The sequence below is a fragment of the Falco biarmicus genome, chromosome 1 (assembly GCF_023638135.1).
Source record: "Falco biarmicus isolate bFalBia1 chromosome 1, bFalBia1.pri, whole genome shotgun sequence".
Taxonomy (NCBI): Eukaryota; Metazoa; Chordata; class Aves; order Falconiformes; family Falconidae; genus Falco; species Falco biarmicus.
The window spans coordinates 116,964,922-117,109,100 of NC_079288.1; positions in this window are offsets into that span (position 1 = coordinate 116,964,922).

Sequence of the window (144,179 nt, forward strand, 5' to 3'; positions counted from 1 at the left end):
GTGGGCATATAAAATGAGTACCGTAGCCTGAGCAGTTTATACCCACAAGTAAATTTGGGTCCCAAAATTGCATTTGTGAGCTTATAAGCTATTTTCCTTTAAAAATAAGGTTGATTTTTCATGAAATACTTTTGCATGCTTGGGGGCACAATTACATAACTTGTTGTTTTGATATGGAAACTCCAAGAAAAACAAACCAAATCCTTTCTATTGACAAAGTATGTGAAGTTATGCTCGAATTAAGCCCTACTGAGACCTAATCTATCCAGGCTGCTTTTGGTATAGTGCAAAGAATCACAGCATACTCACAGATAAGTAGGATCCCACTGTGATTTTCTAGAAAAATAGATGAGTCCTTACCTTTGAAATTTATATTACTGGAATGTACAGAAGCAGGGGTTGATTCTGGCTGAGAATATGGCAGATGCTATTCATAATTGCAGTCTGTCCCTTTTATCAAGGCAGCTTCATTGTCTACAAAACAAGAAAGCTTAAGTAATGCTCTTAATTTCTTTGAGATCTTATCCTCTAATGAAATGTACTTATCCACAAACATTTTCTAATTACTAATATTTTTTTTCTTATCTAATTCTTTTGTAACTGCTGTAATGATTTGTTGTTAATACTGTGTCAGATCCCAAGAAAATTAGTTTTCTGGAATTCTGTATTTGATAAATCCACAACTTGGTATCCCCAAGGAAAGTAGGAGAAGACAGAAATAACTAAATCCTTGACAAGTTAAGGGTCACATTTGTATTAGATAGGAAAAAAATAAGCATCAGTGGATGAATCTGTTTTTCCAGTCCTATTTTTCAGTAGCAGGAAAAATTAGTCTTTAGAAAAAATCAGCTTTAGAAAAATATCTGAGAGTTTTGCTGAAATGCCTTACTACTTTCTTTTTTCTTTTTTTTTCTTTTTTCTTTTTTTCTTTTTTTTTCTAAATTGCATAGATATATAAAAGCAAATAGGAGGAAACTGACCTTTTCAGAGTTCTTGTCACACTGTGAAACAATTTGGTATCCGCCAGTTTTATTGCTAATTTTCTTATAAGACTTACCTAATTTTCTCAAAGCAATTTTTGTATGTGAGGAAAAGAGGGGGAAAGGGCTTTGCCTTTGCAATACATACCACTCATTTCATTTGTAACGCAGATTTCTCAGTTGACAGCTTTTTTGGCATGCTTACTAATATTTACCATGCATTACAGATAAGAAATCATAGCACCATCTATTAATATTTTTTCTGCATATTTGTCTTCTATTTTTCCTGGTTTCAGATTTGTTCTTTGGTCTGAAATATCCTATGTTAGAGATAATCCAAATATGCTACATTTCAGAACTCCATCAGAAATGCAAATTTAACAATAAGGAGAAAAAAACAACTTTGAGAATCTTTTAGTAAAAAATATTTCTTGTTCTGTGATGTAATCCATCCTTTACACTGATTAAAACAGAATTCACAATAAATTTGGAATTGCACTTATGTGAGTGATGCAAAGCTGATTTGTAACAGAAAAAAAGCATACACTGACACAATAAAATCAACTTAGAATTTTCTGTCTTTTAAGTGCTTCAAACCTTAATGTTCTCTAGTATAGATTATGTATTTCTTTTACACGTAATGCATCTTGAATTCTGGCTCTTTTTTCTCTTTTGTAATTCCTTGGGTTTATGTAATTCATCTAGATGCAACTCTCTGATCTGGTTTTACCTTGACTTACACATGTACAATCTCATTAAAGTTGCACGGGTTTAAGTTAGGGTAGATCCAACCTGTTGCCCTACAGTATTTTCTGAGGGGGTTTTTGATTGAATGGAGCTGTAATTGCTGCATTTCCTTGGACTAGTTAGCCAGGAGTGATCTTCTAAGTCTTCTTTCAATAGTGATGCATTTAATCTGGGGTAGCTGGCTGAACCCCTCTGCTTACCCATTTGTAAAATGGTGATGAGTCTTCACTGACTTCTCTCATGGAAGCTTAAATAGTTACGGTTTATATGGTTTAAACTATGGTTTAGTGCTTTGAAAGTTGAAGAGAGTTTGTGAGTATTAGTGGAAGGGCTGTACTTCAGCCTGTACGTGGACCGTATGGAGAACTATTATGTCACTACATACATATATAGACATCTGCCTGTATGTGCATGTGTGTCATCTATACATTAAGAAAAATATCTTTTTCTGTGATGGCATGTAGTATGTTCTGTCAATTAATATTCCAAGTTTAGAATTAAAAAATATCAAAAATATACTCTTTTTTTTTTTTTTTTTTATCCACTTAAGTGGCTCTGCTGGCTTTGCGGAAAACTGGCAAAAGTTGGGAAGCTGGTTCCATAGAATCTCACTGAATTTCTGAATTAAGCTCCTGGTAATTTCCAGGTGAAGTCTCCACCCACCCCAGATATGAGACTATTACCTAACATAGAAAAATCAAAGAGTGAGCACACATTTCTGAGAGAGTATTCAAAACAGCTACTATTGAAAAAGACGACAACAACAAAGTAGAAATTCACTAGTAGTGGGTAACAACTATTAAAAAGCTAATGCAGCAATAGGAATAGATCAGGGTTAAGGTAAAATCTGGTTCCTAAGGAACAGGCATTACCCTGGTCATGAAGTGCATGACTTGGCATTAAGCATCTTTCAAAGTTACTTAACTATAGCTCTCACCTGAATGAGGAGTCACAGCAATGATGATTGATGCTAAAATGCAAGCTCCTACATTGTTTAAATGTGTTAAGCTGTTGTTACTAGAAAGACAAATATGAGTACTTGTCCTTTGAATATGGTAGGTACTTAAATGTATGTGGCTACTCGCATAAACAGTGAATGGAAATTGCTAGTGGGGAAGGGCACATCTGAAGAATAAGAAGCTTACCATACCTGTGTACATCTCAGGAACTGACATCTGAAATACCACACCCAAAGCAGAGAGAAATATTTAAGTGAAGACCTGCCTTAAAATCGGTTGCTGTGCTGAATGCAAAGGCTTCTCTTTAACCTGTCAAGAGCAGGAGACCCACCATGCAGTGAAGCTATTGTTGCAACGATAGCAGAAATAAATTATAAAGAATGCATTGAAAAATTTCACAAGCAGTATTGAATTGGTAGCTCTTGATTGTCTGTGTTGGCAATGTAATACGAGCAAAGTTTCCTTTTTAAGTAAGCACTGTTAGGCTAGAAGCCAGCAACAGTATTTCTTAAAACATTAATTCCTTTCAGTCCCTAACCTAAAAAAGAGAATGAAACAATTTAAATGCAATTTTGTAGGAGCAAAATACAGCCAGAATAAGAAATTGTAAGTTGAGTTTCATCCTAGTATGATTTAAAATAGCTGAATTATAAAACACTCAAAAAAACCAGACTGGTGATGGGAATGGGCACAGAATTTTAAGCGTAATGATGCTGCCGGATTGAGACTGAATTGCTACAACTGTGATAGAGAATATATTCAAGCTTTCATTCAACAGAATAATATTTGCCTGAAATCTGCACGGGGGTTTGTGATACCCACAAGTGTGTCAGCCACAAAAGCCTGGAACAGTGTTATAATTGTATCTGTTGACCTTTGCGAGTGAGGGGGTCTGAGTCTGGCAATGTGTTGCCTGCCCACAGCCCCACCTGCGGGACCTCAGTTCAGTAATACTCAGCTTTTGTAAAGAGTTTGCTTAAGCAGAGGCATGATCAAAGTCCTCCCAAAATGCGTGTGTTTTTCATAGATCAAATTTCAGCTCCTGTTTTGGATCTGCAAAGTTCTAAGTGTGATTTAAGCCTATAAATAACCACAGGAGGTTTTTACCATTGATTTCAGTGGTCTTTGGATAAGACTCTGTGCATCAACACATTCCGTGCAGCATGTAAAATTCATTTTAGCTTAAAGTTTATGCATAATTTAAACTGAAAAACACCCTGGTAACTGGCTTGTTGTTTATTTTTATCTTCTGTTCCCCTCACCCTCATCTGTGGTCTATGCTTCTGTTTTTCACTTTTCAAGGGATTTTCTTTCTTCTCTAATGTATAATACTGTTGGAGTTTTGTTGTTGCCACTGCTGGTTTTAACATCCTTTTTAACCCATTTTCCCTCCCCCCTCTTTTCTCTTAAATGACTGTTTCTTCATTTTACTGTCAAATTATTCTTTTTCTATATCTTCTAATAAACAGTTCCTCCCTTCCTCTCTCTTATAGCTATCTAACCCAGCATGACTGTCTCTCCCTTATCATTCCATCTCCTATGTCACGTTCCACCTGTTTTCCATGCATCTGCAGCTCTAGATCCCTATCATCTTCCATAAAAGACCTAGTCATCATTCCTAAGTATCTACTTTCAAGTTTCCCTCACTTTTCCATATTTATCGCAATTATTGCTTCAATTACTTGAAGAAAAAAAAAATTGCAGAAAGCTCAGTTTGTAAATATCTCACATCAAAATATTAGTTTAGTTCTTTCTAAATTCTACCCCTCGAATTCCTCCTGCTTTTGAACACACTTGCCTCATTTTCCTTTGCTTCAATATACTGTTCAACACTTTGTTTAAAGACCCAATTTTCATTGAGATGTTAATCCATGATGTAGAATTTAAAATTATAAAAAGGTGATTTTTATCAGGATATCCATAATCTAATATTTAATTCCTTAGTTCTGTTCATGCAAATGTTACACAGAGCTTAATTGCTCATGATTCTGCTCTGAAAGAACCCAATAGTTCAAGATCTTTCACTGAAACACAAAGGATTTATATAGAATATAAACTCTGAAGAAACATTCAGAAGAAAAAATGTAGTTATTTAAAATAATTGTTTTTTTTTTAAAATCTTGGTTTAACTCTAAGTGTAATCACCCTGGAAAGATGTGGCTTCTCAAACATGATGAGCCCATGGTTGTGAGCATCCAGTGGGCTTTTGAGAATGAAGTTTTACGATACACAGTTCTGATGTTAGAAAAGCATAATCAACAATGGAAAAAAAAAAAAAAAACAACTAGCTTAACTCACCTTATCATAGTAGAAAGGACCTATTAGGCCAGTCTGAGACAAATAATACAGATGTCTATATATAGGTTTGTCTAGAAGGATCTTAATAAAATGACGTAGTACTATTTATCGCTTGCACACTAGATAAGCATGAACAGCTACATAAAACTGACAAGATGAAAATCTGCAGTAATGACAGAAAATGCTTTACCTATTTCAAAATTGTTTTCTTAAACAAGTTTATGTATGTGTAATTACATATAATACCCAGAAACACCTAGTGATACTGCAGAGCTCCAGAACGTCAGCACTTTCAAAACAATTTGGTTAGCATATTTAAGCAGACTTGATTAGGGACTGAGGCCCAGTTTCTCAAAGGTGATTAAGTACATAACTCCCACTGAAATCAATTTACCTATACATGAATTTAAAATGGCTACAGAGATGTGTTTTGATATAAAATTCATTTTATATGTTTGCTCACCACTGTGGCAAGTATAACAAGGTTAAACTCTGTTACTGTAAACTAAAGGGTTTTTTTTAATATGTGAGGTCAGCATAGAAAACCAAAACAAAACCCCAACAAAACCCAAACCTACTTAAGGGCATCTGTCATTTTTATAGTGAATTTATGATATTTTATTAAATTATGTTGGGATTTTAACTTTTATGAGATACAGATATTAACATAGCAATAAATATAGTTACTTGGCACTTTGCAAAATCTGACATTATTTTCTCAAACAGCAGTCCCAGTCTGAACGGTGGGGTAATTTAGCTAAGGAATAATCAAATCAGTACCAAAATGTTAAAACACAATTCTTTTTAGAATTATTCCTGACTTCCTAAATTATTCAGTTAATTTGTACTTTTCTAAGTCTACTTTCTAAAAAGGACTTTTAAAACCTACTAGTGAATTTCAACAGAAATAGCCTAATATTCCTGTGTTATAAGTTTCCTTTACTCTCTGCCATGGCAATCAACTCCTTGTCTATTGAACAGCTCGTATGACAAGGCAAGTGAGAAGTGAGGAGACTGCATGTGAACCCCAGCAAACAGACATAATGAAGTTTGCTTGTTTTCTCTCTTTGCACCTCAGCCATAGAACCAGCAACCAGAGCCACTGCTCAGTGCTCCATCCTGCTTTTAACTCTTTGCAGAAAGGAAGAAAAAGGAAAACCTCCCTCCAGTGCAAGAGTCAAATATTTATGTTTATTTAGGGCTTTACCTTTTAAGCCAGTATTTATTCATGCAAGGACCTTTTCTATGTGACCAATGATGTTTACTTTCCTTGAAAGACTTTGGTGAAGGATTCCCTGAAGACTTGTGGAATGGTGTGTCAGTGAGGTGACTCCATGTGCTCCAAGGTTTTTGAAGCAGAAATTCCCTTTGCAAAAAAACATGTTGACTTATGTGTACTATATGTATCCAAGTGAAGTGCCCGACAGGAATCTGTACTGGGATGTGTGCTGTTCAGGGAATAAATAAACAACACAAAAATTGATTAGGGAGTAGGATGACAGTGTGGCTGATGATACGAGGTTCTTTGAGGCACTAATTGGAGGTACCAGCTATAAATTGTTGCAGGACTTTGTGAGGGAATCCAACATGGGGAAAAAAAAAAGAAAAAAAAGCAGATGAAATTATCTCTATAAGCATTAAGTAATGCACATGGGGAAAATAATGGTAACTTCACATGGAAAACAATGAGCTTTAAGGCAAGTGTAATCAATTAGGAGTAATGTCAAGACAAGGAATGTGATGCATGTGACATCATACCTTTACGTGTTTGCATCTGTCAACCCTCAAAGCGTAGTTTTTATGAGGTGACCAATGTTAACTTGCTCCTTTTTCAGTGGAGCACCTAAAAAAGCATACACTTGTCTTGTAGGTGTAGAAACAGTTTAATCATTTTTGTATTGTCTGTTTGTATTGCCTGAGAAGTCAGGTTTCAGACTGCCACATTTCTATGAGTACTTGAGGCTGGTGATTTCTTTATGGAAAACATCAATGATCATTCAAAAAGGTAAAAAAGAACCAAAACAAACTAATAAGTAGAATCAGAAAAGATTTCTGAAAGCAAACCTATAGTTCTTTTATAACAGATAATATGTTTAATAAACTGAAAAAGAAAGGAAAAAAAAAACCAAACATGAAAAGGATACTTGAACCATGACCACAAAGTTAATGTTCTGAATGATTAATGTTTTGTAACTTCTTGATAGCTGTTATAAAATATTTATAAACATTGACTACATATAAAGGAGTTGAAGAGCTGCATAGTCTTTTTTGAAGTTTAATAGTCTGTAGTAAAAGATATTCCTTTTGGTGGTTGCTTGGGAACTGACACCAATGTAGAAACTTCGCAGAAAAATGAAGTATGATTTAGGAGGATTCTGGATACATTTATACTGTTTTTTCTTAACAATGAAGAAACCACAAGGAAAATAAAATTCAGATCATCCATTTAACTGTGAATTTAAATACATTAAGAGATTTTATTGAGAAGCTTAATAGCAGAAAACGTATGAAGTGCTTTATGATCTATTCTCTTAATCTTTTTTATCATTATTCCTATAAATGCTTTGTGGATCATGAAGAGAAAAGGTTTGGCTACTCATTTTCGACTCTCTTCTATTTTGACACAAAAGCTAGCACGTTGGATATCACTCTCTCAAAAACCTGCTTGGGGGCTGTGCTGATGGTGTTACGATGCTTTAGGGGTTACCTCTCGCTTCTGACTTATCCCTGCCTACTTGCAGGAGGAAGAAGGATGTGCTGCTGGCGAGAGCTTTCCCTCCAAAGCATGGCAGCGGGCACCTGCATGCACATGTAGCAGCAAGGAGCTTTCTTACAGGGATGCAGGTCCCATGCACACTCTCTGCAGTGCAAACTGACTTTCTTAGCTTTTCCCCTATCAGCTGCGTCCCCAAACACTGGATGGGTGGCAGGGGGAAGGAGGGTTGAGAAATAAATATCAAATTCATGGAGCTTGCTATTAAGCAAGGCTTAATTGGGGCTTGGAGTTACACTACTGAAAACAGTTTCAAAGAGAGTGATTCAGGTCCCCAAATATGGCCATTGAAAAGCTTAATCATCCAGCTTAAGCTAATCACCTTATGTTTTCAGTTACCTGGCTCATTGAATAATTTGGGTGGATATGCCCCAAATTTCATAATGAATTCAAAAGCTAGCAAACTAGGTAGCTAGGGAGCTGCCGATAAGTGTGATAGATAAGGCTACGTTTTAAGCTTTATTTCTCTTTGAAGCTGTTTTCCAGTAGTCCGTAAGGTAAAGTCTCGCATTTTGCTATTGTCCTGGGGATCTTTGTACTTGATTTCACACTCACAAACTGCATTATCTCCATAGTTGTGCTAATCTATATCAAGCCTCTCAGATTTGATCCTTTCCTCTTTCTGGTGATATAGGAGGGAAGACTGAATCAACACAGAGGAAAATTAAAACCAAATTGTATTATTTTTAAATATATGCTACTGCTTCCCCCCTGAAGTAAAACCCAGAGATAAAAGCAGGTAAAGTGACATTGCATTGCTATCCATTTCTAAATTCTGTCAAGCAAAGGTAAAGTTTTTCATATTGAGGGACAAAATTGTCTTGTTGGTTTTTGGTGGAGTTTATTTCCTCCCCCCTTTTTTATTTCCCCTGGTTTACTAAAATCTGTCAGGGTTTGTTATGACCTCCAAGACGTAAGTATGGACACTCAGTCATAGCATTCGTAATTTAAGATGAGCTATACTAGACGAAAAACTGTTTATGAGAGTTAGTAATCTATTCAATAGAAGGATGACTGTAGTAGAATAACCTGGTTACTTTGATATTAAGTAGTGGGTGGAATGTCTATGTTACTGGTTAGTTAAAAGATACGGTTTCTTTGCAGAGAGAATTGGGCGTTGCAAAGAATGTGTGTCAGGAAGGAGAGAAAAGGAGAGTACAACTTGTTTCCTAGTCTAGGGAGCTGTATAGTATGAAGAATTAAAAAGGAAAAAAACACGGATGTAAATATATATATAAAAAAAAATCACTCCTATTCCACTTTGTGATGTCTTCTAGATAACTGTTCTTCCCAAACTCAAATCAAAATGCAGTTTAAGTACATTCTTATGAATTTCTCAGAGTGGATAAACTTAAAATAACACAGGTTTCCATCACTATGGTTACTCTGAATGTTTTCGGATTATTTTGGTGAACCAAATACACTTAGGTACTTGTCTGAGAAGCGCAGGTAAAAGTACAACATAATTCTGAGGATTGTAACTAAAAATTTCCTTGAACAAAACGTGTTTTACTCTCTAGAGAAATCTTTGCGTCCTTTAGGTATGCATTAGAATGAAAGGATTATGATGCTTACTTGCTGTTTTTACTGAAATCTAGATTGCTAATTAAAACATGACATAGAATAATTGTCTTTCATACTCCTAAATCTTGTGTCTTTGGCTGCTTGAATTTCAAAGAGTACAACAGAGATAAGTACTTAATTTAATTTTTCCAACTAATTGCTATGCTTGTTACTTGAATAAGCTGCAAAATAACATCAGTTTGGGTTTTCTGGGGAATGAGCTCAAAGGTTATGAAATACTGCATAGTTATGCAAATTTATGCAGGTGGATTTCCTTCACACATACTTTTAAATCAGTTTTGAAACAAGATATATGGATATAATACATGATGAAATCCTCTATGTAAATCTGAAAAGGTAATTCTGTAGCCTTGCCATTTTCTTTTTTTATTATTATTATTATTAATTTCCTACTTTTCTCATTGCCTTTGCCATTCCTTAGACATTGTTACTGTCACATCTGGATATAAGAGGATTATAAAGGCATCTTAATCTCAGGGTAAAAGGGTAATGGACTATTTTAAAATTTTATGAAAAGAAAGAGAGGACATTTCTAGTTTCTGTTTCTCAATGAAATGTTGCAATTGCGTATCTTAATCATTCATAAAAGTTGAGGTAGTACCATTAACTATGAGGAAGTTTAGTTACGTTCCATGGAGGGAATAAAAATACAAAACATTAATAAAAAACTCTGAATCCAAGAGGATATAATAAGTTGGGGAAATCTTTCCTATAACTCTTCATTGTGTTAGTTTCTCCTTACACCTTCATGCCTATTCTCACTCAAGAAGCATGAAGATGCATGCTTAATTCTGCCCGTTTTACAAAATTTAAGCATGTTTCATTGAGCATAACTAGCTAAATTCAACAGATTTCCATGACACTTCAGAATGTTATTTTGCATTAAGCATATATTTATGAGCTTTGCTAAATATAGATTTTCCTTTTTTGTGCAAGACTATGCTCTTTATATTTGATATGGAAGATAGAGGGAATAGGTCATATTGCTGACATGTAATTACAGAAATGCACAGTAAAATAGGCAAATTCTTTGATCAGTAAGGCTCCTTATCATTATACAGCCTCTTATAGCCACATGCTCATTAGGAAAGTCATGAATTCAAGTCTTTTATGAGAGCTTCATTGTTACAAAGTATTTATTTCAAGCACTAGTATCTCCAATTATCATTCTGATGCAGTTCAGCAGTGTTGAAAATTAATGCCAATCACAAGATTTCCTTTGAACTTTCAGAAAAGCAGAGCTGGAGCAGAGTATACTGCTGCCTTCTGAACTTCAGAACAGTTTAGGCACCCTCTTTGCATACTATACAGCACAAGCCTTTGACTTTAGCATGGATAATGGCAGAAAGCTTGAAAATCAATTACCTTTAAATACTGCACAAGGAAATCCTTTTGATTTCTCATCAAAAGCACCTGGGATATGCGGTGTTTAATTTTAATTTAAATGATATGCAAATCTTGTTAAAGGTACCAAAATGAAAATATATTGACTGTTTCCCCTTTTGTAGAGTTGTCTATAGCCAGTGCACTCCAGGTTTTGTATTTTGCATTGGGGTGGGCTCTTGGGCTGTATGCAACCTGAACAGGTCAAGTTGACTAGCTTGTGAAACACGCTGACACCCATGGTGCTCAATGATGTAAAAATGTCAAAAATTCCTTTTAAATACAAGCCTGGACTTTACATACCAGCAGAAACCAGGGGGAAATTTCAGCCCCATGGGTGCAGCAGTTCCTTCACCTGCAGCGCCACTAAAGTCATGTTGCTTGGGAGCCACTACCCCATGGCAGGAAACATGTTTTTACAGTACCCACCCAGTCCACTGCATTGCATTTGAAGCTATATCCTTTTGTTAGCCTGTTCCCATTTTTTTTTGGTGGGGAGGTAGGGCAAAACATACTGTGAGCACCGAATATTTCTGTTTGTAAATCTGGGCTGTGGAAGAAGTGTCTTACTTTGCTTGAAATAAGCAGCAAATCAATGATTTGAGCAGAAATATGTTGGTCAGTGACAACCAAGTTCCTCCTTTACTCATTTTCTCCCAAAGGAAGGAACAGCACCTCGAGTCCATATCTGATCCCTGTGTTCCTCCAAGGCTTGTTCAACAGCTTAGTCAAGGCTGGGAGTATTTGCTTTTTTATACCTCTCTTGAGCAGTATGCATCTGTAAGACAAATCAAATGTTCCTGGAACTAAACACCTTCTGAAGCAGCAAAGGAAACTGGAGACGTTGGAGTTAGAAACTAACCTGGAGGTTTCCCCTGCCCAGCCACAACTGCCACTTTCTAGCTGGGGCGAGTTGATGCCTGGCTCTCATCTTCAAGTGAAAAACCATGTGAAATGTTCTATCAGGGCAGGAAAATGCTGATGGCTGGACATCTTAAAAAGGTGCTTTTAGATGAATTGTGTAAAATCAGGAATTAATTTACGGTATAAACTTCCACTGGTCAAGTATAACCTTAGGGAAATTTATCTTACCATCATCAAAATAATTATCCTGATGCTTGCTCTGGAAAGAGCAGTAGGATTTCCTTTAAAAACTCTTGGTTTGTGCTTTGTTAAGTTTTTCAATTATGTAAAGAGACTTCAAATTGTTTGCTTTTCTAGTTGAATAATCTACGCTCCGTTTCTTTGCGAATCAAAGTTTAACCTTTTTTATATTCTATAAATATTCACATCCTATTGCTGACGGTATATCTGGGCTACTAGAGAACATTTTAGTGCTGATAGTAAAGACTGAAACAGAAAGATTAATATTTTTATGTGCTTAATTTAAACATGTCATTTGTCCAATAATTTAGAGAAAGTGTTTATGTAGGGAGAAATAAATAATATTCATTCTTCTGTAAGAATTTTTTACAGCCAACACCCTTATAGAAGGTGGCTGAGTCTCCAGAAATCAATATTTATTTCCAGCATATTTAAGTTTCTTATATAACTAGAACATTCAGTTTATAGAGCTATGTAAAATATCTGATTTTAAGACTGTGAAGAGTGTTTAATGTTATATAAATATACTCATGGTGTTCATGTTATCCCCTGAGGAATACATTGCATGAGAACCATTGTGAGGGGTGAATCTAACACATTTTTCTAGAAAAATGCACCCTGTTCTCTAGTAGCCTGCCACAGAAAATATCAGAGAATTAAGTTCGTCACCAAAATTTCAACAACTTCTGCAGAGGTTCATTGAAATCTCAGATTTATTATCTAACTTTTGAGCTACAATGCTGATAACTTTTCACTGTCTGAAGTTACAGAACTAGAAGGGGGTAGAAATAATGGAGGAGAATATGATGATTATGGGTTCGATTACTTGGAACAGCCATTTTTAAATTGTACTCGGCCTTAAATTATGTTCACACTTATCTTTAAAGGACAAGTAAGTTCACTGAGATTTTTTTCTTTAAAGGTGGCTGAAAATGGAGACTCCCACTCAACAGATTTTAGAGCTCTGGAGTACAATACTCTTTAAGAGCTGAAGCTGGTGATGTAGTTCTATGCATTGAAGTTGGGTTTTCTGAATAACACCTAGCTTCCGGGTAAGTGTAATTCGACTAAAATTAGTACCTGATAGTCAAGGTCTCATTATAATTTTTCCTGTTATTAATATTCTTTTATGCAGTTTTGTTCAGAATTGACCTTTCTTTTTTAGATCTCAGTAGATTAGCATGAAATGTGTGTTTTACAGCTATGACTTGGACATATAAGACAAGCATGTCATTAGAACTTGACTTTAGCTTCTTCAGTACAGTCTTTTTGTTCTTACATTTCCTGACTATATCAAAGCTACATCACATTTCATAAATGTGTTGAAGTGTTGTTCTGGTTCTTTATCCTCATTTCTTTTCCCCTAAAGCTCACAGTTTCTTCCAATCGTTCCTGCCTAACCTCTGGGTTTTATCTTTTTTTTCCCCCTCTATTAAAAAAGAATCAAGAAAAACAGAAATAAAATATGTATTACATATTCTTCATTTAAAAATATGTATGTTTATTGATATGGCTAAATCCAATTCAATCTAAATTCTAATCAAGTAAGCTCCTTAGATTTATTTTTTTATTCCCTACCCTTGTGATACTTTTAGATGTCTCCTGTGGCTGGCATTCTTCTATATGGTCCTGATTCTATACTTTTTAAGTGTACATCTAGCCCTCATAGCATCTGTCTTCCAAAATTTATTTTGTAATGAAATATTTTTGTGAATACCCTTTCTCCCACTTAAAGTTTTTTGTCTTGTGTGTCTGGTGAGCTTTAAAGCTAGAGTTTTGATTTGAACAAATTTGAAAATTGAAGGTCTTCTATTAATAGCTTAAGTTTGTATGTATTAGGAAATACATACATTTCCATGCAGTTCACAATTTATAAACAACTGTAAAGAAGGATCATCCAAAAGATACAATAATTCAAATGCAGTTGAAGTGCTGGCTATTTTCTATTTACCGTCCTCCCAAATTTTAGATTAAATGAAGTTCTTCCACTTAGACGTAATTACTCACTTGGTCTTATCAGGTGTTCCCTGAGGGATTTAACAGGAAAAGGGGGGAGAAACTTAAGAGGAGAGGAAAAAAAATAATAAATTTCTGAGTATGCAAGAGGACTGATGGGTTCTTTTGTTGTTTTTCACTGATAATCTGAAAAATCCAGTTGCTATACTAAGTTAATAACAATGATTTTTTATATTTCTAAACATAGACCTCTTTAAATTTAGACAGGATTTTGTAAACAGACAAATTTATTTTACTTAGATCCTATTTCAGTTTAAGGCTGAGGCCCTTCTAATATCAGTTACAGAAAAGAATTGGAAAGATAATAAAAGGCAGGACCCTCTTTCAGTAAAGTTGTATTTTAGATATACATAAATACATAAATGAATTAAATAGCAGGCCAGATCTCTCACAATGGAACATTATTGCATAGTGTTTTAGGATAGGGAAATTTGGGTAAAAATTAAAAAGTCCTCTTGCTCTTCCTAAATCTGATTTTCATAGGATGCTCATGTTAGTCTGAGCCATGTTGTAAAAGAATTTCTCTACTTATTTCTTAATCTCTTCAAAATGAAACATTCTAGTAGAAGGGATACTGTCCCATTTTAAAATAAAATTCTGTATAATGACAGCTCTGAGCTGCACCAGACGTTGATGTGGAGGTGATTTTTGAATTACAAAGTAGGTGCATAGTCATTTCATATTTGGAAGTAAGTCCTCAATTTCTTCTTGAGACAGCATGAGGTTTCTCTGTCCCTCTAAAACCTCTGGGGTTTGCAGAGAGATGTTCCCCGTGGGCTAGCAATTTGTTTGTGGATTTTCTGTCAATCCCTATGAAATTGTTTGGTTCATAATGATTTCTCACAGTATCTTCCTCCAGTGGCAATCTTCCGTAGCTTTTCTTTCAAGGAATAGACAAAATCAGGGAAGCAATGATCTTCACAATGAGAAATGAGAATAATAATAATAACAATAACAATAATCTTAATAATAACACCTGTTATAATAGTCAAATCTCATTTTCATTGTGTGCAAGAGATACATCAAAAGTATATAATAAAGAGCTTTCAGGCTTTATATTCTCATTTGCGTTTATATTAATTTAATTAACACCACAATTAGGGATGACATTACTCTTATGGGAGTAAAGGATGTTATGGTACAGGGATAACTAGAAATTTAAGGAAAGCAGGAAGACAAAACTAAGGGAAATGACAAGAAAACTAAACACACACTTACAAACTGACAAAATTATTTTGATCATGCTCTATTAAGAAATCAGTAACCCTACAGATCAGGCTAGGCAGCTTAAATAGCTCGGAATAATTAATTGGTAATTAGAATTCCATGGTACGAAGCAGGACTGGATGGGACTCAATGCAAACATATACAATGAAAGAGATGCCCGCCAATGTACTTTCGGCTTGATACAAGTTCTGAAAAAGGCAAAGCGTTAGGTATTGCGAGCTTTTGGGACTAAAGGTATGTTATTTTACGTGAATTCTTAATTCTTAATAGGAATAAAAAGAAACAACCAACTACTTACCTAAAAACTATTTGGACCAAATCTCTCTGAAATGCTACGTGGAGGGTGCTGCCAGAAGCCCGTGAAAGGCCACTTAAAGGTGATGCAATTGTGACAATGTCAGGGCACAGGGGTGGGTATCGGGCAGCAGGGGCTCCCCCAGAAGCCCTGCCTCCAGAATGCAGCCCCCTAGAAGAGCACTACTGAGTGAAAAATCGGAGTTTTCATGTCAGCTGCTAGGTGTGGAGAAGAGGCTTTGATAGCAGAAATGGCAGCAATTCAGCTAGCAGTCAAGGGCTTCCAGGGCCTTTAACAAAAGGGACATAACATTTTCACCAGTATTCTAACCTCAGGTTGTATTCAGCATACATTAAGTAATATTTATGTCTTTTCACTACCTGTGCTTTAATCTTGTTGAAGCTTTTTCCCTTGCCTTTCCCCTTCTTCGGTGCAGAAAAAGGGACAGGCAGGTCGAAGAGCCCGCCACCTTGCTCAGCCCCCCAGACACCTCTTGCTAGTTCTCCTATCAACAAAAACCAGTACCCCAGAGTAGCTTTTTGGTTTGACTCACATATTTGAAGGACCATGTTGGAGGAATAATAAGACAGAATCTAATTAAATCTGACACTTCTAACAGTGCGCAATGGCACTAATGATCGTTTGATTTTGCGGTCAGATTTTGTTTTTTAAAACTCACTAGCAGATCATGATGGGAGTGGGTTTTTTCAGAAACCTAGTTGTTATAACTGTGATTTCGTTACATTTGTGGATTTCAGTGGGAACCAATACAAGCTCTGGTTTTGTCTTTGGAAATTCAGAACATTGTATCGGTGAAGGACAGTCTGCATGAAAATAATTTCTGCCATTTTTATAGTTATTTTCTAAGTAGAAAAGCATTTTAAGATTTTATTATCATATTGTTATAGTATAGAATGATGTTGTTTCCTGGTTATAATGACAGTGTGCTTACACTCCTGTGCATCATATTGTGTTGTACTAGCTGATGCTTTTAAAATGCAAGTATTTCAAAGAAATGACTGCTTTTTAGACAAATATCGCTCTTCTAGATCATTACATAAACTTGCATTGCTCTGGAAAAGATTATTCGTATGTATGTTCACTTGTTATCATGGCAAGATTCTGAAGTAGCTCAACATTACTACTTTATTTAGAATCATAGAATCATTTAGGTTGGAAAAGTCTTTTAAGATCATCAAGTCCAATTGTTAACTCGGGACTTCCAAGTCGACCATAAACCATGTCCCTAAGCACCACATCTATCTGTTTTTTAAACACTTCCAGGAATGGTGATACTACCACCTACCTCCCTGGGCAAGCCTGGTCCAATGCTTGACCATCCTTTAGGTGAAGAAATTTTTCCTAATATCCAGTCTAAACCTCCCCTGGTGTAATTTGAAGCTGTTTCCTTTTGTCCTGTCACTTGTTATCTGGGAGAAGAGACTGACCTCCACCTGCCTACAGCCTCCTGTCAGGCAGTCGCAGAGAGCAGTAGGGTCCCCCCCAGGCTCCTTTTCTCCAGGCTAAACACCCCGGCTCCCTCAGCCGCCCCTCACAACACTTGTGCCCCAGCCCCTTCCCCAGCCCCGCTGCCCGTCTCTGGACACGCTCCAGCCCCTCAGTGTCCCTCCTGCAGCGAGGGGCCCAAACCTGAACACAGGATTCCAGGGGCGGCCTCACCCGTGCCCAGTGCAGGGGAACGGTCACTGCCCTGGTCCTGCTGGCCACGCTGTTTCTGATACAGACCATGATGCTGTTGGCCTCTTTGGCCACCCGGGCACACTGCTGGCTCATGTTCAGTGGCCGTCAGCCAGCACCCCATGTCCTTTCCCACCAGGCAGCTTTCCAGCTGCTCTGCCCCAAGCCTGCAGCATTGCTACACACTTACTCGTCATATTATCTCTTTGATTTCAAAGACAGGTATATCAGTTCATTAGAGCCACAAATAATTTGGTAAACAGGAGAAGTTAACTTCTTAACACATTCAAATAGTGAATAGGAAGGACAGCAGAGCAACCTGTGACCATCTTTGAAGAAAGCAACTGTCAGGTTTAGATAGACTTTAAAAAATTAGTAGTACTAAGTTACATGTAGTTTTCTGAGTCAGATATATAGTGTAATGACACAGAAAGAATGTAGAGTGACTGTACTGAATGGATGGTAATCTGCATCAGCCAATTACTTATTTTATATATAATTAATCCCAATTTATCTCTTACAATTAAGAATTAATAGCTAGTGTTCCAAAATATAAATTATATATTCTTAAATGCTTGTATTTCTTTTTACATACAAATCTTAAGTTGCATAGAAATATTATATAGCATTGGTTTTACTTTTTTACTTGTGATTATTTTATCTGTTCAAGCAGAAAAATTCAGTCAATGTCCTTATTTGAGGGTGAAAACAAAAATGACGATGAAAGAAAACTCGCTGCAAGCAGGAATTGTGATAGAAATACTGAATTTTAATGAATTGATAATTACTATTCAAAATACTAGATAATGTCACTCAGACTATAAGAATGCATTCCTTTGTATAAAGAAATTATGCAGTCTCTTCGTTCCATTTTTGTCATACAAATTTCAAATTTCTTTTCATGTTACTGTTAATTCCACATGAAAAAGAATTTAGAAATTCTCTTTCCTCCTTTCTTTCTTGTACACATACTATGTTTTAACATATTCATTGAATTAATTTCTTCCAGTTTAAGTTTGTAACTGTTTTGCATTTTGCCTTCCCCCTTTAATCCATAAGCTTCAACTTAAAAGGAATATATTTTTAAGGTTTTTCAAAAACTTTAAAAATATTTGTTCTCAGATATGCTTATATAACTGATTAAATAGCATTCAGGCTATTTAAGGGACTGAGCAAGGTCAAGCAACTGAGTGACTGGAAACATGAGATTTCTAGTCCACTGGAAGTGACTGGAAAACCTTAGAACATGGCCTATCATTATTTATTTAATTGATCCAATGCTGCTTTTTCTTTTTTTTTTTTTTCCCCTTCCCCTTCAACGTTTCGTGTAGCTTTCTCTCTATACTTAAGCACCTATTATTTGATAACATATACTTTTATTTAGGGTTTTTTGTTTATTAATTTTGGAAAAAATGTCATTGCAATTAGAAAAGATCTCTTAGGACAAAAAGCAAAGCCCAGCCAATACAGAACTGTAACACAGAATGTGGTCCCTTGTGTTTTACCCACTTGATTTTAATTGTTTTGAGGAAGATCTAGCACATTGTGGAATAATCTCAAGGGAAAAAAGTGGAAATACTTTTTCTCACTTACAGTAAGTCATTCTTCACATTCAGACTACATTGTCCTTTTCTCAATTTGATCTCATTATTTCTAGATATATCCCATTTGTATTCTTAAATAATTACTCTTGCCCCTTGGTGTTTACCTTCTCATTGCTTTTGACAGATATATCTCCTCCCTCTCCCCCCACTTAATTGTTGGTTAGTCAAGCTGTACATATTTAATCTTTCTAAGCTTTTCTTATGTGTCATCCTTTCCAGCCTATTAAGCCTTTCCCCCCCACTTTGCTTTCAGTATGTCAGAGCACAAAAGATGGAGCTGAAGTGTTTTCCAGTTCAAATTTGAAAGGATAGTCTGATCTTTGTTTTCTTGCAAAGCAACGACAGCTCTGTCCCTTGTTTATGCTAAGGTCCAGTTTCTACACTCTGACAGTGTAGAAATATCTTAATAGGGATGCTGACTTCATTGCTTCTCCTGTAAAATAGTCTATGAACACTGAGACTCTAATTTAAGTCCAAACTTTAAAATTCACATTTTTGTGAGTCTTTAGTTGTGGTCCAGATATCTCTTGATACGGAGGTGTTTTTATCATGAAAGGACCAGCAGGAATAAAAATATTTTCATGTTGAGCTTGAGAACTTGCCAAATTTGAAAGGGCATCGTGAGACTCAACGCATGGAAGGTTATGAGAATGAAGTGTAATGACTTGTCCCAGAAGGCGATGTTAATCTCTGCTCATGAGCTGCAAAAGGGATTCTGCCGCCCATATTACAACACAAAACATGCTGTGCTAGTAAAAAAGACTATGCTAGCACAGCCTTCTATGGAAAAGTTTTCTGAAAATAGCAGAGCTATCAGACTGACTGTATTTGCCAACACCACAACCACTGCTGATTTTGTCTGATTTTTTTTTTTTTTTTTTAACAATTAAATGGTCTTCATTTAAAAAGTATGAATTAAGTTGATAAGGTACTGGTTTCAGATAAACCCTATTTGCAGGTGATATTTCAGCTGAGAAACAGGTGAGCCGCTCTTGCTGCTTCTCTGACGCCACTGGTTTCTCATGCAATCTAAACAAATTGCTAAGAACAGCTCTCTAAATCAGGGATTTGTATTGACCAGCCTTGAAGAACTAACATGAAAAAGAGCCAAACCGGGAGGAAGATAGGAGGTGAATTTTCTCACTAAATCAAACAAATAAAACAACAATAAGAAAGGAAACACATTTGCAATTCTTGCTACATAAATTAATCATGAGGATTATGTATTATATCCACTCTCCTATGTTTATTGGCCTGTTCCAATTTTAAGATCTCCCATGTTTACTGGAGTGGTTTGATTTCTAAGAGGAAAAAGATAAACCTAAAACTGTACTGATGGGTAGAAATTTAACCCACTAAAATCTGTATCTATATCAATATTGGTTTAAATTAATATAAATTAAAATATTTCAAAAAAATTTATATCAACACCTTTTGCTCTGTTGCTACATGAAATTCTTGATGAAAGCTTTAGCCAAACATCTGCTTGTAGACTCTGATACCTTACCATCATTAATGTTTAATGTTTTTAAAAAAATCATTAAAAGTACTGTATTCACATTTAAGCTATGTTTAAACATTTAATTTAAGTCCAAAACAGTTAGGTAGCCCCTAAATACATAAATAAAAATGAGAAGTATTTCTTTCTGGAAAAAAGAATAAAACCAGGAATACTCTATTCAAAAGGTTAATGAAATCTTTATTAAAGTGCTCCTTTGAAAAAGAGAACATAAATGATATGTCCTGCATGTACCTTCTCAAATATACTTGCTTGCCTGTGGATTTTAGCTTCTGAGATGGCTTAATTCTGAATCTTTTCTTTATTTCTCTTTAAAATATTGCTAGAACTCCAGTTTAATTTCCATTTGACTCTCTTTGCGCACTAACGCCTTAAGCTTTCTACTTCTGACAGATTACAAGGGTATCATTAAGTAATGCAAGTTCATGTCTTATTAGTAGACAATCCTGTTGACCTTCATTTCCCCGTGTCCCATCTTGCATCGCATTTTAATGCTGGCAGTCTCATTTTTACTTTATCTAGGCTTTTAGCTCCTCACTTATAACACAAACACAGAAAACTGAGAGCTTTGGTGCCCTGATATCACCTTGGAACTGTGGCTTTCCAAGGCAGGCTAAAGGGTAATGATAATCATTGTTTTTATTCCTCCGTTATTTATATTTGCATGCTATTGTTTTAATGGAGGGTAACCCTTTCTTTCTGAACAGACTGTAAAGTGTAAAGGCGTAGGCAATTTGTGCTCTTCTTGTCATTAACTCTGGTAAGTCAAGACATGAGAATTATTTTTAAGTCTCGCCATTCTTCAGCCTTATCACCTGGTCAATTCCGTGACTTTGATATTAAAGTCCCTCTATGAAACTAATACGGTCATACATATATTAACCTGTGACGTTAATACTTCATGATAATGGTTAGCTCAAGTTTCTCATGTGGTTTTTCTCCTTCTGTGCATGGGTCCTTTTGACCTGGCTTTAATATGCGTGATTTGAATGACACCTGACCAGTAATGTGTAAAGCCCTGAAACAAATAAGGGTCTGGTAACAGTACTAATCACCCTCTAAATCTCTGTAAAACAAGCTGGTATGAAAAGGTCATAGCAAATTTAATGCCATAACTTTGTTTTCTAGGCTAAAGAGTATTAAGCAAGCTTTCGCAAAGTACATGTCGTACTGCCCTTTCATTTCAAGCCAATGAAGGAAGCAAAGGCATCATCCGTCACAGGAGTGAAAAGCTGCCAGGTATCTCAAAACCTCATCTTTCATCTTCAGTGAGGAAAACTAAATTAACACTGCTGATATGAAGGAAGGTATGAAATCATATGAGTTCAAGATGTGGATCTTGATACAGACATTCACCTAAAAATATGAAAGAGGAGGAAAATGGAACCTCCAGCTGGGTAAATATTTGTAGTTATACACATATATATATATATATATATATGAGAAGCTGAATCATAATTGTAAAGTATAAGGGAAAAGTAATTATACATACTAAACTGAAATCTCTCTTTTCAATAGAAGAACCACTTGCATTAGAATAGTTTTAGTGGAGGTAGCTATTCCACTCTTTTGGAACCTTCTTTCAGCCAGCCAGTATAAACTAGAAAAAGCATTTGCATTTCTGGATTAAAGAAAATTGCCTGCAGTATTTCTTAAAAGCAGTAAATAGCCATGAGCCATTACCAATTGTTTAGTCAATACCCACAAACAAATTTTCCGCTTTTATTGTATGTGGCATCTCTATATACATACAGCTTGTTTCTGTAAATATATTTTAAAACCTCATAGGAAAGCACAGTATTTCACAATAATCTTGTATCGTTTTTTAAATACTAGATAGAAAATAACTTTTGATTAAATGTAAGCTTTATATACCTGAACACTTGTGCAAATTTGCTTTCTATCTAACCTAATCTTATTCCTTTAAAGAAAAGTTTTCTGTCAAGTGTTACCCATTCATTTTAGTTATCTGGAAACAGACATCCTGAAATACGGAGCTCCTGGCCGGGCACAGGCTTTTACACACTGTATGTATCATCCCCCGGGTTGTTGACAACCACTTGAGGACTGAGGCCCAGAAAATAGCACAAACCTGCCCCCAGCCAAGGACACGCTCTTTTCTGTGCAGCAGCAGAGAGACAGTCGTTTTGCTTTCCTGCGGTACGTATTTGAATAGCCACATCTGTACGACACGGAATCAGATTTTTCTCAATAATATTGGAACTGATCAACTGTGTAACAGAAGTATCTTGTTGAGAATTGTGTTGTAAGCTTGGACAAGATTTATAAGAAGCAAAGAAAAGAGTGTTATGGTGAGGAATGATTTGAGGTGGTTTTAATACATCCAGCTTCTCCTTCAGACAGGAGCTTTTTTTGTGGTGTATCAAGTAATTACTGAATTAATGAATTCCATTATAAGGCAGACAAATTCATCATAAGTAAATTTCTCTGAGGTCTGACCTTTTTGTAAAAATTGGCTATTGATAGCATTGGGACACCTGGTGTGACAGAGTAGGCTTAGAATGATGTGACACAGGCTTTAATTTCCTATTTTACTAGAGATAGCAATGAATAAATATGATTTTTATTCAAATTCTAAATAAGTCTTGCTTTAAAAAAAAATTATACGGGTAATTGAGGTAATATGAAGTAATCCAAACAAAGTTGTCCTGGATCCTTAGAGAAATCTGTAGTTTTAAAGAATTCAAAGATTTCTCATCAGCTTGTAAACCACCTAAACAATTTATCCTTACTATGCTTTTTATTGAATATTGACAATATTAAATGAATTGTTGATTTTTTTCCTGAAATGTGGAATAGCATTGAGTTTAACTCATAATAAGTAAACAAGAAATAGTATTTTTTTTTTCTTCCATGAGGTGATTTATTTTTACCAGCACTTCAATGGAAGGTGCAAATTATTTTCTCTCTACACATAGCAATTGTGTTAGACTATATCCACAAAAAAACCCAGGATGATATCAGGTATAAAAACTTAATTTGTGCTGTGCCAATGAATATCTTCAGTTTTAGGTATTGAAGGTATGTCTCCAGCCTCTCTAGGTGGGAGCATTTGCAGACAGAGGCTCTGAGACAAAGACTGCAGAAAGCCAAGTAGGATCTTCCAGCTTTTTCAGATGATGTGCAGCAGGCTGGCTCTAAGAATGTGTCTCTGGACATATAGGAAAAAAGACATGAGATGTAGTTTAATTAGCAACAGAAATGATCAAGTCCTCTGAAAATTTTTGGTGATTAACTTGTATGGATAAAGTTATAATTCTTTTCTTGCCTATGGGACACTGGTCTACAGCTGCGTCCCTGTGCAGCTTTGCAGAAAGTAAAAAGGCAACAAAGAGAGAACACTTCTCCTAGCCAACACAACAGTAATAGAAATAGAAATCCCAGTCAAAGGCAGGCAAGTAAGGCTATGCAGAAAGTTTATATATATATATATACATACATATATATATATATATATATAAATAAAAATAAAAGAAGGAAGGATCAAAGTCAAACTAGAAATCTACAAATCACTTGAGGGGCTACAAATATAATTCTGAATGATTGGATAAGATGATGTCAAAATTAACAAAATCAACAGCTTGTGAATGCAGCACTTCTGCTTCATTTTGGGTAGCCTGAGTGTTAGACGTTGCTCTTTTATTTTTTTTCTTTTATTGTGGCAAGGCAATACCCCCAAATCATTAAAATTTGATCCAGCCCTTATCTGTTCTTCCATAACTGGGCATAGCTGCCTTTCACAATTAAATAATCCTTCCTACCATTGTAGCTGTTGTGAGTTGTTTTAGATTAATTGTTTTATGTGAAATGACTGCTTGATTGACAAACTAACACACTTATATCTTCTTTATTTAGGACACAAGTGTGTCCTTCACTTACAAAACATAATTACATGATCATGTTGGAAACTCCAGGAAAAATGTCAGCCAAGAGTTAAGATTGACTGTTAAACAAAACCCAGACTTTCAATATTATAACTTCTGAGCAAAAATTAGCCTGCCAGTTCCCTAGGCAATCAAAGCACGCACAAAGCACAAAGGATCAGGATTTCATCCTGACAGATGTGTTATTGAGAAAATGGCCACTTCTGGCTTTGTGATTATTTGCTCAGATGTTTAATCTTCACATGATAGCAGAGCTTGCAGAAACCAGTCGCAAGGCCATTCCTATGTGCCTGAAGCTGAGAGCTTCATGAGGCTTGTGCTCATTGAGCTAAGAAGTGAAACGGGGGCCAGTTGAGTACGTTGCCCTGACAATGAGGCAGCACCCTGAGATGTATGGGGGTCAGGCTCAACACATTGAACTCCTCATGCCAAATGGACCAGACCTAATCACAGAGACTGAGGGCATGTTTACAATGCAGCACAACGCAGAAGCTTTGCAGTAACTAGTTCCAGCCCTGAGCCACACTCATCCAGCTGTATTGCTTCTGCTCCAGGCGGTAGATTAACCACAGCTAGATCAATGAGGTGCTGCGGGATGGAAATGTTCCCTGGAAAACCTGGGCTTCAGAATAAGGAGCTGAGCAGAGCTGCTTCTCTTGTGGTGTGACACTTCTGGAGCCAAACCTGCTCTCTGCCCCCCTTTTCAAACCAGGCGTTGGAAGGAATTTTTTTAAAAAGCTTCTTGCATTTCCAAGGTAAGTACCCTGGCTATTCATGTTGTGATAGCATTTATTAAGTGCCCCACTCTGAGAATCTGAAAATGATGAAAGGGCAGGTTTTGGCATTGGTGTGCACCTGCTGGGTCGACTGGCTCAAGCCAATGCCAGTACAAGGAGTGGGACTTGTATCAAATGTGTCTCTACACTCCTTTCCCCAAGAGCTGGCAAATTTGGGTTTTTGATAAACCATTTAGACCCACCAGCTTAGATCAGTTCAAGGCTGGGAACTGACTTCCATCCTTCCTTGATAAAACCATGCCTTTAGAGACAGGTCCTCCCTTTTCAGCTGTCTCCCACTTTGATACAGTCTCATGTTAGGATGGCTAGAATGGCTCCTTTATTTAACATTTCTTCTATGTATTCACACATTGTGACACTTGTGACAACCAGGATGGACCTGTCAGCAGAACAAGTTTGCAGCAGCCCCATCTCTCACTGCAGAGTCCACAGACGCAGTGGACTCTGCAGTGGTCCCAGTCTTACACAGCCTCAGCACCCGCACGGCCAGCCTTGAATGCTGTGCAGTAGCTTGAGCAAAGAAATCTGAAAAAATTCAAGCATCAGAATTAAACCCTACCATTTGCACAATAGGCTTGTCTAACTATTAGCATATAAAAGTAATTTTGTCTTAACTCACTAATTTCATTTTCTCACATGTCTGAAATGAATTTACCAACTGAATGTGCAACAATGTAAAGATACAGTCTAGTGAATCCGCGTGGTCTTACACATCAAAGTAAAATACCATTCACATAAATATGAAATGAAATAGGTCAGTCACACGCATAATAACTTATGCAGTATAGAATGGCATCTATACAATGTGTTGTACAGTATGTTAATTAGTTTCTGTTCCCATAGTTCATATTTAATTCACATCATGTTATCTCTGGTCATTAAAGAATAATAATCATAAGCATCAATTAAATGGAAGGAAGTGTGTGGTTAATCTGCAACTTTTTAATGATGTATTTTGAATTGGCCTCCAGTAACTGTACACTTAAAAAATAGTGTGGAATAAAACATGCATTTCAGAGATATACAATACTTCCACAAATTCTAACAGAATGCCTTCAGATTAGAAGACAAGCAGCACAAATCACAGCAGTGAGATATGTCTGTAAATACGTAAAGGAATGTACATAATAAATACATAGACCATTTTTATATATAATTTATTGCCATGCGATTAAAAATCGGTGCAAATATTCCTCAAAGTAACTCCTAAATATTTTAGCCTTTATTTATGTTTTGGCATATGCTTATATAGATATCTCTGTGTAAATGTTGGGCTTTACTCTTTATCATACTTTGGTCTACTCACATTTGTTTTGCTGCTGTTATTTCTGATTTACTCCAAAATTATTGAAAGGGGATGATTCTGGTCCTTCGTGTCTTAGAACAGTAGCACATCTCAAAGACACTTCACATTTCAGAAATACCAGGATGAATAGCTTCCAGAAACAAATGTAGTAACGTGGAGTACACAGTGACTATATGCATTGAACAATTGTTTGGTACATTTTCAGCTGTTTCATGAAATTTCTAGAAAGTTTCTTATTACCAGACTTTCACTTGGAGTCTGCATATTGAATTTGGACGCGGACAGAACTATTGCAATCAGGTAGCTTGGGTTTCTTTTGTGGTATTAAATTCATTCACATTTCCAGATTCCAGAAAACCTGTTCCTGCAAATTGTCCAGATGCCTTGGAGACAGGGCTTACCTTTCCTGGTGCCTATGGTGCATTAAGGCAAAGGATAGAAGGGCAGAAAATCTGGACAGAAAAGATTAACATATAACCCTGACAAGGGCACACACAGTGAATGCTAAGGCAGGCAACTTTCAGGAGAAATGTCTGGAAAAAAAGGTTTTCTATTTCTACAGAAAATTATGTTTGAATCTTAGTATATTACGAATCCAGCTGCTGATTGCAGGAAATTACATAATGGAAACCCACCTGCTTGATGGGGAATAGATGTCCTTGTGTATGAGGAGGGCATATGCCAACAAACTGGGAGTCCAGCCAAGATGACAGATCAAAAAAATAAGGTACCAGATTTGCAGCATCCTGAAGGCATCACGGCAAAATACCAGAATGGCAAAAAAGGCCAGGTTTGGTCTGCATAATTGATTTCATGGGTGTTGGCTTTTTCCTCAGTTAGTGGAAATCACCTGTTTAAAAGAACAATCTATCCACCGATAGATATTTTTTATGAAAATGCAAACTGGAATACTTTGAGCAAGTCCGATGTCTATTCTCTATCCAATAGTACTCCTATAAAATTGTTTTAAATCCAATCATCTGCTAATCTTATTCGAAAGTCTTAAAAAAAAAAAAAAAAAAAAAGTTATAGAACCATTCACATTTTAAGAAGGTAGGAAAATTTGTTTTGCAGTCCCACCAAAAACTTTAGATGGAACATGGATAAGTTATCATGACAATTTCTTTATAAAATCACCAAGGGGAAAATTCCTCTTCTCTGTCTGCTGTCTTCTCAACCATACCAACAGAGGTGACAGATTTAGGGATTTCTTTAGCTCAGTGAGAACTCTAATTAATAACAGCTGTAAATACAGCAATTACAACACGAACAAATATAGTACAAGTAGGTTTAATGCTTAGTTTAATTGTTGCTCTGTTTTGGTAATCATTTATCTTTCCCCAAATTTAAAGCTTTGCACAGTTAATGAATGGCTTTCATCTAACTTCTGTAATTTTCCATTCTATATGTTGTTAATTAATTTCAGCGAACACTGAATGAGAGAATATTACTATCTGCATCTCAAAAAAACCACAAAAAACTCCTACCCTGGGAAAAGTAGCTATGTATGGAAACTAAATATTGCATTCTCACTGGTTTTTATTTGGGTGAAATACTAAATGATATGAAATGATGCGAATCTGGAAAGAGTCTCGAGAACCTTCACAATTTTAAAAATTAACAAATGAATGTACTTCCCAGATTGCACACTTTAACAAGAAAAGTTCATGTTAAATTTTTAGGGGTAATGTAATACCAGAATGTTCCTTAACTTATTTGCTAGGCGTTTCATTCTAGTAAAAGGGCATTGAGAATTACTTTGACTATTTTGCTTGTTTTTCTTTCTGTATGTATACACACTTTCCTACAGAGAGAGAGAGACATATAAAAACACATATGTGTATGTATACACACAAAGGAAAACAAGCAAAATATGTATATGATTGTGTAGACATACAAACACAAACTTGTGTGCGCAGGTTTTTTGTGTATGTTTTCAGGGTGAGACTGCCTGGTTCTTCACAGTTCGCTCCCTACAAACCTCCCTTCTGCTCCCCGCTGTGAGACAGTGAAGTGACTTATCTTCTGGGCTGGGGTGGCCCATCTGTCTCAGCTGTCTCATTCTTGTGCAGAAGGGAAAAGCAGAAAACTCAATTTTTTGCAGTTGGCTGCTCTTGCAAGCAATTAATACAATGTATTGTCTACATGCTAACACAGAGAAACAAGCCTGTAGCAGAACTGGTGGTCCTTACCTATCATCAAGGGCTAAAGGCAGTGTGAACCAAACGCAACACAAAAAGCCTGTGAACCACTGCTCTATCTTTTTACTTTCTTTATTTTTTTTTTTTAATAATTTCTTTATTCTTTTTTTACTTTCATAAAACAGTGGTGGTGGTGGGGAAATTAACCCTTTTTCCCCCATCTGTTTAAGGGAATAATGACAATTATAGTTTTAAAGGTACAGTCTTCAGTATTTAAAAAATGTTTTTACTTATGTGCCACTCCAGATGTGTATATATTCATAGTGTACCTCCCCGCAACACACTTTGGAAGTTTGGAGCAGAACGAGGAAACCTGTATATTTCAAACAGTACTTAAGTGGTAAGTCGGAGAAGTTCTTTCCTGTAAAACCTAGAATAATTTTTCCTGCATAGTTTTACCTTCTCCTTGGAGATGCATTTAAATAAATGTTTATTATAATAGCAGTGTTGTGGTCATGACCTGCTATTGTTCAGGTTGCATAACAGCTTTCCTTAGTTGTTCTTTAGTCTCAGAAACCTTCACCATGCAGGCTGAAAATCCTGTTCTCTACCTGGAGCTGAATTTTAATGCAAAGTTTGGGCAAAGCCAGTTGTGCCCCTTGTCAGTGAGGGGAGAATGAATAAGCACAGAGGTCTTTTAATTGCAAAATCTTTACATCTGACCTTTTCTATTTTTTATTTTGGCGTTTGGCTTTTAATTGAAACACATTTTAGAAGTGATTTTATTTTGCCAGCTGCTAATGTGCAGACACTGGATTGTATTTTGGAGGATTTCTGCACTTCACAGTCCTTTTATAGTGCAAACTCATGTATATTTAGCTATGAGGAAAAAAACAAGGAGGGGATGGTCTTGTCAGAAAAGCAATGAAGCAGAACTTAGGATACTTGGATTTAGTTTCTGACTAGGCTGTGCATGTCTTGTATGGTCAAGCTGCTCAGGGACAGAACTTCCAAAAGCACCTGAAGGCTTTCCAAATGCAACTCACTGACTTTTTGGAAAACAAAAGCCACATTTTTCTTCTCTCGGCGTACTTCCAAGGTATTTTGGTAGCTCCCGAGGAAGACGGGCATGTACTCGATGTTCATAAATTCCATTGGAATTATTTTGTAAAAATGGAGATGATAACGCTTTCTTTCTTTCCTCTATCTTGTTCCTTTGTGAGAGAGGCTGTCTTTTATTGTATTTGCTTAGTACAATGAAGCTGGGAGCTGAATAGCGATCTGCTGAATAGTGATGACGATACTATGGAAAAAATTATACTTTGCTATCCATTTTTTACTCAGAAGGAACTGGGTCACAAACGGTAAGTTGCCCCAGGGCACCAAATGTCACAGGAGGAATAGATGGCTAAGTATTTCTACAAACCACCGAAACTCAGTGATGAAATAAATATAAGGAACTGCAGTCATTATAGAGTTGATTCAAATTGTGGGCTCAAAGCTCCAATTAGGAAAACACTTGAAAACATGCTTAAGTCCCATCACAGGCAGAACTGCATTTAAGTGCATCTCTTCACTAGGACTTCATGCCATATTTAAAATGAAATATGATTTAAAGGCTGTTTTTCCTATGAAACGATTAATCTCCAAAAGTAAAACTTTCAGTAAATTATGGGTATCTGAAAGCAGTTTCGTATATGAAATGTCATGCAATTTTAACTTCAGTAGCCATGGGCAGATCCACCCCCACGTGTATACCCATGTGCAAAAATACTTAAAAATGCACATTGCTAAGAAAATAGTGTTAGAGATGCAAGATAAAACCCAAATGAGATTGTCCTAAGTTATTTACATTCTGTATACTGCACAATATCAGAATAGAAAGTTACATGCCTAGTATTAAAAAATAAAATAGATAATTAACTATTGATTTATATTTTTTTCTTCATACCATAAAATTAATTCTGATTAGTCTTGATTTTGCCTAGTAATTAATGGAAATTATGTTAGGTCCTCAGATATCAGATCTTGCTTTTCTATATGCTTGTCTTTTGAAATCTGTTTCTATTTTTATATATCCATTATTACAGACTTTATTCAGGGATTTCCAAAGATGATTTCAAGTGTATAGGTGGGCAACAGTTTTAAATGTTAGCTGAGTATAATCTGGCTTTGAATTATTTCTGTGATTGAAATACCTCTGGCACCTTTGGATCAGTTGTCAGTGAATTGACATTCAGATAATAGTTGGGGGGGATATAATACTTTCAGATGCTAAGAGATAATTATGAAAATTCACAATGAGGAATCAAGTTTCCTACATTTATCTTGCAAAGTGTACTCCAAGCAGTTAATAATGTTATGATGATTAAAATAACTATAAAGATATATGTATGCAGGCAACATAATTTTCTCATCCAATTAAAGCAACCAGGTGTGATGTTTCTTATGATGTTATTTTCAATTTTGTTTAAGGACTTGCTGTAAATAGTCTTTTACGTTTAGGAAAACAGTGAGTTAGTATGTAGAATTCTCTTTTATTTAAAACCTGTGGAACGCTACTTCTCATTCTGGTTCAAGAAATCAGATGCAGGGGAAATAAAAGGATACCACTGGTAGAAAGCGTTCCTGCCATGGTGTTACGTGCCACGGCTACTGTAAAAACACGCTTTGCTTCATCAAGCACTGCTGGTCCTGCTTTTCTTCAGGCATCCCATGAATATGCATACGGGCTCGAAGGCATCTTTTATTCTGAGAGAGATGGGTCTGGAGAGAGGGGACCGGGGTGCTGCTCCTGGTCCTGGCACTGTAAAGCTTTGGTACTTCATAGGGATGTATAAAGACTGTCTTTACGAGAGACCAGGCTGTTTGAACTACCTATCTGTAATAGCTTTTGCAGGCATATATGGAGCTGGTATCTAGACTGACTTCTTCAGGCAGCTTTAGTAAATCAGATCTGGTGCAGGGGGGTCACTGCAAGACCTACTGAAGCACAGATTTTCGGCAGGTCTCTGTGATGGGGGCAGGAGCTCCCAAAGTGGCTTTAATTGACAGAACTCGAATGGCTATGTTTGTCTCCAGTCAGTTCACTAGGAGAATCATAATCTTTATAAAGTGACTTTCCTAGGGCTGTCACTGATGTTTTCCAGCCTCGGTGAGTTCCCTGACTGTCTTTCTGACTACTGCCTCCCCCCGAAGAAGCTGCTTACTTACAGACAAATTTTCAAGCCCTTTTCAGTCTTCCATATGGCTCATATCCAGCCCAGTCTCTCCTCCTGAACAGAAAAATAGTAGCCTATATAAAAGCAGTTTCTGGGACGCGCAAGGATCCTTCTTGCTGTCATTTATGTCTATGAACACCCTGAACTATAATAATGAAGCAAATAAGATTCAAACAAGTGTTTTAAAGTATCTATTTCTTTTGCTATGTTATATTTACATATGCTGAAATTATACAACCTTTATAGCAGCCCCAAATGAAGTGTACAAAGTAGAATTAGTACGAAATGGCAACTTTTCAAAGATGCTTTCCATCTTTGCATAAAACCAGACCTATTATTTTTCTCCTGCAAATGGCTCCCAAGTTGGCCAAAAATAAGTATGGGTTCTTTAAAAAACATAATTGGTGACTGCTGTCAGTTTTGGTTGTTTCTGAGGAAGTTTTGCACCTTTAATTCATTCTTTACAGTAATGGGCTCTTTCTTCACTGTGCCATTATAAGTTACGATACAGATCCAGCTGGGTCCTCGGAACTGAGTGTAAATTTAGTATTACAGTTTCTTGGGAATGTAGAACTTAATGAATAGGAAATTTATAAATGATTGTATTCTACTGAAGCAATATGCTTGTAAGCTCTTTGTTCTGAACACCATCCCTTGTGCACAGCCTCAAAAAATCCTTTGGGGGTGATGAGTAATGCACCAGAGTGAACAGAAGCTGGATTTGGAGAGAAGTCAGGATGTTTTTGATCACTTTGGAAAGAGACAATGTCATTACACTAAGTGCACACCAAAGTAATTTATGGGGTGGAAACTGTAAGATAAAGCTGAGGGTTTTCTTTTTAATCCTTCACCCACATGCTTTAGACCCTTTAGGAAGACCGTGCTAGTTTTACAGAATGTTGTATTTAGAATAAATATATTAATAGAAGATATTAAAAATCACTGTGGCTTTAGGTAATGTTTTGAATGTTCAGCTCTGTTTGACAAATCTGTCTGGAGCCATGGGAAAAGTGCAAATTAAAAAGATCTACAAGATATGCACACCCCAGTGTCTGGGAGAGACTAGTCATTTGGGTAGGTCTTTTTTTTTTTTTTTTTTTTTTTTTTCCTTCACGCTCTGACCCAAATAGGTTATTTTTCCCCTTTGATTTAGAACACAGATGAAGTTATTTGCTATTTGCAGTTCAAGTTATTTGGGTCAAAGCGCTGGAGCAGGCCTAAAGTATCTGAACGGACGGGGTTTTTTTTTCCTTTTTTTTTTTTTTTTTTGCATCAGCTCTGTTCTACTTCACTGCTGCTCCACATTACAGTGTCGGCAACCAGCACCAGCTCCCTGATCCCAGCACAGTAAAACTCCATCTGGGTTGGAGTGCAGGTGGGACAAATATGCCCTGCAGGTGTGTGTGGCGGGCACTTCTCTTTTCAAACAGAATTAAACATTAGCTAGCGAAGAATATGAGCTGCACGCAACGCACATGATCTTTGATAAACCACTTGATGCAGCATTTCTTAAGCGAAAACATAATTCAAAAATTATCTTGGATGAGAACTCTGCCATTAGGCAATGACAAGTAAAGGGTAATGATCAAAAAGTCCTGCAGCTAGCACAGAGCTGCAGGAATCATCGCTTAGTCCAGTCGTCCTTAACATCTGTGCAAGAGCAGGAGCAGCATATTACTGTTTTGGAGTGGGTAGTTAGCTGGGAAATAGAGATAAAGAGAGAGGACTGAAGTGGATCTGGGAAGAGAAAAGATAAAAATTGCTGCTTAGAAAATTATCTGAAACAAGGATAATGCAGGGGCAAGTGATAATAATGCAGACTTCAGAAGAGCAAAAGAGAACAGATTATTAGATAGGCCCCTGTATGTCAGTGTAATAGGCAGAAATCAGTTTGGGATTATATATGCAGAATTAATGAACTGGAAAAGAAAGAAATGATAGTGAGAGAGAATACAATGTGCATACACCCTCCAAGTTTACTTTGCCTGATGAGTCTGATAACTTTTCTCGTAACTCAAGAGGGAGGCACAGAGAGGAATCCATAAGACCTCTGCTGTGGAGCTGGTCATCAAAGTGTGCGAACCTTCAATCTGACAAAACACTGTGCTTTATGCCCCAGCAAGGAGCGTCCCGTAGCTCTGTCTATGCTTTCCTTTTCTTTACCGCCTTCATTATTGTCCCCCAAGAAGCATCCAAAGAGGTGTTTTAGATTTACTGCTCGTTCTTCATGATTCATTGGGGGAACTGTATCCAGGAATGTCTGGCAAATGCTATTTATCTGTGATTTAAATATACAAAGAACAGGTGTGCAGTGCTGCTCAGCTGTGCATCTCTGCTAGGTTTTGGGTTTCTGGATTTGAGGGGAAGTCAGTACCCTTGTCTATCCACTTCTTAATGAGTTTATATGTAAATCACACACCGATTGTGCCTGAACATTTACAGATCTCCATAGCAGCTGCATCCTGCAGGATATACAGGCTGTTTATCTTTGCTTTTGAAGGGGGGAAAAAAGGAAGGGAAAGAAAATATAATCTTGGTAATAAGATGTAACACTTCTATCAAAGTAAACTGAGTCCTTTTATCATCTCTTAGGTACTCAGTTTCCTTACTAATCTGGTTTGTCCCAATGTGAATGTTCCTCTCCTTAATCCATTAATTAAGTGTTGGGATAGTAGCAGCAAAGCGAGTGACCAACTAACCAGCCTTTGCCCAAGAGAACTCAAAATGTTCTTTTGTTCCATCACCTTTTTTTTAGATTTTCTAACAGCTGAAATAGGGCCAAGGATTCTTGTTGCCTTGCCTGCAGAGTGCCATGTTTAATAAGGAAAACACTGCTTCCAGTTGGAGTGTTTTGGCATCAGGCATGGACCAGCGCTCCCATGGCTCCTCCACACCTAAAATTAATACCCTTGGAGAACACCTCCAAAGGCTTCTTAGATCCACCTAAGCTCTGTAGGGCAGCTGCTGAACGGTGTGCAGACTTCTGCTTAACAGTCAAAATGTCACGGACTTACTATGTGTACTTCAAATATAATTTTGCCATGTAATGTTGGTTTTTTTTCTCTGTTATAAAAACATAGGGTGCCGAGATCAAAGACAAATATTGCTAAAATGAATGAAAAAACCCAACCCTATTGCTGTCAATAGATTAAAAAACAGTAGAAGAAAAATCCCCACAAAATTAAATGGTTTTCTCACAGATCCTTGCACTGTTGCATGAACATCCTAAACGAATCTTTACTATATGTAAGAGTTTGTTGTGTGATTCAGTGAATGATGAAACTACCTTCAGTGGTATTTTTTTACAGACAGCTGTTTCACATGCATTTCCATTAGACAGAACAAAGTGTTCAGGATTAAGACGAGAGTGCTCTTTAGTGGCCTCAATAGCTGGCTCATTCAACTCTTCAAACTGTCAATATGCCAGATATTTCTATGCAGTATTCCCATTAAACATTTTAATCAAGAAAAACTACTGTAATAGCACCAAATTGGGCATATAATTAAAACAGCAAAATTTCGTATTTTCTCTTTCATGTAACTGTACTAATTCTCTAATAAATTTCATAGAGTTGTCTCATAATTCTGCTTTGGCATTCTGACAAAAGAACAGAATTCTTTGCAAGTGTTTGCTTAATTTCCATTTTTCAAACCTAATTTCAATTTTTATTGCTTCATTTTGAATATACTGATTAAAGTAATATTAAGTCTTGCAAAGCTTTGCCAAAGAAAATCAAAGAATGAAATTATGTATATTTAATTAGCTACAGTTCTTATTTAGGAACAACTTGTTCTTTTCCCTTTAAGCTTGATTTTTTTTTTCTTTATCAAGTAAACTCTTAAATCACTCATAACTCATTAGTCAACCCTGCAAGAAATATGGGGGGCAGGGGAGGTGAAACAACACTTTCAGATTTAAAACTTGTTCATTTAAACAAGTTGCTATAGATAAGTAAAGAAAATTCAGAAAGCCATTTCATAAAACAGAAGTCCCCTGCCCTCCTCAAATCTCCACAAGACCCATATTACAATCTTGTACGACTCCAGCATTAGCTTCAACTTCGCTACTTCCAGGTAACACATTTCTGCAGAAACAAAGAATAAAACATGGCAACATGTGATAAGGAGATTATTTTAAAAAAAAAGAATAGTAGAGTTTAAGTCTTGAAATTCCTGACCATTCATTTCAGTTTAAAACATATTTTTAGGTATGGTTTCTGTTAAAACAAGAAGGTATTAGTGTTGTTTGTTGGGGAGAGGGGTCTGTTTCCATGGGTTTTGGTTTTTAAGTAGCCTTCAAAATGCTTAAGTACATAAGTACTTTTCTTCCTTATTTAAAAGTAGTTTTATTTTCATAGTCAAATATTTTTGTTGAATTGGGATTTTGTTCAGCACTTTCACAAAGAAGTCTTAAATGACCAAGCCACATTAAACAATGTCTTGTGTCACACTACAGCATTATCAGTGAACAATAAATCAGTTAAACGTAAGTGTGACAAAACTAACAATTTCTATCAGAAAGAAAAAAATTTAGAACTTACAATTCAGCATCATACAGAACTAGGTGCATAAATTTAATATGCCCTTGTTTACAGAAATCAATTAAGACTGAAGATGACAATCTCTGAAAGTTGAAATTGTGAGGTACCTTCTACGATAGCTTTCCCTTAACTCTGTAGAGTGGAATACAAAATTTAAGCTGCTCTCTTTCCCCCAGATCTTGGAAATCTATCCCAGTGCAGCACTCAAGAAAAGTCAATACTTTCCCACTCACAAGCAATCTTTATAAAAGAAAAAAATTTGGGGTAAAAGAAATACACACTTATAAAACTGCTTGCCTAAACTAAATAATCTATCAAAGCTGAGAATGGGAATACTTGGAAACCACTTCTTCTGCTACAATTGTAGAGTAGCTGATGAAGTAGTTACCCAGGAGAAGAAGGGAATGACTAAGCTCTCACATTTTTTTTTGGCCAAGCCTGCACAACAAATCCGTGTTGTCAGGTAAGTCAATCATTTGAACTCCAGCCACATAACTATTAGATGATGTATGTACTGTTGTACAGATAAATCCTCCAAATCATGAGTAATATTTAAAGGGAGCCCTGAAGAATCCAACCACTAGAAAGATCAACCTCTTATCCTTGATGTCGTGTGATTTCCTCTTGCCACATTCCTCTTGAATTTTTCAGCATTTTAGCTAAAAAATAACCCCTAAGTAAAGGGTTCTCTTTTCTTTGCCCTTCTTTTCTTTCTTCTCTCTGTCCTCTTTCTCCCTTATGGCTCCTTCATTTCATAAAGGCTTCTCTTTTCTTTCCCCCTCTTCTTTCCTTTTTTCTCTTCTTTTCCTCCTTTATGGCTCCTTCATTTGGAGGGAAGGGTACAGTCAAGGGAAGGGTAGGTGCAGTCAAGATGACACAAATGTCAGTCAACCTGGACTTCATGTTCAACTATTCCAATATGAAGAGTAGTGTCATATTCATCCGGACTCTTAACAACTTAACATTGCAAACGTATCCACAAAACTGGTCTGCAATACACAGGCAGGTTAGGCATGGCCTATGCTGACAATTTCTTGGTGCCAAAATATACCAGCAAAAAGATGTTTCTTTAGTAGGATCACATACACCCAGGGAACTCTGGGTTGCTCTTATGAGTTCCTTTGGGTGTAAAAAAAAAAAATTATTCCTTTTAAGTTTTGCCCACAGACCCTTACAACAATGAAAGTTTGGCACTATACGTGTAGTGCTGTACAGCTTCCCTGGTCATCCATGATTTGTTCTTTTAGTTTAAAAATACAATAGTAACCACAGGAGCAAGGAAGAATAGCTTCTGGGTAAGCGTGGCTACAATGCTAGAAGATTCTGTGCTTTTCCCAGTCAGATTTTGAAGTACCAATGAGCGAATGGTATGTTTTCTGTATTCCACTGTTGGAAATGTTTCCCATTATATAGGCCATGTAAAGTATATACTGCCTGGTTTTATTTAGTACATGTTTAATAAGAGTGTCTCAAGCCACTAATTAGAACAAGTAACCCAGAGGTCCATTATAAATTGCTAAAAGGACACATACGCCATCCCTAGGAAAGAAATATGACTGCCTTTATTTATTATTCATTATTACTACAGTTAACCAATTAACCAATCACTTTATCCTTTCAGGCTTACAAGGATAGGCATATTTCTATGTTAATTATTATCACTGAGTTATTAATGCTATAGAACAAAAGAATTAAACATTTTGTGTTACTTTGCTCTAAGCAAACAATAGCCCTTAAGGTTTAGAACCTCCAACCCCCTAAATACTTTATTTAAATAGTAAAATAATTCCTTTTCTAAATGTTATAACCATCTTCACACTGTATGCCCGTTTTTCTAGGTAAATATGCTGCATTTAGGCAGAAGCCACTTGGATTTCACAGTAAGGACTACCGCTTTTCCCACTTGTACGGCTGGCTCGGTGTGTTACCCAAGCTCGGAGTACGCTGGGTAGGCTGGCTTTGATGCAAAGCCGGCGGTGGCACTGCGCTGTGGTTATTGCATCTACTTGCTGGAGTCCCACTATCAATTCTCAGTTTTGCATAAAGGAATTCAACAAAACATTTCATGCATACCTTGAAAACAACTATTCTATTGGCCAGGCAAGTAGGATGTGTCCTATGTTGTTCGCTTTGTGTAGAGTAGTTCGCTCTCTTGAGAGTAAATACTTTAGTTCTTTTCCTGATTATTGTGTCAAGGTTTTCAGTGGAGCAAGAATGGGATTCATGGCTCTTTGTCTTAAAGGGGGGTACCCTTAGCCCTTGGCTAAGGAATTGCTCTCAAGTTTAGTCTTTTTTTGGTGCACTGAATATTTAATTAGTTATTGCAAAGTGGAACAGCTTTCAGGCTGAAATGGGAGGGGGAAAATATTTTCCTCCCTCATTAATATCTTATGGGATATTCTCCTGGAAGGTAAGAATTCAGATCTTCTCAGCAGAGGAGTGAACCTAGGTCTCTTACACTCAAGCTCAAGGCATAGGCTTCGAATTAAATTAACTAGAAAGCTGCCTAGTTCTAAATGGGTCAGCCTGTGTGTGAGTAAAAATAGTGCAGATAAGTCACCTTGCTTTTGCTGCAATAAAGTGGTTGCCCTGTGAATCCTAACTAGGGAGAGGGGTCTGCCTTTGATGGGATCCATATTTGAGGAACAGTTTTCCACCATCACATTTCCTACTTGTTCCCTTAAGCATGTGCACTGATATTTTCTGTGAATCCTACTCTAACCCTGTTGTTAGAGATTTAATTCTTCTGCAATGTGTAAGAAACCTCCAAGCCAAAGCAAGGATGTTAGCTTGGCTGGGTAGCTACACACCAGAAAGCAGTTGTTTTTGCTAAGTTTTAATGATGTGTGAACCCTTACCGGAACAAACACCTACAGATATCTTGGCCCTCAGGTAAACCAAAGGGAGTAAGTACCCTAGATGCCTGGCTTTCTCAGCAGTATCCTATCCTGACAGACATTGTTGAAAGGTAAGTTTAGGGAATGAGCGAATTCTCTTAAAAAAGTATGCTTGACTGGGCGTAAACACTGTGTTTTGTTTTTTTTTTCCAAAAATTCTTAATAGGTAAGCTAAAAAAAAGGAATTAAAAAAATGGGATCTATGTCTGAAGTACTTATCCTAAGATTCCTAAGACTCATGGAAAATAGAAATCACTAAGTGTTTCTCAATAACTTTCCACTTTCTTCTAACCTAGATATTATCTTCTACTTCAGAAAATCATCAGACCTTGATAGATAGCTTGAGTGTTCCATCACTTTTCTTTATTAAATATTCGAACACTCGGCAGGTTTCCTTTTTTTGTGTTCATGTACCAAGTAAAAGATAAAATAGGAATAATGACAATTTTTTATTAAATTAAAATTATGACAGTTTGAGGTTAATTCTCCCATTGTGGCTACGTTCCTGCTAAATGCACTTTCATCATTCAGTCAGCAAATACATTTTTGGATCCCATTTACAATAAAATCTCCAAATGGCAGATTTATCTAAGAAAACATTCTAGCAGCTCCAAATTACAGCAGATGCTAATACTGTAAATAAACAAATATTCTTATAAATTGATGCTGAATGCTTCCTTTATGATAACTGAGAATTCCCTGACTCTCACTAAAACCACGTTTCCTTGTGAATAACCTGTACGATTTGCAGTTTTTGTTGTTTTCAAACCCAAACTCAAGGCACGATACAAAGCTTTTGTTGTCAAAGTAATTTACAATTTAAAGGGCATATATATTTCTACTATGAAGACATACTAGAAAATACAGGGAGGAAAAGGAACATGGAGGCTGATTTTTGGCACTTTCACATCTTACATATACTAGATAAACCCTGCCAAATTTGGTTTTGGAGCATGCACATACAGCATATATCAAAAGTGCTAGTCATTTTTCAGAAAGGAAAATCAAGACAATAATTCAATGATGTAAAAAGCTCATTCTTGAACAGGCAGATTAACTGAGGTTTCACTGCTCACTTACATTATGAGAACAACATAGAAGCTGTTACTAATCACGGGAAAAAGTTCATCTTAAGAGAAAAATGTGTTTGTTGGGGAATGTTGACTTCATAATACACTTTCTACCCAAAAGGTCACAAATACCTGAAGCCATGCATTGATGCCAGGACAAATGCCACAAAAGCAACGTTTCAGAATCAAGAAACTGGAACATAGCTTGGGAAATCATCTGCTCTACTCTCCTGCCAAAAAGTAGGATCAGCCATACCTGACTCTGCGTGGACAGGTATTTGCCTAATCTGTTCTTTAAACCCACACATGATTGATAGAAATTCCACAGACTCCTTGAGTAAATCACCTCAGACCTTAGCTATTTGAACTGTAGAAAAGATTTGTCTATCTTTGTCGCAGATGAAGTGATGCACATGGCTCATAAGAGAGAAGCAACAACATGCTTTATTGACATAAAGCAGTGGGTTAACAGAGTTTAATGGTGTGACAGTGGTTTAACAGGATTCGATGGTAAGGTACACTGCATAGAGAGGTCAGACAGAACTGTCAAGGAGACCTTCCCGTTGGATCATGAGGTTCAGAAAGGACCCCCTTGCTTTCTAAACCCCTCCTCAGACAAGGGGCTAGGTGTAGCTGGATCCAGTCCTAGTCCCAGACTTGGTCAGTGGTTTATGTCTGTGTGTAATCAATCCTTTATATCACTTAGCTAAGATTTCAAAATTTACCGTGCTATTAACCACTTACCTATAACCTGCTGCAGCAAGGAATCTCTCAACCTTGAGGAGTAACCTCAACAGGTGTCCCTGCTCAAGGGGAGATCCTGGCGTGCAGCCCGCTGCCGTGCAGGAGAGCACCTGGGCTGTTCACTAGTTATGGAGCAAGATGATGGGCTCATCATATTTGCATGCCCGCTATATTTCTGTTGGCACATGCTCAATGAGCCCCGTTCAGCAAGATTTATGGCCCTTAGCTACTACGTTGTTACCTGTCTCCTAAATTCCAATGTAAGCCAGATGCAATCCATCATGACCACCGCTGGTGGCTAGGGCTTAAGCAGAAAAGGGGGCGAGGGGGAGCACACCACCACAATCTTACTTTCTAAACACAGTGTAGATAGCTATTAGCACCAGTTTTGTACGTCCAAACTTTTAGAACTTAAAATATCCTTAACATTTACATTAAATAGATTTCATAACTCTCTTCCTTTCGTTAGAGGAAGAAAGGTTCGAAGAGATTAAGTAATACAACTGAGGGCAACAGAAAAAAAAACTGTGTAGAGTGATCCATTTTGAGCTTGTTTCAAGGTATTTTAAAGCAAAAGTCTTTTTCAAATTCCCCTTGTACACTTTTCCAGTCGTATAAAATTCTACAGTGCAAAGATAAGCTATCTTTCTACACTCTTCATGTAATCAATCTGTGTTGTTAATAGCTTGCCAGTGAGATGATATGTCTGCGTCACCAACCCTTTTGATGGACAGCTTTTTATCAGGAAGTTGCAGAAGTTATATAGTAACAAATCGCAAACCTTGTCTTTTGTAGAACAAAAATGTATTTATACAGCCACAGTCAGAGCTGTGCACCAAAAGTTTAGAGGTATATACATGTCCTTAGAAGAAACTCTAATACTTAAACTGATACATTTGCCAAAAATTCATTATTTTTATTCCTATTGATTCAAGTTTGGGTTTGCATAAGTCGTAGCTCTGGTTATCCATACTTTTTACTTTTAGTTTAGTTTGTTATGCTTTAGCTGATTTTCATCAAGTAGCTTGCAGGATATGTATCACTTTCCTACCTGTTGTGTCTGCAGCTGAGGCTTTTTCCCCTCTCCCCTACCTCCAGACGCTTCAAATGGTGAATCGAAGTGTGACGGCAAGAAGGTCTCTGCAAGTGCGGTGGGGAGAGTGCTTCAGAGGTATTGTTACTTCTACGGCTGCAGCGGCTGGCTGGGAGCAGAGTAGCTAGGGGGGTGGAGGGGGGAAACGGAGCAGCAAAGTGAAATTACCAAACACTGAGGCGCCGAAGGCTGCACTAGTGTCAGTCTGCAGCTCCTAGCAGCCGGGAGCTGAGCAGCAGCGGTCAGAGGGACCTGGCGCATCCCTGTGCACGCCCAGCGTCCCAGCCAGCACCCAGCTGCAGTGCACACCTCCACCTCCAAGCAGGGGAGCAATCTCACATGCTGCAATTGCTTCAGACTCCATATGCAAATACTGCTCCCCCCCCCCCCCCCCGCCCCAAAAAATATCCGAAGAAAGTGTTGATAAGAGATAGGGAACACACTAGTTTGGTTTTCGACATTTTGTTGGGTGTTTTTCTTAACCTAGGAAATTAAGAACAATGACATCTTTTTGTATGATCACAGCAGGAACGCTAAAAACTTCTGGGAATACAGACTATCTTTGGCTTTAGGTATTACGCAGTGATTAGCTAATTGCTAACACTTAGAAGATGTTGCAGTTAAAATAATGTTATTTACTAGAGGTGCAATAAAATTTAGTGAGAGATATATTGAGTAATTTAGTAAACATTTTGATAGACTTGTTCCACTGTGGGCTTGAATTATTTTATCTGACAGCTTAAGTAAACACTTGATCATACCCACTTAAACACTGCTTAACTTGAAGGTGATAAATATAGTATTATACCACAGTAAAAATCAGATACACTGTATATGAAATTTCTAATTTCCAGGAATGTAAATTACTTATATGACCTCTTAAGTTGTCTTTTATGGTAAAGATGTTTTTAAAATTCTTAGCATGCATTGTGTTTTTATAACAGAGATTATAATCTATTGCCAAACAAAACCTTTGTACTTCAAGTATACAAGTTACCTGCAGTATTGACTCTTAAGGACTAAGTTTTGATTTGCTGTAAGTCTTCTTTTTCATTGAAGTTTGAAGAAATGGGGAGGTTTTCTCACTGCTAATTATCAGATATGTGTTGAAAGACATCCCTTCGTGTGCTATAAGTTTTTCTGTAACATTTCTTCAAGTGCTTCAAGTATCTCAATTAAACTAGCGACTGCAATGCAAATGCAAGGTGAACTTTGCCGTATCACTTAAGATGGTTCTTCGGTCACAATAGGGTTGTAGAAGTTTCAAAGGAGATCATAAAGAGCTAGAAAAACAGTAATTCTTTACTGTTCATTATTTAATTGATTGAATTAGAAAAAGGGGAGAAATAGTAAAGAAATTATAAGACAGGTATGCAAACTGAGTTCTGCTACAGGACGAGAAACAGCAGCGATTATTACTGAATTATTTCCTCTAGTCAGTACAAGTTGATTTCATAATGAGTGGCAGCAGCTTTTTTCCTTTAAGACAAAAGAAGGAACGGGGAAATACTTGTATTTTTGCCCATAGTGACCGTACATAACTAAGGAAAAGAGAAAGTATATTATGCAGAGGGTGACTGAGTATAAATTTAGTATATCTTCATTTGCTCTGATTTGCTTTCTCCTTCACATAATGCAAGAAAAACAGTTTTATCTTTAATATCAAGAATTATACAACCAAAGGTTTCCAGCTTTCTGTAGAGTTCAGCCTCTTTAGTGGCAATACCATGATAGATAAATCTCTGGGTTTTACTGAGATTATGCTATTGTTTTTTATGTACTTCGTTATATGCTATATCAGAAACATCTCATGCTGAATGTTACTCTTAACAGTCATTTCCAAGAAGCTTTTTTTGTATGTCATGTTTAATAATAAAAGTCTTGATTGAGTTTGCTGGAGTTTATTTTCAGAATGACTTCCAAATGCACTACTTGTCTGCACACTGAAGTGAAAATGTAAGCAATACTAGTGACAAGCATATTTTGCTTTTTTGCAGATTTCAAACACTTTCTAAGGTCATGTGGGTATTGCTGGCCAAGCATCAGTAGTTTATTCGACGCTTGATTACAAGCAGAATTGTAAATGGAATGAAGTAAGATGGATATGGAGGATTACCAACTGCTGTTGGCATACAACTGCATGCTTAAAGATGTCTTCATTCATTAACAGACTATTTTAGCCTGCCAAGGTTGGAAATGAAATGCAAGCCACAGCTTGTCCATTTATCACTGTAAGGAAAGCATCCTGCCAGTACTGGTTAGGCAAAGTGTACTTGTAGCCATTAGTAGTCCAGTCTGATTATCGGGCTCAATCTGTTTCTAATGGCAACCTTTGCAGTGACAGCATTGTTTCCACCTGTGCTGACATGCGAGATTTTAAATCTTAGCGTTTAAAGTTCTGAAATAACCTTACAGACACGATTGTTTACTTTCTTAGGGGTTGTTCCAGCTGGCATACGGTGACCCGATGTACCTGCAGCAAGCAAGCTGGCCCCTACCTTCTGCTCAGCAAGCCAAATAGTAGCCATCATTGCCTCCAAGGACAACAGGTACTGTGACTTGGTGTCTTAGGTTTGTTCTCTTAAACTACCCGCAGCTCTCCTATCCAGCACTGTGAATGACTGTGCTGAGAGAGAGTTGGTAAGTGCTTGTTAACGAATCTGAAGTGAACATGGCTTGAGGGAGTTAATACATATGTCAGGAGAGATGTGAGATGGGGGTAGGTGGAGGGCGGAAGGAAGGGAGAGCAGTAGGGAAAAATGGAAGATGCAGGGAATGGTGGTGGGAGCTTGCTGATTGATCCTGGAAAAAATATGGGACAATATACATGAGAAAAAGCAATTGCATATAGCCTGATGTATATACTTTTGCTGCTACATTATGTCTTGTACAACAAATTTGGATCACATACATGTCATGCCACACATTATTTCAGCTTTGCAAATCCAATTGTTTATAGACTTTCCTTTTCTAGTGCATGTAAAAATTTCTCCTTTAGTGCATAATTGCTTTAAGTCCAAAAAGCAGGATTAGAAAGCGGGTGTATCTATGTATTTTCTTGTGGTTTAAGTATGTCTGAAGTAGTAGAATTTTTGCCTTCTGAGGGGCCTTTTTTAGTTCCCTTGGAGGTCAGGAATAAATAGGTAAACAATCAAGCAAAACTAATATTTAAAGTATAGGCATAATAATGCAAAAAGAGAAGAAGAAGGTGTCAGCTCTTTTTCAGTTCTTACCAAACAAAATAAGCCTACCTTCAAAAAAGCTCTGGTTTTCTCCTTTATCTTGAATAGGCCATAGTAAATTTACAACTGGAATTCACCCTCACCAAAATTTTTATTACGCTATGGAAGAAACAGCTATGTCAGTTGAAGACATTACTGACTCTTGGCTGCTAGTACCTCTGCTGTAACGTACCGATCTTCCAGCACAACTGGAAATACAAATCCATACCTTACACACCACCAGTTTCTGAAGAGAAAACCTGGCAGTAACAGCATGCGCCACGCTAGACTGGCCTGGCTGACTTGGCGGTGAAACAGGTAAGCTGGGGTGGACGGGCTTTCTGGTAAACTCCAGCACAAGCAAGATGTCAGGCTGGTCCTAACCCAGCATTCCTGCTGTCAGCATCCAGCAGCAACTTGGGCACAGGAAGCCCTGTCAGTACCTCTGTCCCAAGAGGAGGGTCAATTCAGCAACCCTTTTTCTGTTCTCGAGTAGGAAAATATACGAACATTTTGCTGTCCCTGTGAATATGTGATGATGGTAGCAAGTGTCTGAGTGTCTCCTTAAGGGGATGGTGATCATTTACATACCGGTTAGTATGAAAAACCAGTGCCTATGTGCAAATGAAAATTAATGTTTATGTTGAAAGGCTAAAAAGCAAATCTATAGAACAAAAAGCGCTTTCCACAAGGCCACGGGAGAGAAATGTAGCTGACTGATTGAAAGAAACAGCAAATAAGGAGATAGAGGGCGAGGCAAGACAAGGCAGTGAGGATGCAAAGCCAAGAGAGTAAGAATGGAACAAAAGAAAGGAAAACCAAGAACAACTATTTGGAGGTAAAAAAAAAAAGGTTTTCATAGCTCTGACTATAACAAGATCATTAAGTGAAGTGTTAAATAAAATAACTCTACAAAAATAGAAAGGACTGGATACACACATTATGTTCCTCATCACCCTTCCTTCTCGACCTCTGAGTCATAAATTTACAAAAGGCACAAATTGTGCCTTTTGTAAAATAAAAAAAGCCCACAAAACCAAACAACAATTGAATGACAAGGATCTGTATCAAACAGTTTTAACCTCAATGTGTTTTAAAGTCTGAACACTTATCTTTATCCAAATTTCATAAATAACTAATGAACTGAAGCAGAGGCCTTTGACACAGAGTTTTAAAATACCTGAGAACTGGGTTCATTAAAAAAGCCATTGAGGCAAAGCTTGCACATCTGAATTACCCAAATTCTTCCAAGATTTGTCAGTTACTACTGTGAACATTGTGTCTCTGTGATAGCAATCTAGCACAAGTCTCTCCTCCAAACCCAAACTCAGTTTCCTTGACTGGAATTGTGAGAGAAATGGGCAAAGTGATCATCTCTTCCAGGGTTTGGAGCACAGTAGGAGAAATTCACAGAAAACAGGGACTCATTCTCTGGAGGTGAGGGTAAGATATTAAATTATTATTATGTTTCAAGATAGCAAAGGCCAGTGGGATGTTTTGAACAAATAAACATAATTTAATTCTTAATGAATTATCAAAAAAAACCCAAAACTCCCAAATGACTAGAAGAAAAAATTGAGTTACTACAATTTAATTTTAGCTTAATCCTGTTGCAAGCAATCTTAATATCTGAAAAATGAATTGAAACCATGTTAACTGTCTGTCTGGTTAGTGAGCAGTGTAAAAATTAAGCTGCAAAAAACAGGAAACTGGGTCAAAGAGCTCAGATACATTACAATAGGCCAAGGCTTAGAATATCCAAAATTAGCATTATATGGGAAATAACTAAACAGTCACTATTTCATTTCTATGGAGATCTACTAAGACTGAGACCGCAGCAATGTTTGGAGAATTTAGAAGAGAAAGAGGAAAGTCCTGAACCCTGAGGTGTGTCTAGATCAATTGATTAGACAAAATGCATTTCTCAAAGTAAAACAAATACTGTAACAAGGACACTTTACAGAGTCTTCCTTATTTTGTCCAAAAGTCAGTTCCCTGTGCTGTAGTTTTAATGAAAGCCTATTAGAGACAAAGAAAACAGAGGTGAGTTTATGATTTGATTATAGTTAGTCATAGCTTAAAACAAAGACATGAAATCATCAAAGGCTGGGAGAAAAACGGCACAGACATGACAAGAAACATTAATGCTAAGGAAAGAAGTGGAGGGGAGGGACATGGCTGCTCACCAGTGCTGAGGGTTGGTATGTTCCTGGGAAGGTGGCTGCCAGCCTGGGGGGGAGCATATTTAAATATCCCGATAATATGCTCGCCCCAACCCATTGCAGTGTGTTTTAGCAATAAATAATGGTGTATGCACCCATTTTATGAGCAATCAGGCTTTCAAGTCTCTGCGTTCAGTAGAAGTGATCATCCAAAGCAAAGCGATTCAAAGACTTAAGAGCAAAATTTGTGTCGTGAAGATGAATTAATCTCACCTGAGCTTAGCTGCCTGCACTGCAGACATTACAGCTGAGCTTATCATCCTCAAATTAATTTATAGTCAATAAAGATGGTTTTTAGGGTGCAGTTCATATAATTGATTTTAGGTACCTATTTTAAGATGTGCTGAATCTTACCTTCAATATGGGATGGTGTGGGGTTTTTTCATTTCATGTACTCATAGGCCAGGTTTAACAGACTTGCTGAAACGCAGTAATAAACATGGCAATTCTGTCTGGTCAAATGCATCTTGTTCTTTGTGCCTTTATTACGTACTGATATGATTTTTTTTTTTTAAAGGTCAAATTGAATATTATTCAGAAATATTGTTTGCGGTGTATGTAACACTACTATTAAAGATACTGTCATAAAGATTGGAAGACTGCTCTCAGCTATCTATGGACCCAAGGCATTTGTACTAGGAGTTCATTCGCTCAGCAATACTCTCCATCACACTCACACCTGAAAGTAGATACAAACGTCTATGACTCAGTTAAACAATACTCAAATTCAGCCAGTAAAAAAACCCATTTCATATTCATATGAGGGTTTTTTTGTTTTATTTTTCCTCCTCCTACAACAACGGTTGGTTAACATTTTCCTCCTCATCAAAATAACCCAGCGAGAAAAAGTGTTCTGAATTAGCATAATAGCAGCTTTGGCACATTTATTGATAGATGCAGAAATCAAACAATTAAACAGCTAATAAGGAAAAAAACCGCACAAGCCATGCTTATTTCTCTTGTGTGTACTTGTACTAATGTCACAAATGTGCTCAAAAATTAATGTAAAATGAGTTAAAGTAGAAACATAAACTCAGCTATATTTAAATTAATTGGAAAGTATGAAATAATTGCTGTCAAAAATTATAGTATCAAAAAAATTCAATTAAGACTTGTGACTCACTTCAGTTTAGATTTTATCCCTTCTGCTCTAGAAAATTTTGAACAGCATATCAAGTGTCCACTAGGGTTTCAGGAGCCATGACGAACACCCATTTCAAGACATTTCCTTTGAATTAAGACAGTACTCACTCTATAAAAAAGGGATTAAGATACGCCACTGAATTTCTTACGTATTGCAACACTATTGCAGTTGACCTTTTTTTCTTCAGTGTAGAATGTTTTGATGTTTGTGATTTGTTTTACAAGGTTTTAAGAAGGAAATGTTATTGATTATTTTTCAGGAACTTGATGTTGTGGGGTTTTACTTTTATGATACATTTTGAGTAAAATATTTATTTTGAGAACAGAAGCAGCATGTTTCTAACTTTCCCATACGACTGTGTTTTCTAGTGTTAGCTACTGTAGAAAATCCAGAACCTCTGTATCTGACATCTATACACAATCCCACAAAAGCAGGGGGAGAGTGAAATATGTAGTTATATCTATTCCTATCATATGAGCAGTTACAGTATTTCTGTTGCAATTACAGCACCTACTCTCGCACAATCCGCTGAGCTCATGAGAAACCAAGGAAGAATCAGAAAAATATTAGTTGGAAGGAGCCCCACGCTGATACCTGGACCAGGACTTACACCAGCAGTAGCTCAAGTCAGCCTATTGTATGCAAATAGCCATTAACCACATATCCTCAAAACCAGACTTAGTTTTATTCCAGATAGCCTTACCCGTATCAGGAATGGACCTTGCAAATTAAATGTATTAAGAAAAATAATATAACAATGTGTCTTGTAACTGGTGCCCCTTATTACCGATATTGCTACTTTGTTTCCTATCCTAAACAACAGGATACAGACCTGAATCAGAGGCAAAGGAAAGCAGCATATTATTTTATTAGGAATCCCTTCATTTTGCAAGTGGGACTCCCAGTAATCTCACAATCAACAGAAATTATTTTCAAAACCAGTATATTTTCTCTTTCTCTAAAAAACACATTATAAGGTCAAGTTTTCCAAATTTCATAAACCGATTCTATTGCTTGTATGTGATCGTACCTCTCACAAATACCTTTGGGAAAACAAAGTGATTTATTTTTTTTCTTCCATAATGAATGTTAACTTTGTTTTGAACCCGTAGTAGAATTTTTTTATCCCACAAATACAAATTTCAGATTATACATTATGTTCTGTGTATTTACATGGATTTATATTTACATTAGAATATAATGGCTCATAGTTAAATGATTTTTTTCATGAATGTGAAAGTAATAATACGGAAAAACCAAGAGCCATTTAAAAACAGTGATTATGATTTAAAAACAATTTATATGATTCTATATGAGCCATTTAAAAACAATTTATATGATTCTATGATTCTCTATACTCTTTGGAAAACTAGAAGAACTAGAAACAAGCAAACATATTTATACGTTCATACATATAGATATATATACATTTTTGATTACTTTTCCTAATTTAATTTATTATAGACAATATAAGCAAATCCAAATAAAATTATATTGGATCTCAAATATTAGTTTATACTTTGTGTTCAAAAGTTTACATCTTTGGTTTCCTTTTTCTGATTCGCTATTAAGACTCCGTTCTAAATGGGCTCCTTTCTTCTAAGACCCTATAGGAGCTCAAATAACTGTTATCCAGAGTAACTGCCTTTATATTTAATAATGTATGGAACTAATCTAGAAAAAAAAAAAAAAAAAAGAAGAAATGGTAGATTCTAAATTTGACTTTTTTTTTCTCTAAAAATCAAGTAGAAATGCAATCTGGTTTTCTTCACACCATAGAAGAGGCAGTTAGTCTAGTACTGATCTTATTTACGTTAGCATTATGCCACTGTCAATGGAGATACTCTTCTGTTGATCAGATCTGTGGAATCAGTGAGAAGAAAATTAGGCCAATTTCTGAACACAAACAGCAATGAAGGAACCATTTGGGAATACCACATCTAATTTTAATAAATCTATGCCACATATGGCTCTACAATTCAGACTGATCTCATTTAGGTTGTATATCTAAATGACATCAGGATCTGACCTACTAACTCTAGATTTGGGGGTGGGGGTTGCGGGTCAGGTTTCTGAGGGAAAACTATGAAACAACAAGAATTTGAAGTGGTTTTGTGACTGTGGTATTTCCAAAACACCTCCTGCCCCACCAGGTATTTTAGGAACCTAATTCTTCTGTATAGGGCTTGTATTTTTATAGTTGAAAATCTATATCTGTATGTAGAATGGGAAGAAAGGAAGCAAAGCCAAGAACGGTAAAAAAGAAACTAGAATTTTACTACCTAATCAGCCTTAGGAGCTCAAATAAAAACTCTGACAGGTGTGAGAAACTGCAGTGCAATGCTAGTCAGATGCTAGATGACCTTTTTTTATATAATGATTTTTAAGGCTCGTGTCACCTTGGAGTTAACCTCTGCATTAGATGACCTAACCCAGACAAGTTATTTAGGCTCCATTATAGTCAACAGAGGAAGGCATGCACTTGGAGAAGAGTTTCATCTCGCCCACATTAGAGCACAGAAAAATGTGGTCACAGCAGCAGCGAAGCAGAGATGAGGATACAATCCTAACAGGAAAGCGAGACGACCAGCCCCAGGAAGAATGCACAGAAAATGGTTGCATTATGATAATGGTGTTATATTGATTTTACAGCATCCTGCCAAGGAATAATAGAAGGATTTTGAGGAGAAGGTTGTCATGTGTGTTCCCTCTCCAACATCAATTTGATCATTAGTTTTGAAAGGTAACCTCACATGAAGTAGTAAACAGCGTCTTTGTCTAATTCTGAGCACAACGGAAATATAAAATGGGCTGCAAAATTAATGTATACGCAATGGAAGCACTGAAGAAACTCTCACTTGTGGTATATCAGGACAACTTTAGAGGTGCCAGTTGGCTTATATAGGCAAGGCTAGACACAATTTAGCCTGACTACTTCAGTTTATTAGTATTAATGTATAAAGAGCACTGTTTGTTGTGGGGATTACTTGTTGTCTCATTTCACCTCATGTTCTGAACAATAAATGGTTATGCATGTTGCCTTCAATATAATTTGTCATGCAAATTCTATATAATTTAGTTATTAAGATAAGATAATATGTGATAATAGCTACGAAACAGTATCCTCCCAATCACTCAACTGCTTCTAAATGGTAAGGGCCAATTAGATGATTTTTGCCTCTGAGATCTGGTAATCATTTGTTGACAGATATTAAATGATTAATCTAAACACATTCAACTGTTTTCTCCCATGAAATAAATATTATTTTCCTTTTCTTTTTTCTTTCTTTTTTTTTTTTTTTAATTAATGTAGTGGGTAATTAAAGCTCAAGAAGTTTAGAGCACCCAACATCTGAATTGCGATAGACTTCGCTTCAAAACTGTTAGCTCTTAATTTATAGTGCACTTTTTAAATTAATTGCAAGCCCTACCATCAACGTAACATTATTCTCCATTAGGAGAAGATTTTGCTATCCAGCGGCTTTATGCTGCAGCCACCTCTGCACTCTGGCCTACCAAGAAGCACATTCATCAGAGGAAAGAAGACCTTGCAAGTGACTTACTATGGCAAATGTATTTTCTTGACAACAGCTAGTGCTACACAACGTAGCATTTCCATAAAAGTTCCCTAGATTTACCCCTTTCCCTGTGGCCAGCAGCAGTTCATTCCTAAAACAGGAGCAGGGGTTGTAGCTGAAGAAAAGGAGTGGTGGCCTGTGTCACCCCTTCCAGTTTCAGTGCTACTAATAACGAACGTGATTAATAGAAATTCTTGGGCTCCTCAGATGAAATGTGAGCAATAATCAGAGGGACATTGGAGAGCAAAGTTCATCTCTGTGATGGCTAGGCTATGGTCCATCTGTCTCCAAACACCGTACAGTGCTCCTCAGCACCACTCATGAACTTCATGATCTGTTTCAAAGGCTTTCCTCCCAAGTCTACCTATTGGTTTCCTAGTCTGAGAAATTTAACTGAAGCTGGTGAGCTCCTGTTTTATTCATGTAAAAGGATAAAACCAGTCATTTGGACAAAACCTCAACTGATTGCAAGTTTATGAATTGCCTCCATCATAATCCAAGACAGAGATTTGACCTTGAAGAGCCTGAGTTGGAAACAGGCAAAAAGTGTCCATAACTCTGCTACAGTAGTTGCTCTGAACTCTGTATTTACTACAGGCTCATAGGCTAATTAAGTTATCATAGTTTTGCATAGGCACAGTAATTTACAGCTTTGCCACTAAACCAATGAAGAGGCATCTTGTCAGACTATCTGGATATCCTAGAGGGTCTACAATTATCTTTTTTAGTTTCTGATAGAGAACAGAACAGCAACATCATGAATTTTCCAACAAAATGAACCAATCCATCTAGTGCCAGATGCTGATGAGCTGAGTTGGGGCTGCCAGTTAACAGAAGATGTGGTCTGACTGTGAGCCAGCCACAGAACCTACCCGACATCTTGTCAGACTTCCCACCAGCTTTTCAGCTCTGCCTTTGACATATGCTGGCTTTCCACTGGTGTTCGAGAGATAACTCCTCAAGTTGGAGTGAGAAAACTATGAGCCACTGAACTTCTGCAAGTCTTCAGATATGTTGTCTGACAAAGTGCATCTAACAAATAGTATCTGGTTGGTAATTATGCCCAGAAAGCATAATGTGGCATTTAATAAGTCAAAGCAAGGAACCTTCCTTTTCAAAATGAAGCATTTTTGAGAGTCTTCTCTCCTTTCTGTACAATCAGAAGAAATTAAAATATATTACCAAGGCACTATGGCACGGTAAGAGAGAATTACGTGTTTTAAACAACACTATTGTGATTGTTTCAAGTTTTATGTGGTTGGGTTTTTTTCTTTTCAAACTATTACTACTTCAAGAAGCAAGCAACAGCACAGCACGGGTTAAAAGATTCAACAATTCTATCTTTCAGATAGTCTTTTTTTATCAGCTAGATATTTTTCAATCAATAGATTCATATACATACATATGTATGAATGAAGTATATGTACGACTACTGTCCTAGTTTAAATCAAGTTTTCTATTTGCTATATGTTGTTCTTCTCTTCCACCCAGAAGTGGCTTAGTACACAAAAGGCAATGTACAACATTCTTGTCTTGTGTGTTCTTGCTATGTTTAGTTTTAATATTACGTATTCACTTTTCAAACTTACGTCCATTTACTGTTTTCAGGAACTTTTCACTTCTTGCTATACTTACCAGAATCTGTCCTTCGCTGTCATCATCCAGCTTACTGGTTTATATGGTTTATATTGATGTACAGCTAACCGCAGGGAAACTTTTCCTAGATAACAAAAAAAAAAAAAAAAAAAAAGGCAAGAAAGAAAGCAGGCCCTTTCTTGCAAATACAAACATATTATATTTTGTTTTCAATTTGCATTGACACCCACAGAGAAACTGGAGGTGAGTTTAAGACAGCACCAGCTTTTCACACATTTTTACTGGTGCATTTAACTTTCTCTATTTAGCCAGAGCTATTTGAGATGCCTCCCACATTCACCGTAGAAAGCATACTGTTAACTAACTTCTTGTTTAAATGAAGGGCTATGCTGACAATTAAATGTAGGATCTTGCATGCTTCAGTGCCGTACCTTATTATAATCAACGGGAGTAGAAGCAGAGTGCTGAAATTACGGGTTTTAGTCTGCATCTGCATGGCATTATTATGCTTATCAAGGTGAAAATGTCGATGCTGAAGAATGTAATTGTGTACCTTAAGCTGCAGCGACAGTTAAACTGAGCTCCTGCCTCCACTATTAATGCATCAGAGTGCTACTCTTAAGAGGCACTATAACTCTTTATGTAGGCAGAGCTTTCAATTCATGAATTTATTTCTTCTCTTTTTTTAAAAACTTACAGAGATAAGGTTTTTCTGTTTGGGTATAAATTCAATATAGATTTTTTGATGCATTTTTTCCTGTTTAACTAAGTCAGGGACCAGAAAGAATAGTGTGTATTCGTATATAGCTCCACTGCACTCCAGGAGGTCAAGTGTGAAATGAGTTGAGAGACACATTGACAGTCCATGCGTGAGCTGAAACAACTCAAGCTAGTTATCAGTAATTTGGATCTGTGGCTGTAGTCTGGGTTCTCATTATATAAAATCAAATCAAATAATAAAATAATTCAGTGAATTATCTATGTTTAGTAGATTATAATTTTCATCTGAACATTGTCTCACACAAATTATGTGTGTTTTATTTGTTGATTTTAATGTTTATTCATCTTGAAAGTTTTGATTTGTTATCCATTTATATTGCAAAACAAATGCAATTTTCTTAATACAATATATTACTTTGTTGGGTTTCATATACACGCACTGCCTGTAAGTCAGTCTCTTATAAGTTATCTGTAGGGGATGGGTATACCACTTCTCTTTACACAAAAAGTGAGGGAATATTTTCCCCTCCAGAGTCCCGGTAATTTTCCTGAGCTACTGAGGCTGTGCTGAACCCATAGCATTGGGTCAACATACATGCCAAAACCCATCCCCATGCCTGCACATTAGTATTTCTCAAATTATAATATTGCAAATTCTGTAAGTCCTCCTTTTCATTCCTTTTTTTTTTTTTTTTTTCCTCCTGTCCACCGTTCTCCTATACAATAGATTTTGGCAAGAAGACAGAGTAGGTATGCTAAGTCAATATAACAAACTTCTTTTATAAATTTCTTTTGAAATTGTTTCAATCTGTTTCAATTCCTTGAAAAAAAAGAAATTGCACAGGCCTCAATATTACATGAATCATTATTTTACACTGATATACTTAGTTCTAAAACACTAATTTGCTGCTCTCAATCTGATTTTTGCCATGAAGACAAATGCAAAGGTCACTCAACTGTCTAATGGTTACATTATGATGAAAGTTTGCTTCTCTACTCCTCTGTGTAAAAGAAAGAAATTAGTTAGAAAATATTTGTCTTGAAGAAGCTCCAGTATTTATGAATTATTTGGTTATTTCCTTACAGATTCCTTAGCTGCAAAGAGAGAAAATTTCACTTGCTTTCGTTTAAACATTTAGTAAGCCAATTGAAAGAGCAGACACTTGTACTTTTGGGAAGCTTTAATAAACTAATTGCAGCACTGAAGGAGGACTAAGGCTACACATTAAGCATAGGCAGATCTCAGGAAAATTAATGCTTCTAGATTTACTCCTATATAATTTGTAGAAGTGAAGAAGTTACTTATACCACTCAAAATAATTAAGACAAATTCTTTTGCCTTTGAAGCACTGAACCTTGGCATGCTTTTCAGTTGCCAAGAGCCAAATTTCTGCTCATCCATATATGAATAGAGCATGGTGAAAGAATTAATGCACTGTTTCTATCTTATGGCTATTTCTGACTGTAGTTTTAGGTCACAGTGATTAGTGAAGGACTCCTTGCCTCTGTATGAGAAAACAGTTAAGTCCATCGATGGTTAAAAGCAACTCACCCAGTCTTTCATAGTGGATTGCTGGGATCAGGATTTACTCAAATTGCAGGGCCATTCTGCAGGGAGAAGACAACTTATAAGTCTAAGCAAGAGGGTCAGATGTCTACTAAATGCTATAGCATTAAAGGTAATTAAAATATATTCACTGCCATTAAGCAGAAAAGGTGTTATTATGGGACTGGGAGGCTTGGAACAGTAATGGATTGGTCTGAGAGTCACAGTTTTTAAAACAATAAATATAAAATTTTCAGATGTCAAGTTTGTTTCTAATCTTGCTTGCATCAGTGTAAATCTAGAACAGCTCCGCGAAACTGATGAAGTACAACTAATATGAATCAGTATTTTAAAATGGACAGTCAGCCACTCTTTACATATTACTGTCAGAGCTGCATATCTCCACAGATTTTATTAGAGTTATATATCAAGATCAGACTTCTAAATCATCCTAAAATCAAACCGCCTGTTGCAATGACAGGTAAGTCCTTTCTATTACATACATTGAAATAAATGTGAGATCATTATCAATTCTGCAGTTGTAAAGTAGAGCCTGTATTTGTGACTTATTCTGCCTTACTCACCACATAAGAGTTTTCTGTGTAGAAGCAAACCTTTTAACTCATCTCCAGGAGGAATAAGCCCTTTGAGACAGAATCACAGACTGGTTCAGGCTGGAAGGAACCTCTAGAGACCACCTTGACAACCCCTCTCCCCGCTGAAGCACAGTCACCATGCCCAGATGGCTTTTGACCACCTCCAAGGACGAAGATCCACCACCTCTCCACACTACTTCTCCCTGCTGGTGTAGCACAGAGTGAAGAAGCTCAATGGCATGTAGCTGGAGTGAAAGTTTGTGCGATACATGCCTGTGAGTAGAGTGGGAAGGAAGAGAGAGGGGAATAGGCTGTGACATGACATCGCTTTCAAGCTCCTATCAAGTGCAAATAAGGCTCATAGTAAATAAGTCCCTGCTAGGGAGCTGTCTATTTTTATTTGTAGTGTTTAGCTTGCAACCAAAAATCTGTTTTGGTTCAATTCTTGCAGCATTCAGCAAAGCATCAAAATGACAATTTACTTCTGGTTCAAGAGAAACAATGGTTTGCACGATTATCAATTCAGCTTTATGTTTGGTTTGATTACAGAAAGCCATGATTTTAAAACAGTGAGCTTATCTCTGCCAAAGAATGAGATCTCACAGTTTTTTTATTGAAACCCAACATTTTCCTAGTGCATGTAACCCCTCTCTGCCCTTCCTGTTTCTCTTTCAATAATAAACTGCTGACAAGCCATGTTTGATTGTCTTGTGAAGGCGAGAGGATCAAATACATACCGAGTATTAACAAAAAAGAGAGACTGTCCTTAGGGAAAAAAAATGTTGCAGAACACGCATTCACTTGTACTGCTGGAAGGAGTTGTCAGTCACTGTGAAAAACCAGTTCAGAGGCCTCCTGCCACGGGGAGGGAGCAGGACCCCGGCAGCCATACAGGGGCTCTGTCAGGAGGACTTTGCCCACCCTTGTCAGTCACAAGCCGGGCCTGGGGAGGCACAAGGGAAAGCGGGGTGCTGCTTCCAACCACTGACATAACGGCTCTTCTGCCTGTCTTTCCCACTAGCAGAGGGCAAAACATCCTTCTCCAGCATGTTGCACTGCCCAGAACCAAAGCCCTTTTTTCTTCCCTAACGGCACTGTCTATCTGCTCCTTGCTTATCCTTTTCCCTTGTTTTTTTCTGATTTTCTCCCCCAGTTAGTGCTACTCTATGCAGAATGAAACAAACCAAGACAAATTGTTAGCCCACTGGAATCAGGGCCACTTGAGTGATGGCTGGGAAAGCAGGTAAGGGACATAGCTTACAAGTTTGGCATCAGCAGTGATTCCCACAGACCCTTTTAATGCCTGTGTGATTACACCATACACAGGACATGAGTTATGGCCACTTGCTGTTGCCAGCGCTGTACTGGGCAGGCTGGTAGCACGGCTAGGTATGCCTAGAGAGCCAGAAAACAAAGGCTGACTTGCATCTTAACAGCCTTTGACATACTGAAACATGTCATATGAAAGCCCACGTTGAAGTTTAAGAACTGATCAAGTAGCTATAGTTTTGCCTTGGAATTTTGCTTCAAAATTACTTTGTACAGATTCTATAAATGTGTTAGTATTTACTGTTCTGTACAGCTACATATAGAAAAATTTTACCATTTTACGTCCATCGGTGATCCTTCACTAGTATTTGCAATATTGGTATCTCTCCTTAGTCTTATCCATGCCAGTTTACATTCCGAAAATATTAATTTGCTGCTAGCCTCAGAGCAGGTCCTCTTCTATCCTCATACTTCAGCCAGAATGCAGATGTAGCACTGGACAGAAAAAAAAACAAAGGAAACGGAATCAAAAAACCCAGAGAGATAGAATGAAAGTAATTTTTTTCTTGAGAGAAAGAGTAAGAAAAAGAGGTCAGTAGACTTGAATTATTCACAAAGGGTCAGAACAACTCAGGTGCATTTAGCACAGTATAGAAGTGGTCTGTTCATTCTGATAAAGCAATTCCTTTATATGTATATCAATTGAAAAAGCATATAAAGAAAACTCTATAGCCTCAGAGACAAACGTTTATCTTGAACATGGAGGAAAAGAAACCTTTAGAAGTTAATGTTTGTGCCTTTCCATCTGCACCCGTACCTCTTGAGTAAGAACTTTCTCATTTTCATCATGACTTAATATACATACATTTTACAAACACACACACACACACTGAACCTTCAAGTTTCCAAGCTGAATAATGCAGCAATTTATTTTAATATGAATGAAACTGCGGCTCATGCTTGACTTGAGCTTAATTTGAAACAAAAATTCTCTGGCATCGTGAGAGGACTGTAACTTCCCAGCTGCTGTTTTGACCCAGTTGACAGGTAAATCAGGTAGAGCTTTGTTCCTCCAAGGTTATCCGTTCCAGGGGTAGGTTTTCTGTTTGGTATGCAGGCTTGCAAAATCAGCCTTTGAAGAGGTGGAGTAGTCTGGCTCTTGCTAGATCTTAGGCTTCCTTTAAACTGTGAGGAAGTTTAGGTAAAAGAGTTCTAATCACCAAAGAAGTACTTTAAAGCATTGATGTTTTCAGCTGTTAGATCACCTTGTAAAAGCAGCAATGCAGAATTAAAACTTTTGTCCAGTTGTGTGTAAAACTTTGGCTATGCATACAGGCCTCAATGTGACAATAAAAGGAATCAAATATTGAACTTGTACCTGTTCTTGTGTCAGTCACTGTAAAAAAAGCTGTAGTGCCAATTTACTTCAGCTTACAACCTAATCCATTACTGATAGAGCAAAGCAAAGTCCGGAAACAAAACATTTTATTATGCATAAGTTTCTTATTAGAATAGAATAATCCAGCCAGAAATACTCAGAGATAGTAAATATTTGCAAGTTTGGATAATATGCTTGCCGTCATAATTGGCAGAATTGATCTTGCTGAATATTCACTTCACAGTTCAAAATTATCCCTTCTCACAGGCAAGTCTCATATAGACAGACCCCCTTCCTTTTCAGATTTGTACTGACGAGTAGCTGATATAAAATACAATTTCACTGCAGGTTAATTTAAAATTTATTAGAAAAGAAGGTGAGGTTCTAGTTGGAAAAAACCCACATTACTTTTCAATCCTCTTTTCTGGAACTACGCTTATTTGTCACACTGCCTTAATAAATATGATAATAGTGTTATTTTTTTAGCATCTTAAAAGACATTTAATTTTTTTGCAACCCTCTAACGCAGAAATCCCAAAATTTGTTTAGTGTACTTGGTATCTGATTCAAGGGGAATTTTAAAATCATTTCACAAGATGTGACTCTAACAGTTTCTGTAATTTCACAGCTCATTCAAGTCTGCTTATCTTACACTGCCATTTCCACCTCTGCAAAGGAAGCATTAAAACCTGAATTGGAATGCTAGAACTTTAGGTTTTCTATGGGCACTGCAACTCACACAGACACAAAAGACAGATGTCTTAGTCTGGTCAAGTGTCTTACAAACTATCATGCCTGTTCATTAAAACATCCGTCAGGTAACGGCAGAGAAGTATGAGCAATGATAAAACAGAGGTTGCAGGTTTATTGCATTTACCAAGGGTTGTTTCAGATGTGTTTCTACTACCTAAGTTTGTTGCATTATGAGAAATCAGTTGAATAAACCAAGATCATGCTCTACGGAACAGTAAAGTAAAAGGAATCAACAATGACTTCAGTTTAAACTATAGTACTGCTTACAATTCGGCATTTCTGAATCCTGCTCATTTGGGGAATTACTCTGCCCTAATTTGAGTGACCTCCCCAGAGAGCTGGTATTAGAGCAGGAGGGCCTGCATGTGTAGTGCAGCAAGAAGCACTCTAGTAAGCTTCCTTTGGTGATGACAGCCTAAAGCATGAACGTGGTTCTAGTCACAAGATACAATTACTCCCTTTCCAAAGCCAGGAAACTGTGGCGTACATAATCTGTTTTACTGATGGAGGGCAAAGTCGCTTAGTAACCACAGAAGTCAAATATGGTCATCTATGCCAGATGATTTACAACGAAGGAAGTACTTAACTGAATGCCATATGAACACAAACCCTTATTCAATTTCAGTGAAAGCTTTACAAATATTTTTAAAATACTAGTATGATGAATATGATGATTTCACTTTTTTGAGGAACTTCTAAACAACGTATTGACTCAGCTTGATGTTAGAAATTGTTTATATTCCACACCAAACCTCAAGAAGCAAGGAGCAAGAAGCAGGATGCTTACCCTTCAGTACTAGCTTCAACTAATCCATGTAACCATCCAGTGAAATAAAGCAGGAACACCTCCTACGCCAATTACAGCAGATGACAGATGTTTTAGGAAACGTCTCTCAGCTGAGGTGCTGTGACTGATTGTCTGAGGGTGGTTTACTCCTTCATTTCCACGCAGCAAAAGGACCCATATGTAGTTGCACAATGAGAATCCTGCTCGGGTTGCTCAATTCTGTCACTTTCTGAATACTTCTGGCTATATTAAGCATGTGTTAAGATACTTTATATGCAGACACAAACTATACCATTGTGGTACTGCATTTTTATGGCTTTGTAACATGTCATTCCTAATGCTAAGGGTTTATGATCATCCTGAACTGATGTAATGGTAGGCATCTGCTTAGAGTCTTGCCTTCTCCTCTCCCCTGTCGTCAGCTACACATGCCCGTCCCTACGATTTGCCAGCACCAGTTGTCATGTTTCTTCATCTCAAGACTGACCAGGAACAAGCTCAGACTGGAATTTATTTTTTTTTCCCCCACACATGCAAATCAGGCCTGTGGTCCATCTCCCCACGTAACTCCACTAGTGCAGCTGTAGGTACAGCGAAGGATAAAGAAGCAAGTGTCAGGAGCAGAAACAGTGGATGAGAACACCCTGCTGCACATCAGTCTGCATTTCAATGATCATAGCACTGCAGCCCGGGACACCAGAGATAAAGCTACTATTTCTACTCTCTCTGAAATGATCTGCTTTCCACTGGCAAAGAAATAAAATGTTTATAGTGTAAAAAGCTTAAACTTTCATTTCAAAGTATAATTAAGCAACTCATAACAACTGTTTTGTTTTTCTGTACTCACCACTCAGTAAATATCACCTTAAACAAACAAAGCGGTTCCTTTAATGTGAGCTCCTGGCAGCAAATAAGGGGAACTAACATAGGAGCTGTCATCAGGCTTACTGATTTCACTGGCATAACATATAGTGTGGACTTAGGTGATCATGAAGGTGAGCTGCAAGGAAGCCTACACATAAATGAGAACAAGCATAACATGGAAAACTAATGGAAAGAGTTTCTAAAACTGTACCATGAGTGAGATTTACCAGAGAAGGACCACTTTGCAGGTGTAAATAATTTATGTGCTAAAACAAAGAGAAAATAACATCGAGGAAAGAAGGAAGAAACAAAAGACAGAGGAAGATGTGGTAATATGAAAGCCAGTCAACAGAATAAAGGAAGGGAAGGAAGTGAAATGGCAAAGTGAGAAGCAGGAAAAAAAACCCCACCTATGGGTTGCAACTTTGCAGCACCATGTAATGAAATAAAAATGGAAAGAAAAGGAATTTTAAAATCCTGAAATTAAAGACAATCCATAAATTTACTTTTTATTTGAGATGCAAGTGATTGCTTAAGCCTAGTTTGCTAGTAGATGTTGCTTACGTGAAATCCAATTTCTTTTGTAATTTTGTTGACTTTTTTTTAGATTATTTTGGACTTCTATAATAGTATTTAAATATTATTTAAAAATTTATCATGTATATCTACAAGCAACCGAAAGGGATAATAACTAAGAAGTCCTTAAATTTTCTGACATTTTACAGCGCACGTAATGCAGAGGCTTTATAGAATGCAGATAAATTTCCTTGACCTACTGCTGAAATCTGAATAAACATGTAATTATGGGCTTTAAAATGTGTTTTTTATTTATAGTGGGACATTAGGACCTGATGTGGTAGGCTTAAAGTAGCATATTAGAAAATCTTTCAGCTTGCAGACAATTAGAGCTATTGTGGGGTCACTGTGGGTTAACAATTTATTCCTGAAATGAATAGGAGTTTTGTCATTGATTTAACAGGATCAGTAAAGTACATTTTGCCCTTTCATTTTTTTAATAGTTCTTCTGAACTGTAAATTGTATCCACAGAAATCTCAATCTTATCGGAAATCTAGCTCTGGAACAGTAAAGCAAAGAAATAGGTATGCTTACACTGTGAGCTGGTATTTCTGTACCCAGAAGTACAGTCTCCATAGGAATGACAGCAACCTGATCAATGAATGAGGTTTCTTCACATCTTTTGCCTAGTATAAACACACAGATGAATTCAGCAGAAGAAAGTAAATCAGAAAACATCAAATTCCTTCAGGCCCATGTACTAGCAGAAAGCACATTCTGCATTTCCACTTCCAACCAAGGAAGCAAATGCACCTAAGTCACTGCAAATAGCCAGTGCACAATGGCATCCATTTCCAAGCTATCCATGAGGGTAAGCACATGCACGCAACATTCATGAAATAACTTTGAGCCATACGTTAATTACTAGAGATTTGCTATTTTATGAATCATAAAAAAAAAATCAGCTAGTTTGGGGAAAATGAGAATTAGTTTATTATCATTTATAACTATATATTGTGCCCAAGTACTATAATTTTGTCGGATCTTGGTTTTCTAACATATTACAAACCCATGAAATTGCAAAGAGAAATAGTAGGTAAGAATATATGTGCACTAAACGTGAAAACATAATCCAATTTGAACTTTAAAAGCTATCTTCTTGTTTACGTCTAAATTTTTAAGATTACGACACATTTTTAACCTATAATAGCATAACATGATATACTTAATATACAACAAAAAATGTAATTGCTGCATGCTATAAGAAAAATGCTGTATTTAAAGATTTAATTCAAAATCTTAGACCATGATGAGAGGTGCTCTGCAGAGACAAGGTAAAGGGATATTTCTTTCCTAGAGAACATGAGAGGTGACCTGCAGGGTTAGCTGACAGTATGGTAGAACAGGTACAGAGCACTAATGCTTACTCAGAAAGGGTTATTGCACGCTTAAAAGTTCACACAGGGAATTGACATGGAATAACCAACACGTTGCACTTACTTACTTCATTGTCACTTCAGAGAGAAGCCCTAAGGCTAAGCAGATAAATATATCTTCATGGTAGCCGAGTTTCCTACTTAAGGTAAAGTGTCACAAAAGTATACGTTAAACATGAACAAATGATTTGCTGAACAGGGATGGACTAGAACAAGAGACTTCAGAGTGGTTAAGTATTTTGCTGAAAAAGGAGCTTTAATAAAAAAGATAAAATCTGATTGATTCATGAATCTAAGCACACCGACAGCTTCAGGGTGTATTTTACCTGACCCATGTATAAGATGGATGGGGGCTGTCCCTACAAAGAAAAGTGTTTTCCTGCGTGGACTTGCTGGCAGCCAGACTTTTTGTATCCAGAGCTGAAGAATGCCAGACTCTGGCATGTCTTTTTATTGTTTACTATACACACACACACGCACATATATATAACCGGATTGCAGCCTGCTTTGCCAAGCCCACACCAGGTCTTGGATCATCCCTTACCTGTGGTTAAAACCAGTAAGATTGGTAACATACTGGTCGTTGCTTGGGTAGCCTGATCCCACTGTTCCAACCATCGCCCCCTTTGTCTAATAAAGAATTTCTGCTTTGGTCTCAATGACAAGATTAAGTGATTACACCCATGCTGTAAAATTAACATAGGTCTATCTATCTTCGGTATCAGATCTGGCATCCAATCCAGATTCAATACAAGTAGAAGCTAGCTGTGATATTCAAAGCTGATAACACAGTTTCGTTCTTCTAATACAAAAAGTGAAAACCCAGTTGAAATGAATGCATGTTTCCTTAAAAGGGATGGAAAATAAAGTGATTTGGGGTCTGTCTGCATGTAAATGCCAAGAAAAAGCTCCCAGGTGGTGCTGCCACTGCTCAGTGCCCAGACTGCGTGGGTATCCCCTCTCCCATCGCTCCTTTTCCTCCTCAAATGTGTTCCTTAGGGGTTAAAGAACGTTTGTACTGTTTAACACTCTGCTCAGAGGGATCCTTAAAATTTGTTCTTGAGCGGTTACCACTGTATAAAAGTAATTTATCTCCAGTGAAGCATACAAGACCTGAAAAATTTCTTCAGTTTTATGCACCAGTGCATGGCTAGGCTAGGACTGTCCAAAAAAGCACTAATTTGCAAGCAACAGTTCATAGAAAATCTTTCACAGGCAACCTGACGAAAGGGCTTCTGATTTTGTAACATGCTTAACACCATTATATTTAGATGCAAAGATGAAAAACTTGGCAGTATAAAGCTGACTTCAGGCATCCATAATGGAAGAGGTATTTCTCAGCTCATATTAGTAAACAGAAAATGCCAACTGAGTAGTGTCAATGTTTTCAAACTGATTCGCAATTTTCTACAATATCAATATTTGCTATGTTTAATAGTAACGCTACCTCTTAAAAGCAAGCCAGTTTTTTATTGCTGTTATAAAAAGTAATTCAGAATGGTTATTTTGAAAGGTTATTGTAGCTTAAGCTATTTTCTTGGGTTTGTTTACTATGCATTTCGAGTCCCTTACTCTGACTGATGAGAGCTTTTTCCAAGAGAATGACAGATGAATCATCTGGTTTTGCAAAACGCACTTTTGATCTTCAAAATTAACGTTAGATTTAGTTATTTTTGCTTCTATTTAAGAGGCTTGGAGATAAACTTCACCCTTTCTTCTGGACACTGTAACAACAACGAATAGCTTTCAATGTCTGCAAAATAATTTACTGAGTCACAAACAATAACCTGACCTTTTTCGTGGAGAGCGTGAGAAAAATGTGTTAATCAAAAAATTTCAGAAGCACCATATATCTACTTAGAGGTCTTTGAACTGCAAATTCGAGTACTGTGTGTGTATCATCATAAGTGTTTATTTGGAGGTGAGCATAAACTCTTGTGCAAAGCTCAATCTCCTTAATGACACCGTAAAATTAAAGGTAAGGACTGAAACAGAAAGTCAGCTTTAGAAATCTTCTGGGGTACCTTATGCTTGGACTGAAATTTTGTGGAAATTTAGCAATAGGTAGTCGTCAGAATTGTAACATAGACGCATGACTGGACAGTAATCTAACAAAAGCAAGTTGCCTATTATGCAATAGTACTTCACAATAGTTAAAGGATAATTGTAAAAGCATTTCAACAAGTGCTTCTTGAACAGTTTACATCATTTGCTATTGGATATTAGTGTTTCCACTGTCAAGTTTATTTAAAAAAATGGGGAATCTTGTGACAAAAGGCTAACTTTTGTTCCAGTTTTGGGAAGGTGATGGTAGATATTTATATGGCAAAATTAATCACAGATTATTTGCTCAGAATATGAAATAAACAGTTTCATTTGGACTATTTTTCGTACTGCTTGGTTTTGCTTTATACATGAGAGACAAAACCTTTCCAAGTAAAAATTTCGTTGCTCACTTGTCTTTTGGGATGCTCTTAATGTTACTATCTATTTCAGAATAGGAATTTTTACCTTTTTTTTTTTTTTTTTCCCCCCAGCATCTATGGAAAATCTTTAAAAGTCAGTACAGTATCTGCTTGTCTGTGCATGCAAACAGGAATGACTATCTGGGGAACATAATCATGGCAAAAGGTCATGTTTGCCTTTGATTTGAAATACTTTTAGACTATCAAGTGGTTTAGAAGTCACTCAATCAATACTAGAAGTCAAGGAAAACAGTTCATTTTATCAACATTAATATATTTTGAGTTTTCTAAGATGGAACATTATTTCCCTCAGCATTTTAATTGAGATTTCATAAAATCACTGTTATAGTGTATCTGGCAATGGTATTTGAAGTTGCACTATACTGCAATGACAGCTTGAGACACAAATGTTCTAAAAACCTGCAAAACCCACACCAGGACTCTTCCCCTCCTCCTCCCATTCTACCTTCAAAAGGCGAATCACCATGAAAGCTGAGACTATAAACACCTCCATGTACATGTGAAAATAGTAAGAGGGTGCTGAGGGATATGTATTTAATCCATATGTTCTGTGGATCAGTTCCAATTCTTCTTGCTGCATGTTCCATTGACACAATAGGGACTTGTGGGTGCACTCTGCAAGGTGAGAAAAGTCCTTCAGTGCATCCCTTTTTGCTAAACACCACAAATGTTTTCACATAAAACCAAAGCTGATTAAAAGAAAGAAGCATGTCTGAGGTTCTGAGGTTTTGGGATAGATGTTTTCGGTGTATTTTACTGTACAGTCCATCTGAATTAATTTGTTTTAAACATTTTTAAAAATTTGTTGCTGTCTGCAACTTACTGTGCAGTAAAAAAAAAGGGGGGGTGCTTTCATGTAAGTAATTAAGCTAAAACCTTCCCCATAAAACAGAACCCCAAATCCACCTGCTTCTTTGAATTTAAAAAAAAAAAATGTGAAAAAAAACATTTTTAAAGGACTGATGAAGGGTCATACTATACAAGACTGTCTGAACATGGACAAGCTGACAATAATAAAGTAGCAAAATAGCATTGTTTTTAGTAAATGCCACGCATCTCTTTTCACTCTGACAGTTTAAGATTGTCAATTAAATAATGAAATGGAAAAGTAATATGTCTTGAAACTGTAGAAGCAGCTAGAGTCCAGAGGGACCAGCGTTAACATGGGCTACCAGAGTTTGTGAACTGTGAAGGATTAGCTGAGTGAATTATGAGTGCAAGCTGCAAGATTAGAGTTAATATGAGGAGATGGGCTAAGAGAGTGTGGAAAATTGGGCCCGTGTTTCGGGTGCTGTGCTTTACTCAAGACTGGATTTCTAGAAACAGTGTTGTACGTTGAGTTTTGACGCACCCTAAAAATGAACGACTTTAATTACTCAAGGAACCCTACTAGTTATTAAAATGCAGTTTTTCCACTATGTCCTGCCAGTCCTTTTACTTCAAAAAAAGAATTGAAAAATAACTTGCTTAGAAAAAAAGGTAAATGTTCAGCCTGGGTGAGCATTTTCTTAAATAGTCATCTCAAAATTAGTATGAAGGCTGAAAAACCAAAATAGCTTATTAATGGACTGAGACTCCTTAAACTTTTCCATAATGGGAGTCAGGTGTGTAGAATCTTTTGAAAAACATCACTAGGTAAGTAACTATCTGCATCTTTAGGCACTTAAATGCCTTTAAAAACTTGTTCTCTATTGTATTCTTGTCAATTAATTTCAATTAGGGTGCTAGTATTGGAAAATATTCTAATGACTTCAGAGATATGAGCAGCAGTCATAAAACAAAGACTATTTCAAAGGCACTTAAACATACAAAGGAATTTAACTTTTATTGGGCAAAATCTAACTTTTACTGAGAGAACCTATAAACCGCAGGTTGCAAAGTCTGCATTTCACTTCTATGCAGCTTTTTAAGTTAGGGGACTCCAGTTTCACAAAAGGGAAAGTCAAGAATATTCCTACGATTGTTGTTACGGGTTTTTGAAAGTATTAAGTGGTATGGAGCAAAGGACAGAACTGAAGCAGGGAGCCCGGTGGTATTCTCCAGACATGCATTACATGTGATATTCACTAGTGCATTAGGTGGGAACAAGCACCGAGGGGATGGGAAGCAAAACATGGTTCCTCCCCCTTGTGATGGCACAGAACTATGTGCCAGGAGGGGACATAATATTGTTACCTGGACTTAGCACAGATTTTGGAGTCCAATGGATCCTGAGTCACAGCTGCACTCCAACAACACTGCAAAAGTTACTGGCAAGTATAGGCTCCATTTCCGTACTTTATGAGGAAAATTCACAGTATCTCTATTTTTTTCTCTTGCTATTTTTCCATCTTCCCTGGAAAAAAAAAAACAACAAACACAATTCTTAACTCCTATCTAACATTTCGTACTTAAGCATTTCATACTTGTAAACAAAACGACTGAAAGTTGACAGTTGGAAATGTCATGTCTGCTGTCAACCATTCATGAATAATTGACACTGAGATTACCTAGGGAAAGCTGCAATTATCCTGGCTCATTAACATATGAACTAAGCCTGGTTTTGTTCTGTGGTTGTAGGTATTTCATTTAACTCCTTGATGTAGGAGGTAAAAAAATCCAGGCAAGATGTTACTATAAAAAGAATAAATCTGAATGAATAAACAAAACCTCAAAACTATGAATATGTATCAGAATTTCAAGTAGCGTTTAATTTAATTTTGTATATGCTCTTTTGCGACAGTATTATTTTACAGGGAATATCACTGTGATAAATTTCTTTGCTAGCCTAAGGCTTGGAGGATAGGTCTTCTTTGGAAATATATATGCACATGAAATAGAGGTATCAATGGGAAGATCTTACCCATGTACGTATTTTCATATACAACGCAGCTGTAGATGTCTATTCAGAAAGCAGAAATAATTAGTGATCAATCAGAGCACAAACAGAAGAAAAATCAAGAAAGCAAATATCCTGGCTTACAATAGCATAAGCAGAGGAAAAATATTTTTTTCTAGGAACTCCCCTTTTTTTTTAAACAAAGTGTTTATTGATTTTAAAACTGAAGTTTAGCAAATCAACATTTACTGCTCAAGCAAGCAAGCAAGCAAGCAAAGAAGGTAGTCAGAAATTCTACAAGCCAGGAAAAACATGTAAATAAACAAACCCACAGTATTTCCAAAGACAATGTAAATTACTAACTGTTGCTTCAGATGCAATGTATGTTAAATACTTTCTCTCAATCTGGATGATATGTCAGACTGAAAAATTTTTAGCTGCTGTGCAAAGTTGTAGGGTAGCCTTGAGGTTTAGGTTACAAACCAAATTAAAAGTTCTTTTTCTTGAAAAAAGCCCTTTGAATTGTAAGTTAAAACCATGAAGCTATTTCCCACAAGTAATTACCATTTTGGATGCCCCTCACTGCTGGTTCCATTGCCTTTAAAAGCATACCATGAATTGGAGGCCATCATATCAATCTATAGAGCTGAATTATAAATTCTTTGGTATAATGAGCTCTCTTTGACAGCCACATACAAAGTCATTGTTCAGAAAGGATAACCAAGCTATTGCCTCTCAAGTGTAATACTCTTCATTAAAATGCAAGTCATTTCTTTAGACACACATTCACTGAACTCCAACCCTTCATAAATCTTGTAACATTTCATTTCTTGTTCACAGCGCTGAAATCTTTAAATTGGGGCCTTTGGTAACCTTCCTCATAACCTTAAAACACATATAAATTTCCCACTTTGGTCTTTTTTATTCTTTTTTTTAAAAAAATGCAAGAGAAGATGACAAACAGTTTTGAAGATCTTGCATGTTTGGCTCTTGTAGCACACCTGTCAAAAGCAGTTATTCAGATACTGGGTCTTCTTACACTGTTGAAGATTTTCCTTGACATCCACCCAATTCTTCCACCCCTTAATTTCATATCTTTGTTTTGGCTGATCATATCTACAAAAAAAAAAAAGAAGTCTTTCTTTCTCATTTTCATTAGTCATTTCTTTTATGTGGCCTTTAATATGTTCTTCATTCCCTCTTAGTGATTTAAGTACAACACTATCCGTCTCAATGCAAACACAGAAAATAGACAAACAAAAAATCCCTACGTATGCAAATTAAAGAGGAGAATAGGGGAATTACAAAGAAACAGAGGCCGGTTCCTGAAGTTTCCTCTATGTCTTTATAAGCACAGTATTAGTTTGAAACTTACTGCATAATAAGTGCCAAAGAAATACCAATGACAATGACAGGTAGTTATTTCATCTTCCCCGATAATTTTATCTTTTTACCCAAAACCTCGTTCATCTTTGTGTATTTATGTGGGTTTTTTAACTTCTTGTTCTGCATACAGCTCCTCTAGTATCACATACCATGTCCTATTCATTGTTTCTTCAAAACACAGTGTGAACCTGGTAACAGATCACTGATGCTCAGATTTCCTCCTTAGAGTGGGTTCAGCATTAAGCAATGTAATACGTATTCATATGATATTACAGTTTTATATATACTGTATTGCATTCAGTACCCACAGTTCTCAAGGACAGGGCAAACCTATTTAAAAAAATCATAATATTTAAATTAACACCCACTGCCACATAATTCTCCAGTGATCTCTAGAAACTGTCAAACGATAATCACTTTATATAGCTGAATACAATTATGCATCATTTTCCCCATAAACTACAGAATGACATCAATTGTATGTGAATATAAGCAAAACTACTTGTGTAAGTTATGAATAAAAGCAAAAATAAAATGTGTTCAAAACCATTTGTACATATAACCATATGAGCTGTCAGCATTCTGTTTGTACTCAGGCAGAACCAGAAAAGCCTCAGCAGACTTTTCCCAGAAATAGCTAAATTTCCCTTTTATTGGGATTGATTATTGATTATGTAGGATGGGGGTTTAAGCATGTGTGTACATGTATCATACAATCTGTGCAATGTGCCTATACACAAACCTACAAAAACAGTCTCTGCATGCACGTTTCAGCACAGTTTTTGTTGTTTTAAGGGACCTGGGGGTGGCTTTCCAGCCTCTGGAATTTAAATGCCTTTCTCTGTGGAGACTCAGAACAAGATTAGAACTCTAACCAAAGATTAAAGTGGAGCACAAGCCTTGCACACAGAAACATCACTTATTCATGAGTACCTACATATGTAATGCTGTAAGCCAGCAGGGTATGTTTCACCACACTAGCCCTAAGGAGCTCTTCAATTCCCTTATTTCTTAAAAGCCAGACACTGTGTCCCACTCTTTAGAGATGTAATTCACATATAGTCTAATTGTCCTTTTTAACTAGCAAAACCTTTTACATGGCAATGTTTCTCGTTTTAAGAGACTGGTTTTTTAATGTTGAGACATCGATTTACACAGTCACTGGATATTATTTAGTTGAAGACCATATTAAGGAAAAAGGAACGAACAGAAAATAGAACATAAAGTTTCCATTTTGAGGCTGTACTAAAGATGACAGTCTAGTAAAAAAGACTAATCAGTACATAAGAGATTCAGGGTTGTCAGCAATTAATTCTAACAGCAAACTGAGCATATTAAGGGGTCTCGGTCAAATCCTAAGAGTCTTGCAAAAATTTAACTTAATCTTTGCCTTCCACTGAGAGCTTGCCAGGGTCTAGACCATCATTGTATCAGGGGAATATAAAATCCCCTTGCACTATTTTCTGTAACTTATGAAGCGTATGTTGGACACCTGTGGGAAAAAAGAAGGAAGAAAGAAAAAAGAAAAAACCCTACCCTTCACAGAAGAAGCACCTATTCTTGTCACTCCATTTCTTTCAGCCAGTTTAGCTCCTCCTTTTTTTAGTCATTCTCTTAGGGATTGGTAAACTCAAGATGTCAAAAATCACTTTAACTTTGTCACGCTAGTACATTTGCAGCTATGTTCCTGTCACTTTTGTATTCTAGCTTTCAATCAGAAACTTATGGTTACTTTCCAGCAGCATCGTTTTAAAGGCTGAGTAAAGAGCCTAATTCTACACCAAACTGATAATACACAGCATTTCTCAGAGATTTATCATTTTCACCTGGCTTCAGTGGCAGCCACAGAAACTCAAACAACTTGCGTTCAAGAGGATTATCCCACAAAAGCAAATTAATTTGAGTGATAGCTCACAATATTTTAGTTATAACTTGTGAGCAGAACTTGAACGACTCCATCAGCCCCCTTTTTACTGAAATAAGAACAGCCAAAAAGACTCTCTTACTGGCCACACGACAGCTAGAAACAACTGTAGACCTATAGCTTCAAATAATATAGTAACATCTCCATCTTAATATCCTTAAGGTTGTGTGATCATCCAACAATGAAAAAAGGGAAAGCAGAAGTCTTCAGTGAATGCACAGCCACTGCTGTCCGTTCGCTGCTCCTTTCCCTGTCTGCTCTCCAAATCCATCACTGGCTTGCTCCCTCACAGGTTGGCTATGGAGCTGTCTACTCAGGAGTATTCATGGCCATCAAACATCGCTACTTGAATCACTTGACTTTCTTCTACAAGGACTTAATCCCTTGTGTTTCAAAACCCAAAGAGACCTTTAACATAATATACCGTCTCTCACTGAAATAAATGAATAGTAGTATTGCGGATAATCAAGATAAGCGTACCTTTCGTTCCAAGCAGTATTATAATTCCTCGTCAGAACACACATGTAATAAAACATTTAGATGAGACATCAATACCCAAATTGCTGAGAAATGAGGCAGCACATTTGTTGAAGTTTGGAGGATTTACAGAATCCTCCAATAAGTGGAAACAAGCATCAAACCATTATCAGTTATTGCACTTATATATTAAATATGCTTGTTTGGTTGTTTTTGTCGGGGTTTTTGTCTGCTGATTTTTGGGCAGTTTTGTTTTCATCAACTACTTTTCAGGAGATGAAGAAGAAGATGGGTTTTTCCTATTGTCTTTTTGTATTGACTGCCAATTAACTGCAAATTTTGGCGTGGCTGTACTGCTACAAGCAGCAAGTCTTAAGGGAGACAAAAATCTGAGACTGCCCTTTTTATTAGACCCAACATTCCCGAGTTATTCAATCTTACCTTCTAGACCCTTTCTTTTAGCCATTTCTTTCTTTTCAGCTATTTCATAGGCTTTGTTCAGTTAACCTGTATGATTCCAGTTCTCCAAATGGGGCACAGTAAAATCACAGGCGCTGGACAGGATCTAGGATACCCTGGGCTGTGAAGGACCTTGGGAAGTCTCCACTAGCACCCGCTGCTCAAAGCACTGTATCAAGACTCAGGTCCTGAAAAGCTCTGAGCACCCTTGGGTGAAGCTGAGGAGGCCCGGTGAGTTTGACAGCACTAAAATTTTTTCTGTAAGTTGTTTCTTTGTAGTTACAAGCTTGAGACTTTTTTTCTTATATTCAATAGCAACTGCACTAACTAGGTCCTTTTGTAGTAGGAACTGAAAATTAAATAATCAGCTTTCATTGGCATTGCTTGCTGATAATTTTCTTAAGTACTGGACCAACATTTTCCTTCACTTTCTTCTAATAATATACGATGCTGGCTGTTAATTCTAGTATCTCTTGTGAATTGCATTTAATGTATGCCTTTGGTTTTCTTGTTTAAGCTTAGCTTGCAAACTTTATGTTTTCTGTGTGCCCATTTATCTAAATGTAAGCTAAAACCCAAAATGTACTTATTTTTTCCATAGTACATATTTTCGAGATCTGTAGTTATTCTTACATCCACAGAACTGTGGATGAAAGGATTTATCAGGTAAGCACATAGAGTAAAATCTATAAGGAATGTTTGATATATGGGCCGGGGGGGCAGGGAAAATCAGTACACAATTTCTTGCTCTTGACCTGACTGCAAAATCTAATACACATTAATGTGTTACAATCTAATTTATTTTCTTTTTAACTTCTAATCAGGTTCCAGGGTTAGTTTTTCGTAGGATGTATTTGAAAAAGAAAATAATTCACCACTTCAATTTCCCTTTATCTTGTTATACTGGTAGTGGAGAGATGGGGCTGCTGAAGCATTACAGAATAATTTTGTGTTATTTTGTTAATGTTATTGTTGTTTTACTATTAAATGATTTCTTCTCCTTTTGCGTTTTTTTAAATACAATGATTCATATCCTTAATACATTAAAGGTTAGTTTTATAGAAATATGTGGCCAGAGCCATAAGACTGAATAATGTGTGGACAGATGAAGACACAGCTTAAGTACACAGAAGAGATTTAATCCACAGTGTAAGTATAAAGAAAATTAGAAAAAAAAAAGGTCTTAAGGATATTAGAGATCTCAGGTCTTCTTATCCTAAGCTATCGTTAGGCTAGGTCAAACTAAAATTGGAAAAAAAAAAAAAAGAAAGAAAAAAAAGGAAGCAGCTTGTTATATTTAGGTAAAATCATCAATGCTTTATAAATATCTAAAACATAAATGATATAGGAATTTGCAATATTGGTAAAAGACAGAGCAAAATGTAATTGAGGCTCCTTTAGTCTGTGGGTTGCAGAAGAAACACTTGTCCAAATAATTTTTCACTTCTCTCCTTATTGCTAGTTAAAGGACCTTCTTTTTTTTAAACCAGCAAGCAAGCCACTTGTCATCAGATTGAGATTTATTTGAAGATTGAGTTTTTTAGCCTTGTAACAACAATAACAGGACCAAGGATGGAGAGCTTTATTAGTGTTATTACAAAAGCAGGTAGGACTTGGATGCAGATGGTGAAGTAGGTATAACCGGCAATTGTGGAAAATAAAAGTATTATTACCTGCCATTGAAATGCAAACAGGTCAGGAGTACTGAGAGAAGGGAAGATCAAAAGTTCCACCAGACTCAGCAGTCAGACTTGCAGCTCTTCTTCTCTTTTTAAGTACTGAAAACACAAATCAAGAGGGTGGAAGATAAGCATCAGTGTGCGATGCAAAGATTTTTTTAAAGGACATGTGGACATCCTGAGCTCTACCAAAAGATACTGCAATAATAAGTAGGAAATTAGCTATTGGAAGGTAAATAATTATCTTTCCATCAGAACTTTTTTTTTTTTTTCAAGTTAATCTTTTCCAGCATTTCTGTATGCCTCTTTGTATGTAATACATTTTGAACTGCATAGTGGTGGGTCAGACAAGAGATACAGGATTGTTCCTGTTCCTTTGAGACAACTCTGTTTTCTTAAGGGCCTTCTTGCCGTATGTGAGCACATGCAATTGTAACAAAAAGGAACTACAGAAATATGAAGAACTGGTATTTTATAACTGTCAGCAGAGGACTTGTGCTTCTAAACACTTCTTTCTGAAAACCCGGAATTGATAATAAGCCAAATTCATGTCAGAAATCAAAAGGGTAAATAAATGATGTGTACAGAAAGCCATGTGAAGCAGTCTGATACTGCAAATGTCTAATCACATGATTTCAGCAGGAGGTCAGGAACATAAATAGGAGTTATGAACCCCTGCTGAACCTGGAGCATGGTTAACTTTATATACTTGAGTAATACTTGAATCAATGAGAATTCAATATAACATTAAGTAATCTCATGTTTAAAGGAATAAAGCTGAGATTATTCTTCTTGGTTATGTGCAGTTACTTACACATTATTTTATTTCCTTTTATTTTCATATCATTTAAATTCACAGTTCAGTATTCCTCCTGGTTTGCTGAACTGAATAAATGTTTGGTTTATCGATATTTGTGAATAATGAGGTTCACTAGAACATTGTCATCACAAAGTATCAGTGAGCTCCATGTTTATTCAGCACCACAGAAGTCATTTGAATTCTGAGTTGTTAAATGAAAGAAATTTGATCTTACTGATATTTGTAAGTGATAAGATCACTCAGTAGTATCACTCACCTTAATAAGCAAAAGTATTCTGTTGGACATGTCAGACATTTTCATGGTAGTATAAATACATATAAAGTTATCAATTCACTTTAAAATGGTATGGTCAATATATATATAAATGCTTCCCATATCTAAATAGAGGTTTTGTTTTGATTTTTTTTTACTGAATACAAATTCACTACTGTACTTGGCAATTTGATATGCATATGTCACATACTATAAACATATACAGAGACTGCCCCCCAGTTATAAGAAAGCAGAAAAGGCCCTGCTCTGTTTCATCCTGGTCAGCCTAAATAAGGGTGTCCAGGGTGTTCCCCATTCTGGATCCTGAGCAGAAAATCAGGGCTTCACGTAAATTCAGGTCTCAAAGCCTCAAGTCAGTTCCCTCTAGGCAAATATAATCTCTGTGTGATATTTTCAGTAACTTACCTCTGGTAACTGAGACATATCCCAAGTGTTATGAATATAAAAAGCAAAAGCATCATCAGAACTACTGTAATTTCAGAAGGTTGGATAGAATAAACAGTTCTTCCAGCTTTAAGACACTAATGCTGCTGCAGATCTCCAGTTTGAAGAGCCCTACAAAGTAACTGATATCAAGAGAGCACTTCTTCAAGCCATCATTAAAAATGAAAAAAATGTCTGATCTGTTTGTCATTGGTAAGTGTTGCTTTTCTCACATATTAGAACATCTCTGTGTGTGCATATGCATACGTGTGTTCATCCCCAGCTTTGCTTTCTTGTTGCCTGTACAAAACTTTTGACATGTGACAAGCCAGGGTGTTTCACAAACACTGCATCTCTGGGCAAATGGAACAAAAAAGACAATTAGATGGCACAGTCGTAGCATGACATATTAAATTCTCTTTAAACTTACAGCTTTCAATTTTACACTTGGAAAAAATGCAAATGTATATTGTCATATCGAAAGATGCAATGGGTAGTCAGATTATGACTACCAATTATATCTGAGACATGAGCTTTCTTGCAGCAGCAAATGTTTCTTTAACAGTCTATGAAACTTTTACAAGATTTAGTTTTGGCAAACTTGCAGTTTTCGAAAGTTCCCTTTTTTGCCAAAATCATGCTTTTAGTCAACCAAAAAAATAACTAATAACTGTGTTTTCTCAGTCACCTTGAAGCTTTTAAAATCTCTTATATTGAAACTTGCTGTATGGAAACATGTCAAGAAGTAATACTGAAAGCGACATACTGCTTTTCCAAGGAAGAAAGCACGCATTTATAATGAAAGGTTTAGACTACATTTACCTTTATAATGTCATAGATTAATTAGAAATGACATTTTAAGCTATTCCAAAATGTTCATGATTTAATGCATCAGAAGGCTACTACTGGTTATGGAGGTTGTCCTAGGTATCAGGTGTACAATCTGTAACAGCCATCATTATAATAGTAAATATATCTGCATTTGCACTTAAACATAAAGCAGGGAATAACTTCTCTAATAGTTGGCATATCTGACAGTGTGAAGTTGAGAGAAGAATGTTACTGAGTCTCAAATTATCAAGGCTACATAAGAGACTTCTTTTTACAGCCTTTAGGTAGACAATAGCAGTAGATTTATGGTTTTGCTATTGATTTTAACACCACATATAATCAGTTGAGGAGGTGCTACCCATGGGAGATCTATAGCGTTAGGAGTCTCCAAATGATTGCAGCAATGATCTGGTTTTTATTTAGTGCAATACTACTGATTCTTTATGTGTCTTAAGCAGTGCCACAGTTGCGTAACAGCTTTAATTGTGACCTGACAGTTTTAACCTTGCACTGAAAAAGTTCAGAAACATCTGTACTTATATCTGATATCAGTATAGCGTCATCCATCTGTAAACTCAGATGTCATAACCATTTAGGGCAAAAAGATACTGTCATCCACATTGATTTTATTTTGACCTTTTGAAAGTAATTTGGGACAGACTAAGAAAAAAGCTATTAATTCTTATTCGTAAGTATTATTAACCAAACTGCTTAACTGTATTAAGGAGGCTTGAATATATTAAAAGAGCTCTTAGTCATCAGAACTAAGAAAGTAATGTGTGAGAAAGAACTTACCTAACGGAAGAAGTCAGCCCAGACGCCCACTGCAAACTCCTGCCTGCAAATTTGTCTGTAAACATTAAAACCAGTAAAATGCCATTGTACAAACAGTAACAGAGAAGGTAAGCAAGAAGAATCTCGAAAGAAAATTCACATAATAGGGAAATTTTTGCAAATGTGTTTGTTTACTTTTCAATATTGCCACTTTTAATAGTGAGTCCTAAAATTACACAACGAGAAGCACATATGAAAGAAAAATTATCATTTCAGACCAATCTAATACACAAACATAGCTAGCCAATAAAATAAAGAACTACAAATAACATTTCTCAAATTCATTGCATTTTGTAACTTTGAATCAGATTACCAGAGCTTTATTTCTCACCTGGTCCTATTTTTTATTAGAATTATTGTTCATTTTAAAGAGGTTGTTTTTGTTTTGGGTTTTGGGTTTCATTTTTTTGTTTCAGGATATTGTATTTTTGAAGCCAGGAAGAGCTACAAGATACAGAATCTTGCCAGCTTTCAATTAACAATAAAAATGTTAAGAGTACTGGACTGTAATATAATGATAAGATTAAACTGTGAAACAGGTTTGATTATAAAACACCTGGTCTGAAAAAAATGTAATCCTGATGTAAAATGTTACATTTTATGGTTGAGGAGGAATAATAAACCAACTTATGCATATATTAAAACTTAAAATATTCAATTATATTTTAGAAGTCATTCTTATCAGTGAAACACACTTGCTCTACCAAAATAAAAGTTGCATAATTGGAAATAAAAAAGTTATAACTGTGTCCTTCAACTTTTTCCAAGGTGCCTGTTGATTTTTCTCTGGAAGAACATGAGATTATCTTATTTCAGGATGGGGAAAAAACAACAACTTCCATTTTGTTCAGTCATTTTCCTCTTAACTGAGCTACACTGCTCCTGTAAACTTCTCCAGTGCACATCATATTTTAGGATAAGTATTCAAACTAGTAAACCGCAGACCTACATGAACATTTGCTTATTCATTTTGCATACGGGAAAAACGCAGCACACAGCTTTTCTATACAAACACCCATACAATACCTTTTGGGTTGATTATTCAGTGTGAACTTTACACTTCTGGTAAAAAGCGCTTTCTGGTATTCTGGTGGGTTTGTTCAGGCTTTTATAGAGGCATTGCTACCTCCTAAGTCACTTTCCAATATAAACACAACATATTAGCTTCTGTGGAATGATCAAATACAGTGGCTGTTTGAATTAGATAAAATCAAAACATTAAATTTGCTGAACGGTACAAATATTTGACTGACAATTCATTTGCTCATCTCTGATTAAGAACAGGTTTTGTAAAACCCTTCTCAAACCTAGAACAAACTCTAGGACTTAATCCCACTAATCCACCAAAGCTGAAAAATGTAAAAAATGTCGTTAGTTTTGCAGCTGTCCTGTTGGTCATGCAGGTCAGCAGATTCAGACCCTACAAAACAAAGTGGTAGGTTAACGGGTCAAGCTGAAAGCTGAAATGCATTTCTTTGGGTCCTAGAATCTAACCAGGTAACATTAGAGCTCATTGCATATGAATTATAGAGGCACGGATCTTTCTTTCCATTCTCAGGATTTAAACACTGTAAAGTGTTCAAAAACTTGTCAAGGGAGCTGGCTTTTCAAGGGATTTGAAACAGCCAAGGATCACTGTGTCTCAGACAAGTCACTGGTGAGCACGTTGGTAAGTGCCATGCTGACACCCCTTCCCCCAGGTGACTGTTTCATTTACTTGGTATTGTATTAACAATTCCTTCCCACCAGTACTTTTTAATTCTCCTGTTCATTAAGGATGTCTTCTAGTTTTCTGCTCAAGGCAGGAGTTCTTATTCATTAGGCACCTAAGAACATTCAGCACCTCTAGGATTTCTTACCTCATTGGAAACACACAGACCTGTGCACAAAGTTCATTGAGGGAAACATAAAGTTAGGAGCTAGGAGCTGAAAGATCAGTGTGGAGCAATGGGGGAGGGGGAATAAAAAGCGTAAAAATAAAGCACGATTAAATCAGCTGTAACAAGCCCAAAAATTATCTGAGCAAGGTAACAATTTACGATAAGTATGCTACGCACTACTTATCTTGTTTTTTCCCAGTAAGGAGCTGAATGATGGATGTAGTTTTGCTATTTTTTGGACCTTCTTCTTCTCATGAACACGCCACGTGCTGCTGTGGACTAACAGACATCACGATAAAAGACACAAGGTTAATGGAAAATATGTAATTTTATGGACCTCTGCTTCCATAATTCTCAGGATTTCAGAAAAATATTTTTGTTTCTGCTCTAATTCTATTTAGGATATGGTATTGGAGGTTTTCGTTTAGACCAGGGGTCCTCAAACTTTTTAAACAAGGGGGCGGCGTGCGGATGAAGTGGCAGGCAGTCATCTGCGGCTGCTTGGTTTCCCCCCCAACCCCCGGGGCGGGGGGGGTCTGTAAATACCGGGGGCCGGATTGAGGACCCTGGGGGGCCGTATCCAGCCGGCAGGCCATAGTTTGAGGACCCCTGATTTAGATAATGTGCACACCCTCATAATTAAAATTAAAATACTCAATGATTTTCTAGATCACCAGGGAAAATTATTATATTACATGCTGGCATGCTATTGATCCTTTATAGATGTTTAAGCAGCACTCAGAATTTATTTTCCATTTTTTCTGCATCTGATGAGGAATTCTTTAGTGAATTTCCCATGAAGTGCAGTTCCAAGTACTCTACTCTTCAAGTTTCAGATTTTCTTTTCTCAACATGCTATTTTACATGCAATAATCTAGATACCACTGCAGCTGTCTCTCCATCGAAAATGTGCACTGTTGTAGTTCAACAAGTTAGTTTCTATGCAATATTATATTGGTTGTGTTACTTGTAATTATTAAGAAAGTAAACAGAAGGAAAATAAGCTTTAATGTAATTTTTGAGGAGGCAGAACAGGACCTGTACGACACTACTTCTGTATGCTGATTGACATCAGTCATGCCATCACCTGCACTGTTCTCCATTTTGCCCACATAGATAAAGCAACATAGACAGCTGCCATTTGTTTTAAAAAAGACAAGACCACTAAAGGTTCAGCAGACTTTGATTTTGGAAAAAAAGCTCTTCATAAACACTTACCTGCATAACTTCATGGTTAACTGAAAATATGCTAGTACAGCATCTTTACAGGTTATAGTTACACAGCTTGCAAAAGTCTAAACCTATTCCAAATGTCAACATAAATGCTAAGAATACCTTCAGGCTATGAGAAAACCCACTGAGTCTGGGCTCATTTCATTACCTTTCATTTCATTTCATCAGACTTCACTCAAAGCAACTAAAAATATAAATTTAATTTTCACATGTACAAAGTATCTTTATTTTCTAAACTGCTGGCTAAATTCTCTATTATTTTTCAGTAAATTCCTTCCTTTTAAAAACGCTGCAATCTATTCCATTTATTTGCAATAGTGGTATTGCATTTCAGCAAAACAAGTCAGCTGTACATCACCTTTCCAGCCAAAATGTTCTAATATGCATTCACTGTACCATAATTAAATATCCCCTTCCCTCAACACTTTTGCTGCCCCCATTTTGCAATTGTGTTAATGTGCTTCTTAACAGCATCTCAAGGTAACAATTTTGCTCCAGATCTTTGAACAGCCTTGTAAAACACAGAAGTTTTGATGCATATGAATGCTAATAGAGTTATTTCCACCATGTGAATATGCTTAAAATATGACTCAATCATCTGGCCAGTGCATTTTAAATTTGGCAATCTTTCCACTCAATTGAGATCAGCAGATTGTTGAACATTCATGGGTCAGGACTTTTTATTAGAAGACCCTGGTCTTACGTTCTTGCTTAAAACAATTCGTCATTGCCCTTTCCATCTGAAGAACTTTTACGTTTTGAGAGTTAATTTACTGTATAAAGTTTGATTTGATAGACCCTGAACCTTCTGCTCACAAGTAGTTAACATTACGTTTTTCCTACTCTTTCTTTTTAAGCTTCAAAATCATGGTCAATTTCCCTGTAATGAATAATTAATAAAGTAAACTGTTCTGCTAGATGAATTAGAAAGGAAACAGAATAGCAAAATAGCATTTTTCTTTTATAGTTGGGGTAGAAAAGTGTGATTGTGAAAGAAGAATATGAATATATGCATAAATGTTCAACTCTTTCACAGACCAGCAGTGGCTATCGGGAGATATCCAGGCAAATTTTGCTGCAGGGCAAACTGGCTCATATTTCATTCAATACCATAGAAGTTGCATACATTGGAGCCAGAGTAATGCACTTAATCATGTTCATATCAGCTATACATAAATAACAAAAATGCCCAGGTCTTGGTACAGATAAACATTCAAAAAAAGAGTTTACTTCAGCAAATCCCAAAATCAAGTACCTGGCCTGCTGAAATGTATTATTCCTTCACTAACTTAAAATCTTTCTTAGTCCTTCTGAGTTCTCCCTACATAAATCAAATTGTTATATTAAGTGATCACCACAAAAATTAGAAATGTTTGAAAGCAATGAATAGAAGCTAAAAAAGAACATCTGCACTGCATCTGAGGAGCTAAACATACCGCTTCTATACCGAATCGTTTTACACTGGCTGCTGACAGCAGAAAATACTGCAGCTATGCTTCAGCACATTCCACAGCAGACCTGTTGAAATCTCTACTTTCTCTCCAAATTCCTGTGTTCTGTTTCTACGCTCCAGAAGAAGAACATGTTTTCTTATTCAAAAATGGTAGACAAATTTCCATTTGGTACACAAGTACTTCAGTTGAATTATAAAACACGTAGCAACAGCAAATTTTACATCAGAAGATGGAAGTTGCCTGTTTCTTGACACATTGGAATCACCTTTATCTCCAGAAAACCAAGAATTTTTATAAAAGCAAATATGCAGCATACATCACATTTCCCAGATTTAGTAAATTCCCTCTTTCTCTTCAAAACACCCCAAGAAATTTCTCTACCCTGTTCTCTGGGCTATGAATCAGAATTTCTCAGGGGAACAAAAAAACCCACATGCCTCTTGACTATAAACTACTAACAGCCCCTGAATGAGTCTCTGCCGTAATTTAAGAAGCCTAAGGGTGTAATTACACGAATGAGTTATTGAGAAGTAGATTTACTGTATTTTTGGCCTACGTATACGTGCTCTTTCTTTGAGGTAACTGAAGTTATTTCACCTTATATTCACAAAGATATATGCATATTCACACCACATTGTCAGAACCTGGATTTTCTTGGCTTTATGCCTGATCAACAAAAAGTAAATTTAAAGTATTATGCAACAAATACTGATGCCTTACTTGTGATATTATTAATATGTTCTTTCTTATATTAGAAAAAGAAAAAAATACCGACTATTCATTTCAAAATCTGTAGCAGAAAGTTCTCATTAAAAAAACCCAATCTCTTTAAAAAGCCCACTCTTCACTAATATCACACTACCAAAAATTAAAAGCTAATATTTAAAAGTTTCTCTTTTTTTTATTTGCATCTGAGTTCTGAGCCTTTCAGGGCTTTTCATGATCATCTTTCATAATCAAGAAAGACAAGAGATTTTCACTACATGAATCCTGAGATAAGTATGGGCTTATATAGCTCCAATTAAATCGAAGCTGTAGTGATACTTCTGATTAGAAGTCACATGCCATTCAGGGCAAAAGCTGTAAATATTTCAGTGCATGCAAAGAATATCCTCAAGAAGAAATCTCAGTGACCTGAGAGTGCCTTTTTCACTGAGTATGATCCTATTAGTCCACTGTTTCTTCAGTTTTTTCCACATTATGAAATACCTAACACGTTCTAAGTAGAATTCTTTTTTTAATTATTTTTATTGTTACTGCAAAGGCATAGTTCCTGTGACGGACAGCAACATGAAAGTGTATTTGGAAAAATCAATAATAAGAGCAAAGGTGTAAAACAGCTAATCCTTTGTCACTGCAGTTTAGTTACTGAGATGAACAAAGAACTTAAAGAATAATGATATACCAAAAACTGATGAGAAAGTGAAAGTCAAGCCTTTTCAAGGAGTATTTTCTCTATAAAGAGTTTTCTGGGGAATAAACAAAAAAACAAGAACAATTCCCTTTGACCTTTGGATAAAAAGTAAAATGTTACAGTCTTCAACTAAGAGTGCTTCATCATGTAAATTGCAATTATATAATTCTGAGTGAGAAGATATAATTCTTCTATCCCCTTCTATGTGCCACAGTTCATTGTCAGATTATAACTGGTTTTCTCATGGTTTTCCTTTGAAGATTATGATAGCTTCATGAGAATGATGCACAATGGGAATTCGAGCCTCATGAAGGAGCCTCATAACCTATCAGAGGGTAATGAGAACATTCTTACCAAATGGTTTAATTTACTTCAACCTGACTGTTTGCCTCTTCTCACGTTTGCTTCCCAAACATTTCCAAAGCTATCGCAATAAACCCCCTCATATTCTCTGGAACACCTCAGGTGGATAAGATAAATGTATTTAGCTTTGTACTGTAAAAAAACAGTAATACGCTAACAGTATTTTTAGTCCATATTTAAATGTAATAGAAATTTAAAAGTTATATTCCTCCTCCCACTTTCTGGTTACCTGTAATACAACTTTGTATCAAAATATTAAAAAAAAAAATACCTTCCAATGTCAGTATTACAGTAAGGTAAGCATTCACTCTCTTCAATTTACAGTTATCCACTTAATTTCAATCTTCAAATAGCAAACTGAAAAGTAGAATGTGGATTGTCTTGCTAAGATTTCTGCAATTTGAATCTGGTATCTTTATTTAATTAAAATTATTCCTTACAAAAAGACATGCCATCCATTTAAATTTATTACATGGAGGAGGCAGAATATTATCATCACTGTTGGAAGGTAAACTTTCAGGTTTCTTGACTTTGTGAATGTTCTAGTGTAATGTATTACCTTTCATAACACTGGGTTTTATTAAAGCCTGCAAACACACAAACCCCAAAAGCCTGTAAGTACAGAAGTGTTAGCTGTATATACTGTATGAAACATGTTCAGGACGCCCAAGTCTGGAACAAAGTGGGTAAGTTATGACTTTGACCTTACTCTGGTTGTTACATGGTATAGCTTATCCCCAAGACATCTGTGCCAGCCTGAGCCGGAAACCAGCAGCTCATCGACTGGCAATGTAATGAACATCATTTAATTAAGCAAACATAGTTTTTTACTTTGTTGGCACCCAGAAAAACATGTGAGCTAGCCACTGCAACACTCACAAAGAGGCCACCAATATATCCAGAAGATGCAACGTAACTGGGTAGCACGGAAAGGTAAACAAATTCATGTACACAGGGCTAAGACAGCAGGTGAATTACTGAAAACTAACACCACGCTGGCTTTAAACCAGTGTGCTGTGCAGGGGTAAGCCAACGACTCCCTCTGCCTGCCCACCCCACATTTGTTATATGAACTGCCATGGCAAAACCTCCCAGGAGTATAAGAAAGGACTTCTATATGCGCCCAGGGACTATCGCTGTCACAAGTCTGGCTGGTCAGATAAACCAATTTTGCCTCTTAGTGGCATTTTCTAGTCTCATGGCCTCTCCTTGCTCTCAGCTAAGATGGCTGAATTGGCTTCTGCCCCTAAATGTTGCTAAATCCCACAGTGATCATGAATCAGAGCTCTTAGCCACAGCAGTTCATAGATCAATATATTAATACAGACTAAAATCAATGACGGTTTGCATTAATATGCTAGATTTTGAATTGTGGCACTTTAGGACCAGACCCACTGCTCTTCAGCCAGTTTGGGGACTTGTAAGCGCCACTCAATGGATATGATGGACAGCTGGAGGTGATGACCTTTTAAATTGGCCTAGCTTGGATCAGTATAGCTTGTCAAACAGAATTCATTAAACTCCTTTTCTCCTACTGCAAAAGAAGTACCTACAACTCCCCTACTTCCTAGTCTAGTTTTCTACCCTTCCGCTGCTAGAGAAGAGTGTCTTTTATTCCTACTTTGTGTCTACAAACTCTTCCTTTCCATCAGCTCCGTTTTCCCCATATCTCCTTTGTTAAATTCAAAATAAACAGCTAATATTTGTTCCTTGTCCATTGTTCAAGCCTTGGCATTTTGTTCAGCTAATCACCTTATCAGTACTTCTTGCCTTCCATACTAAATTAAGCCTCCTCTAGACTTTACATAATCTGAACAACATATTAAAAAATACAGTGAAAAACCTAGAAGTTTTCAGCTCAAGAATGTTTAATACAGGAAAGTTATACTATTATTGATCATGACAAAGCTTGGAGTTCATTTTTGTTACAGAAGCATATCCTGTAACTTGGAAAGAGCATGACTGCCTCTTAAATCCGTCCACTACACAAATACTGCAAAATACCATTCATTTTGTACATCGAATATCTATTAACTTCATACAAGGAAACAAGACATATAAATGGCTAACGTATTTGTCATATGGCTGCACAACAGAATGAGCTAATTACAGGAACCTTCCCTTTGTTTACTGCAAAACATGAGGGTTTGTTTGTTTGTTTTTTCCTATTTCAGTCCAGTTCTGGAGAACACAAAGTGCATAAGATAGGAAGCAGAGCTGAGTACGACTAGGATTGTTCATGCATTTGGGGTTAAGCAGGCTGGGGACACAAAACAATTTTCTTCCAGGCTGAGCTGCAGGAATTCAAAAATATTTTTGCTTTTCTAATAGCTTGAAGGGTTAGTTGCTCGCTTCACATATTCTCCTGACAGTTTTGTCTGACAAATTCCTTCTTGCTGCTCCATCAACCTAGGACATCAGTGATCCCCTTCATCTTTTTCATTGCCACTCCATAGCTTTTGTAGGTGTTTTTGCACTGAAGACCTATGTTTGCTATAGAGATTTTGTGTCTGTATTGCAACAGGGGTATGCAGGGGGAAGCAGCAAACCACCAGCTCCTGCAGGTTTCAACTTAAAAGTATAGGGAAGACAAGTATGGACATAAATAATCTTCCCATTCAGAATGGCCTTTGGTTTCTGTGCTGTACAAAGAGTTCCCAACAGCAAAAAAATTCATAACCTGTCTGTTCAGGTACTTTAAGTTGTCACAGGTACTCACACCATTTTCCAAATCATATTTTGGCCCAGACTGACCAGAATACTGACTAAATGATCAAAGACAGTCTACACATACAATTCATTCTGGAGAAAGTCAGTTGCATAAATGTAAAAACATCTGCGTGAACACAACCCAGCCAGGTTCATGAGAAGAAATCCAGATGTTATAATCCTGTCTTACCTATAAATCATTTTCCGCTTGAGAAAATTAAACTGCAACTGTTCTGGTGCCTACCTTTAAATGCTGAAGAGCTTTGGTGGCCCATCTGACAATTTTTACACCACCTCATTCTACAACACTTTGGTAGTACCTTGAATATCTTACCTGAAGGAAACTCCTTCCCACCTGCCTGTTGCACTGCTTCCAAAACACAGACACAGCTCAGACATTCTAAGCCTGTGAAAAGAAGAAAATAAAAAGTTTAAAAAAAATTGTAAAAAAAGAAAGGCACAGAAAAAAACATAGTGACTGTGCCACTGCCTGAGCTGGGCCAAAATGCAAGTGCTGTAGAGCTGGAATTGGAATAAAGGAATTTGAAGCAGGAGTGCAAGAAGGAAGACCATATTTTTAAGACAGAAAACACATGTCTAACCAGACTCCAGCTCCCAGATCACAAAAAGCTGGACAGGATGCCAGAATACAACTTTATTTCATGTCAACATGGGCAACAGTCATAAGAATATCAATACCAGGACTAATGATACTTTTTGCAGAATGGACCTGGCATCAGAAACTCTTTCGTTTGCTGGAAATCTATTCAGGCAGTACATAAATCATTCAGACTCCTTTAACCCTCTTCCATCTCCACTCACTGCTACAGAGCAGGAACCTTCCCAGTGCCACAAGGGCAGACAATTCTAAATAATTGCTACCTTTTTTTCGTGGTGCAAATCAAACCATATATGCACAACTGCAGACCAACTCTGCCTGTTTTCATAAGGAGTGGGTATGAACTAGACTCTGTTCTGACTTCAGTTTCCACATGCTGCTTCTTAGTCTCTTACCAGTTGCTCAAAATCATAAACAGTGCTTTGAATAAAGATGCCTCTTCCCTCTACCATTTGCCTGGTTAAAATAAAGTCCCCTATGCCTCCCCACCTCTGCCACCACCGCCATATACACACACTTTAAATGACCAATGTAAGAACCTTACCACAATAGTTGTTCATAGGGAAAAGTCAGGTCACTTTTGCTACTCTCAATGTTGCCTTCATTATCTGCCTTGCCACAGCCCCTACTCCTTACAAACAGCACGCACACACACATAAAAAAGACAGAAAACATACAGAATGTGGGTTTTGAGCACTTGGTAGTATGATAAAAAAAGACAAGCAAAATGAGGATTAGGTAGGGAATTAAAAAAAATCATTGAACATTTATGGTGTGTACAATGACATTGTTAAAATGTCTTTGATTTTGTAAAGGTAAAAATCTGTGAAATTCTTTTATAAAACAAATCCTAGAAAATTGTTTGGGGGGTGGCGGGTGGGGGTGTTTTGTTTTGTTTAGGACCAATACATCTATTTAAGAAGCTTTTTTAATGTAAGCATAACTTTAAAAGTTTTTTTTTTTTATTTTTATTTTTCCCATTTGCCAGTAAGGCTTTTATCAACATCATTTCTCATTTAGACCGAGCCATACAATAGTAATTTCCAAAGCATAAACAGGCAGTGAGCTACAAATGCAAATTACCAGGAAACCATCACCCTTTTTCTCTTAAAAGCCTGAAATGTTCTGCACAGCACAACACAACGATGTCTGAACACGTTGCTGGCAACATAAAGTGGAATTTTAGAGACAGAAAGCATACCAGCCATAATATCACATGAAAGGACTAGTATTTTGCCGTTTCTTCAGTAGGCAGGTATAGCATTATACACAAGTAAGAAAAAACCCTGTTATTTTAGTGATCATTAATATGTACCCTTATAAAACTCTACTTGCTTTTCTCCTATAGGTATATGGGATTTGCTCCCATGGACTAGTGCAAGGCTGCCTCAAGAACATTAGATGTAATCACAAACCTGACCTCATCAGAAACCGTACTCCCTTTCTCCCTCAACCTGTGCCCTTCTAATGTCACTAATTAGATACCTGGCCTCATGCAGCCTCCTTAATGATAAATGTAATGCAGTGCAGCAGCAAAGCAGCATAAAGACCACATCTATCAGCTCTGTGGGCAAATAGGATAAAAAGTGAAAAAAGGATTTTCTGTCTTCAGGGAAGAGATTCTAAAAGCAGCGATACAAAACCTGTGTCATGGAAAGAAACAAAAAAGCACTCCAAGAACACAACAACGAATTCCCTTCATGCCCCTACACCAAAAAGAACAGGAAACACAGGGGGGAAAAACCTTCTGATTTAATGCCACTGATACCAAACAACACAACAGGACTACAGCAGGTGGGCTTTTTTAACACCCTCCCCAGAACACGAATACCCTCCAGTATACATGTTAACTCTGATCGGAGGGTAAATCCAGGTTTCTGAGAATGCACCTGACAGAGAGAAGGCAGTGGTACCAGGATGTCTCCAGCGTAAGAAAGTTCACCCCCAGAGCAGGGTTTTACAGTGTGTGGACCAAATGCTGAAGGATAAGGGAGTTTCTGAAACAAGGAAAGGCACGCATGCACACACAGAAGCACATCCACAGAGGACAGGAAGAAAGTCATGTCATCGCCCCAGAAAAGGTAAGGATTTGGCGTAGGGAATGGTGTGACCGAGGCTTACAGAAGCTGAGAAAGAGACCGGGAATCCTACACTGCAACAGCTTGCAGACATTACTTAGCCTATGCCAAAGATGCTGCTTGCTTTATATACCCAGTTAGCAGTCTTTGTGGTCTATCCAGGTGATAAGGTATACTTAAGCCCCATCCCAAGGGAGCAGCTGGTAGTGAGACCTCCTAGGCTCAGCAGTATCCTGCTCCCTTTAGTTAATTCCTCGATCCCAAATGTCAGCATGGAAATCATGACGTTGCAACCTAGACAGACATATTAAGAGAAACTGTCTTGTACATGCCCTCACAATTAACGATTCCTTGTCGCCCCCGTTCTTACATCTCATTGATTACATTTAATTTTATTCTTTTATTTTCATTTTTTACTTTTCCCACTGATTCCACTTTATAAGCACAAAGTCCTAACAGCTCCTGTGGAAGCATTATATTTTCAAGACTGCCACACAGATCAACATAGTAAACATGGAGACTCAGATTTTATTATTCAGACATCAAAGTGCATTTGGTTCTGAGCGCAGGGTGCCAATGAATTAATTGCAGGGTACTAAAAGCTAAATGTACACACACTGACAGATGTGTGCACAAACAGAAAACAGACATGAGCAGATCTTATTTAAGACCAGCGTGTCTTCCTACAACTTCAAACGTTCTCATGGGTCACTAGGTCTTAGTCTAACATTAAAATATTTGAGGACAAACAAGGCTTTCTTCAAAAAAGTCTTGCTCTCCCTCTCTTGTTAGCAGGGGTATGCTGTGCTCTATTCCACATAAATTTGAATCTGTTTCAGAACGTCAGTGATACAAATAATGCTTCTGTGCTCAGAAGAAACTGTTCTTTTTTATCCATTAAATACTGAGGTTCATTCAGTTTTCCATTTCTAAAGGTACTTTTACTAAGAAAAATGCCTGTGTTCACAAGTTGAACAGGCATGTAACTCTTCAAAGTTTTAGCATATGTGGGTAATTTAAAAATCTCTCATTACATCTTCTGATTTCAACAGGAACATTCCTAACACATTAACTTGAGCATGAGTGGTCATTGTAGCACGAGGACCCTGAAGAATAGTCTATACTAGCAATGCTGTGCATTGCAATGATCGGATTTTCAAACATAAATGTTCCACAGAAAAAGCAATATTCTCTCCATTAAGTCACAGCAAAGAAAGTAAGTCTGACTCATTTTAGCCCTATTTTAAAAGCACTCTTTTAAGTATCTCCCCCAGGCAATGAAAGAATTTGCAAAGAGTTTTGGTGAAACATTAAAAAAAAATATCTTACTTCTAATGTTTTGAAAAAGTGCTCATTTAATTTTTCTCAACTTCAACTTTTCTCAACTTTTTCTCAGCAGCATTTTTAACACAGAGAAGGAAGCAGATCAAATTAAAATAATTGCTGCTATCTCTCTACCTTGATAGATGCTAAATATAATATACCAAATACAACATGATAATGGCTTCAAGGTAAAGAACAGGAGATTAGTGCCAGTTGTGCAACTGCCTCAAAATACGTAAGAGTATTTTGTGTACTAAAGAACCACATTTGCTACTCTTTTACCATAAATATTATAGTTGCAATTCAGTACTATACTGACATAAGGCACTGCATTGTTTTATGTTTCTAATGCAAAATTATAACTTCCCAGGTAACTGCAGTACAGTCGTATTTCTCTTAAGTTCACAGATAAGGCATTTATGTATATTAAAAAAGAGTTATTTCACCTATTAAGGCAAATTGATGAATGAAACCATCACACTAACTTCAACATTGGAAAAGTTTAAATGAAGGCTATTAATCCTTTACATAAAGTCTAGAGTCATCTATAAATGCCTATTCATATTTTAAGGCTACATCTTTTATAGGTGGAGACAAGATTTTTCTATCTTGTTCTGGAACTTACAGAACATAATGATTCTTGGCCTTGTGTCACTCTTAGTTTTCCATCATGATTCTCTGTACAACTGAATTATGATTTTGAGATTTGGCAAATATTAATAAAGAGACTGCAGTATTTAATTTTCTTCCTTTTGAGTTGTTTAAACGTGAAAAACAGATTTTCAAAATACGTAAGGTGAAGGGCCCTTTTTTGTTGAGAATTTCTTTTTTATATGATACCTGTGAAAAGCATAAATCCAGAAGAAGTATTCCTTTTGGAATTTTACTATAGGAAATACTTCAGTACTCAGAAAAACAAACAGACTAAAAAGCATTTAGGCACATTCTGGAAAGTACACTGTAGTGTATGCAGCTATCAAATTGCAATGATTTCAGAGCTGCTTCAATATGTTTAGACAGATGCATTATTCTTTCTCATGAAGACTTATCGGTTTCTATCCTGTTGGATTTTATTAACATAAATACAAATACTAATCATACCGCAATAACATAATGACTTTCTTTTGGAGCCTTGTTCGTTGCTAAAATAACTCTAATCCTTTTACAAAATCCAAATATTAACAAGTTTTAACTCAGACATCAGAGTTTTTCTCAGAAGCTGGACAATATATAGGAATTAAGACAATGTAGAAATTAAGTATTTTTATATGCAATTTAAGGAGCCCAGAACTTGATTATAAGATGCAGAAATGTGAAAAAAACAAACAAACAAAAAAACCCCAACAAACCCACACATTTTTGAGTATGTGTAGGGTCATGCTATTAGACAGTATATGAAGCAAAAAGTTTGTGGCCACATAAAGCGTCTAAATTCTAAGTTTCCTTTATCTTGAATATAATTTTCACAACAGAGGGATGAAATATTGCCAATTATATAAAGGAAATTATCTTGAATCTGCAATCTTCTGTATGAGATATACTAGCCTTTTCAAAACGTCTTTTGTGCCTGCTTGTTTCTTTCTCTTAGGCAGAGATAGAAATCCAACAAATACAATGGTACAGAAACCCCAGAAATTGCTTCTTCCTGCTATTAAGCAAGGAGTTGTATTTGATCATGGAAATTGGCTTCTCTTTCTTCTGGTTTTACCTCATTTTTTTCTGATGCTTATCCATCTACATTTACTTGCTTTTACTCTTTTGAAAAACATCACGCATCTGCAATGACCAAAATTTTCCACCCAAGTTAAAACATACATATGCTTTTCCTCCTCTGCTTTTCCCGATTATAATGTGGACAACCAAAAGCAGTTGACCTAAGACAAATCTTTTACTTAATCAAAAACTCACAGCCTCTGGTATTCTTTCATTAGCAGGATTCATTGGCTCTAATCATCTTTAGTTCTCAAACCCAGAGGATACAGGATAACAAGAGTTAAGTGAGTTGCTTAGGGAAAAATCCTTCTAGGAGCAAGCCTAGTTATCAATATTGAAAAGATAATCTAATAATCTATTATCCCATAGAGATTCATATTTTAATTTAACTTGGCTAATTAGACCTACAACTCTAAGGATCTGCAAATACCCTTTAATGCTACTGATGGTAGAAATCTGACTAAAGCAAAGCTGTGACATTAGTTTGTTGGAGATTTAGATCATCTGTTTGTCTTCTAAATATTTAATGCCAAAAAGCAAGTCCTTTGAGGAAACATCATCTTCTAGCTCTCCTAAAAGAAGGTCAAAATAGGTCTCTCATTAGGTGCCTTAGAAAAGAGTCTGATACAACTGTAAATATAATGCTTAATTTACAAATTTGTTCAAAGACCAGGAAGCTGACATAAGAAATTAATTGATGGAATATTAAAAACAATTAAAAGCTGGTAGTATTTCGATAGTGGCTTTTCAAGTTCCTTTTAAATATACATTCCAGGCAACGAGGAATGACAGTTACTACTCACCAGTTTTGATAACAGGAGTTCTAAACTCACTTAGCTATCTTTCTTTCAAATCTGTTAAATAGACAACTTGTTTTATTAATCTCTCTTGTTTTAAGTTTCAAATAGAATAGCATAGAACAGAACATAATAGAAAAATTCAGTTGGAAAGGACCCACAACGAGCATCTAGTCTACCTGCCTGACCAGTTCAGGGCTGACTAAAAATTAAAGCACGTTGTTAAGGACGGTGTCAAACTGCCTCTTAAACACTGACAGGCATGGGGCATTGATCACCTCTCTAAGAAGCCTGTTCCAGTGTTTGACCACCCTCTGGTAAAAAAAACCACTTCCTAATGTCCAGTTTAAACTTCCTCTGGTGCAGCTTTGAACCATTCCCATGCATCCTATCACTGGATACCAGGGAGAAGAGATCAGCCCCTCCCTCTCTACTGCCCCTCCTCAGGAAGCTGTAGGAAGCAATGAGGTCACCCCTCAGTCTCCTCCTCTCCAAACTAAAGAAGCTGAAAGTCCTCAGCCACTCCTCACAGGACATTCCTTCCAGCCCTTTCACCAGCAATATCTTTTGAGGACCTCTTACTACTGATTGGTGGCCCCAAGAGGCATCTCAGGAGACCAGCACTCTAAGAGGTGGGAGATCAAAACACAGGCCAAGAGCATCTGCTTTGACAAATTCATTAGAGCTCACAAAAAATAAAAATATCTGTTCCTTCATTCTTGGTTCCCCTCACTTGGAGCCACCAGATGCTCACTAGCATCAGTCACTAAACTGAATAGCTGACCGCAATGCTTTCTGCAATCTGTGACACCACTGTTATTTCACCCCCATTTACTCCCTTGGATGCAAACCTGCCCAAAGCTAGCCTGGTGATTTCAAGGAGAGAGTTTCAGGATAACCACCTGTTTCTTAGGTTGTTCTAAATTTTAATAACCACCTAGGACTAGTTGCTAGAACAGAACCATGCAGAGTTAAATGTGTTTGCAGTATCTGTGGGTGGTAGTTAAAGGAACAGGGAAATGACAAAATTTCACAGCTGACCTTTTGCTATTGTTTCTTTCAGAAGCAACAGAAAACAACCATCTATAAATGGCAGAGAGGATTATGCTAAGTGTGAATGCTGCAGTTACTCAGCAATAGATGAAACAGAGAAACCAAGCCCTTTTTCAAGTCAGAATCTCAAGCTAAGCTTGAAAAAGTAGCGATTAATATTTCCTGTAAAACATAATTGCAACATTATTTGTTATGTAAAACTCAAAACTTTAGGAATATACATATATCCACATATACATGCTAACTTTCTACGAAATGAGGTTTTTTTGTAAATATATAACATACTGAAATGTCACTCTGTCATTGAGAAAGATATGATCATTAATCTTCTAATTCGTTACCATATGACTTATATGTGACACATAGAAGTCACATATATTCAACTACATGCAAATACAAAATCCTTTTGCTTGTTTTTTCTTCTATATGACTACTGAAATTGTTGTTGTTTACTTTCAGTGACCAGCATCAGTAAGAGGAAATAATATCCACAGGGTACACACTGAATCTGAACAGTGAACTCATCAGGTTCATCTTCTATTCAGGGCCAATGAATGGTAGTGCACATGGGCCCTGTTTACAGAAATGTTATCTATGTCCCGAGTTAGGTAAGTTAGGCATGAAATCCAGGAAGTTTAAATGTTTTCTGAGTACATTTGCTCAGTGATAGCCAGAGACTAGAAATCTGTTCATTCCCTCATCTTGCACAGCTGGTGTATGTATTATCCAATTCTGAAATCACTTAAAAACATACTAAAGGAATGCTCCCAGGGCCACAATATCTTTTAGGTTATATGGAAGGTTTTTTTAAAGTCTCCAAGCTAAACCTATGCTTAAGCAGCCACCTCAGCATCTATACATTACATAGTTGAGAGTTAAAGAAGTGGTTACATGCTAGGATGAACTACTGTTCAGGAACATTTAGTTCGAAATCAATAAAAATGATTTGTCAGATTAGTTGACAGATGAGACACATCATGGAAATAATGATCAGTGTCCATTACAGGTTGCAAGAAAGGCCTGGTATATCATACGACTAGACTGCCTATACATAAATGTAATTTTTTTCTTTGAGGCCATCTGTATTACCCTCAGCCCTTTACTGGCAATAATCTTTAGGCAGACAGCAGTGCTAAGGAAACCTAAGATTAAATACAGGAGGTACATGTGGAAGCAAGGCAGGCTGATAAATCCAGACACACTGCTGCTGTACCATGGAGACCAGCAGCTTCGGACTGAAAGTCCAGTTCAAAATCTGTGGGTTATACTGCCTTGGACATGATTCTGTATTCTTAACACCACACTGATTTCAGGCACAAGCTGACTCAAACAGAGCCCTTTTGAATGTATTTCTGGCCCATGTTTGCAGTTCAAAGACTGACTTGTTCTCTTCCAGGTCAGCAGGACCTGCAATGCTGACCTGCTTCCCAGACTTCTTCCCTTCCCAGAGGTAGATACAACTTTGTGCCTCATGAAAAATAAGGCTGACGGGTCATTCTGTTGAATTCCTATATAAATCCTACATTGGAGGATGTCATATTCAATTTGAAACTTTTTAAAGTCTGCAGGTTGGAAGGAATGAAATATATTTTTCAGATTCGGCAAAGGAAAACAAGTGAATAATGGTAAAAATAGAATGTGATGAGTATGAACAAATAGTCTTGAGCAATCGTTAATATGCTGTCTGGAAACTAAGTAAATGAGTTGTCTAATGCTCAGTGATGACAGCAGAAAAATACAGTCTAAAAGCAATGCAAAGGTTTTAGGTGTAATGAAAGTGTGAAAAAATCATCAGTTTTCCATAAAGAAGCCTTATTATGATTCATTATGACTGCATTTCAGGTGTTTCTGAATTGCTTTTGAATTCCTAATTTTACTAGGTTTCCCTTTAATACAGAGTTACCTTAAAAGTCTATTTGCTCTCTTTATTTGTCAGTGTAGGTGTGAGCAACTGCACTTTGACTTGCGTGCATAACTTATTTATTATAACCCTGATTAAATATTTAATGCTATGGATAGGTTATGGAAATTGTTATGAATTGCTGACAGCAGTGGGTGTTAACAGTCACTTGTCATTTAGGACAGATGTAAAGAACCATCAAGCTCCTTTATGTAATTAGGCAGTTGCAGCAGTTAACTACTGGACAACTCTCAAAAGAAACTGTCCTTCCTGTCCCTCAACACAATAATTTGGGGAGCTAGCTAGGCCCAAGGATGTGGATGAGTTCAGCAGCTGTTTGGGGGGAACAAGTAAATTATCTTTGAGAATAAAGCAGAAATACAAAACATAGTAAGCAAGCACAAAACTGTCTCAACAGGTATAGCAGCATGTCTCCAAAAACACATTAAAGGAAAGTTCTCACTTTTTGGCCGAGTGATGGTCATGAAGCCACAAAAAAGGAATATTCTCTTTTCTGAATATTCTGTAAGTCAGGAATATAGGATCTGGAAAGTTCCTTACACATAAGAATTTCATCAGTGATAACTGATCCTAAATTTTTTTGCTATTAACTTCGATACACAAAGACCAAACTTTGGAAAACACTTCAAGCAGTAAACATGAGTTACAGTATTTCTCTGTTTCATTAGCCGTTGTGGGCTCTTTGTGGGCAAGTCACTGAATTTCCCACTGACAAAACTGTTGAACAATTGGTTCTGTAAAATGCTACATACAGTTAAAAAATTAGGCATGGTGTCGTTACTTACCATGTGTCTGAAAGGAATAACATCTCACAGATATGGAGTGAACCAGATGGTACGACAAAGGAAATTGGGAGTCATTAAATTGCAGAGAGAGAAAAAGATGTTGTAGAAGAAAATTAAAAAGCTAAAAGGCGCATATGCCACATAGAGAAGGAAAAAAAAAAAAAAAAGAAAAGAAAAAAACCTGGGGAAAATACTTTTGTACCTCCCTGTGAACTATTAAAGGCAGAAAGAATGAAAAATGTTTTGAGATTTCTTTTTTATTTTGTTTTGGGGATTTTTTTGCTTTGTTTTCTGAAGGACAGCTTTGCTAAGAGTTTTATGAGAGTCAGTATCAGCTCAGATAAAAGTGTCATAAAAACTTCTTCTGAGCCATTTTCTTGTTTCATTATTTTGTTCTCAAAGAAGGAGTTGTGTATTTTCTCTTCCTTTGAAGAGGAAAAGGACTATCAACTACCAGATTTAAAAAATAAAAAAGGAAGTCTTTGAACTAAAATTAACTATGGTATTCCAAGCTATTATTATTAAGTTGTAATCTTCTCTACCATCAAAGAAATGTGTCAGTATAAAACCAGTACTACTTATTAGTTCTTATGATTAGCCGTAAATGTAAAGCCGGCATAAAACTGTATAGGTTACCAGCTGCTGTAAAGCTGTGTTGATACATGCTTGTCCTGCTCTCACCACCAATTTTTCAAATCTAGACGTTACATACTAAGGTGGGTGGGTGCAGCATATGGATAGCAACCTCTATTCCGAGACTTTTGCTGTAGGACACTCAGGCACTTGACACTTGTACAAATCGAGGCAAGCAGCACCACTCACCCATGGGGAATGAGGCATTCACCAAAACCAGTCAACATGTCAGGTCCTGGACGGCAATTTGGCCCCTGCACATAACAGCTCCACCTCCTCCACTCTTCCCAGGGAGGGCTACAGCTCATTACAACTTAATTTACCTATTGCTCCTTTGTTTTTCTAGCTTCTACTGGATTACCTAGTAACTTGGAGCTGAGCAGATGTGATCAAGGCCTCAGTTATCTAGTTATCTGAGAGATGCCTTTGGGTAGGCTTTACCCTACACAATCTCCCTGTCCAAAAAAAGCAACGAAGTCAGTGAAGGATCTAGAGAACAAGTCTTATAAGTAGTGGCAGAGGGAACCTGGAGAAAAGGAGGCTTGGGGGAGACCTTATCACTCTTTACAACTACCTGAAAGGAGGTTGCAGCGAGGTGGGTGTCAGCCTCTTCTCCCAGGTAACAAGGGATGGGATAAGAGGAAACAGTCTCAAGTTGTGCCAGGGCAGGTTTAGATTAGCTATTAGGAAAAATTTCTTCACTGAAAGAATTAAAAAGCATCAGAACAGGCTGCCCTGGGAAGTGGTTGAGTCACCATCCCTGGAAGTATTTAAAGATGTGTGGATGTACTGCTTAGGGACACAGTTCAGCGATGGACTTGGTAGTGTTACATTTATGGTTGGATGTGATGATCTTACAGGTCTTTTCCAACCTAAATGATTCTGTGATTCAAAGTAACTGACAGACTCAACAGTCTCTACATAATATACTTCTACTCAGGTAATCAGAGCCCAACTTGGATAGTCCTAGAATTTAGGATTTTATTTCAAGTCAAGTTTTAGGAAAGACATTTCAGAAATAAAATTTCTAAAGAGCTCAAATAGATATCAAACAGCAAAAACCTCCTCCTTTATGTGGTGGCATGGAAGTTTTCTACAAGGGTTTCTAGAATACCATTTTCAAAAGAGGGCTTTATTCTGCAAATATTAAATTAGGACCTTAGACATGGATAAAAACCTCAACAAAAGACTCCTTCTGAAAGGAAAGCAAGTACTGAATTTAAGAAAAAAAATCCCATGATTTGTTTGTTACTACTTTTAATATTCTGAAACATAAAAAATGTTTTGCAGAAACATTTCGGTTTCAGTGATGTTTTAACAGATCCCTTACCTTTTCTGCATGTAACGCACTGATTTTTCTCAGTCCTAATCTCCCTCTGATTTCATAGGAAGTTTTTTCATTCCAGAGGCTTGTGTACAGAACAAATTATCTAGGATTTCCAAGTTGCCACTTACTTTTCCTGCCCAATGGGCAACTAAGCTTTATGATTTCCTGAATTCTGGACTCGCTCTTGGAGCACCAAGCAGGATGGCCAGCATGGTATCAGGAAATTTGAGTGTCCTGTCCATTTGTGGATTAATCTTGACATAACAATTTCCATTTCAGGCTCCCATTGCTAAGCATTAGCAGAGAATCTCATCAACACTTGACAATTTGGCCATAACTCTAAAGCAAATGGTAGTCAGACTTGTTTTATCTGAGGTCTCTGAAATACATTCTTAACAGATGATACATATGACAGTGCTATTTTTCTGAGAAGACATAGGTCAGAAATTTTTCAAGCTATGCCAACAAAGTGGAATTTCTGCCACAAATTTTAAGTAGCGTATAGCATAAAAACCCTCATGTTTAATTCACTTTTCCATAAGTAATACCAAATTACATTAGCTTTGCCTTGACTTGTCTATTACTCTGCAGATAGGACTCTATTAGAAAGCCTATTCTTGAAGAAAAAGAAATCAGGCTTAAAGATAATAACTATAATAAATTCAGAGTTCTTATAAAATTGGCTTCCCAAATAATGGCAACAATACTTTCTGATACTTTTACTCATGTGGATGACTGAAAAACTCTATAGATATATAGGAGTTTAGTAATTTCCTTTTATATGTAGAGTTTGAACAACATGATTACTATTTCTGAACTTTGATTGAGAAGAGGTGGTTTCAAACTATATGGGAGCCTTATAGTTTGGTACTCATATATGACAGCTCCTTTTCCCACCCCCCAACAAAGTGGGGAAAGTATTGAGAGGGTGTAATTGATGCATGAGGCAGGAAGATGCCACATTGTAGAAGGTGAGAAAGTTATACATGCATTCAATAATCTTCAACAGCCAAATCTGTAATTTAACATCATAGATACTGACCATGTAGGTTACCATAGTATCATACTGAGATGTTTATGCTAATAATAGTGATACCAGCCCAGAGAAGCTGATAGATACCTGCCCCCTCTGAAACACCATCTTATTGACAAGGATAGAAAAGGTTATGCAAATAGTTAAACATGTAAATACATAGATTTAATAAACACCACACCTAAAGCTAAGACAGCAGCGTTGATTCAATATCCAGAAATGCTGAGCAGTGAATTCAAGGTTGGAATATATTTCCTGGTAAGAAAGAACTGGAATTTGCCTGTGTTTACCCACAACTCTGAAATTAATGAGGAAATTACATCTTGGGGACTCAAGGACACATTTTCATTGTTAAATTTACCTTATCCTGACAAAGCCCAAGGCCTGCTGCCAAATCTGCTATCCACCCATGCCATTAAGCTCTGCCTCTTAATCACATTTCCCAATTTCAGGCATACTTAGAAAGCACAAATGCACTTTCATAATGTGTCCAGAGTGACTGGAGGAGGGCTGCAGCTACATGAGCCTTTGCATTGCTCCGTGTGCTCTGCGAAGAGGGGCCCAATTCACTGCTATCCTACACATGCTTATCCTCAAGTTGTCTGGTTGGATGGCAGACACAAGCATCTAAAACTGAGAAATTAACCTGAAGTGAACAATCACCAAAGTGATCCAGTATCCTTCAAAACCCCATGGAAGCCCATATGGTGTGGCTAAATCTTGACTGAGCTAATTCTTTACACACTGATCAAACACATTACAAACTGCACCCTCTTTTACTTTGTATCCTGCTCCTTCCAACTTAGCAATGAATTTGTTTCTGGAAACAAGGTAACTTAATATGGGGATTAATAGTTAAAGTATTTAAGATGTTTACATTATGAAAAAAGAACATAAATACCTGTCCTTTCTGTGGCTTTAAGTTTTTAATCATTTAAGGTTCTAACTGCTTCTCACTGATACTTTTTCACAGAGTGATGTTATTGCTCACCCACAGGGCACTCTGTAGCCCTGTATGATCACAGAACACAGAATGCTCAGGGTTGGAAGGGACCTCTGGAGGTCATCTAGTCCAGCCCCCTGCTAAAGCAGGTTCACCTAGAGTAGGCTGCACAGAACCATGTCCAGGTGGGTTCTGAATGTCTCCGGAGAAGAAAACTCCCCAGCCTCTCTGGGCAGCCTGCCCCAGTGCTCTGCCACCCTCACAGTAATGAAGTTCTTCCTCATATTCGGAAGAGACTTCTTGTGTTGTGGTTTGTGCCCATGCCCCTCGCCCTGTCGCTGGGCACCGCTGAAAGAGCCTGGCCCCGTCCTCCTGCCGCTGGCCCTGAAGATGTCTGCAGCCATCGATCAGAGCCCTCTCAGCCCTCCCTTCCCCAGGCTGAGCAGCCGCGGGTGTCCCAGCCTGCCCTCCCCCGGGAGGTGCCCAGGCCCCTCACCCCCTGCGCAGCCCCCGCCGGGCCCTCCCCAGCAGCTCCCTGTCTCTGGAACTGGGGAGCCCAGCGCTGGGCACAGCACTCCCGGGGCGGCCTCCCCAGGGCCGAGCCGAGGGGCAGGATCCCCTCCCTGCGCCTGCTGGCCACGCTCCTCCTCACGCCCCCCAGGGCGCCACCGGCCTCCTGGGCCACCGGGGCTGGCTGCCGGCCCAGGGGCAGCTGCTGTGCCCCGGCACTGCCCGGCCCTTCCCCGCAGAGCTGCCTCCCCGCAGGCAGCCCCCAGCCCCTGCTGGTGCGTGGGGCTGTGCCCCCCCGGGGCAGGGCCTGGCACCGGCCTCTGCTGGGCTCCATCAGGTCCCTCCTGCCCAGCTCTCCAGCCTGCCCAGCTCTCGCTGGATGGCAGCGCAGCCTCTGGGGCATCAGCCGCTCCTCCCGCCTTTGTACCAGCCACCAGCCTGCTGAGGGGACGCTCTGTGCCTTCGCCCAGGTCACCGGTGAATCAGCTGAACGGGACTGGGCCCAGCGCTGAGCCCTGGGCAGCACCGCTGGCCACAGGCCTCCAGCTGGGCTCTGCGCTGCTGGTCGCAGCCCTCTCAGCTCCGCCGTTCAGCCCGTTCTGTCCACCTCACTGTCCATTCATCTAACACACACAGTTCTTGGGCTCACCCATGAGATGCTATGGGAGACACTGACAAAAGCCTTGCTGAGGTCAGGGTAGACAACATCCACTGCTCTCCCCTCATCCGCCCAGCCAGTCTTTCCCTTATAGAAGGCTATCAAGTTGGTCAGGCATGATTCCCCCTTGGTGAAACCATGTTGAATACTCATAATCAGAATTGTAGAATCATTTAGGTTGGAAAAGACCTTTGAGAATAAGTCCAACCATAAACCCAGCACTGCCAAGGTGACCACTAAACCATGTCCGTAAGCACCACATCTACATGCTTTTAAACACCTCCAGGGATGGCAATTCCACCACCTCCCTGAGCAGCCTGTTCCAATGCTTGATCACCCTTTCAGTGAAGATTTTTTTCCTAATATCTGGTCTAAACCTCCCCTGGTGTAACTTGAGGCTGTTTCCTCTTGTCCTCTTACTTGTTATCTTGGAAAAAGAGACCTACACCCACCTGCCTACAACCTCAACCTTCTTTTCCTCCACATGCTCCGAGACGACCTCCAGGATGAGCTGTTTCATCACCTTTCCAGGGATCGACGTGAGGCTGAGCAGCCTGTAGTTTCCTGGGTCCTCCTTGCCCCTTCTGAAGACTGGAGTGACATTGGCTTTCCTCCAGTCCTCAGCCACCTCTCCTGTTCTCCATGACCTTTCAAAGATGATGGGGAGTGGCTTGGCAATAACATCTGCCAGCTCCCTCAGCACTCGGAGGCGCATCCCATCAGGGCTTGTGGATTTCTGGGTGCCAAATTTGCTTAAGTGATCTCTAACTGGATCCTCCTTGACCAAGGGAAAGTCTTCCTTTCTCCAGACTATCTTTTGCCTCCAGAATCTTCCTGAGGGCTGTCCTTACCAGTAAAGACTGTAGCAAAGGCAGCATTCAGTAACTGTGCCTTCTCTGTATCCTTCATCACCAGGGCACCCACCTCATGCAGTGGTTGCCCCACATTTTCCCCAGTCATCCTTTCCCTGCTGATGTACTTGAAGAGGCCCTTCTTGTTGTCCTTGACCTCCCCCGCCAGATTTAATTCCAAACAGATCTTAACCCTCCTCATTGCATTCCTGCATGTTCTGACAATGTTCCTCTGTTCCTCCCACATGGCCTGTCCCTTTTTCCACATTTTGCAGACTTCCTTCTTCTGAGGTTTTCCAGAAGCTCCTCGCTTATCCATGCAGGCCTCCCGCTCCTCTTGCTTGATTTCTTACTCACGGGGATGCACCTGTCTTTAGCTTAGAGGAAGCAATGCTTGAATGTCAGCGAGCTCCTGTGGACCCTCTCTACCTTCTAGAGTCCTAACCCATGGGATTCATTCAAGTAGGTCTTTGAAGAGGTCAGAGTCAGCTCTCCTGAAGTTCAGGGTTGAAATCTTACTTGTTGCCATGCTACTTCCAGACAGGATCCTGAACTCCACGATCTCATGGTCATTGCAGCCAAGGCTGTCCCCAGCCTTCACATCCCCAACCAGTCCTTCTTTGTTTGTGAATACAATGTCAAAGAGCATACCTCACCTCATTGGTTCCTCCAGCACCTGCATCAAAAAGTTATCATCAGTGCTCTGCAGGAACCTCCTGGTCCTGGACAGCATGTGCCTGGCTGTGTTGTCTTTCCAGCAGATATCAGGGTATGATAACAGTAAAAAGATGGCATGATCACGATTCTATACAAGAACAACTCTTCAACACATGAAATTATTACCCGATCACCAGAAGATCCACACTGGAAATGCTTGTGCATGCAGTCAGTCCCATCTTCAACACAATCTCTTCCCGTATTTTATCTGATCCGACACTTTGCACGGTCTGAAAAATATCAAATAGCAGAAAAAACATTCTTGAGATCCACTCATACAAGTTAAAACAACATTCAGAGAAAAAGAATCATCAACTAATAATTTAGTGGGAAACTACAGTCTGTTCTGTAAGAAGAGAAAGCAGCTAAATACACTAAATAAATAATTCTGTGAAAATTATTCACTCAAGTCTAGCAAACAGTAAATTTCACAAGTCTGCTAAATTGAAAGAGCATCTTGTGCTTCTTTCACAGCAACTCCTTGTGTATGTAAAACTTGCTTGTCTGTCAAATTATTTAGGCAAAAATGACAGTCTAAAGGGATTGCCATGTACAGCATCTGCTTTCAGATAATCCAACTACACCATTCCAGTCTTCTTTCCCACTGATTTAAATGAAGGAGGAATCAAGCACATAGTCATCACTGTGCTTATGACAGTACTTTGCTGTGTCAGGAAGTATAAAGTGTCTGCAGGTATACCCTTTAATTATGAATTGATGTTCCATAAGTCAAGTCACACCAATTGGCATTAGTTAACACTCAGAGCTGCAAATTATTCTAATAGTTAGGCTATGTTATAGTTGCAAGTACTCACGAACCATCCAGAAGCCTGTTTTGCTGTCAACAGCGAAATAAATAAGCCATCTAAGTAATTCCGTCTAACCAGAGCAAGTATGGGGAGGTAGAGGATGGAAACCACTGACACACTTTCTTCTACTATTTTAACAAACAGCTGTATTCGATCAAATGGAACACATTATCTCAAAAAAGCAGACAATAGCTTTCCTTAGACTGCTTGCCTGTGTCTAGAAGCAGTGTGAAAGTTATAAAAGTAATTTGTATCAACTCATTACTATGTCACCTCATTTCAAGCCCACGTTAGATAAGTAGCAATAAGCTCTGGGTTACAGGATTCCACACTATAACCATTAGTACAAACTCTAATGGCACCCAGCTGTTGAAGATTACCCTAGACAGTTATTGAGATTTAGGAGGGGCAGCTTTCTACTGATTGAAGGCAGAATCTGTAGACAATTTTACCATTTATTCTAGAACCGAGGTAAAAAGATAATTTCATGAAGAGCACTCATGAATTATTTCCTTCCTATAGGTACCATAATGGTCCCAGTAGAATGCTCTTCTTGCTCTTTAATTCAAGGTAATGATGTTGCCGCATCTTCTGTTGGCACTTAAAAGTGCAATTTACTGCCATATAGTCAGTCAAAACTTCTGATTTCCAAAAGCACTAAATTATCTGAAAAAGTGAGCTGAGAAATTAACAGCTTTGATGCACTAGAACTTTTCAGGGCTTTTTAAGGGACTTTCCCATCCCTCCCAGGACTGCAGAATGAAGAAAACTTTCCTAATATGTGAGAAAAATCTGCTTGCACAAGTCTGCTCTGAGTTTCATAGGAGGTATATGTATGAAACCATTTTATTGTACTCCTCTATAGTGACTTACAGGTGTCTCTAACATCTACTTTTCACTTAATTGTAATCAGTTACTCTGTCAAAATGGTGTGTTTATTAATGTTTTTACACTCTTCTGCAATAAATTATCTGGTATAGAAATCCGTAATCTACTGTATATCAGTGTGGGGTTTTTTCCCTTGTAGAACAAATTTGAGAGTCCTAAATCAGCTTTTTTTTCCTTTCTTCTTACAATGAATGAGGATAGGCAATAGCATTTCTTGTATCTGCAGGGGCAGATCAAACTGAATACTCACTTTCATTTCACCACAGCCCACTTTAAATGATTGGCACCTGCAGAGATTAATACAGGTGTTCAGAGCTTTTTATAAGTGTGAAATAATAACTAGGTTTCTATCAATCGCTTTGTTTTCATATTTAGTCACATATATAGTAGGAAAAAAAACCCAGAAGTGTTGAGGTAGGCTTTTTTTTTTTTTTTTTAATTGAAGATCTTATGGAATATGGAGCTAAACTGATAAATATTTTTAATAAAAGGAGAACAATTACTTTAAATTTTCTAGCTTTTCCAAAATCTCAGCAGCCAGTTTATCTATTTACTAGAGTATACACTTCAGCTAACACTTGACTATATATCTTTTTCTTATACTGTATTACACAAAGCTCTAAAACTGCATCAAATGTAACTCCATGCTTTAAGCAGATAATAAAGTGATAGAAAAGGTGCTAATTGTTATGGTTTCATGCTTACTTCACAATAAAGATGTAATTTATGCCAAAATGTACAGGATTCTGGATGCTGAACATAGATTTAATGTCATGCCTTTGCCTTTGGTTCAAAACCCAAAGAAAGATCAATACAGAATTACAGTGCCCAAGCAGAAACATTGGGAAGCACCATGAGATAATATATCTGCTCTGGGGAGAGGGCAGAGTCACTTTTAATATTCACTAAAGACTTCACAGATCAGCAGGCTGAGTGAATGAAGGATAAAGAGGAATCAAGAGGTTTCAGTACCCCTTCCTGGTGGGCACATGGTGCTCTTTTCTTCACCATGTTTAGATGTGTCAATAGGAAGAGACAACTCCAGAGTAGTACATTGGAGTCATAAAAAAATTCCAATTTTTACACTAACTTTGGTATTTACACTAATATAATCTTCTGACCACCACTAAACATCCGGATTTATAGTTTTGTACTTATTTCTTACTTCCAAGAAGAAAGCTGGAGGACTTATTGACTCACTTTTTTCAAAGCACTTGTTCCTGTCATTGACAAGCTTTTGGGTGAAGGAGGGGAGGTGGTGGGGAGAGTTGCTTGGATGGTTTTTGTTTGTTCATTTGTTTGTTTCCAGCTACAGAGTATTTTCTTGTGACATATTACACTGTTAGAATTTGCTCTGTTTATCGGGAACACACAGCCTAGTCAAATGAGTTTTTAGTTTGAAGAACGCTGGCGTGCAAATTCAGAGGAGCGCAGACGCTTATCAAGGCTGCTCTTTTGTTCATGGAGAATGTTAACAATGGTGGTTCAGAGTTTACTGATAAACTCACTCAACACCCTAAGTTACAGGACAACGCTGTGCACTTAAAAAACCAGCAGCTGTTAGGAAAAGAATATTCATGTACTGTACAGGAGTAGCTCAGAGTCTTAAAACATTGGCAAAAATGTCACAAATGCAGATGATTTCTGAATCCTATGTTCCTAATCTTAAAAAAATAATTTTAAAAATGTTTTAAAACCAAAAAGAAATACACAGAGGACCCAGAAGAAAGAAAACTTGGAGGAGAGCACAGTCCAACTATAGCACTTGCATGGTCTTAAGCCTGCTCCGGGAACAGGAATGCCTACAGGTGAGACGCTAAACATGGGCTGCATAAGGATTACCCTGGTTTCTCTCTGTTCAGATGCTTGTTCAGCTAAGGATACGGTGACAAGATTACATGACAGCAAATCGTTTTCTACTCTAAAACAAAGGTGACTAACTGAAGGCATAAATGAAGAAACCATGGGATATACCTACTGCCATTTTTCACTTGTAGTTTCCACTTCTCATGTTTTCTTTCTTCAAAAGTGATTATTCTTGGAAAGTTCATACTGAAGTGAAAATGTGTTTTAACAACTTTGGCACATTCTAAACCACTTGCAATCAAGGAGTTCATCTGAAAGGAGCAATATTTAAACAACGACAGAACACACAGACAGCAGCTATTCAGCTTTAGTAGCTGAGAAATTAATTTGTTCCTATGAATAATTCTTTCTTCATTTATGAGACACTGTAGCATTCCTCTTAGAGGTATTAATTAAGGTGTACATTCTACAATATAAAAAGATAGTATGAATTGTACCTGGGAAGTTCTACAAGGCAGGAAATTAATGGCTTATTTAAATACATGTTGGCATATGCGTATGTAGAGCTGAAACGCTAAAGGAGTGAATGAAAGCTGACAGGATTACAACATCAAGAGAAGAGAGAACTGTATCTTGTTTTCACGGTTGCCCCAAAATGCACGCTTATTATTGTGCGAGTTTCAGAGTCTTTTCTATTCCCTGTCCCCTCCAGGCAAAGAGATAATGGTTGAGGACTGGATGGAGCCACGTTCCCACTCTCCTACTTCGTTGCATCAGCCAGCATAACTGCCTATGTATATGAGGAATGGTGAAGCGAGACTGAGGAAACCCTGCACCACGAACCTGCAGTGGTTTCAACAGGTAAGCAGGTAGCAACTCAGTGAGGTCAACAGATGCCAGCAAAGTGCTCTTCCATATAACTTCCCCTTATTCAAATATGTATCCTTTTATAACCCTAAAAGAGTAAGTCTTAATCCAAAACTCATTTCAGCTTTTGTTTCAGTGATATGTAGGGTACAGATACACTGATGCTAACTATTTCAAGAATAAATGAAGGATGTGTCACTCCTGTGAAAAATGTTACAAGAATATGAGAGTTATTTTATACATGTAGCCTGTGTTAGTGTAGCACTGTTCATTGCACCCTCAAAAGATTAAAATTAAAATAATGGAATAAAAAAGTAACTCAATACATTTAATATAGATTTATATATTCCTCTTAGATCTGTAGATCTATTAAGTGATATGTAGGCTTCTACATCATAAAAAGATCTGACAATCAATGACAAAAAGGGACACAAACACTAAAAATAGGAGATGAGAAGACAGGTTCCATCTCCTGTCAACTAAAAAGACTGACCTGCTGTGCTAATCATTTGAATTCATTCTACCAGAACACCTGGATAACAAAATTCTCTAAAACCAAGAGTGCATTAACAATAGTTGTTGCACTGTAAGGGTTAAGAAGCTGATGAAAATTAACCTCATTATATAAAAAAGTCCTGTTTCATCTTCCTTCTGAAAACCGTGCCTTTTGCTGAACCAGTTTTAAATGACTGAATTAATATGATTGCTCATTTCTGTGTAAATCATGTTTACACCTTTCTAAGTGTGACCCTTAGTAGCGTAATCAAAAATATGGTTTGTATGCAATTCATACATCTTAAAGAATAAACACCTCAAGTTTTGCCTCATCAGCAATAACTGTCTTAAGCTAAAAACATTAAGCAAAGCCAATGGTTGATACAAATTTTAGAGTGCACCACTAAATGCTTCTATATTTTGATTTAGATAGATTAGCCTATATGTTTAAGTATTTTGCAGAAAACACAATTTTCCTGTTGTTTATTGTTCTTTGAGATGCAGAACAGAAGCACTATGCTCAAGGACAGCAGTGGAGAGAAAGTTCCTATCAATATATTTAAATAGCTCAGAATAAGTCAGAGTAAAAGCAACCTACTACTCAAACACTCTGGCAAGGTATACATTGGTCTTAACCGTAAATGAACTTTGCAAAGAACCTCAATTATTTATTTATAGACTTTCCAACGTATGTCAATCAAAGTAAAGGACAACTGAAGAATACTAACTCCAGGAGTTTGGGCAGGCAACATCTCTAACTCCATAACTTTTTGATATGAAGAAATGCAGTGTAACTACAAAATCCAAGACCTACTTCCTGCCTATTAACATTTGCTACCAAATGTGCTTCCTATCTAAGTGAGATTTTCACTCAATGAAAAAGAACGTTACGTTCTAATTCAGACACACTGTTCAAAGAAATGTGTCCAAACAAGATTTGAACATTGAATAAGAACTTATTTTGTCATGCAAGATTCAAAAATTCATAGTTCACAAATTTCAACATCTAAGATAAGCAAATGAATTACATGCTAAAGTAGAGAAAGCATAGAAAACATCTTATGGCAAAAATGATCTTTATTTCTCTCTGTGGATTTGTTCTTAACTTTTTTAGTAACTTTTAAGCAGCTCTGGATACCTTCAGCAGTCACTGACTTCTTTGACTCCTGAGACTACAGTATAATGGAGTATTAAGACACAAGTCAGTAATCTTTAGAAAAAAATAATAAAAGACAGTGAAAGTTAAAGTGAAATAGAAGAAAAAAAAAAAATCAATCATCTGCCAAAATTGGGTAAGAGATGGTCAATGAAACTATTTCAGGTCTGTTCTCCAGTTAGCTGGTTTCCTATCCTGAAAGTAGTATTGCTTATTTTTATCAGTAGAAAATGGCTCTCAGTTTTGTGTCTCTTCTGAAATCACATTATAGACAGTCGTGATGGAAAAAAGCGCACATGAAAAGTTGGAAATATCAGGGATGACAGTATTCTCTGTTCTAATTACCTATAGATTCCTTTTTGCTGGAAGTTAATGCTCAAGGCTTAGAAGCCAAGCTTACTTCAGCCAGCAATAATAGCAAAATATATTCACAATCAAAAACATGATATAGAAATTTATATCCTAAAAAAAGGTGGGGCAGAACACTGAGAAGTACTTTGAGGAAGTTTAGAAACTGAGAAACATTAGGATTTACATGATGCATTTACCAGGAAATTGCAAATATTTTCATGTATTTTCTTAGCCATTATTCACATTTGATGTCCAGGATCATCATTTATCTTAACTTTTTGTTAGATGCTTTCAAAGTACTAGGGTAAAAAATATTTATTTGCATTTCATCAGGTGCAAACAATAAAACAGGGTTAGAACAAAAGTCCATGTGGCCCTGTGTCTTACCTCAGACTTGCCAGAGTCAGTGCCTAAAGAAGGTGTAAAAAAAGAAAGAAAACCACCAGTGATACTTACTTCAGAGAACCTGTGTTGTAGCACTTCCTGTTGGCTGTCATAGATGGTGACAATGCTTTCTTTTGTGAATTTGTTCGGGGTCTTTTTGAACCAGGTAAAGTTTTGTCATTCAAAATACATCAGGTAATTTCATGCTACTCTGGTGTGAAGAACTACTTCATTTGTGTTTAACAAATTGGGTGGTTTATAAGCATGTTGTTTGCTTTAAATTTGTTGTTTCATTTGATGTGCTTAGTACTTGGATTGTGATCACCTTATTGGCACTCTTTGTTTGACACTCATGTTTTAGAAACACATACCATGCCCTACACTGATTGACTTTCTTTTTTCCAGGACAAGTCTTAGTGCAAATAAGCTTTCCTTGTTTGAAAGCAACTCCACACTTTAATAAACCCTTGTAATTCTTTCTGTACACTTTTAATTTTCACTTTTCAAAATATAGGCTCCAGAGAGATGCCCAATATTCAAGTGTTGCTATCTCATGAGCATATGTAGGGGAACTGTTGGATGGTTTTTGCTTCAGTACCTATTCCTCAACTAACATTCCTAAAATTCTGTTTGCTTCTGTGTGATGGTTTCACAGAGCTGTCAAACACACTGCCATTTCATCTTGGATAGGAATAGATAATTTAGAGCTCGCCACTGTTTATAAACTTAAAACTACTTTTCCACAGAATATTGCTCTGCATTTATCAATTTTGAATTTCATTTGCCATTTTATTGCCCTATCACTCCGTAATGTGACTCTTCACAATAAAACAGCATCTTGTGTTTTGAATCTTAAGTACAATCTGCAGAGCCTCATCCAAAGCTTTGCTGGTAACTCCCTCTCCATACATACATACATAGCACAGCTCAGCTCTCAGACCATGTTACTGTGTGCCTCCAGTAGTAACCCCCCTCTGTCACATTATTTCATTGTTTTCTACGACCTTTTTTTCTTATAATGTTCAGTCATATGCAATCGTCAAAGTAACCATCTCTAGCATTACTTATTTGAATGTTTAAGGCATTTTTTTTAAGGACCATTTGAGGACTAACATTGACAAACAGATTCTGAAAGAAAATAGAGATTGTAACAACCATAGCATGCTTACCTCCCCATGCAGTATCACATCACAACCTTGTCACAGGTTTCTAGGAACTTGTAGAACCCTACTGTTCACTTAAATGTTCTTAGCCATAATATACAACTGAACTTAACCATGCTTCTAAGCTTGAAATTAATCTAAAATGAGACATGATCCAAATTTTCATTGTATGGACCCCATTGTCAGGGAGGTAATGTATCAAGAAACATCTTCTCATGCTCACAATTAAATAAAAAGCTTATTCTACTTGCTTCAACATGATCCTCTAACTGAGTATAATGTCTGTAATATAAAATATCTTACCTGGATAAGAAGAATTAAGGTTTTTGATGAATGTAATTAAACAGCCAGAAATGAAGACAAGAATTTGGAGAAGTATCAAACAAGTTAACAGGGAACAACATTGAGAGGCTGGACTCTAATTTAGACTGTCCTCTCAACAAAATCCTCTTCCCCATTAATCTCAGAATATGCAACAATTTTCACATTATCAGTGAATTATCAACTATAAAACTTGTTTCCACTAGGAAACCTTGAATAAACAAAACATATCACTCCGAAATTTTTGCAGTACTGAAGTATTAGGTAAGAATGTAATAACTATTATTAACAAGGTTGTTACAGGCATGATATTGCTCAAGAAGTACAACATATTTTATTAGATAAGCTCTTACAGTCAGTCTTTCACCAATATGCATTCTTCCCCTGGTCTGAAAAAAAAAAGAACAATTTTCAAAGGCAATGGAAGCAGAGAACTCTAGCTCTGAGATTAAATAGATATGCTAATTGGGAAATACCTAAGAGAAAAGCTGGTTAGGACTATTGGAACAGAGGAAATATTATCATGGGAAAAGGTAATAAGACAGTTTTCTCTTACAGTACAGGATAAGAGAAGATTTATTACTGGTACTGCATGACACAATAGTTTGGGAGGGAGAGGGGACATTATCACATGTCATAAAATGGATCTCTCTATCAGGTCCATGATTTTTACTATCCAGTAAAGTTACATTGTGAACTTTTATGAGTAAACCTGGACTCATCTATAAATTTTGTTTGACTGATTTATTATCTTCTGTTTGAAAAATAAAGTATCAAGGTTTTCCACAGCTTGGCACAAAAACCAGAGGAAAACCAATCCTGTTCTGCTCAGCATTTTGTTTTACAATGGTTCAAACATAAAGCCTCTGTAAATGCTAAGATTTTACACTCACTGGATCTGAAAGCAAGCCTACAACTTAAAAATACCAGACTTCACATACTTGTAGAGAAATGCCTGCATAATAAATTTTTCAGACAATGACAATTGAGACTAGCATTTTTTTAATAATCAGTAAGGATGGCATGCATTTAGCAAAAGCTGGGTTTTTTTAGTCTAAAAAATATTACTTGATCTTTTCAGAACAGCCCTGCAATAACAAGCTAATCAGATAATTACAGCTTGCACTATTGACAGAGTAGTACATCACCAGAGACACAAGATAAACTGCAAAGAAAAAGATTTTTGAAATATTTTCAACAGTTTTAGGATCCAAGAGCTTAAAAAATAACAACCACTGAAACAACAAAACTGAACCTGAAAAAACAAGTTCCAAAGACATTGCTAAGCAGCTATACATCTAGTATGAAAAACACAGCACTGCATATATGATTTCTTATTGTGTGTTCGTATAGTTGATATGACAGTCACAAATATTGTGAATACGGTTAACGGACATGCTGTATTAGGAAATATCAAAAATATATAATGTATTATGCCTTATTATTCATTGAGTGATTTATATATTGAAGATATTGTAAAAGATGCATTTAGAACAGTTTTCTAGTTACAGTGTTAAATTATTGGCAGTAGATTTGGCTTCCTATCTCAGCAAGTGCTCCATCATAGAAACCTTCCTGCCTCTATCATGTTGTAAAAAAACTGATTCACTTCTTATTGAAGAATAAAGTCGTTGAGGTGTCTGTCTAGTGATAGATATTTAATGAATAGGTAGCCATTCTAGATGGAATAGAATCTGTTTTCAATATAAATTAATGTTTCTAACAATCGCTATGAAATAAAGCTTGATTGCTTTTCCTCCTACATTGTGATAAATGTGCATTACAGCAAAGAAGTGGGGAGTTAAAAAAATCACTTTAAATGTAAATATAATAGATTGTGCACAGTAAGTTTAAAGAGTTCCCACCCTGTCCTCAGTGATTTACAGCTCTACACACTTGCTTTATCAGTCTATCAAGGTTTTCTGTTTGTTTTGCTTCTGCTCGGCTTTGTTTAATTCATAAAACTGGAGTGGAATGGAAATCTGTAATCATGTCCTAAGGCATACTCTTCAGTACAAACAAAACCGTCAAAGAAACCAGTAACAACAGCCTTCCTTACTTTCATAACATAGTTAAAATTTATGTTATGGGTATCACTTGTTCATTCATTTTGTCACAGGCAAACCACAGAACAGTCTTAAGTGTGTTTTAATTTGTGATTTAATTCTGCACGTATGGAACAATGGCACACAGGAGGGTTACTGATGAAGAGGGCATCCCCTTTTTACTTTTCATAGTCAACAACAACAACAAAAAAGGGCCTTTTCCTAACAGTGGTTTCAAATGCTGGAGGTTAAGTTCAGATCAGAATAGCCGTGGTGTCATGTCCCCGTGTCCCCCTACCCCGGCAATTGACTACAAAAACACCTTAGGGCGATCAGGTTATTGTAGCTCAAGTTAGACACTGTATCTTAATCAGGGAAAATACCACCCACTATAAATCCCTTACATGTAGCTCAGCTTTTCTATACATAAATGTGTGCATAGTTAGTCCCATGAAAAGAAAAACTAATAGAAACCTCTCTCGTTATAACATTTTCTATTTTCCAGAGGTATGTTTTCACCACATGTAAACCCATGGGCTTCATCAAGATGGGGATACTTCCAACCTCAACCCTGACAAAGAAGACTGAGGCTGTCAGCATCTGAAGAGCAGGAGATGAAGGTGGCAGACAGCGTAAACTACAGGTTGGGACATTCTTCTGTTTATTTAATCCCAAAAGTATTAAACTTAAAAGACAGAAGCATGCAAAGGAAGCAACTGCCAAGTAAACACATGTGATTTGCTCACTTTCACAAGCAAAATCTTTGGGAAGTCTAAGAGCTCGATTAGAGGAACCTTATTCTAATTCCTCAGAATCAACACCATAACCCTTTTCTTAACTGTTTGCTTTTTAATTTTAAAATGGGAGTGAACAATTCGCAATACTGTAATTTAAATATTAGTTAAAACAATTGCGTTAGCTGAACTGATTCCCACTCACAAACTACCTAACGTTCATACTGCCATCACAAAAAAGGTAACCGTATCTAGCTTTCTGGTGAGTATATTGAGCTACCTGCACCATTACAAACCAATGTTCAGTCACTATTTGCCTGCCTTCCCTTCTCCCACGTGTACCAGCTCCATATCACCGCAGCTGTGCTTTCTTTGGTGGATGCCTGATTTACAAAGGTACACATGGGAGGAGAATCAGAGTCACATCACCTCAGAATAAATAACCAGGTGTTATGGACTACAAGAGAACTAAGTTATAAACCATTATTTTATTTGCATTGCAACACAGTAATAATTCTAATGCTAGTACAGTAGCATCAGCTACCAGGCACATATGAATAATAACAAGCCTTGCAGTATTTATCCTAAAACAATTTCTCATGTTAAAATTTATTGTTGTCTGTGTAATACCAACTATGCTGTAATCCCTACTCAGTGTATTTGGGTTCTCAGTAAATAATCACAGCCACAGCATTATAAATTATTTAAGGTATATAGTTTCACTTGAAGAGCCCCCAAAACAAACACTCATGGTCTTTAAGAACTGTAAATCATCACTTCAGAGGAAGGGCACATGTGGCAGCCAGGCCAACACCAGTCAGCCCCATTAATTATGAATTTATTATATATTTATTTATTAGCATGTTTTCTTGAGAATTTAACCAGCTCACACAGATTGTCTCCAGGGAAACAGTTACAAAATAAATACAGGACCAGCTTCATCCCTTGTAGAACTACATTAAAAGAACTGGGATAAGGCCAGCATTCTAGACCTTATCCTAGACAGCAGCACTTGTCTAACCATGAAACAGGCAGTTTGCCCTTTGCCTCTGTCCACCTACATTTTTGAAAGTAGCATTGAAAACAACATTAGGCAGTTGCCAACAATAGCATGGTATGTCGCGTGGTCTTGGTGTAACCATTTGCTGGCTATCGAAACATCATCCCCCAAAAGAAAGAAAAAGAAAGAGGTGGATGGCCATAAGAAACCCCTCAGCATAGGGTAAACTACCTTGTCCACACAGTGCTCAAGTTCCACACAGATGCTGCTCTGCTAATAGCTCACAGGAGCAGACCAGATGAATCTTAGTCTGGGAACCCAGCTAACTCTAAAGTGTGTTTCTAGTGGCAGCAATTAATCTACGTAACTCAAAGGCAACGTAGACTCTCCCTCCTCCGATTTTTACTTTTCAAATAAATATTGATACAAAAGTTACTCTGTTGTTGTGTATATACATTGGTAATGAAAGTATGCACCTACACTAAACTCAAATACCCAAACCTTTGATTGGAAAAAAACAGCTGATTGTACAATGCTACAAAATAATAATTCCCACAGCTGCTCAGCCAGTTACTCCTGACTGAGGACACAAAACTCGCAGTAAATGCCATTTGGGTACTCGGTAGATCAAAATGTCTATGGCAATGTGACAAACCTTAACCTGAACGCTTTCTCGCAGAAAACTACATTGCCCCTATAAGCAGAATGGTATCTACAAAAACAATTTCATCAGCACTTGAAATAGCAGTAACACCCTGCCCCAAGAAATCACACACACAGATCTGCCTTTGTGTGAACAAACACTACACTTTTGTGATCTGACTCTTAATTAAAACCACACCTTTTGAATGACTTCCAGCACCGCTGGCAAGAACAATCTTTAGACTTCTAAAGATTTAAACCTATCAGCCAACAAGGAACCTGCCACACTTTCTACAGAGTTTGGGCCAACATTTACTTTCTGTCACTGTGAGAAGACCTCCACTTTATTTACAAGCTGTAACGTGTCATGTAACCTGGTGTAACAGCATCTCAGATGTCAATATCCAGCTAAATCAAGATGTCATTTATCACCTGGGACACAAAAAGCTCCATCTTCTTATCATTCATCGTCTCTTAATGGGTGAAAGAACACTTCCATCTATTTGCATGATCATCGTTTAAATCGGATAGGAATGAGAAAATCTGTATTTACTATTGTATTAATTGACAAAGACCATGCAAAAGAAAGTGCTTAAAAAACAATAGACCATGTCCAAACAGTGATTTAATGTTATGATCCCTGAACTGGTTTGAGTGGAAGAGAAGGCCATTAACATACAACGATTCATTTGTGTACTAAGGCCCACAAATTTCAGTCATAATTCTTATAGTCATCGCTGGTCCACACAGCTGAGAATATCGAATACTCTGCAAAAGATGCCCAGGTGGAAGTGTAAAAAAACCCCAACAATCCAAACCCAAGATTCATCCTCAAATTCTCCCAGCAGAAATCTACCTAGGAATTAACTGCCCCTGGCATCAGCTGTCCTGAGTGCAGATAATTGCAGCTGACCTCAACCTCCTCCCAAACTACTTCACCAGGTTGGTGTGTGCCCCCTGAGAACTGACACACACCACTGAACTGGTGCTGGATACTCATTCAGCTGTGTCAATCCTGGCTGTATATATGTACCTACAACATTCTCAGACTTGTACAGCTTAGAAAATCTTACCAGTTGCTTTGTGACTTTTTTGAGGAAAGAAATCCCTCTGCTTTTCTGCCTTAATGTCCTGGTGACATGACACCAGTATACTTTCAGAGGTCTGTCTTGAGAAATCAAATACACCCTACTTCACATACTCTTTTTTATGATTTAAGCTTACAAATTATTAATGTTATGGTCCTTGAAAAGTCATTCTGGGGTCTACGTTTATTAAGATGCTATTAAAATGTACTGAAACACGCTAATACAGCATGAAGAAATTTTCAGCGCTCTGTCTGAATGTAGATAAGACTGTGCTGAAATAAAATTATACCATGTCCCACTTTACTAAGAAAAAAAATATCATTTTTGAGACATGTTATCTATGGATAGGAAATAACTTTTTGGCTCGCTAAAGCATGGCAGTATCAAGCACCAAAAAAACAGCACTCCACATTAGTTTAGATGACTTAACTCAGAATCTGCCACATTTACACTAAATTTCAAAGTAGGTGTGGCTCCCTGTAGATCTTCAAATCTTTTCCCAGATACTCATGCATTAATAACCTTACACCAGATTCACACAATTCCCTTTTCCCTATATGCCTCTAGACTGCAGGATTACAGTACTAACATTAAGCATAAATTAAGCTCAGACTTCCTTTCCCTCCCTTCTGGAAACAATGAGAGTGGTGATTAGAAAAGAAACAGCTTTCTTGAAAGTAAGCATCATTACCAAAAGAAAAGCAGTTTAAAATACTAAGCCAAAACCAGTATGTTAATTTAAATAAATGGGGTTTTCTTAGCTTTTCTTGAAGCCTTGCTTTCTTTTAGATTTGAAAAGTTCCAAATCCTTACAGAGAATGCCAACTCTCCTTCCCATCAGTTCTCTAAAAATTGACCTTTCTTAATCTTCTTCTGAGAATATATAAATATATATACACACATGTATGTATGTATATATTCCTAGGTGCAAACTGTCCTCAGCAGTGAGTTCAGCAGAGACATACAGACTGACTCCGGAAACATGTTAAACTACCGAGCTCTTTGATGCTTGTTGCATGCCTGTGATGTAGTGCAATGTGTAACTGCTGTGACTGCACCATATGTATATCCTAAACTGACAATTTCCAATTGTTTTAACTTTCTCACTTCCATAATTCTGGACTTGCAGCTTCAGAAAGGGTTGTAATCCAGAGTTCGGGAATTGTTTCTCTAACTGCTTGTTCATACATTGCTGGTGTAAAAGTAACTGTTCTGTATTTGTTCTTCCTGAACATCTTAGTCAACAGAAATGTACGATAATCTTATAGCTCAGTAAATTCTCTTTGCTGAGATATCCTGCAGTCTTCATAACATTGTCACAGGTAACTATTTTTACTGTATTATAACCTTCTATACTATTCATAGAAAGTATCAGCTCTATTTTCACTCCAACATGTTTACTGATGTTAAATAAATACCAAATACGTCTGAAAAGGTAATTTATAAGTTTTTTTAGAAAGTATTAATACATGTAGATGAGAGGTTACAAGCATGTTACAGACATATGAAAGATACAAGCTCCTGATAACACTTTTTGGGTGCTAAAACAAATTATTAATTATTTCCTTACTAAAATATTGACCGGTGATTAGTTAAACTTTGTAATCCTATATTCTTAACACAAAGTATGACCAAAATATGACTGTGTGCAACCTGTTCCTATATGCTCTTATTATTCCTTAAATAAGTAGTTCCTCTGCATCATGCTCTTTCTCTGTTCAATTTTAGCACATGGCTATTGGCCATTGTAATCATCATGGACCTGAATGCTGAGCTCTCTCTGCTAGTGGCCGCCCCCAATTCTTGTCATATGAAATAAGACATGAGGTTGTCAGGCATTTTACAGAGCAGGTCCAACATTTGAAAGATATAAATTCATTTGCTGCCTTGTATATGATACCACTGGTGTCTTATAAAAAGAGATAAGGGTACAGAGTACAGATGACTGTATGGATTCACAGCAATATCATTTTACAAACACAATTCTGATGGCTTTTTAAGAAAACAGATCTTTGTTTCTTATAATGCACCCTTACTAAAAAGGCAAGAAAACCAGACTTCTGCTGACAAACATCTCAAACAAGCCCCAGGCAAAAACAATGTTAGGTCAAGAGTATAAATGCAGTCATAGAATCCTAGAATATCTCAAGTTAGAAGGAAAACATAAGGATCATTGAGTCAAATTCCCCGCTCCTCACAGGAATACTTAAAACTAAACCATATGACCAAGAGCGTTGTCCAGACATTTCTTGAACTCTGACAGGCAATGAGCAAAGAAAAACCAAAGGAGAAGCAAACCCATTCCTTTGCCCCAAAGTATGCAAACTTCATTTAAATGCCTCCCTGCTGAAGGTTACTAAGCACCATCATCCTCTGCCAGCCCAGTCTCTGCTTCTTGCTCACAAAGTGTTCCCAGTTTCCTTTGCTTCTGCAATAATATCCTCTTTCCAGCAGCTTCTACTTGCAAATCAGAAAATGAAAGCATAGTAAACCAAAAACAGACACAAGTTTAAAAACCTCAAATGTCACCACTTCCGAAAAACAAAACAGGAATTTTGGGAATTCCTTCCCAAAAAGTATGTGAACTTCATCCTATAATTTACAGTCTATTCTTTACCCAGACAATTTTAGGAACTGAAAAGGCCCAATTAGCCTTTGCATGTAGAGCCAGCTCTTGTTGCACCTTACCCAACAATATCTAAGACTCAGCCAACAGGAAAAGAGGGATGTAGGCAAACTCAAATACCACAGAGCCTGAGAAGCTGAAACAATATGGCTAGGGTAGCTTCAACAGCACTGCGCTACTAATAAATCATAATAGTGTAGAGGTGACAAAAGTCCCAGGTTCAGTCATGGGTTTGGATTTCAAGCACATCTGTGTCTGGTTATGCAATAAATGTCAGTCTGAGATGAAGTCAGTATTTGGTCTGCCCAGGTGCAGACTGACAGCTCAACCGTTCTGTGGGGGCGGAAGTCACATTCTGGGTCTATACCTCATTAAGTTCACTCAAGTCCCTTGCCAGGACACTCAGAACCTAAAAATGGCACCTTTGGCAAGAAAAGCAGAATGAACTGTTGGGTGTGAAAACAGTCAGGAGCTTCCAGAATACACTGACCCGCCGTGGCAGCCACCAAAGGAGCCTGCTGCCTGTGAAGTACAAATCTACAAAGCAGATTTTCTAGATGGATTTAAGTGATTCAAAACAAGCACACATAATGGAAAAGAAAAAAGAAAAAGAAAAAAAACTAGGAAAAAAATTGAGGAGAGGAGAGTGACTTGTGCTTTTGGCACCTGTTTGCTTCCTGTGGTCTCCAAATGGAACCCTGTATTGTTTTCGCTAATCCATCTCTGAGCTGACAGAGGTGCAAGTCGTAAGCCACAGCTTGCATGCTGTGCTAGAGAATGGCAGAGCTCAATAAAAACAATTATTTCAAAGCCTATAACTCATCTATTATTAAACCTGTGAAAAGAGTTTTAATTTCCTGTGCAATTATATGGTGCAATGTCATATTTTAGGGAGGGAATGGGGGAGAAAAAGAGGGCTTCCTTTTGATCAAAAACCTGGTTTTCATATTTTATGGTTTGGATAGCTATGTACCTTGGGACCTAATTTGAAGCTTATATACTTTTCTTCAGTCAGAATTTGTGTAAGTCCACTTAGCTATTTAATTATTCCATTTTTTCCTCATAAAGAAAGATAAATTATTAACATCTTGCTGTTTGGAGCACCACAAACAAATGTTGCCTTTTTATCTGTGTGTAGATATCTTGCTAATGTGTAGTAGCAAGGGATGATTAACGCATTTTGCAATGAATTCACACAATTACTTTGACTAATGCTTCCGTGTCATGTGTGACACAAATCAGATTCTCTATTACTATTATTTGTTTTCTACTTAGCAGTGATTATTAAACAATCCATAACAATGACCACTTTCCTTTAAAAATATAGTATCAATTTATATTCTTACTGGGGATAAGCTCACAGTAAATGGAACTTTGGAAAAGGAAAAACAAACCAAAAAGACTCCCTGTTTAAACAGTTGCAGGGCTTCTTTGCACAGTGTCAGAAGCAGAGAGCCCCAGTGGGGCTGGAGTCTCATCTGCGAGGCTGTAGAAAAGAAGCAGCTTCTGACATTTAGACCTCCTGTAACCACTCTGAACTATATGCTGTATAATTATGGAATTAAAACTATTTTATTCTACTCTTCTGTTCCAGAAAATATTTGGAATAAACATTTCAGCGAAAACTAGGATTTACACAGGGGCTGCATCTTTACAGGCCTCAGCATTCAGCATCCAAATGTACTGTCACTTTGATTACATACAAGATAATGAAATATTGAATAAATATTCATAGGAATTCAGGAAGGGATTATGATACAAGGAAATGAAACCACTATGCACAAGGCAAAGTGAGAAACGATCAGCTATCTCGGATCAGGGAAGGTTTATCTGCAGGTCAATGATAGGAAGGGGAAGCTTGCATTGTGACTGTATCGGGTAGAAGACAAATCACCCCAGACCATTTATGAGGCCTTTAAGGAAATGAAACATCTAGTTTTAGAAGTGGCTTACCAGAAGTATACAAAAGAATGCAAGGATGGTTGTGTTACTTACAGACAGGGACATATATAAACACGCATGAATACATATCTCCATATATATGTGTATACATATATATATTTACCTGTGGGAGAAAGAGATGGAGAAAAAGAATACATCTGAAAAGCAATCTCTTGTTTTTTCCTTAAATTGGGGGGTGGGGGTTGATTCCCAAATACATTTTCTAAAGCAGGACTCACTGGAGAAAATTTGAGGTTCTGTGCAGCAAAACTGAATGCACAAGCTAGCAAACTGCCCAAATTGGTTCACGTGAACCAAAATACATATACATGGAAAATACCACTATATTTTATGAATGGTAGTAAAGAGAGTATTTCTGCAGAGAGCATAAAAATTTCCTTCTAGTCTGTGAACCATTCAGACAGGGAACAGAGAAGAACACCAAAAGAAGCAAGAATAAAATTAATTTTTTTTCCTTATAAACAATTTGTCAAATACTTTGAAATACAGTAGAATACGTCAATATTCATGGAGTAAGAGTTCTCCTGAGTTATCACATGTGCGAGTAATCTAATGTATTATTCATCTCCTCTTACTTGAGGAAAAACATCCAGCAGATTATATGGTCAAACTGTGCTCTTAGAAACATCTGTGCAATCTGTGCTGTCTTTGAAGTTCACCTACATTATACATGACCATCTTCGATAGTCTTCAGAAGCGTAACTGCTATCAGAGTTTCCCCATGAAGGTGGAATTTACTTAAATCCTCTGTCTCAAATTTGCTGGTATAGCCCTGCTGTTTTCCACTGTTCCAGGCAGCTAACCTGTCTAGGTTTTTTTGTAACTGCAGTTTATGCTGAAAGTTGCATAAAACTGTTCATCTGCTCCCCCCTACCCCCACCCCCCGCAGTAGAAGCATAGAAGTAGTAATAGTATCTAGTCCAATTTTTTCCCAGGTTCCCCAGACCAGAAGAAAGGAAAAAAAGGAGCAAAACTAATTTAATCTACTAAGACAAAAGTGATTCTCATTGAGACATGAGAGCTCTCATCAGGCCGAGATCCGACAAAGTATGGAAGTCAGCACAATGCTAGAGAACAAGAGAACATTGCGCAAAGTCAAAATGAATGAAGAAACAGAGAATAGAAAGATTTAAATCTTTCCCTTCAAATAATATGTTGCTTTTTGCTCTGTAGTATTCTGCAAGATTTTGTCACCATTCTATGATTTACACTTCTACAACTCAGTTCTGAAAAGCTGTTTAGCATTATTCTTCATTAAAATAGTATGACAGAGTAGTTTAGCTTCTGCTATTTGGTGCTTTGGCTATATTCTTCTCTGCAGTGCCCACAACAAACAGGATGTTATTCAGTTATGAATTACTTTATTGATTGAATTAAATAGTACATGAATTTCATGTACAATACACATAGTTTATCCTCACTGTCATAAATTATTCCTTATTCTACTGAAAGGAGCTATTTAAAATTAGTAGGAACCTTACTCAATCAAAGGGCTTTTTATGGAAGATCACTATTACAGAGTAGCTGCTAGTAAAGCTCGCTCTCCCTAAAACAAACACTTAACAAATTTTTATGGTGAAGGTCTCCATTCATCAGGAACAAACATATATTTCTATACTTCCTTCCTTTAAAGAAAACCAACACTAAAATGTGGCGACATTAATGGTGCAAGGAACCATTTGTTTTTTATTATAACTAAGTGACATTATATTGCATTGCCTTAAAGTTCAGTGGCGTACTCTGCAAACTACTAGATGTCCTGATTATTTAGGATCCATGCAGTACTAACTAACTGACAGCACCATTAGTTGATAGTGCAAGGCATGGAAGATAACGATATTCTTGCCCTTCCCACTTGGTCACCTGAAAGCTGGGCATAAGTGTGAATTACTGAAATGCTAATGATCTAATTTCTATACCAAAATACTGTCTTATTTGCACTCACATAATCTTCCATTCTGGTTTGTCACCCAGACCATTTCTTGCTTTGGGTACATTTGCAAGGCTAATTCATACTTCAGTAGGGCTGAGAAAATGTTAAAAGAAATTTCATATTCCTGTCTCTTTTACTGGTTACTGGAGTCACGTGTACTACAAACCTTTAAGATCTCACTGCGAGTCACTAGCAGACATGGCTGTCAGAAAACAATACATTTTTTCAAACATTTAAGTCTTTTAGAATAGAAGTATTATTTTCTGAAATGACTTAAGCTTTTAGGCCAGCACTGTAAAGCCATCCCAAGAGCCTAAAGGTAGGAATGACATTAGGCATTCTTAAATGTTTAAATAAATTTACAAATCTGGCCCAAAGGAATTCAAGTTTCATTTAAATTAAATTAAGCCAATCATTTTAGTCCATTGCTGGAAGACAGAAGTATAAATCACAAGAATATCCTACTGATACACCACCAGGACTGAAACCGAACTGAATACTTATTGGATATTACTTTCACGATATTCTACACAAAATAATAAAAAAAAAAAACCAAACAGGTTTCAAAATTTGTTATGAACTCTAAACCTAATAAATCTAGCCTGATACCGAAGTTAACTAGAGAAGTATCGGAGATGTTTCTGTTATACAGCTCTTGTTATGTTCACAACTGTTAGCATTCAGAGAATATTTTCATAAACGCAGAAATCCTCTCTCTCTCCACCCCCCACCCCCAATATATATACAAATTGAATTATTAAGACATGGGAAACAAATTCAGCTCAGCCTGCAGTCTGAATGTGCCTTGAACCAGGGAACGGATTTAACTCACCACAGAAGGTGATAAACCATGAAGTTCAGAGAAACCTCCAAATACTATGATTCCTCAAACTTCAAAATATTAGGAATTTTATGTGATCCTTTTGTAGTCAGCAAATATCGGTGAATGTATTCAAATCCTACAAATAGTACTTGATGTTGACTGGTGTTCCCTTGCCATTGTGTCAAGCCAGGTCTCAGTATAACACTACTTCTTCAGACGGCTGACACTAGACTTGGCCCATTTTGTAAAAGGGGGTAAAATCTATTTGATGGTTTGGCTTCATGATTGTGCCTCTCATCATAAACAGAAGACTCTCCGATTCCTGAAAGTCAGTTTGAAAGACATGACACGAAATACCGTGAAGAAAAGCATTTGGTAACTGTGCCTGCTCGATGACTGAGGGTCACTGCATGACGGTGGTTTTGTCTTGAATTTGATGGACAAAATGAAAGGCAGTCACCTATACTATGAAAATATACAACGAAAGTAAGAATACGACTCACACATCCCTAATCACTGCTGAGATTTCAAGATTTAGAGCAGTTAATTGCTCCTTTTTAGCAATCAAAACTTGTAATATCTATTAGTTACTAGGTGATCTTCCCTGCAGGCAAAGGACCCTGGGATACAGAAACCTCTGTGGGTTTTAAAATTATTTTTATTTTTTTCTAGAGTAACTTGGGCACTTCATTCTGTGATGGTCATTGATGAAAGAATAGCCCTAACAGCAGACAGTCCAAGCTTCCCTATGTGAAGCTGGAAAAGCTTTCCTTTATCTAAATCAAAAATGGTAGCTCTGAAGAGTCAAAAAATATTTGTGATCCCATGGGGCAACAGCTAACACCACTTAAAATACAAAGCTGTTAACAAATGATCAGATAGCTGGCAACTAACAGCGTTCAACAGAGAACAAACTTATTCTGCATTTGGAGAAAGAAATGAGTTTAAAGTGAAGATGAGCTTTTCATTCTACCGAATGGATCAGTTAAACAGTTAAGTCATTTTAAGTCAGTAAGTCTAGAAAACTTGCATCTGAGAGTTATCTGAGAACCACTTGCAACCACTAATGTTCTTTTCCATTAAGTCTTGTAATGCTGAGGAAGAAATAGGCAACTGATAGGTAATGCGTTGATAATGTGCATATAAAAAGATAAACAGGATGAGGTATATAATTACAGACTTATCAGTCTCAAAAAAAAAGCATACTATAAAACCCAAATAATAAAGAATTGAAGAATTAAAAGTGGCAATATAATTAATTCCTGTCTGTGTTAGCAGATTTAAATAAATCCTACCAAACTGATCAGTTTTCTACATGTGAAAAGGAGAAATGTAATAGATAGCCATATTTATGTAACTGACAATATGTACCTGAAGTTTTGAAGTTTCTAGAAAAACATAAAATCAATATAGCACGTAATACTTGCATTAAAAACAGACTGCCTTGCTCTGCAAGTATTCTTTTTGAGATGACCTGTTGTTAAGTAGAACTGCTTTTAGCGATCCACAGGAAGGGATTCCTGTTCCCACTCTTTCAGAATTATATCACTGGAGTAAAAGAATTCACAAAATCATGTCAAAGAAATGATATGTGAAGGGAGTAATAAATAATTATGACTGGTGACTGACACAAAAAATGCAATAGCTTGGTAAAGCAGACATATGCGAAATATATTTACCTAACGAATGTTCTAATGAAAGTGAAGAAGCCAGAAAAAATACCCCAAAAACCTACAAAGTCGTCGGTTCTCCCCTCAAAATCGGTAGGGCATAAAGCTTTCAGCAGAATATTGTGATCCATGTCCAATGGTTCTGTTGGCCATATAAATGGGAGAGACTGAGCTTGGAGCAGAAAAATTGAAGTAGCTCTCTGACATGCTCAAGCTTTCCCAGAAATCAGTGTCCAGTTCTAACACCTCTGACTTGGAAAGATGCTGTTAAGCCAGAACTGGTTCAGAAGAAAGCCACAGATGATTACAGGACAGGAGAACACTCTTAACATAGGAGGCAGATAGAGATCAATATATTTAGGTAATCAGATAGGAGTACCTTGGCTGCCTTTGTGGGAATATTATGCAACATAAATTCCACAGGAAAAATAGGGTAAAAATACCCCCAACAATAACACCAAAAACTTCTCAGTTCAGCAAAAGGACTAGAAAATCAGTAGAAGGCCCTACACTTTGGAGGAATGCATATATTTCTGTAGCATAAAATTATAACTAAACATTCCTTTAAATTAGACAGAAAGACATTTGAACTATTTTTAGTAAAAATACAGAACTATTAAGAGGTTGAAAAAGTCATAATTTCTATTAAATCAAATATAACGTAAATAAAATGTAACTGTTAATTGTCTTCTAAAAGTTTGTTTGCTTGAAACCCTGAAGGCTCTCTTTCAGTTAGCACTATTTGCTGTACTGACCACCAAGACTGAATTCTTGGAGGACAACTCCAGCAAAGAATGCACTGGATTTTTTTTTAGTTGTACTTTCTTTTCTTTGTTGAAACTGGATAGCAAATTAACCTTATTAAAATACAAAGCAGCAGAATTTTTAATATATAGGAAAGAAAATTAATATATGACGGTAACATCCTAATATCAAACAACATAACACTTACAGAAGGACTGAGTAAACAGACACAGAGTTAAAGGCCAATACAGTTTTTGGTACTTTGACAAAGCCGAGTACCAAAAACTGTATCAAGGAACCTAAATTTAGAGCTATTTGTTTTAGAGAAATTAAGACACAAAAGTATCCGTGGGTTTAGAGATCTTTTGTATCCACCATATCAATGAAAAATGTACAACTACATGCAGTGGATCTTGCAAATTTGTCCTGTATAACTGATTTAACACAGTTCCAACTTTACAGCTACTGCCTGTAATTACATGACTTTCTCGGTTAACTGTAAAACTGTGCATACTTACTCAGGTAATATTTGTTCACTTTTAATAAGGTTTATCCAAGCCTTCATGTCAATCTAAGCCACTGAAAGCTCAGTTTCTCAGCCCCACTATTTTATGAGGAAGGGCAGTTTTCTCCCTTTTGCTTACCTAAACCTAGAAGGGTATCACTCCAGCATCAACCCTCAGAGCACGAGATGAATTTGAAGGCTTGTTCTTAGGTCAAATTACTAACGCATGTTGGGGATTCAGTGTGGCACTTGTTCACAGTAGCAATCAAGTAACTAAATAAAAAGTCAGAACTAGACATACTGGCATCTACAGGATCCATACAGCTAGTGTCAGGTCAATATGCATTAGGTGTTGTTAGCATAAAATAGCTTAGTATATATTTTAGTGGGCATAATTACACATATCCTGATAAGTGTATTTTCTTCTTACTCCACTTTTAAATAAAAGTATTCAACATTTTTTCTAAGTAGTAAGTCTGAAAATGCACATTGGCAGCAAGGAACTGATTGATAGGAAAATACATTTTAAATAAATTTTTCTAATTAATATTGGCATTCTGAATTTACCATTACAGTATGTGCCATTCTAATTTACTACCAGTTTGCAGTCTCCTAGACTGGATTTCTGTACCACTGCTCCTGAAAATTCTACTGCCTTTTCGTAAGAAGGCCAGTAGCAGCAGCTGGCTCGGTATTGTCAATTTTAATTAAAATCTTCATTTTCTGATACATCACAAAGTTTTCTATGGAAAAAGCAAAAATAGGCATGAAAAAATAATTTCAGTGTTCTTACATCACACTGTGTAAATATATGTGCTATTGGCTTTTTCGCTCTATGGATGTCATTCTTTTTAGATGTTAGCTGACAGACTCCAGTTGACTTTTTTTTTTTTTATTTCAGCTTTTACAGTTCATTGTACCTGGCTGCCACAAGACATACAAGACCAATAAAAATTAAAGGTGGAACTTCACACAGAAACTTTTAGTGTTACAAATAGCTCACTTCTCTTACCTCTTACGTATGCTTGTGGATTCTGTACAAATTCGATAAATACCTGGGGCACACAGATCTTGTGCCGCGCAACTGACATTGCACTGCTGTCAGCTCTGCACATTACGATACCCCTCAGTACGTCTCTTCTGAATATCAGCCTGAAAGTTGGGAAGGTAACTCTGTGGGTCTTTGAGAAACAAACAAAAAGGGTGTAGCTCAGTATTAAAACAGTTCTGAAATCTGACTACTGACTGTATCGATCCTTGTGGATTATGAACTCCCTAGGATGATCACCAAGAAGGACTCCAGTCCCTGAAACCTACTGGTCCTTCAGAAGTTGGTGTCTTGCAGTATCTTTCAGAGCAGCTTCCCCAACCCCAACATCTGGGTTGCAACTAGAAGGACAGGGAATCATAGAATCATTTAGGTTGGAAAAGACCTTCAAAATCGTAAGAGTTCAACTGTAAACTTTACACTGACCAGTCCATCACTAAACCATGTCCTTAAGTGCCACATCTACACATCTTTTTAAACACCTCCAGGGATGGTGATTCAACCACCTCCCCGGGCAGCCTGTTCCAGTGCTTGACAACCCTTTCAGTGAAGAAATTTTTCCTAACATCCAATCTAAACCTCCCCTGGTTCAACTTGAGGCCGTTTTCTCTTGTCCTATCGCTTGCTATCTGGGAGCACAGACCTACCCCCACTTATCTACAACCTTCTTCCAGGTAGTTGTAGAGAGTGGTAAGGTCCCCCCTGAGCCTCCTCTCCAGGCTAAACAACCCCAGCTCCCTCAGCTGCTCCTCATAAGACTTGTGCTCCAGACCCTACACCAGCCTCGTTACCCATATCTGGACGTGCTCCAGCACCTCAGTGTCCCTCCTGCAGTGAGGGACCCAAACCTGAACACAGGATTCCAGGTGTGGCCTCACCAGTGCCCAGTACAAGCAGACAAACACCTCCCTAGTCCCACTGGCCACACTGTTTCAGATTCAAGCCCAGATGCTATTGGCCTTTTTGGCCACCTGGGCACACTGCTGGCTCATGTTCAGCCGGCTGTCACCCAGCCCCCCCAGGTCCTTTTCCTCCAGGCAGCTTTCCAGCTGTTCCTCCACAAGCCTGTAGCGTTTTGTAGGGCCGTTGTGACCCAAGTGCAGAAAGAGGAAAACTTATAGTAGGGAGGTTTAACGGGAGATACAGACCTTGGAAAGGAGGCTAGGTGGGGCCACCGTTGGACCCTGGGAACATACTAGGAACCAGAGGTTTGCTCAGACAATAGGACCAAGCTACCAGGCTTAAATGCAACAAGAACGTGTTAAAACTTTTTCCTCCAACTCCCAAGCAGAAGCAGCTGGTCCTGAAGTGAATGGCACTGACAACAAGGTAAAAGAACATGAAAATACTACATTTATTTTCTTCCTAAAATTCTTCTAGAAGTTGCAAGAGGAGCTACCGCGTGAACTAAGGGGGAAAAACAAATTCTACACCTTCTTAGCAATAGCAAGAGGTGGGGGAACTAGCCCCCTTGCTTTAACCTTTGCAAACTCCATAAGGATAAGGGAAGGGCTGGCGTCTGGGCAGTGACACAGGTCTGCTGATTAAGCCCTGAAGTTCCTCACTCACCAGTAATGACCTCACTCAAATCTTCAGAGCATTTCTGGTATCTTTCTCTAACAGTGTGGTTGTGTAGCCAGAACACACCTGCTTGCTGGGGGTGCGCAGAGCAGTCGGGACTAGTGAGGCAGTGCAGAGCTCCAGAGAGCCTCGGAGGCAGCAGATAATGCCATCACCGATTCCGAATCGTGCCTCAGACAGTGAAGACAAGCTTGGAGATCAGACAATGTGCGTAGCTACTGACCTTGAGGAAAGCATCCCTGCAACTGATGAGGATGGCATGCAAGAAAAAACAATAAAAGCACATAGAAATAAAAATATTCTCCACTTTGCTTTTTTTTTTCCTCATTGAAAACATCTATGTGCTGAAGGGCAGAGTCTGCCCACTCCAGACTGGTCGCTGACGGACAGAGACCCTCCTCATAGCCACCGTAGGGGCTGGGTTCACCATGGCTAAGCTATCCCATCAGTACACTTGGTTTGCCTAGGACAGGTCTGCCAGATTGGGTCCTTCTCCGTAACGGCCCTGCCTCCAGCTACTGGGCCAAACCGCACACATGTGCCTATGCTGGACTGGCTCACTTTTGTTATTTTCTGTCAGTGGTTTGTGCCTCCATTGCAGGTAGCTCTTGTTTCTGCTCATCATCCTCCTCCTTTCCTTCCAAACAATTTTAACGGAGCCCCTTTAGCAGATTTGCAGTTCTGCTGCTTCCCTACCCCAGATGAAATGCCTGGCTTTCCCATGGCATTTGGCTGTTACTATCTGAGCAGCGCAAAATGGCTCTCAAAGAAGTGTTGTCAGCTATTTTGCCCCAGAATAGATGTTTCACTGTTAGTTGTTTGGGGTTGAAGTGAATCACTTCTATATAAGATGTCAAGTTGTTTTATATATATATATATATATATTTTTTTCAAGTAACAAGTAAAGTTACTAACTTCCTCACCCTTGCAGCCTGACCCATGGGGATTGGCACATCCCTCATCAGTGTAATCGCTCCTAATCATGCTGGGGTGAAGGCAAGAAAAGGGGATGTCTACTTCCCCCATGGGGAATGTTTTCTTTTTGGTTTCTGGCTTAGGCTATCAAATTAATTTCATTGAGGACATTCAATAGTTATGTTATCTCAGTTTTGAACTGCTTACCACTGAGAGCTTTTCCAAATACACATCATTTCAGTTAGAAGCATATTTGTCGACTGAAAGAAAATGTTGGATTTTTCACGTCTTTTTTTTTATACTCACATTTTAACCACAGTTACTTGTGCCAACATATTATATACACTTCACACTATATGCAGTTAAATATTACCTGATTCAATCCCTCTTTTTTTTAAAATACTACTTTCATACAAACCATACATGCATGAGAACATATTTGAAAGGCATCTATGACCTATGTAATAAAATTGTCTAGGCAAATACAGGAGAAAAAAGCCATTTCCTTCTGGGTAAAACAATGAGCCATACTGAGTATATAATCTTCAATCTATGCACATTTGCTCTTCTGCTCAATACTTTAATTTAGACATTTGTATATAAGCAAAAGGTAGATCTACCTTTGAAACAAAGATGAAGGCTTTCAAACTATGCAGCCTGAATTGTTTTAACCAATGAATAAAACACTAAATTCTTATTAAATGTGAATACAGTGCAGACAGTTGTTTTCCTCCTACCCTGTGCCTTTTGCATTGTTTGAAGCTAAATTGCAATTCTGAAAATCATTCAGATACACTTACTTTTTCCAACACTAAAAATTGACTAGACTTGAAGAGCCTGCTCAGGCGGCAGTCCATTGGAAAAAAATTACAACATAGCAGTAAAACTAAAATATCCAAGGGAAGTTTAGCAGAGCAAATCACAAGAACAATCAGGCTGCAAAATGAGGATTCATTTCAGAAAACAAAGTTGGCATGAAAGAAAAAAAAAAAAAAAAGGCTTGAAATATATGGCAATATATCACAAACTTAGATATGTTACCTTGAATCTTTCAGCTGCTGAAGGCTGGGCATAAATGAGGGTCATGAACAAATCTCTGAAAGCTCTCGCAAGTTATGAAACCTCATTCTGCATCTAAAGTACTTCATTGCTAAGTCCTAACACCTTAGCTGAACCAAGCCAAGCTATGAGGAGACAGTCCACCTTCCCAGTTACAATTTAACATCGCCCTACTGGAGCAATGCATGAGCCAAGACCAAGGTGCAGGTTCTCTCACTAATTTCACATACCTTGCCTAATATTTCTCACCAGCTTTAAAAGAAAAAAAAAAACCAAACCAAAAAATACCCCCAACAACCCACAGATCTATCTGAAACCTAATTTTTATGGATCTATCTGAAACATAATTCTTATGGATTAGTTGTTAGAGTGAGGATATCAAACTAAGAGTGGAATTCATATTGTGGTGATTCCTTACTGAGGGTGTAATTACTTCTGTCTCCTACATGGCTGTTTATTTTCACATTACTTGAGTGCTGCAATGCCACAAATCAGCATTTGCTCTGACTAATCCGGATGAAATTGGTCAGTAGATTAAAAATTCAACAAGGAACTGAACTGGTGTTAAAGGTGTATGCGTACTCACCAGATGCCCTTTCTTTCTCTCACAGAGGGGGAACTAGCTACTGATGTGCAGTCAGTATACACAGAAGCACAGAGCCTTCATGAGTGGTGGTGGAGAATCCAGAGGTGCTGGGAAAAGGCACTAAAAAGGAAGGCAGTGTCAGAGAAGAAGAAGAAAAAAAAAAGCAGTTAGCAGTGAGAGCTGAAGTATGGAAATTTGAGCAGCAAGGATCTGCCTCACAGAAAAAAGAAAATTAAATGTTTGAGAAATATTTGCATAAGAAACAGTAGAAACCATTGACAATTGTTATTTAAAGCTAAGCTGAAATCTTAAAGAAGTGGATGTGTCATATGATATTGGGTAACCTGATTAGTTATAGGTTGGGAAGAGGTGAAGGGGAGAGAGTGCTTCAGAAAACCTGACTCATGGAAGATACAGAACCTGAAATTTTTATATAGGTAAAGAAAAATATCCCTGACATAATTTTAAAGACTACTTCACTTTTAAAGGCTAGTATTGCTATTCTTATTTGAAATATACACAAATTGAATGTCAAATCGTCAAGGGCTGTTTCTTGAGAATGCTACCACAGCATGATTTATAGTGCACATTATTACCATTTCTAAGTTTGGGTACAAATCTCAGAAAAATTAGAACATGAAGCTATTGGTTTCTTAGTAAGTAAAGGGAATTCCATCTAGTCAAATATTCAAAAAGCCTTAGCAGATGCTCTTTCCCAGGATTTCCTGTTGATTTCAATCATCAGACTTGCTTACCTGACTACTAACTTATGAAATAAAGGAGCAGATGACATACCCCCCCCTATGTATCAGAGGATTTGGAGAATGGCTTAAACTTGAAGCAGATCTAAGGAGTCAAGGTTACTTTGCATTTTCAAAACTATTCAACATATTTCTTTTGGAATCTCCTTCTCTGTAACAATATCTTCCTAGGTGAACAGGCCTCTTCTAGGTTTTTCTGTTACTATATCATTGTTCTCCATTTTTTTGTTTCTCCCCACTCAAATTCTGAAAGTTTTTTTTGTTAGTTTTCACGTGTGTCGTTTTGGGAGATATTTTTTTCCGCATGGGATCAAATCAATATTTCTCAACATTTTATTTCTAACTTCTTCAGGAAACTGCCATCTTGCATCACTGCACAAAACCTTCTACTCTTAATTAAATTGTGCACCTATTATTAATCATGACAAATAGGCAGACACACATATACACACATGTGGAAGTGGAAGAGCTTCTCAACCGGAAAAGTTTGTAAAAAGCGACAGTATCTACCTGCCTTCTTTGACTAATCAATAAACTGTAAGAAACATGGTAGATGTGTCATTTTTACAAAAAAATACACTGAACTAAACATATACATTCGACCTATTAAGAAAAACAACAACATAAATATTAGTTAGCAATAAACTTTGCTTACTCAATGAATAAAGAATTACAATGGGCTATTTTTGTCATTTTGTAAATGACATTGAAATGGGAAGCCTGTCATTTTGCCACTACGTTTTTCTGCTTTGATTAGGAAACAGCAGCTCATTAGCTCTTCTTCCTGTACGTGTCCCCATCATCACTCTGAAGAATGCTAGCACTTGAAATAGGACAATTCTATTATTTTTTTTTTTCTAACTCAAGTGCGTTTCGCCTTTGGACTTTACACAAAATTAATTATAATTTTCCCTTCTAATCACTAGTACATCATTAGGACTCTGAGACTGGGAATCTGTTTTCTCTAACTAATGGCTAAATGCCAAACACTAGTGGCATTTTAAAATGGAACTCAGTAACTGCAGCAAAATGCATTCTCCTTCCCTGGCATTCCCCATTGGTTTCTCCCTTGTGTTTCTGAGAATGTCCTGTAGAAAGACTTTACTTGCATTAATTTTTTGTCTGTATAAAAAAGAAGGAAGTATTTTAATAAGAGCATAGCTTTCACGAGTGAGCAGATGGAAAAGCCTGACAAGAGTATACACAGACACAAAAGACACTCATCCAAATGCTTTGGACAGCCAATGATCGCTTAGGATACCAATCCCCAGCCTACCTTAACTTGCACATCTGGTTTTCCACCTTTCACAAACAATCCAACAGAAATGAGCTCTGAAACATTCCCTCAAGGTAGCTAGATATTACAGAAACTGGCAGAAAAGAATGACAAAGTTGAGGGCCCTTTAAAAGGGTTTTGCCTGTAGATATTTCTCCTTTATGAAGACAGGTACCAGCTCAACACTCCTGTTCTGTGAAAAGCTGCTGCACTATAGCACGAAGCTGTGATCCCTGAACTATTCCTTAAATCTTTTTGCTCTCTCTTTTTTGGTGCTGAGGACTTAAGCAAAGAGGAAAACAGGGATTGTTTAGAGAGGAATTTAGCTCACAGGCCTCAATCTTCCTCAGCTTTACAACTAAGTCTACAAAGTGAGGAGAGTGACATGATAGAAGGCTCTAGCACTTTAACAACAATTTTTTCTTACACTCATTAAGAAGATATTGACAGTCTTTTTGCAGTTGCACCAAATGAAAAGGAAGGTAGCAGCTCCACAGCATTCAGAAAAGTCCTCCTAAAGTAGTAAATCCATACCACATCATAGCCATGAACAGGGATCTAAAAGCTGACACAGCCAGAAGATTTGGATGAACATTTAATACTTATTGATTAGACAAAAGGGTAAGTGTGGTTTGTGCATGACTCTGAAAAACCAACGGGGTTTAGAAGGGCCAAGGAGTCTTTTAAGCAAATAATTACTCATAAAAGGAATAAGCTTTTTCTCATCACCATATTCCCCCTAAAAGAACACATAATCTGGCCAGATATTGATTTGTTATCAATGCCAAGGGATAAAGTCTTGAACACTTTTAAGCGATTTATGTGCAGCATCTGCTGACCCTCTGTGTTCTTTACTCAGATTAACAGAATTAAAACAGAGCACAATTTTACGCTGGGTTAAAAGCTGGCTGGACAGCTGAGCCCAAAGAGTGTTGGTGGAGTTGCATCCAGCTGGTGGCCATGCTGGCGTTGGCGTTCCCCAGGCTCAGTGTTGGGGCCAGTCCTGTTTAATGTCTTTATTGATGATCTGGATGAGGGCATTGAGTGCACCCTCAGTAAGTTTGCAGGTGACCCCCAGCTGGGGGGGAAGTGCTGATCTGCTGGAGGGCAGGAAGGCTCTGCAGAGGGATCTGGACAGGCTGGACCCATGGGCCAAGGTCCAATTGCATGAGGTTCAACAAGGCTCAGTGCCGGGCCCTGCACTTGGGTCACAGCAACCCCAGGCAATGCTGCAGGCTTGGGGCAGAGCAGCTGGAAAGCTGCCTGGTGGGAAAGGCCCTGGGGGTGCTGGGGGCCGGCTGAACATGAGCCAGCAGTGTGCCCAGGTGGCCAAGAAGGCCAACAGCATCCTGGCTTGAATCTGAAACAGTGTGGCCAGCAGGAGCAGGGCAGTGACCGTCCCCCTGTACTGGGCACTGGTGAGGCCGCACCTTGATTCCTGGGTTCAGTGTTGGGCCACTCACTGCAGGAGGGACACTGAGGGGCTGGAGCGTGTCCAGAGACGGGCAGCGGGGCTGGGGAAGGGTCTAGATAGAAAGTCTTGTGAGGATCAGCTGATGGAACTGGGTTGTTTAGCCTGGAGAAAAGGAGGCTCAAGGGAGACCTTATCACTCTCTACAACTAATTGAAAAGAGTGGGTCAGTCTCTTCTCCCAGGTAACAAGCAATAGGACACGAGGAAACAGCCTCAAGCTGCACCAGGGGAGGTTTAGATTGGGTATTAGGAAAAATTTCTTCACCAAAAGGGTTGTCAAGCATTGGAACAGGCTGCCCAGGGAGGTGGTTGAGTCACCATCCCTGGAGGTGTTTAAAAACATGCATAGATGCAGTGCTACACGGTTGGACTGAATGATCTTAAAGGTCTTTTCTAACCTAAATGATTCTATGATTCAAATAAACTGGATGAATAAGAAAAGGTTAAGTGGTGCCTGCAAATAAGTAGAAAGTTTTTCTTTGTGCATTTTTCAGTATTTTTAATAACTGTGAGCTTAGTTATTTTATCCAAGAAATCAAAATTGATATACTCAGAAAAAATATCAGGGATGTTAAATACAGGGAAGAAGGAAAACATGAAGGAGGAGTAAACAAGGTCTGACAAAGCCACATACACAACAGCTTGTCAATGACAATTAAAACCTAATTATTACTCATGGCAGTACTTTTTTTTTCAAGGGTATAAAGAGGACTCGGTTTGCATCCTAAACATGGGTTCAAATATAACTTCATATATACCGTAGCAACGAATAACAAAGACTGTTCAGAGCACTGACAAAGAATGTGAACAGAGAGCAAAAATAATACATAGAAGCCAAGAACTGTAAATGAAACAAACAGTAGCCCAAGTGCCACCTTAAATTACACACTGTGAAACCCTATTCTAGCTAGTATGAATATAAGCCAAAGAAAAATACATCATTATACGTACACACATTCTTCACTCTGATTTTGAAAAGTGAAGGCATAAATACTCAATACACCATACATACGCTTTTTCCCCTTACGTTTCCACTCGTGTTAACTTGTAAAGGAAAGGGTTTATCAAAATTATTGTAGTATACCAGAAAGCTGTTCCGAACAAAACACTATTCTCTTTTTAGATTACATTGATAAATGCTCTCATTAACCTTAGTCTCAACAAGGTTAATTTAAATGATATCCAACCGCACTAAGATCTGCTTTATTAAAGGTACAGCAACAAAATAACAAAATAAAATATTGCTGTATTCATTATAAAACAGTTTGCGCTTTTTTTTGTTGTTTTTAGGTAGCAGAAATGGGTTTATATTAATACTGTTTTAGTGCCCAGACAACTGTATTAGAAATAATAGGTACTACTTGCCTTTTTTTGTCACCTTTTTGCTTTATTGTCTCTAACATAATGGAAATTCCTGGTTGTTCTGTTGCTCCTGGCCATTGTCAGACATACAATACACTGACTAATTTACATTTTTAAACAGGATGATTGAAATAAAGTACCTAAAAGGTGCAAAGGTCAGAAAGAAAAGAAAAATGCAATATTTAATTATCGTTACCTACTTTATGCTATGACCTCATCAAATCCCACTCCAGTTTATAGGACTAAATTCAATGCTAAATAAAATACACATCAATGTTTCTAATGTCTTTAATTGGACAAGACGAGGAACTTGAAGGATAATTTTAAAATAGATTAGCAGATTCCACTACATTTTAACTCCTTTTTTTACAATATGTCGTCAGTCCACTTTTGCTTTTGTTTGTATGCCTTAATAAACATATCTTCAGTCACAGTAAGCTGTATAACTGTATTAACTCAATTTTCTTATTTTTAATTCTTTATGGCTATATCAATAAATGTATTTGCATACAAAATGCTTACAAGTACATTGCTGAATCTGAAGGAGCAGTGACTTTGGCTACTCATGTCCTTTTGATTGAATTACAATGATTATCACTTCCCAAACCACGAATTATGCTACCCTTTCTTTCTATAGGTTCTATCAAGGGCCAGTTTAAAACTCACCCTTCAAAAGAAAATTCTAAACATTAAGACATGTGCTGTTTGTTTCTTCTTCCCTGTGTATCACCAGTAATTATGATAAACTGTTACACCAACTACCAACCAGTATGTACAACACTGAGGTGCTGCTATTTTACAAAAACAGCCATCTTCGAGATATTCTAATCTGCAGAGCCATTTTGAAATCAGCCAGATGGCTGGCGCACAATGTTTTTAAGAGATTTCTATATGTTATTCTCTAACAACTACCGCATGAATTATATTTAAATCACTGATACAGAGGAGAGTCAGTTAACATTTCAATAAACTGTTACGATCCTGGTCTACAGGTCCAGGGGACCTATGTGTTTCAGATTCAAAAGATAATGTTCTTAAAATTCCTATCGATCAAAAAATTTAGATGAAAAATTAAATCTCAGCCTTTAAGCCTCTCCAGTTTTTACCAGCAAACTGTCAAGACTCCTAGAAACTATTTCTTGGCATACCTACAGAATCCCATTTGTAGGCATTTATATTGCAAACCAAGCTCTCCCAGGAAGCACAGAGGGGCTGCTCTCCCACTTATGATGCTTCAGATGCATAATCCACCAGGGATCCTCAGTAGATGAACAACATCTACCCTGTTGTCAAAAGAGAAGGATCTTCTTCCATCTAGCCAAATATCCCAATCTTCATCTCTCAAGAAGGTTTCAACAGACAACTTCCTCAGCTATGCTTTTCAATTTTTAGCTAGTTTTTGTGCCGGTTTTGGCAGGGGTAGAGCTCGTTTTCTTCACAGTGGCTAGTGTGGGGCTGTGTTCTGGATTTGTGCTGGAACAGCGCTGGGAGCAGGGCGGTGTTCTCGTTACCGCTGAGCAGCGCTTACCCAGAGCCAAGGGCTTCTCTGCTCCGCAGCCCACCCCACCAGCGAGTGGGCTGGGGGGCACCAGGGGCTGGGAGGGGACACAGTGGGACAGCTGGCCCCCGCTGACCCAAGGGATCTCCCATACCACAGAACGTCATGCTCGGCTTGTAAAGCTGGAGGAGGAAGGAGGAAGGGGGGGGGGGGGGGGGACACATTCAGAGTGACGGTGTTTGTCTTCCCAAGTCACCGTTACGTGTGACAGAGCCCTGCTGTCCTGGGCATGGCTGGACACCTGCCTGCCCATGGGCAGTGGTGAATGAATTCCTTCTCTTGCTTTGCTTGTGTGCAGCTTTTGCTTTGCCTAATAAACTGCCTTTGTCTCAACCCATGAGTTTCCACGCTTTTTACTCTTCTGATTCTTTCCCCCACCCCACTGGAGGAAAGTGAGCAAGTGGCTGCATGGGGCCTAGTCATCAGATGAAGTTAAACTCATTCTTCCCAAATGCCATTATTCCTGAGGATTTTCTGGTTCCCTTCTAGGCTCTAATGCTTCCTGGCCTTAAATCTAGCCAGCTGTAAGCACAAGCTAATAGTACAGAAGCCTGTTATGTATTTCTCTTAGTATACTAAGAAGTATGCTGTCCTACAGTTTTTCTAAGTATCTGTAAAGATACCAGATGGGTTCTAAGTCCTTCAGTTGAAGGATTAGACTACTGCAAGTAAAAGCAATGCTTCCATAACTTACAGTATCACATGTCACAATTCACAATCATGACAAATGCATCAGTCCTAAGGGAATGGTGATTATCTGTAGTGAGTGTTCTAGAATCAATTTTGTCTATCATTACTTTATGTGATAAACATTTGCAACTATCTATTTGCATTCTTGATTTATTTATAATTTGTTCTGGTGAAAAACCGCACCTATGACTTCTTCAAATGCATACGTCTTCCCACCAAGTAAAAGTCTTTGGCAGCAGAACAGAACTGGCTGAGACGTATCATTGCTAATTTTCTTCATATTTTCACTCACATTCAAGACAACTTTTATTAGGCTTCAAATACCATACTGTTTTTAAAATGGAACTTACTGATTTAAGAGGCCAGAGTTTAAGTCATATTGAGTCATACCACACTAGGTCACCGCTTCAGAATGGCTTCAAAATCCCTTTCTCAAATGCAATTTTACAGATAGCTAAAGGTTCACAAGCCATCAGGAAATATCTTCAGAGCTCTCAAAATTCAGTATGAGAGTAACTATGCTCAGGTCAGCAGGTTGAAGATGCTGTTTAATGCTGTCATTTATGGTACCTCCTCAGAGTGGACAATTCTGACTTAATGAAAGCTTTGATCATCTCTGAATACTCCTCTGGCTGAAAGAAGAGACTACGGTATTCCATCCCAGACACATTTTTGTCCTTAGCTGGGCAACAACCATTTGCTTGAAATCAAATTTTGATGAAAACGGGATGTGACACTAAGAAATAAAACAAAAGGAGCAAATAGCATGTAGGTTCTCTGACTTGACAATATGATATTTCCCTTTACAATTCCAGTCATTTAAATGCCTGGAAAAATGCTCCTTACTTCAGCCCACTGCACGTATCAGGTGTTAAGCATTCTGTTGCTTTGCTATACTTAGGCACAGCAGGCTTCTCCATTGCTAACAGTTAAACACTTTTTTCCTTCAAGAAGCAATCCTAAATCTTAGGCTTCCTTATGTTGCCTGCTCCAGACAGTCTGACAGCCTCCTAGTAGGAAAATCTCAACACCGCATAAAAATCATTCCAACCAAGATTTTATTGCATAAAATCTATTCCCTCACAAGCCAGTGTTGGCATCCTGGATAGAAAGTAACATCTAGTTCTTCTCTGTCATTTTTTTTTTCTGCTTCCCTGAAAAACTAGAGCAATTCTGCTATTACAAAATGTGGCAGCATAGATCCTTATGTAGAGTTCTATAGTTTTCTGTGTAGGACTACAGAAAATAAGTTACAAGCAGTAAATTACAAATGTGAACAGAATAAGGAATAATATAATCGTCAATATAGTAAGAGAGTTCTTTAAAGGTTTCATTTCATGAAATAATCCTTTATGACTTTTTCTAAAAGAAGTTGGAACTATGTTTTATATTTGCCATTGACAAAGGGACAAAATTGGCTTGCTTTCTAAATTAAAAAATTCTGCTCACATTACTGTCTATATTAAAAACTGTACTTTGATAGAAGCTTGATTCCTATTTTGTTATGCGTTCTATCAATATAATGTACACAAACATCTCTTCTTGCAAGTGCATGACTAATTAAGCAGAAATACATAATTTCAATATATTATGTAATTAGCTGTGCAAGCCTCTAGTTATGATCAATAAGCAATCTGAGTAACCATTCATCTATACATTGAAATATAGTAAATACAGGCATGATTTCAAGCCCTTTTTCTACAACTGGGAGCAGACAGAGAGGTTCTGCCTTCCAGTAACATTGTCTTCAGATTTCCACTGTTTAATATGCTTATTAAAAAACATGACTGACAAGATAATAACTAGAAAGAAGCCAAGGTTTAAAAAAATCTATAGATATTCCTTGCCCATTTCCCTCCTCTTTCCTTCCTGTTGTGTCATGAGTTACTATTTATTTTCACTCGTGAAATAATGAAGTAAAAGCATCCACAAAACATGGCTCTGCATTCCTTTTGTATAGGAGGCTTTGTCTCAGGAAAAAGAAAGAAAATAAAACATTAGCACAAGTTCAATTGTTACCTGATTCTAAAAACACATCCATACAATGAAGAAAGAGCTTTTAAAAATCCAAATTGAAATAAATGGAGTGCCTCCAGATCGCAAAAATTAAAACTATGTACCTTTCTGTGTCCAGCTGTGAGCGAAATGGTGAGCTCAAGTATCAGTTCCGCATCCTACACAAGTAAACTTCTTTTTTAATATTATTAATACCAGAAAAAAAGCCTAAATTCATTTGGTTAACTGTACAACTCACAAACTGTTCTGTAATCTTCATCTGGTTCTTAGCTGTTCAGACATCCTTAGGGTTTTTTTCACCTGATTATAATTGCAGGGGTCTGGCATCTTCATTAAGTCTTTGGGTTCTTATTCTAACTGTTATGAACAAGAAATTTCTTTTCTTTTGAGAATGTAAAGCATTTGTCTAATAGCACTCAGTTCTGAAAACTTACTCTTCTGTGCTAGATAGCTGAGGAAAGATTAAATGCAGTTAATTCAACAAAAGGAGATCATGAGAGCTCCTTAGAAATCTTTGGTCTTCTTCAGAATTATGAAGTGGACATAATCACATTTAGTGAAAACAAATTTATGTAGACTAGATTTTGGGCCTCAAAAGAATTGTATATTCGATGATGTACTAAAAACATCTGAAACAAGATAAGCACATCATTATCTGATCACCAATGTCAACATCATTCGAGCAAATTCAAATTATATGCAGTAAATTATCTAGGTGAGTCTGTTCTTCAGATAATATCTGAAAGAATCAAGTTAATGAAGTCCTAGATGGTCTACAAGTCAACAAACACAGCATCACTTTCACAATGATATATTCTGAGACTTATTGATTAACTCTCTTACTGTGAACACTTGTGGCTCCTTTTTCTACATGGCTAAATAAATTATGCATGTAGACCACTGCACACATGTGAGCGCTGCACACAACAGAAGTGCTTAGGCCGTCAAGAAGGAAAAGTATCTGTACATTTTACATTTTACTAGCATAATACAGAGGAGGTTTATTAAGAGTAGCAAATTAATGATCTGACAGTGCAGAATTGTTCCCTTCAGTGCTGTGTTTTTCAGAACCTGTTACGCAACCCAGTTACAAAAGTGCTAAGTGATAAGAGTATCACCACTTCCTCTTGGGAGATTATTCCTCATACTTAACTGACAGGAATTGCTTTTGTCCTGCACATTAAACCTATTCTCCCTCCTCTTCCTAACTACAATCAGTTTTTAATATTTGAGTCTTGAAATGAACCATTTTCCATCTGTGATTTTACACTCTTTCAATAATTGTAACTTCTGAATTTCTACTTTATTGCTGGTTGGTCCTATTGTGCAAACTTAATCCCAGACCTCTTTGTAGAGTGTCAAACCAGTGACTTCATTCTTGGTGGAATGCCACTGTGCCACTGCCTGATCCAGGCACCAAAAGCTGTTCTACCTCAACATTCCTTCAGAGCTCGGAGAGTGTAAAAAGAAACGATTAAAAAAAATGCTACCTTTGGTAGCTCTTCAGTGCATTTTTTGTTGCTCTTTCTCTAAGAGAATGAGCAAGGATGTTTGTTTTCAATTAAGTAAATAAATCAAGTATTTTTCTGTAATGTTTTCATCATCTATAATTACTTCCATAACTGTACAACAGAAGGAAAAGGCTTCTTGATTTGTATATACTTATCAGTGTTCTTTTTAATATTAGCTAATTGCTCCTCAAGTTTTCATTTACTTTCTAATTTCCATTTTACATCTTAAATCCTACATTTTATATGCCTTTCTATTGGCACTGCTCCCTAGAGCTTTTGAGGCAAAACACAAACACTTTGCTCTGTATTTTTCTATGTATTATTATTTAACCATAGACATTTTTGCCTTTCTTGCACCTGCCTTGTCCATGTAGGGA